Consider the following 144,179-nt stretch of genomic DNA (forward strand, 5'->3'; position numbering starts at 1 on the left):
TACAGATGCTTCCTTCCTGGATCTGCTTTGGCCAGATATTTTACCCCTAGCAGTGAGAAAAAAATAACTAATTCGTTCCTCAGTGCAGCGAGGGTGAGATGTGAAATCATGAGCGCGGACCTCACCATGGGATAAACACTGGTGGACCGGCAGCTTAAAGGGATGGTAGGGGGGGTGTTTTAACAAAGACTGTCTGTTGGTCTTTGCCTCCTGCCACCATATGGTGAAAACCTTTACCATGGGCTTTCTACTGCGAGTGCCTCACTGTGCCCACAAACAGTGAAGTCACGAGGCACTGACTGAGAGCCAAATCAAACTCCTCTCCTTTACGTTGATTTTTTTCCTCAGGGATTTTGCTACCAGGACACAAGCAGCAACCCCCTTTCATTCTGCATTTCTCTTTCTTGCTATATTCTATTTTTAAAAAGTTTATTATTTTATTTTATGTGTATGGGTGTTTTGCTTGCATGTATGCTTGTGCACAAAGTATCTTGGATCCCCCAGAACTGGGGTTATGGGAGTTGCAAGCCCCTGTATGGGTTCTCTGGGAGAGCAGCCAGTGCTCTTAACCCCTGACCCATCTCTGTAGCCTTCCTGCTTTATTTTTATTTTCATAACACATCACCACCTGGGACACCTGCACCCACTTCTTGTGTCAAAAGACCAGAGAAAACCTAAAAGAAGGAAATGGTTTACTTGGATTCCAGTGATTTATGGGTGATGGATTATCTCTGCCAAAGAAATAAGCCAATCCAAGGCAGATTTAAGTATAAAAAGGCAGGTTTACTTGGTAACTCAAGCTCCTGGGTGAGCTCAGCAGTCTCAGGGGATGAGCCCAGATGAGGTCGCACCCCGGCTATGGTGGGCAGGGGTTTTTAAGGATTGCAGGTGAAGGAAGATGGAGTGGAGCGATGAACAGCCAAGACCAAAAAAGCCCGCCTCCTGTTTTGGGTTCATGTGTGTGTGTGTGTGTGTGTGTGTGTGTGTGTGTGTGTGTGTGTGTGTCCCCCTCTTAGAATCTGTACTAGGCTGTTTATCAGTTGGCAAAGCCCATCCCCCAGCAAGAGGTGGTTCCTCTTCCAGTGGACAAACATCACCTGTACTCTCACAAGTCTGTTTTCAGTGGGAAAATACCACACACCCTCACACAAGTCTGATTTACATCCCATACTTGGGATCAAAACAAAAACATGTTTATATCCACTACATGGGTTCTAATATGTCCGATGAAGAGGTAACTGAAAAAAATTATCAATAGATTCAAATGTGCTTCTTTTTACAAGAGAAAGATCTAAACATTTTAAAAGGCAAGATAGAGCAGAGAGGCAAATATTAGGGTGCATATATACATGGGTCAGTGTGTAAAAGAAAGTTAGACATCTACTTCCCCATCCGATTTGTTTCATTTCTGTAATACTAGGGTCCTGTAGAGGAATTTTAATTCAGACCATGGCTGCCCTGGCAAGTGATCTCATCAAAATAACTTCCAGGTCTGCATGATCCTGTTTGAATTCAGACACTATAGGCGGAGGTAGCACACACCTTTAATCCCAGAAGACAGAGGCAAGCCGATCTCTGAGTTTAAGGCCAGCCTGGTATAGAACAAGTTTCAGGTAAAGAAAAGCTTAGGTCAAGGCATAGTGGTACACACCTTTAATCCCAAACAATGAAGGCAAAGTTAGTTTGTAGAAGGAAGCACTTTTTTTTTTTTTTTTTGAAAGCGATGTCTAATTGAGAGGCAGACAAAGTGAGAACCAGAGAAAGATTTGACAGAGTAGGCTATGTCCAACTCTCTGAGAAGAGAGGGGAAAGGTAAGTTACTTAAGGGAGCAGCACAGGTATTAAGAAGAAGAGGCAGTTTTACAGAGGTTGGAGAACAAGCTAGACACTGGTTAAGACAGAACAAACCAGAGAATGAGGAGCCAGAAGATTAGAACATATTGCCAAAATTAGTATGAGGCCAAGCAGAGAAATTCAGTCAGAACCTGAGAAAAATCTGTTTGAATCAGTCAGCTTGGAGAGGAGTTTGAGCCAGAACAGCTGAGTCGAACCAGCCAGCCATAGCTCAGAAAGAACAAGAAAGGGTGAGTTTATTCAGCAGTAAATTTCAGAGGCTGAAAACATCCTAAGCCTAGATTAGATTGTATGGAGGCAGTAAGCCTCCAAGATGACAATTACATCAAGCAAATAAAAGTTACTTTTACAGGGTCCCTTGATTTTAATAGCCAATCAGAATGAACTACAGCCATTGTTTGATTGGCAGGGGCCGTTAGCCTGAGTTCTGCTAAGGAAATCCAATGGAAGTACTGCCCTCTGGAAAGTGCTCCCGGAAAGACCACTTCTCTGCCTCTTGGCACTTCTCATTTCTTCCCCTTTGCCTCTGGCTAGTCTACAGAATCAATGGCTAGGGCTGAAACAACAGTGAGAAGTAAGGTGACCACACTCAATGAGTCAAAACAAAGAAGGAAGCTGGATTTTGGTGGAGAGGAGCCACCTCAGTACCCAGGATCTCCAACTTCTACACAAAAAAGGGCAGTAGACCTGCACTGTGTTTTAGATACCCCTTTTTTGGATGACTATTCGGCATAGACAACCTTACTGGCAATCCCACGGAGCTAGTGGGTTTGGTGGTGGGGGCTTAAAGGACTCTATGCTGGTTTGTGAAGTAAAATAGGACTCAAAGGACAAGAGAGAAAGACAAGGGAGGGATGACAGACGTGGATAGAGGCTTGAAAGAGCTGTGCATGTAAGTGAAGCAGTATGTCTGGTTTGTCTCGCAAGCCTGGACAGTCTCTGGTCTCCAGATCAAATCTCCACCCTCCTCCACCCAGCTACAAGATCCTCTTCTCCCCCCAGGTCCCCCTGGTTTGGTAAACCTGAGGCACCAGCAGGAGAGTGACAGTGGGCAGACAGGCTCCATACCCCACTTGGCACTGACTGCACTGCCCTTCTGAATCCTGTAACCCCAGCCACGGCTGGGTTCTGGCATGCCTCCGAGGTTCCCACGGGCAAAGGGATGGAATCTTGTTGGCTTTTCGTAACCAGCACCACACCTTCCTAAGTCTTGTCTTTGTCAGGTCTCCTTAGTCCCTCCGAAGTGAGTCATCTGTTTCCTGTTGAGCCCTGTTGGGATGTATGCTTTGCTGTATTAGGACTTTTGTGGAGCTAAGTATATTGGCATTTTAATTATGATTAATGTAACTGTGCTTTGATAGCACTAATTCCTTTTTGAGCTTTTTCCATACAACCCACGCTGTAAGAGAGCCAAGGGTTGTCTGAGAGTCACCCCAAGAAACACGAACCAGTACACTAATAGGAGAGTTGATGTCAGGAACTTTTCCATCCAAGACTATGAGTACCAGGGCCCTCACACTGCCATTTAAGACACAGCTCCCATTTCAACAACTTCTTCCGCAGAGACATTTTGGCTCATTTCTAGTGCTCTGAACTTAAGTACCTTTCTTTATTTTTGTAGTATTGGGAATTGAACCTAGGGCCTACATATGGTTGGCTTGGCAATCATTCTAGCTTTGCGTTGTATCCTAAACACTCCTTTGCTTTATACATGGGGAATGATGTGTGGATTATTTTTGTTGTTGTTGTTTGCTTGTTTATTTTGGAAGAGCTTGCTACACAGCCGAGGCTGGTTTGAATTCCTGATTTTCTTGCCTCAGCCTCGTAGGATTATATATATGATACAATCAGATTATTTTACTTATTTTTAAATTTATCTGCTTTGCTATTTTTGCTTATTCTGCTTTTGTGTCTATTGTAGTAAGCTGATTAATAGAGGAAACTGTCTTTGTCATTTGAGTAGAGACTCTTAACAAGTTAAAATTGCCAACAACTACCAAGGCACTGAACCAGTTTGTTTGGTCTGGCACCGTAGCTCCTAGCTGGTACAAGCCCTGAGATTGCTGACCACAGTCGAAGGTCAGGTCACCAAGCTTCATGCTATGACTCTCACACTGTATTGTGCCAGGCAGGAAGTGAAGAAGAATTAGAAGTCAGCCAGCAGTATACACCACGGAGAGTCAAGTCAGTGACCAAATTGTCAGTAAGTACTGAAATAATGATGGAAGCAGTGATGGAAGAAGAAAGGATGAGACAGATGTCTGGAGATGGTGGAGGGATGTTACTTTCCTGGAGACTCTACGGTCAAAGGTTGTGGGAAGATCCTGCAAGCTGATGCTGAGGACATGTCAGAGAGTGAGACAGTTAAATCAATGAGCCCATAACAGGTCGGGCAGTATCTGAGGCCATGTAGGGCTTCTAAATCTCCCTAGAGTAGTTACAATGAATAGAAGACTTTGCCTGGGTAAACCAGAAAAGCATCTCCCTGCCTCCCGCCCCCTCATGGAGTACTTAATACTTGAATTGAGGAGGCATTCTCCAAGGCTGTCCCATCCTTTGGGAATTGGTGGAGGAGGGAGGCCTTGGCACGGACTTTGAAGAAGGGCACCTTTAAGCCTGAGAGAGCTGGAGATAGTTCAGGCAGAGAAGCTGAGTCTGGCGATGGGACCAGGCACGCCCAGGGAGTATCTAGAGTGAACTGGCTTAACTAGAGCCCTTGGAGCAGAAGAAACAAAACAAACAAACAAAACAGTACGGGCAGGTAAAGCAAGGACACCCACTACCATCTCTAGAATCAGTGGATAATTTGCTGGATGCATTCACAATACTCAGGCAATGCTTGTGGCTATGTGCAAAAGGAGGCAGAAGAAAAACAGCAAAGGAAGAAGATGCATGGAGGGACATCTGGAGGAAACGAGGCAAGCTTCTGGGCTTCTTGGCAGCTACAGGATGCATTTAAATCCTCCTGAAGCAAAAGATAACAGAACAATAAGATTTCATTTAGCAGAGCAGAGTCAACCCCCAAGGCTTTTACAGAAGGAATTTTACCATAGACATCTTTTCCCCAACAGTGTATAAATCCTACATGCCAGGAAGGAAAGATATTCAGTAAAAACAAAGCAAAACAACCAGTTTGCACAGTTTAAGCACACTGAGAAACTCTTGCCCATTCAGATCCTCCCCACACAAGCCATGTTGTCAGAGCTAGCCAAGGGTCAATCTTGGTAGCATGCCCCTCTCAGCTTGCCTCTCTAATGTGCTGTGTTCTGCACAAGGAATTACTAAGGCTTTATCCTAGGAAGATGTTAGACACAAAGGCTAGGCACTAGAAAGACCCATGGAGACAGGAACAGGCTCATCTGGAAGTGGTATGTAGGGAGTTGAATTAAGAGGTATTTGGAATTGCTGGAGGAAGGATCTGGGGCCATTGCTTAGGGGAGGAGCATCTATCCAACATACTCAGGGGTCTGAGTTCCAACCCCACTGTGAAAGCAAACAAAAGCAGGAGTGATTGGAGGGAGGGCAGTTCCAGAGAGATGAGTAAATGGAGCCTGAAAGGTTAAAGTAGGGACAGTTGTTCGTACTTAGCAGGTCTCAGATCATAGAAGACTTAGGAGGTGCCTAGCTTGAGAGTACAGCCAGGGACTCCACTTGCCAGACTGGGAATCGAGGATCATATGAAGAAATGGATAGAATTTCAGAACAGCTCCTTTGTACTCATGATACCAAGAATTCATACTTGCACAGCACACTGTAGCCTGAGAAGCATTTTCTATAGACTATATTCTTGGAATGATAAGGCAGCTCCACAAGCACCCGGAGCTTAGAATGCTGGGGCCAGATTTGAACTCTGGGTGGTAATAGAAACAAAGGGGACTTTAAAAGATACTCACATCTAAAACACAGTCTTTATCTGAAAGTGCTAACTGTGGCACTTGTTCAAGACACGCTCTTGAATGTGGGTACACTGAATATCCACCCTTTATGCCACTTAAGCTTTGTGATTAATTGTCCTGAGCATTGCATCTGTTCCCTCTGCAGGCTTGGTCATTTTAGCTGGCCCTTAGGTCTCTCCTGTGTTGACACAAAAACCTCGGCTTTCATTTTAAAAGATATAAGAGACAGTCTATTCTAGAGCCATTTGAATGACAGTGGTCTGTGAATATAGATTTAGGTTACCCTAAATTCTATGCTTTAACATGGAAGCAGCTTCATAAAGTTTTATAGAAGAAAGAACGTCAGAAATCAAGGCGACTTTAACTACATTGGTGGGTACATCACCGAGGTAGGTAGAACAGGTGAAGAAGTTTTTCTATAAGGCCTATGCTGTTATGTGATGACATTCTTAGCTTTATGGTTAGTGGAAGCTGGCTGTCTCCTAAGTTAATAGATTCTAAGAGGTTTTTTAATTCTTAGTCATAGATGCCAGTTTCAGCACAGTCATAGGAAAGGACTGGCTGTTACAGAGGCCTAGAACTAGCCCAAGATGACCATCAAAGGACACATGAGTGTTTTTTCCTTGGTGTTTTTGCAGTGTTATACCGCTGGACCAACTCTGTTCTATGGATGCTAATGGGCATCAGGTAGGCAAAGGACAATTCTGTGTTTCTCGAAAGACAGCACTGTTACTGCTTGTACTCAGATTTTCTTTTTAAATCCATGACGTATCAGAGCTCCTGTATGAAACATATGATGTGAATTTTGAAGGTGCAGAGTAGAATTGTACCAGTCAGGAGTGTGTGTGTGTGTGTGTGTGTGTGTGTGTGTGTGTGTGTGTGTGTGTGTGTTGGACAGTGTACTGTGCTGTGGGAATTCAGAGTAAGTGGTGGTCTAGACAATGAACTCCCTGTGTGTCTTGTCACTGCTGGGTCCCCTGTGAGCATCATAGGGAAAGGCATTGAGCAGCTGTCCATAAAAGTTGGTTAAATTAAGGAACATAGGGATCTCACACGTCACCCTGTGCCTCGGGCTGGTGGGCTGAAGTAGCAGATGCCAGCTCTCAGCTCCAGTTTCCATGACATTGGCCAAGGGCATGGCTTCTTTTCTCACACAGAGTACCAGGGGTCACTGGTGTTTTCAAGTCTTCATTTGTGAATAGTCTTTTATTTTTCTCTTCCAAATGTGTTTTTCTTTTTTTCCTTCATGTTGGTTTGTTTCTTTTTTTCCCGTTTAACCTTCTCTAAGTATTTTGCTGATTCTTAGAAGTTGGTTTATATGTCACAGTGGTGTTCTTGTGCTGGAAGAGAGAAGGTATATGGAACCTGCAAGGCCGTTTTATTGGGGGAAAATTTGGGGGCTATGTCTTAGGACTACTATTATGATGAAACACCACAGCCTAAAGCAGAAAGGAAGGGGTTTATTTGGCTTATGCTTCTACATCATAGTCTACCATTGAGGGAGCTGACACAGAGGCCATGGAGAGGTGCTGCTTACTGGCTTGCTTCCCATGGCTTGCTCAGCCTGTTTTCTTATAGGAATCACCTGCCCATGATGTCACCACTCACAATGGCCTGGGCTTTCTCACACCAATTGCTAGTCAAGAAAATAACTACAGATGCCCCCAGAGGTATTACACGTGTGGCTGCTGTGTGACCTGTGCGTCAGTAAGCGGCAGAGAGGAGAGAGGCTCTGTGTCGATGTTCAGTGTTCTAACCTGTGAACATCTGAAAGGTTAGTAACTTAACTCTCCCTGAAAAGGGTGAGCCTGGGATGACCACCAGCTCTACACAGGCCCTGCCCAGCTCCCTGGGCTTGGAGTAAGCCAGACTTCAGAAAAACCCTGCTTGGGACTGTGGGCAGAAAGGAGCCCAAGATGACCACTAGACCAGAGCCGTAGGGCCCAGACAGAGGGCTAGCCTGAGATGATCACTAATCTGGTGCCTTGCAGACCTTGGTGGGGAAGGGGGGGCAGACCATGCCCAAGATTACCCCTGCCTGGGGGCATAATACAGAGTGGGGCATAGTGCCAAGGGCCAGGACTGGGTCTGTGGCCATGCAGCAACACGGGTCTGCTACCATCTGAGGCCAGGTGGATATTTCTGGTCTGGCCTGCCACCTGGGGATATGTTGATGTCTGCGAGCTGTGCAGAACTGGCCTTATCCCTCATATAAGCATCATGGGATAGCAGGCCCTGGGTGCATGAGAGCAGGAGAGCTGACCACACCCCTAGCCAGCGTCAGTACTCTGGGAAATCAGGTCCTGCACCTCAGCTGGGCAGCACAGTAGAGCTGGCCCAGGACATGGGCTTGCAGGTGATCTGGCCCTGAGGGTGTAAGCACAGAAAGGCTAGCCCTGCCTCTTCTCTGCTGAGCAGTGGCTTGGATGAGGGGTAGATGCCCTCCTCCCTTCCCTTGTCCCTTGTCACCTATGGCAGACAGGAAAGCTGGCCCTGGGGTCATGAGAGTGGGAGAACTGGCCATGTCCCTCACCAGCTGCAATACTCAGGAGAGTACGCCATTGCTTGGACAGCAGAGTAGAGCTGACTCTAGCTGCAGGGGTTGTCAGTGAGCCAGCCTGAGGGCATGAGAAGGGGAGAGGCTGCAGGCTTTGAGTTGGCCTACTCCATCGTCTACCCCATAGAGTGCACAAAGGACCCAGGCTTACAGATCCCAAACATCAGGATCTCCATGACACAGGGCAACAACAAGATGTCCTAGAGGAGTCCTCCCAGTGAGGATCCAGTATTGATGGCATAGCAGGAGCCAGAGGCCTCGTACCAGCCCTACGGGTCATTGCAATGAGGAATTTACAGGCAAATAAGTGTGAACAAAAGAGTATAGTGTGGGACACACTGTGACACACTACAGCTTCCACAACGAGAGTTTTTATTTTCTTTGTTGGGGGGAGGTTGTAAGGGTGGAGGACGGGTACAAGAGAAGTGGGAGATCAGTGGGATTGGGGTACATGATGTAAAATTTACAAAGAACCAATAAGAGGTTTTAAAAGAAAAAAATTAAAAAAAAAAAAGAAAGAAAGAAAGAAAAAGAAAAAGAAAGAAAGAAAATGCCTTACAGGCTTACCTATAGCCCGTCTTCTGCAGACAGTTTTTCAGTGAGGCTCCCTCCTCATTACTGTGTCAGGTTAGCATAAAGCCAGCCTGTGTTCTTGGGGGGTGTTCTCGCCCAGCTGGGGACCAGACTGGAGATCCCACCAGCCACGAAGAAGACTGCCTTTTGTAAATACAGACATCCCCTCCACCATCCCTAGCGATCCCCAGTCCCGACACCTCTCTAAACCTCACCAAGAATAAATCTCAGTTTATGGCAAAGTGTGGATATGTGGACAACTGATCAACACAGACCTGAGTGAGGAATCTGGTGTCTCCCGTCCTCTGAAAAACACTTTCCATCTTGTTCTGGACAAGCTTTCTCCCACTTATTAACTAAGCTTCTTCTCGTTCTTTGCACCCATCCTTCTGTTCCCCGTTTCCTGTATCTGACTAACATAGACTTCATCCTGTTCTCCTAAGTAAGTGCTTTTCCACACCCTCTACCATTGCTTCAGTGCATCTACAGGATGGACCCTTACTCCATTGCATTTTTGCTTGCTCTCCCCAGTCCCATCTGGACAAGAGGCAATACCTGAAGTCACCCTCTTTGTAAACTCACCACAGTGCAGTGCTTTCTCCACAGCGCAATTAACGTGCTCCACAGAGGAAGTGCTCAAAGCAAATTTCCGACCCCCCCTTTCTTTGCAAATGTACAAGCTGGCAATGGCAACCTCAGTCGTAGTGTCCTGAAGGGATTCACTTCCTGTCTACTCACGTGTTGTCCCCGCGCTCCCTGCCATCGCCTTAGATCTTCCAGTGCCTTGAATCTTGAATGTCTTAGGCAGTCTTTGAAGCTCTGCTCTAGTGACGTTTCTCTGGGAAAGATGCCTAAGAATCCCCAGAAAGAGCCAGGCCAGGGGCAGCTTGAGAGCATGGCAAAGAAAAGGGCCAGTGAGGAAAACCTTCAGTGGACATCCCCGGAAGCAGAAGGATGCTGCTGTTCGGCATCCAGTTGAATATTCCAGCGTCCCAGAAGGCCTTCAAGATAATAGAGTTGCTGGTCTCAGCTCAAGGTGGTTTTGCACTAAAAAGGAGCCTGATCAGAGCTAATGGAGACAGTGACAAATGGAACAGAGTCGCATCCCCCCGCATGTATGTTAGGGGTTCATTTCATTCTGTTTGTTTATTTTGGAGCGGTAAAGATGGAATCTAGGGCTTTGTACATACTAGGCCAGGTGCTCTAGTGCAGAGCTAAACCCCTCACCCCGTGGAGATAGTTTTCAATTAGGGGAAACTACTATAATTGATATTAAACTATTTTATTTGGATATAAAGGGAAAAGCAGAACTAGAAAATAGAAGATGTTTTGAGAATCCCGTCTATTAATATAAACAACACTTTTTGTGAGAGGATATAGAGGAAAAAATAAACCCATTCATAGTCCCATCTCTGTAGTATCCTTTTTGTTTGTTTGTTTGTTTTCTTTTTATGTTCTGTGAGTTTTAGAAATCTGTGCCCACTGGAACTATAGGTGTTTCCACCTGGTTTTACTCATAGGGTGTCAGTAACTTTGTGTCTTGTTTTTACAAAGTTGTGTATAACTTTTTGTATTTGTGTGTATTAATTCCCATCTTCTTGTAAGGAAGAGCCTGATTATTGTCTTAACTGTCAGTTATGTGCTCTTTATCAGGAAGGCAGGTCAATGGGGTAGAGTGTCAATGTACTTTACCCGCCGCCCACCACCATAATCCAACAGTTAGACCATGATTTTATAAATACATTTGAGAAATGGAGTTGCTGGGAGGGATGGCATCAGAAGGGCACCCTTTGGAAGAGGACGTACGATTGTGTCCGAGGCCAGGTCCATGGCCTTGAACACACTAATCTCCCTTCAGCTAAGTTGTCCGTGCTGAAAAGGAAGACAAAATCTAAAACCACAAACTGTATCAAGCTTTGGAGTCTGAAGAACTGGTGTCAAAAATGCTTAAAATATAGTCACAAACGAGACAATGTTGATGCAGAGATAGGGATGGGTACAATTAAAATTCATTAAGACACAGCAAGATGCTGTAGTCTGGGCTTGTTGCAGGTGGGAGGGACTGTGCCAACAAACTCTTCAAGGCCAGAGGACCTGAATGAAAGAATCCTTTCTTGGCCAGGCAACTGTTCAGGCATAGCTCACATTTTCTCCCCAGGTAATAGGGTGACAAAGAGTCCTGAAGAATCACGTTCTTTTGTTGCCTGAGTGTTTTGTGAGCGTTCCAAGGCAAGCTCTCCTGTTATAGTCTGAAGCCTCACTAGTAGGTTGGGGAAAAGAACATTAAGAATGTAACCTTCCATCTACAAGTTACTAATCAACAGGTTCCTGAGAAGTTTGAGGGACCCATGGGAATTCCTCTTAGATGATCTTAAGCAAAATTGCTAAGCCACATCAATTAAACACTTTTAAATGTCTTGTATGGTGTAAATGTATTGCCCCTCCATTTACATAGAGAAAAACAAGGCCTTTTCCTTAAGACACCAGCAGTGTAGCGGTTTAAATCTAAATCTTAGTATTTCCCTATGATTTTTTTTTAAGTTCTCAGCTTCATCTCTCTCTCTCTCTCTCTCTCTCTCTCTCTCTCTCTCTCTCTCTCTCTGTGTGTGTGTGTGTGTGTGTGTGTGTGTGTGTGTGTTAGTAAGGACACCGGTCTTCAGTTTCTTGTCTCCTTACAACCATTTGCCAGCAAGGAGGCCTATTTCTAGTATAGCTGTAACAAAGAACACTACATATCCTAAGCCTGGCCTTTCTACTTGCCCAGGCCATATGCAGTCTTTGCCTTGACTCTATATCAGCTTTTTATGGAAGAGTCCCTAGATGTTTGTCATGAAGGGATTTTTTTCTTTCCTTCCTTTGTTCCTTTTTCTTTTTATTGAAAGTGTATTTTTTCTCACATAATACATATGTTTACTGTTTCCTTTCCCCCTCTATTTCTCCAAGTTTCTCCCCACTTCTCCTCCCATCCGGATCCTCCCTATTTCTGTCACTCATTAGAAAACAAACAAACAAACAAACAGGTTTCTTTGGGATAATATTAAAATATAAGATAAATAAAAAACTAACACATCAGAAGTGGGCAAAACAAACAGAAAGAATAGAGCCCAAGAAAAACTTCAAGAAATAGATGTAGGCGTATTTTTAAAACCTATTTTTATTTTGGTCTCTTATGTCTCTTTCTCCCTTCTCCACCCCAGTCCCGTCCAACACCCCAACACCAAGTAGGAGAGAAAGAAGGGAGAAGGGGCAGAATTCTCGTTGCCTACTTCCTGCTGTTTAGGTTCATCGGGTTCTTTGGGACAATACAGATCTCCATCACCAGGATACTCGGGCAGCAACAGCAGATGCAGCAGCAGCCTTCTCCTCCTCCTCCGACTGCCTCCTCCAAGGGTTCTTCTTGCAGTCCCCCTTCCTCTCCGTCTCTCTGGACTTTTGTATTTATCCCAACTGGCAAAGACCACACCCCCACACGAGACAGTTCCCAGCTGACAAACGTCATACATCCTCAGGACAAACTGGAGCAGCCCCCATATCCCACATCTGGGATTAAAACAAACACACGTTTACATATCATAAACCAAAACTTCCACAACAGAGACTCACTTGTTCACACACTCAGGAATCCCGTAAAAACACTAAACTGAAAGTCATAACATATATGCAAAGGACCTATAGGGTAAAAAGAGAGGAATACATACATACATATATATATATATAATTTTATTTGTGTAATTAAAATAAAGAATAAAAAAGTAAGATAAAAATTTTTAGAAACAAAAGCGCTGATACTACATTATGAGGCAAGGAACCTCCAAAGTTCCATTGAGTTAGATTTTTGTTTGTTCATCTGCTGCAGGCCATGCAGCCTACCCTTAAGAGTGAGACTCCCTCTGAGGAAACTTAAATTTCATTTGCAAGTGGCTATCTATTAGAGGAAATCTCCTTTCTTATGATGTAATTTTCCTTCCATTTCTCATCACTATTTGGAGTTTTCTTGACACAGTAGTGTGTTATTACAGACAGCTTAGGGAGAATCTGTCATTTTTCACAAATGAGCTTTGACTTCCCCTTGAATTAACTTGAAAGCAACCCATAGGGTCCCCCTGCCTGGTTCTCTGACATCAACTATTTGAGGTGCACAACTCTTCTTTGGAAATTGCTCCTGGCGGTTTGTTCTGTCTTATTTATTTGAGACAGTCTCATGTATCACAACCTGGCCTTGAATTTACTATACACTCAGGAACAGCCCTAAACTTCTGATATTCTTGCTCCACCTCCTGAGTTCTTGGAGTTGTAAACACATACCACACCTGGTTTATGAGGCACTGCATATCAAACCAAGGATCTCTCTAGGTGGGCACTCTGCCCTGAATTTCATTGCCAGCCTGAATTGTGTTTTGAAAGACTTACCCAGTTACTCATTCATTTAACTGGTATTTATTGAACACACCAAGTATGTGGAAGGCAGTGATGGGGGCCCTGGGAATATAAGGATGACCGAGACGGAGGCACTCTGCACTATACAGCAAAATCAGACCCACTCAGAGATCTTTTTATTATTTCTTGTGGTTTCTCAGGAAAAAAAAATCACCTAATTTGGTCATATGCAAATCAGATTTCTTGGCATGATGCTTTGTCTTCTGAAGAAGTTTAATGAAGGTAAAGAGTAGATGTTTCCCCAGGTAATGGGGTAACAAACAGTCCTGAAGAAGTTCATTCCTTCCTTACCTGAGTACTTTGTGAGTGTTACAAGGTCTTTGGCAAGAGTCCTTCTCTTATCTGAAGCCTGTGACTAGTAATTTAGGGGAGAGAATGCTAGGAATGGAACCTTCCACCTACAAGTTACTAGTTTGTATTGTCACAATGAGCACAAGTCTCAAAGAACCACCAAATAAAACCCAGTGACGTGAGGTTATTAGAAGGAAACTGAGCAGAGCCTATGGAGAAGATCCGTCGTGAGTCACGTACATTTTGTCAGTTTCCTGGGTCTTGTGAGCCTCCCTTCCGGCTGCTGGGAGGGAGCGTTTCAGTCTGGAGGGAACAGCTACACAAAACTGAAAGAGACAAACATCTCATGTCCTCTCATGTATGGATCTTAGAATATGTATACACGCTTGTACATACACCTATTTACATTTCTGTGGTAAGAGTTTAAAGAGAGGTCAGAGCAGTCTGAGTGTAGTGGTGCACACCTTTAGTCCTAGCAGTCTGGAGACAGAGACAGGCATCTGAGTCTGAGGTCATCCTGGTCTGGACAGACAGGGTCTATAGTGAGACCTTGTCTCAGAGAAAGAGAGAGAGAGACTTTAGTTCTTACGTCTTTATCAGAGTGTATAAACCAGAGGACATAAGCTGGTCATTGGCCTTGTGACAGTAGGAAAGAACAGGCAACATGGTGGACCCATGGGGTGATTTATTCAGGTTATGGGAGAGCATATTCTTATTTTGTTAATCTACATTACAGTAGTATTGTAGCTGATTTTCTTTCTTTGCATCTAATAAAATAAAGATGCATCTTACAAAGGATTAAGTCTTCCGTGGCATTAAATACGATAACTGTCCCTGTATTATCGTCCGTTCAGATTTCAACTTGTGCCAATCATTTCTGTCTGTACTGAAACGGCAGAAGATGACAGTGTTCTGCGGTCATAGCCAGGATAGAGGGTCCTTCTAAATTACCCTCGGCAGTGAGCTCGCAGGCCTCTCAAGGGAGCTCCCTTCTGAAAGTTATGCCATTATTTCCTCACTGGGCTCCTGCTCCTTTCTCATGGGGGCCTGATTTAAAGTTAGCACCAAGCAGAGGAGACAGTCTACCCAGCGCTCAAGGACATTTGATAGCCAACATTCCAATTTCAACACAGGTCACCCTGACTATACGCTCTGCCTTGTGGTTCATTGCCACTTTTATTTCAACCAGTGGAGATGGCAACGCACTACAACACAGTTTAAAACATCATCTAGTCATTTTAGTTTTGCCTTTAAAGGATTTAGTGGCATAAAATTGTACTGGCTGGGACTTCATTGTTTCGTTTCCCAACCCTTTATTTCAGATCTTTGGTTAGGGATGAAGTATTACATAAAACAAGTTTACATAACAGCGCCCGGACCACATAATCATATATTATGGATGATGATAAAGAAAAAATAAGCACTTCACATAGCATGACTCTCTCAAAAGAATTTAAATTACAAACCTAAGCTGAAACCTCTTGGCTTTTTACTAGAGTTACAGAACTGAAGATGTCCAACTGGGAGATATAAATTACCATGTTCAGAGCCACCACTTGACTCTTAATCAAACCCTCCTGCTACTTAATCTGAGGCTCAATCACTCTTGATAATTGGCAGGTGACATTTTCATAGGAAGCGGCAGTTTATTCATACACAGATGTGTTTAAGTTGTGTCCTTCCTCCTGCTGACTGAGAAAGTGAAGAATCATTCTAGCTTTGGAGATGTGAAACTTTTAGAAAGCTGAACATTTTGGATGCTGAAGTTGCCTTCCTCAGGGGTGTTTTGGTGAGATGGAAGACACTGTTTTAATAGCCTGGCTGGGGCTATTTTGCAATGTGCTACATGGGCTGTGAGCTCAACCCACTTTGTAGATTAAGTCTAGCTGTTGGTTGAGAAAGGTTTGTTATCTGTCCATCCTTTGCTATAGAGGAAGGAGGAAGAAGAAGGAAGAGGAGGAAGAAGAGGAGGAGTAGGGAGAGGAGGAGGAGAAAGAAGAAGAAAAAGAAGAAAAGAAAAAAGAAGAAGAAGAAGAAGAAGAAAAAGAAGAAAAGAAAGAAGAAGAAGAAGAAGAAGCAGCTTAGGAATGTTACATAGATGAGCCCAATATTCAGAAGTGAGCTCAGAGCCTGTATTTTTTATATTATCCTTGAGTGCACGAACTTTCTCCACTAAGAACCACCAATGAATTCCACAACTGATGGGGGAGGGGGAGGACTGGCTTCAATGTGACAAACACTCTGACAGTGCCAGGCCTCCTTTGTGTGGGTGAGATTGTGATCTGGCATGAATAGTTGCATGAGCAGCTCGTACTCAGAGATACAACACAGGTGTCTGACAAGAAAAGAAATGTCAGGATGTTAATTTCAGACTCAGGCTCCTCTGTTTCCGTGGTGTCCTGGATGCTGAAAACGGAATCTCCTTGATCGCAAAGTTTCAATAAAGATGTTTTGTTTGGTTTATGTTTCTGCGGGAGGGCATCACTATGCAGCCTGACCAATAAATGCCACACAGCTCTGACCAATGACTCATGGGCTCAACTGTGAGAACTTGCGTCAGTTTCAAAATATCATTTATAATTACATGAGCCAAGTAGCCAAGGGCTTATCACAACTCGCTATACTATGCTAGCTCTGTTCTAATTTAATCCTTTTTTTAAAAAAAAAATGTATGTGTATGGTTAAGAAAAACATTTTTTTAATGATAAGATCTTTAGCCAGGCTGACCTTGAACTCCCTATGTAGGAAGAATAGCCTTGAACTTCTGATCCTCTGGCCTCTAGAGGGCATGCACCACTACACTCCGTTTATGTTTTGCTGGGGTTTGAACTCAAGAACTTGTGTGTGCTAAGCACACACCCTACCTCTAAGCCCTAAGGTAGCGTGAGGATAAAAAAATAAAATAAAAATCTCAGTAGAGTAAAAGTAACCCTGTCTACCAAGATAAACAAACTTTTAAAGATTACTTTGTTGTTGCTACAATTTCTGTTGGGCATTTTATGTCCTTCCTCCCCTTTCCCTTCCTTTCTTCCTTCCTTCCTTTTTTCTTTTTTTTTTAAGATAGGGATTAAGATGTAGTCTAATAGGACCTTGAACTCTTGTTTCTCCTTGCCTGCTGCCTGTATTCAGAATGTTGGGCTCATGAGCCTGGGCCTTCACACACACTACTCGTTGCTGTCTGTAAAGAGATGGCTCAGCTGTTAAAAGTACTGGTTGCTCTTGCAGAGAGTCAGAGGTTTGGTTCCCAGTAGCCACAAGTCAAATCATGACCATCTGAAACTCCAGCTGCAGGGGACCCATTGCCCTCTTCTGGTCTCCCAGGGCACTGTAAGCATATATATATGTGTGTGTGTGTGTGTGTGTGTGTGTGTGTGTGTGTGTGTGTGTGTGTGTGTTTATTTATAATTTAAATTTAAGGCAGTGGTAACGCTCCAATGAATGTCTTTCTCTGTTATGCACTTCTAACATCCATCTAGTTAGGAGAGAGGAATACATAAATATATATATATATATATAAAATCTTCCTGTAGACAATACAGTGAAATGAAGAACATTTAGTTCTAAAACTAAGTGGTGATAGCCTGAGCCTAGGTGTCCCTTGCCAGTTGTCAATGAGTGGCACACAGTTGAGAATAAAGTAGCTTCTCTTAATAATGGTAGTGAATTGAATTCCACACTACATGGTATTGTGTAAAATGCTATGCCTTATATTCTGACCTTTCTATTAAATAAGGATGTAGGCCTGCTTAATCTCTGCAAGGAAAATCTTTACTCAGCAACACTCCTACACTCCTACGTGTGTGTGTGTGTGTGTGTGTGTGTGTGTGTGTGTGTGTGTGTGTGTGTTCCAGTGACAGGTGCCAGTATTTTATCAGGCCATCTGTTCTCTTATGGTATTGCTGACAGTCCAGGTCTCTTTATGTCTGAGCATAGCCATTAGATGGGGTCACTAGGTTTCATCTCCCCAGAGGGTGACACTTGGTAGGAGGCCAAGCAAAAGAGAGAGCCAAGCAAGCTGCAGAGCTGACAGGCACGTGGGAGGGGCGTTGACGTAGGAAGTCTCCTAAATGCAGAGTCCAACCAGGAAGGAGGCTGAGCTCAGAGCCTTGCGGGTGGAGGAAGCAGAGAGGGTCTGGAGGCGTTGTGGGCTGCAGCGGAGTTATTTACGGGTGCAACTTTGCTTGGAGACTTTTTAAGAGCAGGTTAGCTTGTGGGCGTCCGGGGAAGAAGGCGCTTCGTCGAGAGGCTTGTGTCTGGTGGGGCAGCTGGTGGGGCAGGACAGAGGGGCACCTCCTCAGCTCGCCAAGCACCTCACCGACTCCACCTCGACCGCTCTCCGCTCCGCCCCCTACCCCCACCCCGCTTCTCAGGTTTCTCTGGGAGTCTCCATGGCAACGGACACCTGCTTTGGGACTCAAGACTCTCAGAGCTCTGAGCGAGCAGTTCGGTGGTGGCCTCAGGCACAGAGCCTAGAGGGTATGGCAGAAGCTGAGACTGAGGAATGGGTGAAGACCCAAGGATGTCGGAAGATTCTCGAGACTCTCGAGGGGGCTATTGAGCAATTCCAAGACAATCCCAGGTGACTTGCCCGCTGTGCCCACGCGCCCTAGAACTGGCCTCCCCAACCTGGTCTCCACAGTCTCACAGGCTTTGATTTCTTAAGTAAACCATAGTCTAAAAAGCTGAGACTCAGGTCTGAGTTCCAATTTCGCCTAGCTTCTCACCAGGGCCTGACTTAGGCGGTTTACTTTTCTCTACCTCTATTATCTCAGCTGGGAAAACAAGACAATGACCAACTGTGCCTACGCCATAGATCACAGGGCGTGTTAAATGTGGTTATCCAGGCACGGTCTAGAAGAGAGCCATACAGAAATGGTCTGAGGCTGCTTTATGAAAATACCATAGACTCCAGGTTTTGTTTGCTTGGTATTTGTTTTTGTTTTTGTTGTTGTTGTTTGGTTGGTTGGTTTTGGTTTTTCGAGACAGGCTCTCTGTGTACCCTTGGCTGTCCTGGACTGGCTTTGTAGACCAGGCTGGCCTCGAACTTACAGAGATCCTTTTGCCTCTGCCTCCCAAGTGCTGAGATTAAAGGCTTGCGCCACCAACGCCAGGTTTTAAACACAGATTTGTTCCACGAGTCCAGAGGCTGGAAGTCCAAGAACTGGACACTAACTTGAAGTCTGGGGGTCTTTTCCCACAAACAGCACATTCTTACTGTACCCTCTGTTAGAGGGAACAGCAGGGGAGCCGTTTCCCAATTTCTCCGAGCTCTCCCCTCCACCCTGGCTTTTTATAAGGGTACAGACCCACTTGCAAGGCCTTACCTCATGACCTACTCATCTCTCTTACCCCCATCTCATGACCTATTCACCTCTCTTGGCCCCCACCTCCGGGGGCACTCGTTTTAGAAAGCTTAACGTTGACTTGGCTTTTCCTAGAACTGGCACCACCTCCTCACACATAGAGACAAAAAGCCACGTGTCTTCGCCAATAGAGTCATTGTTTCAGGGCACTTAAGTTTCATTCCTCCCTCTCAGGATCCTTCGACCTCAGCTCTACTACTGTTGTTATATTTCTGGGGGAAACTATATATATATATATATTTTTTTTTTCTTAAAACACTTTTTCAAAGTAGTATGCACAGAGCCCTAGGTAAATTGCTGCAAGATACAATTCCTTAGGTAGAGGCATCAGGAAGCCAGGCTATTGGTTCCAGGCAAGCCCCACACTGAGGCAGCTTCAGGTGGAGCTGGGGGGAGCCAGAGAGACACAGAGAGAGGGAGAAACAGAGACTACATACAAGTTCTACTAGCCCAATAGTGAGCCTGACCCAGTGACACAGTCCTGCTGAGCTCAGCCTCAACTGTATTAAATAATAGATATGTTGGTTAAACTGAGTCAGGGTACACACAGACCCTGATAAAACTGTCACGTGTCGAACACACACATCACAGGCAGTTCTTGGCAGACACCCATGGAATGCTCTGTCTAATCTGTTCCTAGGAGTCCCTTCCTCTCTGGATTCCTTGACATTCCACAGTGGAATAAGTTCTTAACAAAACATTCCAGCCAGACTCGGGGCAGACTGACCTCTGCCAAGTGCTGCACTAACATGTGTTGGTTGAACCGAGGCACCACTAATACCCATAACAATTTTTCTTCATTCAAAGGCTTGGGGAACCCTGTTGGAGTTCAGCTAGATGCTAGCTGACACCCAGGGATCTGAATGTAGCTGGGTTAGACCCCAGGAAGACAGTAGTTCACATAAAGACAGGTCATCCTTGGTGAAGTTAGACGTTCTAGGTTAGACGTTCTAGGTTAGATGTTCTAGGTTAGAGTTGGGAACCAATGTCACACTTGTTAAGTCAGTAACCACACAAGGAGGCAGACAGCATGCACATGTGAGAGAAAAAACAGAAGCAAAGGGTAGCAGAGGAAAGTGTGTGTGTGTGTGTGTGTATGTGTGTGTGTGTGTGTGTGTGTCTGTGTGTGTGTGTGTGTAACCTTCACAAACGGAAAAGGAGAATAGTAATTATAGATATGGCTCTTAGGAAAGGCTTCTCTGAGATGACATTAAGATGAAACTGCAGGAGGGGCCAGGCAGATGTATCTGAACCCAAAATGTTCCCAACAGAGAGAACAAGAAGCAGCAAGGAGGGAGTCTGAGTTTAGGAATAGCAAGGAGACCAGTATGGTCACAACAGAGACAACGGGATGAGTCATGGGTGTAAGGTAACAAGAGATGGATAGCCAGCTGTCAGGATCCTGGATCACCACAAACACTTCAAAGAGATGGGAAGCCAAGAGGAGACTACACTGCATCCTGATGTTCTCTGACTTGCCTTCCTATGGGACTGTTCTGCTGTTTTGATAAGGACACAAGTGGGGAAACCACTTATGGGACTTGTATGACATCTATCAAGGAAGATGGCTATCGGGACTGGGTAAAGCACTTGCAGTGAGGGCCTGAGTTTGTATCCTCAGCCACATACAAAGCAGGGCTGTAACATCCATAACACCAGCATGGGTGCAGGGCAGGGGAACAGGTGAGTCCCAGGTACTCAATGCCAGCCCGTTTAGCCTTAGTTCGGCCAGTGGCACACAATAGAGGGTGGTGCTCATCGTCAGCTTCTGGCTTCTGCATGCACAGACTCGCAGGCAGGTGCACCGGTGCACCCATTTCTGTGCTCACACACAGGCAGATAACACTCAAAAGGAGGAATGGGAGCAGAAAGAGGAAGATAGGCATGGCTGATAGACACCTAGTTAAGCAGTTCAGCAGTAAGATCTGAAGGTCGGAAGAGAAGTCCAGCTTGATATATCAACTCCGAAAAAAAATTGTACAAAGATGCCATGCTAAATAAATTATGAGAGCCGGGCATAGGGGTGCATGCCTGTAAGCCCAGCACTGGGAGGCAGAGGCAGGCAGGTCTCTGTGAGTTCGAGGCCAGTCTGGTCTACAAAGTGAGTCCAGGACAGACAAGGCTACACAGAGAAACCCTGTCTCACAACAACAGCAAAAAGTAAATTATGAGGTTTGATGAGAACAACCAGGAAGTTTTATAGATATACTTGGGACCACTGGCCCAAGTAACCAAGAAGCTAACCTCCTCCATCTCAGATCAAACATACGAAAACCAAAGTTCAGCAGACAAACGATCAAGAGGTAGAGGGAAAGACATGGAGGTCAACACAGATTCTTCTCTTCAAGACACTTCACAGAAATGCTGAATAAAGCAAAAGATTAAAAATCAGATGTCTTGTTCTCCTTAAAGAAACTTCCTACTGTCAATTGGCTAGATCTGAGATATGGAAGTATACAGATGAAAAGCTTTAAGAAGGAATTCTGTGTTCTTGAGCACATCCAAGCTTAGCTATGGAAGACAGACAGGAGTTCCAAGTGAACACAATGTGATTAAGACTAAGACAATACTGGGTTAATGCTCTATATACATACATACATACATACATACATACATACATACATACATACACACACTTATTTTGAAACAGAAAAAGAATAAAAGAATGTTTTCCTTAAATAACACTGAGCCATTCACCACAGTGAAAATTTAGCTCCTCGACTATCATCTTCACTGACTAGTTCACTAACGAGCATTTGTTAGGATGGACTATTCTAGGGCTCAGTGGGATGTGTTGCTGCAGTCTATTAATAAATATTCATGGGTCTGTTTTGTATACATTAGCATATTAATTTTGTGTCTAATTTATTAAACATAATTGTTATCTCCCAAGACCACGCTTTATGTCCTAAGACAAGCAACCTATTATTTGGGAGAATTGCACAGACTATAAATAAGGACTGTGTAGGAACCACTTAGCTAAGTTCTTGTGATGTGGGCTTCCGTTCTAGGCAGTGGAGTTAGCATCTAAAATTAGAGCTATTTCACATTTGACAAGAAGCTGAAGAGGGAGCGTTCATATTTTATTTAGAGCCATATCCTCCTAAATCAATCATATGAAAAGTTAAGAATGGGGTTGTGGGGGACGGGGGAGGGGGTTACAATCCCAGAGCTGTTTAAACCAAAGATTCAGAGGCGGGAATCTGTCCTCACCCCTGGCTTACAATTTTAGATGAGTTATTTAATTTGTTGAACCTCAGCTTCCACATCTTTGAGACAAGATGAAGGAGAATTACTAGAAGAAAAACTGTAGGACCAAAGCCTCTGGGACAAGTTACTCTATAAACAGATATATATTGCTTTTAAACACTCCAGAGGGCTTATCTGTAAAATTAAATATTTTATTATTGTCCTACTACGGTGACAGAAGGGATAACGAAACATGTACTATATTTCTAAATCATAGTCTGAAAAATATATTGAAAATAAAAATTATCCATGCCACACAAAATCAGTGTATTTGGTTAAACTGGGAAGGACTGAGAGATCATAAATGCTCAAGCCTAAGGGAAACAGAAGTTGAAGAGTGAAAAGAAGCCACTTAGCAGTGGGAGAGGGTGAAAGTTCACGGCTCCAGAATGTGAGAATTAGCCACTGAGGTCTGTTAAATACACATTGTGCAGACTGCAGAGAGAGGGTGCGGTGAGAGGGTAGGTTCTATCTGTTTCATTGATGCAGCACCCAGGTTTAGACAGCAGGCATGCACTTTATCAGTAATTTGAAGAGGCACTGTTTCCCGTTCCTTATTAAATATTAAGACAGATTGTTAACAAGTCTTTTTTTTTTTTAAAGACACTAATTAGACAGTAAAACAGTAGTACATGCCGAAAGCAACTGTAGTCTTCAGGTCTGAGTAAGAGGAAACAAGGAAAAAAAATCCAAGGATTTAGAATGTCTTTAAACCCTGAAAGCAAAGATTAAGACCTCTTTGGAGAAGACCTGGCAGCCACTAAACTTGCAGGCTACCAGTGGCAAAGAAAGAGTGTGACACAGGTTGCAAGCAGCACTGGTCTACAGGTCTAGCTTACCCAGTGGCCAAGGAACATTAAAAGTTACAGTTAGGCCAAAGCTTCTTACCTAGCCAGGAGATTTTTGGTGGTTTGGCTACTGGGTCTTTCAGTTTGTCTTTACTATGGGGTGTGGAAACGCCAAGAGGCACGTCACAGAACCCGTGGGCTGTACAGCCAGTGTCGTCCTTGATTCCACTGGACAGCAACCACCCAGTCATGCCTTGATAATCAGATGCCACTCAGATCATGCACTAGGGTGAACCCTTCTTTATGCTTTTGGTTTAGTGGTCTAAGGATTCCCCAAAATAGCCAGGTTTCGTGGCTCTCGATGAAGTCATTTCTTACAGGATCATTTGTCATCTGTCCCTGTTCTTAAAAGTTCATCCATACAACTCTTCCCCGGATGTTCTTGCCACCAAGTTCACTGCTTTCAGCTTCCTGGCTGTTCAGCTAGCCTCTTAGTGACTGCTCATAAATTAGAGACGGACTCCAGGCTCCTCACCCGGGAAGAAGCAGACAAACAACTGTGTCAGGTGCTAACAACGGGAGAACCTTCCTCTTAGCTGTCCTTCATGATCACTTCTGGGTGGGGTTGTGAGACTGTATGTGCCTCCCATGAGGCGACAGGTCCATCTGTTAATTGGATTTGAGTCCTTCAGTCAAGCCAGTCATAATGTCACGTGAGTGCATATGGTGCATTTGGTCTCGAAGTTCTCAGCCTTTCCCAGTTTTTTTAAAAATGTATGCGACATTTTTCATGAAGTGTGTATTTCACATTCCGTATGGAAACCAGCTGTAACTCGGGCTCGTGTGTTGTTACACAGTCAGACTCGGGTCATGTATTTATATCAGAACTGCCACAGAGAGGAACTGTACTCAGGGATTCAGAGCTGATGAAGCTGCCCAATTAGCGCCCCCTCCCATGAATAACGCACTTAAAAATATGTTACATTTTTATTCATCTCCACAGTGCAGTAAAACATTATATTTAATTTTACACAGTCATTATAACTTATTGGTGTTTTTCATGAATTATTTTCAGAGCTGGCTATAGATTTCGTGGGGCGGGGGGGACAGAGCTTAAATATTGGCAATTCTTTCCCTTGATCACTACAAATTGGTCTTAATGAGAATATTCGATGCTGGCTGATCTCAAGTTTGCAATCCTATTTCGGCTTCCCCGGTGCTGCCATTACAGTGTGTGCCACCACACCCATTGATTGGTCTTTCTGGGTCAAGTGCTTGTCAGGGACTGTTTGAGAGACCTCACCCTGTTCAGTCACTGACAGGTTTTCCCGGCACTGCTCGCTCGGGATGTTTGGCGAACAGCATCAGATGCCAGGGGGCAGAAACAAGGGACTCCATTTGAAGGCAGCATCCAGAGCCTCATTTTCACTTGTAGGGAGCGCCCCATCTCATTCCCGGCTCCCACAGAGGAACATGAGCATCCATCGCAGATATGTACATATGCAGCGACTTACACTCAGGGGGTCCTAGGGGTTGAAGCTGCTATTTCTTAAGATTAATTTGTTAAAGTTTTTAATGTGTAGGAGTGTTTTGCCTACATGTATGTAAGTGTAGTGTGTGTGTGTGTGTGTGTGTGAGTGTGTGTGTGTGTGTGTGTGTGTGTGTGTGTCTGGTGCCTGAAGAGGTCAGTTGATGGAGCCAACTCCCCTGGAACTGAAGTGACTTGGGGTTGTTAGTAGCCATGTGGGTGTTAGGAACCAAGCGAGAACTTACTTATTAACCATTTAAGGTGTTTGTCAATATAGAACCATGGAAAGACGTAGAGAGGCTGGCTCCTGGCCTCTGCAGATGCTTCAGGAGTACAATTTGACAGTCAGTTACAGAATTGTGATTATCTGAAGTAGGCCTCAAACCTTCTGGCTTCAGAGCCTGTTAGAATTTCTTCAAAGTGTTGACAACCTCAGAGAACTTTGATTGACATTCACCGTATCTGTGCATTGCTGCCATGGTCAAATTAGAAAGTAGAAATTAAATGAATGCGTATAATAACTCATTTAGCATCGTGATAAAAATCATGTGTTCATATAAATAATAAGCGTTAAGGAAAATGTAACCATAATTTTCGTAACTCAAACTTTAAGGTGAAAAGTGTCACTGTTTTCGATTTGGCAAATCTTCTTTATGTTTGACTTAAAGGCAAGCAGCTGATTCATTCTAGCTGCTCTGTATTCTTGCAGTCACACAGCCTGGAGCCACTGGCACACTCCAGAGAAATTCTGTGAGAGAATTATAGGGAAATTACAAATGCATAATAGTATTCTGAAAAATAATTTTCTTCTTGTGGATTCTTCTACAGCGTGTTCTGGAACCCCGTTCTCAGATCACACCAAGAGAATCTCCACCTTAAGACACTTCTGCTAGCTATGCCCATGAGGAAAGTACAGTCATCTCTAGCAATAACTCAGCCTAAGGCATTGAGATCATAGACTTAAGAACACTGTGTCAGGAAAGTGGAGAAAACACACAGTATTGGTGTCACAACGCAGTCTGAAAACCAGGCTGAGTCCAACTCATGAATGACCAGACAGTCCAGAAGTATTTTTTTTATTCATAGTCTCTTAGAATAGTATAAATATAATCAAATTTACCTCCAAATATGTGTGCTGACCTTAATTTCTCTTTTCAGACCTGCTATTTCAGATAATTTAAAGGTTGGCTTTTTCACTTCAGACCATGCTACACAGACAGATAGTGAGATTTTGCCATTGAAAACTTTGATTCAATCAACAGAAAAGTTAATGCAGGTAAATCTGGGTGTGACTTCTAAGATAACATTGTGTATTACTTGCCTTTGTGAGGGTAAATTTTGGGTGGAGGGGTTGGTGTCCTAGAGATCAAGGTCAGTGCTGTCAGGTTATTGTGAAGCATTTGTCGTTGAAACACACCATAAAGGCGTGTTCTTATACACCCCTTACTGACAAAAACTGAAATTTGACAGAGACCATTTCAAAATATAAGGTCTTTGGGAAACTGAGCAGGATGACAGTTGTGCCTCTTTTACACTTTCAAGATTTAATTTTGTGTATATGCGTGTTTTGCCTGCATGTATGTCAGTGCACAACTTGTGTGCCTGGTGCTCTCTGAGGTCTGAAGAAGGGATCAGATCCCCTGGAACTGGAGTTAGAGATGGTTGTGAGCCACTGTATGGCTGCCAGGAACTGAACCCAGTCTCTCACGAAAACAATAATTGCTCTTAACCAGTGAGCCATTCCTCCAGCCCTTAGTCGTACTTTTTAATTGACATAAGTCATGATCTACGCTTGTCATGTTTGTGTCTTACTTACATATGTGCATCTGTTCAGTGAAATTTCTATTCTTTTGATAGCTGTAAATATTTTCTGCTTAGAATACATTGAGGAAAGTAGAAAGTATTTTACATATAGATACATATAGACAATGAGACACTGAATAACTTTCTACTGGTATATGTTTGCCAAATCATATAATTTGTCTAGGATCTTTTGAGATTGAAAAAGAGTAGAGTATTTCATAGTATAAAGCACCAGCCAAGGACAATACAGGGGGTAAACTTTAAACCCCTTCCCAGATCTAGCCAATGGTCAGAATATTCTCCACAGTTGAGTGGAGAGTGTGATACGACTTTCTCACATACTCTGGTGCCTCACATTTGACCATGTCCCCTGGTGGGGGAGACCTGGTGGCACTCAGAGGAAGGACAGCAAGTAGCCAAGAAGAGACTAGATACCCTATGAGAATATATAGGGGGAGGTAATCCCCCTCAGGAACAGTCATAGGGGAGGGGAATAATGGGAAAATGGGGGGGGGGGAGGAATGGGAGGATACAAGGGATGGGATAAACATTGAGATGTAACAAGAATAAATTAATAAAAAAAAAGATATTGAATTATTAAAGCTATCACATGAATTGGCGCACACAACAAATAGTCTCAGATGCCTTATTTTGAGTTTTTTATTTATTTGGATATCATTCCATATCTATATACAAAGATCTTCCACATACTTGAATAATATAAGTAGCACATGCCTGGAATCCTGGCTAATCAGGAAACTGAGACAGGAGAGTCATTTGCTTCAGGCCAGCCTGGGCAACTTTGTGAAACACTATGTCAAAAATTAAAATTAAAAGAAAACCAAAAACAGCTGGGAAGGAACTTACTGCGGCAGAGTGCTTGTCCAATATGTACACAGGTTCTGCGCCCAATACCCAGTGCCTTGTTTATTTAACAACCATGTCACAAGGTGCACATCTCATATTTTGCTAGCTCTATTTGATAGACATTTTGCTAGTTTCTAATCTTTCACTGAGATGAGTAATCCTACGTGTACTCAAGAGCCAGTAAATCTGTGCTGTAAATTCTTAAAAGGGAATCTGTGAGTCAGAGGGTACATACCTTAGTCACTCTGAAGGGCATGGCCAAATTGCTGGGCTGAGAGACTGTACCAATTTACACCGCTGAGAGCTTTGATGTCTCCTCACCACACAAGGACATGAAAACAATTCATGGTCTTCTTTTAGAAAGACACATTTCCTAGCAGTGTCTTTATAATTTCCTTTCTTGGTAGCTAGGTGCACCCAAACTAAGTTTTAGTCAGGAGAATTTAGATGGCAGTAGTGGTGTGTGGAAGCTTTGGGAACCTTCTTTGAGGCAGGGTTTGTAAGCACTGGCCTTCCTGATCTTGCTTCTTCTTCCGGTTCCTCATCCCCACTTCCCTCTTCTCTGGGATTTTATCTAATCCCAGTAACACCCGCAAATCCCCACCTGTAAATGCCCTACTCACTCACACTGGGTTTTCACTCAGTGAACGTCTCACAACAAAGATTCAACTTCAACCTAAGTTCCGGAAAGAATCGGCCACACTCAAACCGTCCCATCCCGTTGGCATATCTTAGTTTGCAAGTTAGACATGGTTTTGCAAAACCTGCACACAATGCAAGAGAATTGCTGGACTTCTGCAATATACCATATCGAAGACAACAATCTTCAAAGAAAAGCCAGGCACCAGGTCAAATCTCCGGATTAAGGAATGTGCTGGAATACCAGCACCCAGGGCCTCACCCTCTACACTAATAAACAATTTTTCTTTTGTAGATGATTACATCACTTCAGGTGGACTTTGGGTTCCTCAAAGATTTGGTTCAACTGAAGTTTGAGGACCAACTTAAAGAGGAGTCTTGGAAAATCATCACTATGCTCCATGACAGGATTTTAGAAATGAAAAGATGCTATCAGGAGGTAGGCGCGCTCCCGTTTTCTCTGTTTGCCGCGTGCATCAGTTCTCTGCTTGGTGTGTCCAGGTGTAGCTGTAGCAGCTGACCAGGGCAACTGCAGTTATGTAGGCTGTGTATCGAGGGGCTGATACAGTCAGGAGCCTTGGTGGCCATCTCTTGGATGAGCTCAGTAGTCCCCACACTTACCTTTCACAGTTGGTGTAATTGTTAGAAACAGAAAACAGTTAATTTACTCACAATTACCACCAGGCAGGCAGCAGAACTTTCCATTCTGTGGCAGATGCCTGCTTTTAAGCAGTTTTTTAAAAAAATAAAGTACTTTTGCTTATTCTTCAATAATGCCATGCATATATACAGTGTATTTTAACCATATCCGTGTCAACTCTTCTCCCCAACTCCCCTAGATTTTCCCCAACACTTGCCCATCATACGTTTACGTCTTTTTTAAAAAATAACCCAATCACGCCAATTAGTGCAGCCTGCATGAACGTGTGCAGTATGTCTGTGGCCATACAGCCAAAGAAAAATGGCTTCCTTCCCCCAGCACCCACAGTTTCTGATAGTTCCTCAGCTTGGGGTGAAATCACATGAAACCCTCCCCCATCTGTATTGGAATATTGACCAGCTTGCTAGTACGCAGGTCTTGTTTAGGGAACCATAGCTACGGCAAATCCATGACTATGATGGTCTGTCACATCCAGAGGACACCATCTCCACAGCACCCCTCACGTTCTCTGGTGCGTACACTCCTCCAGCCCCCTCTTCTGTATTTTCCCTGAGTTTTGGGGGGCACTACAGACAGTTATTTAGGGGTGACCGTTCACCTAGTCTCAGCACCGTGACTCCTTGTGTGTCTCTGCATTGACTGCTGCCGCTGTGAAAAGAAGTCTCTGACCAAGGTTGAGAGCATCACTACCTTATGGGTATAAAAATAAATATTTAGAAGGTCTTATTCATTAGGCTATTGGGGCTTTTTAGAAGGCAGCTTGATAATATGTCTGTTGAACAAAGCATAGTAGTAGGTTACCCATTCCTAGGGCCTATGCCCTCCTGTGCCATAATAAAATATTTTATCATTTTGTGCATGTGGGTGTTTTCCCACTTGTATGTCTGCTTCCTGCATGTGATACCTGGTGCCTATAGAGGACAGAGTGTTGGGTCCACTGGAGCTAGAGTTATAGAGATTTTGTGGGTTTTAAGAATCAAACCTCAGTCCTTTGGAAAAGCAGCCAGTGCCCGTAGCCACTGGGCCATCTTTCATGGCCACCGCCATTGGTTTTTGGTCAGGTTTACAGTGATTTCTCCCATAGCAGTCAGGCTGTGACTATGCCTGTGGTCACATCTTGCCTGGCCCATCAGTGTTACACCTACAGATTCTGCTACTGGCTAAGTCCACTCATAACTGTGCCCCAGTGGCTTACATAGCGTCCCTTGCCATTATGAAAGCCAGCCAGCGGGGAAGAAGTTCCCAAGTCTGTTCCAGCTTGATTTCTCTATGAACTAAACCACAGTGTTCTGTTTTCAGGAGTGAGGTCTTACCATCTAGTTAAAGTGGGCAAGTCAGAGCAATGGCATTAGCCTGTGTTGTTCAGGAGGCCTCTGGAGTCTCACTGATGGATAGAGCAGAGGATGGTGTCCCACATCTGGCGTTGAGATCTTCACCTAATAAGTGTCCAGTGATAGAGGGTACCTTCATTCAAACTCCTTCTTTAAGGAGAGAGAGAGAGAGAGAGAGAGAGAGAGAGAGAGAGAGAGAGAGAGAGAGAGAGAGAGAGTGCTCACTCTCCAACATCCCTGACCCCGCCATGACCTTCCTTAAGCCTTTAACCCCCAGCATTCCTTACCCTACATTTTGGAGGTTTATTTTTGTTTGGTTTCATTTGAGATTATAATATAATCACATTTCTCCTTTTCCTTTCCACTTTTCAAACCCTCTACTTTAAATCCATGGCCTCTTCATGAATCATTATTGAATGCACATATGTATACGTATATACATATGCATTACTAAGTACAACCTGCTGAGTCCATACAATGATAGTGGTCCCGTGCTTCCAGGGCTAATCATTTGACACTGGGTAGCCAATTGGTGTGCTTTTCCCTGGGGAGGACCACCTCTGACACTCCAGATTTCCTGGCTTGTCTATGTTGTGTAGGATTGCAGCCTCCTAGGTCACCCCACCCCACACCCCTCCCCATGCAGCTTGGCATGTCTATTCTTACCAACCTTGTCCACCTCACAGTTGGGCAGTCATGTTGGTGAGCATGTCACATGCGTTCTGCCTTCTATCCTCCAACTGGTGTCCTCCTCCCTGCCACGGGTGCTGTCCAGCATCCTGACCACTACAGACACTGCAAGTTAAAGACGCAAAACTCCTCAAAGCCAAGCTAATATCCACATATAAGAACATGCTTTTTATCTAATGGGGCCTGGGTGACTTCGCTTAATATATTTTCCAGTTCCATCCACTTCCCTGTAAATTTCGTAATTTTATTTTTCTTTACTGTTGAATCAAATTCCATTGTGTATATGTGTGCAGCATATTTTCATTATCATTCATCAGCTGATAGACATTTAGGTTGATTCCATTTCCCAACTATTATTATTATTAGAGAAATGATGAACACAGATGAGCAAGAAATCACTGTGGGGAGGATATGGAGATCTTTGGATGTGTGCCCAGGAGTGGTTACCTCCGTCACATGGTAGTTCTATTTTTAGCTTTGTGAGTGAGAAACCTCCACACTACCTTACAAAGTAGCTGTACCAACTTACACTCCCATCATCATTAGGTAAATGTTCTTCTCGCCCCACACCCTCAACATCATTTGTTGTCTTTTGTTTATTTGATAATTGCCATTCTGACTAGAGTGAGATGGGGCCTCAGAGCAGTTTTAATTTGCATTGCCCTTACTGGCTAATAATGTTAGACTTTTAAAAATGTTTATCAGCCATTTGTGGTTTTTGTTATTTTGAGAACTTTCTGACCAGTTCCACGGACCATTTTCGTTAAAAATTGGGTTGCTACACTCTGGTTTCTCTTCAGATTTTACAATTGGGTTGCTACTTTGAGGTTTAGTTTCTTGAGGGATTTTCCATTTTGGGTGTTGTTATTTGGTTTTGCAAATTCTAGAGTCTACTCCTCTGTTGGATGTACAGGCAGCGAAGGTTTTCTTCCACTCTGTAGGTTACATTGCCCTACAGAAGCTTTTGACTGTATGAGATTTTATTTGTCAATTATTGGTTGTATTTCTTCAGGGAATGAAGTTCTTTCTGTGCTGGTGTCTCGATGTGCCCTCTACTCCTTCCTCTAGCAGGTTGAGCATGTCAGCTCTTATGTTAAGGTCCTTGGTTTATTTGGAGTTGATTTTTGTTCAGGGTAAGAGACCCAGTGTTCCCAGAATCATTTGTTGAAGGTGCTATCCTTTTGTCCACTGTGTATTTTAGTGTCTTCATCAAAACATCAGGCAGCTGGAATTGCAGAAAGTCACATTTCAGTTTTCTATCCTGTTCTATTGACACATCCACCCGTATTTTTTTGTCCAATATCTTATTGTTTGTATTGCCATGAATGAATTAACATCAGGCGTGGTGATACCTTGGTTGTGTTCTCTTTGCTTGGGCTTGCTTTGGCTACTCAGGGAGTTTTGTGTTTCCATATGAATTTTAAGATAGTTTGTTTCTGTGACTGTGAAGAACGGTGCTGAACTTTGGTATTGCAGCAGCTGGCTTTGTTTTTGTTTTTGTTTGGGCAGCCATTTTAACAGTATTGGTGGTTCTGACCCATGAGAATGGGAGGATTTCCATCTTCCACTTTATCCCTTGATTTTTCTCTTCAGTGCTTTCAAGTTCTCATTGTAGAAGTCTTTCAGTTCCTAAATTATGTTTACGTTTCTTCAGGTTTAAAAATTATTATTTTTGTTTGTTTTCAGGCTTTTTTTTTTTTTTTTTTTTTTTTGGAGATAGGGTTTCTCTGTGTAGCTCTCCTTGTCCTAGACTCACTCTGTAGTCCAGGATGGCCTCAAACTCATAGAGATCTGCCTGCCTCTACTTTCCTGAGTGCTAGGATTAAAGACGTGCGCTACCTCACTTGGCTCCTCAGTGTTTTTGTTATTGGTTTAAAGGAAGGCTACTCATTTCTGTATGATAATTCAAGGAATTTCCTGGTGAAATCTTTAGTGTCTCTTAGGTATAGAACTAATTTGCTTTCAAATAAGGATATTTTAACTTCTTTTTATTTTCTATTTGTACCCTCTTAAAATATATATTTATTATATTATATGTGTGTATATGTTGTATGAATGTATGTGCACGTGGGAATATGGGTATCTACAAAAGAGAATGCCACATTCCTTAGAGCTAGGGTCACAGGGGTTTGTGAACCGCCTAATACGGGTGTTGGGATCTGAATTCTTGTCCCCATAATTGAGCTACAAGTGCTCTTAACCACTAGGTTGTATCTCTAGCTCTTATATCCTTTTGTTTGCTTCTCTTATCTAACTGCTACAGCTAGATTTCCAGTACTAATTAAATATTAGTGGAGAAAGTAAGTGCTCTGGTCTCACTCCTGGCTTTACTGAAAATGTTTTAAGATTTTTGACCATTTAAAATATTTTGATTATATTAAATAGATCTGTTTAAATTATTTATCTAATCTCGGTTTAATTTTTGGTCGCATTTACCTAGAAATTTATCCATTACTGTCATATTTCATTTTGTTGAATTATAACTTTTCAAAGGTAATATCTAATGGTTTCTGGATTTCATTGTTATCTGTTGCAGTGGCTTCATTTTAACCTCTAATTTTACTAAGTTGGGGATCTTTTCTCTCTCTTTTGGCTAGTTTGTGGGTATGTAGAGGGATGGATGTGCAACCTCCATGGTACCCATATGAGGTTGGAGATCCTCTTCTCCCACTGGGTGGGGTCCTCAGACTCAGGGCATTGGGTTTGGTAGAGTCCCTTTACCCAGTGAGCCATCTTGCCTTCTCTCTTTGATTAGTTTGGCTAAGAGTTTGTCAACCCCAGTTTTCTTTTCAAAGAAAAAACTACTTGTTTCATTGATTCTTTGCATTGGTTTTGTTGTTCATTCATTTGTTACTATGCCATTAATGCCGTCCTTGATTTTAATGATTTCTTTACACCTACTGAATTTTTCTAGGGCCGCTGGGAGTTTCAGGTCAGTCTGATCTACACAGTGAGACATATACATACATACATACATACATACATACATACATACATACATACATACGTACGTACATAATGATTGGTACTATTATATACATATACACATATATATGATTAGTAATATTTCTGTGCTATAAGAGTCATATTTTAGTGACCACATTATAGGAAATGTTTTGCTAAGCATTTTGAGCATATTTATGATTTATGTAATTTTCAAGTTTATCCAAATCCCCAAATGGAAATCCTGTTATCCCTGAGATACAAATTTTAAAAACTAAGCATGCCAAAGCTAACCTCTTATATAAGCTCGAACTGTGGGGACACAGTATTTAAATTCAGTGCTTTCTGTCTTTAATGCCTATATGTTGTTTATACACCATGCTACACTCAGAATGGATATGAGACTCAGGAGTATTTTTTAAAAGCAGTGTTTCATTTTGACCCTAAGCAGGTATAATCAAATGTACTTGAGTAATAACATTATTATAGCTTATAGATTAACAAAGCTATACCATCCAAAAGTACAAGGGCTAGGGGGCTGGAGGTTTGATTCTGTGGTTAAGAGCACTCAGTGCTCTTTCATGGGGTTGGGGTTTGAGACCCAGCACCCACACAGCAGATCACAGTCATCTGTAACTCCAGTTAAACGAGCTCTGATGTCCTCTTCTAGTCTCTCTGGCCACCAGGCTCACAAGTGATACCCAGATATATATGCAGGGAAGATACCCATACGTATTTTTAAAGTTAAAATTAAAAACAAAATAAAAGGACTATAAGAACATGTGAGTATAAACGATGTTATTCTTTTCTGGGCAGCCTTAGGAGCATTTCTATAAGGCTTTAGCTGAGGTGTACAACGAAACATGGTCAAGCTATCTGTATCTTATCCGTAGCGTCTTTGTATTGCTCTTGGTTAAGTACAAATAAAAACTGAATTGCCACAACAGCTACAGTACAGCAGAAATGTGATGATAAACTGAGATTCTCAAGAGGTGAATCACTGCTATGCCTTCTTTCCCAGGAGGTGCGGGCTGAACTCAGAAGTGTGGTGGTACTCAGAGTATTTATTTTTGGCTTGCAGACTGAAGACACCATAAGAAAAAGCTTTCAACAGCAGCTAAGTGATGCCATAGCTGTTATCAAAGGAATGTACAAGGTGGGTTTGAGTGCTGCCAAGGGGCAAGGCGGGCTTTGGTTCCTGTGTGTGCAGGGTGGGTTTGAGTGCTGCCAAGGGGCAAGGCGGGCTTTGTTCCTGTGTGTGGCAGGGTGGGTTTTGAGTGCTGCCAAGGGGCAAGGCGGGGGCTTGGTTCCTGTGTGTGCAGGGTGGGTTTGAGGTGCTGCCAGGGGCAAGGCGGGGCTTTGGTTCCTGTGTGTGCAGGGTGGGTTTTGAGTGCTGCCAAGGGGCAAGGCGGGCTTTGGTTCCTGTGTGTGCAGGGTGGGTTTTGAGTGCTGCCAAGGGGCAAGGCGGGCTTTGGTTCCTGTGTGTGCAGGGTGGGTTTTGAGTGCTGCCAAGGGGCAAGGCGGGCTTTGGTTCCTGTGTGTGCAGGGTGGGTTTGAGTGCTGCCAAGGGGCAAGGCAGGCTTTGGTTCCTGTGTGTGCAGGGTGGGTTTTGAGTGCTGCCAAGGGGCAAGGCGGGCTTTGGTTCCTATGTGTGCAGGGTGGGTTTTGAGTGCTGCCAAGGGGCAAGGCGGGCTTTGGTTCCTGTGTGTGCAGGGAATGGAGCTCGCTGTGAGTTCCCGGCCTGTACAAACAGCTTTGAAGGTAAGTTTCCACAGATTTCAGGTCATCTCAGAGAATCCGGGCTTAGACCGTTCACACTCACTGAGTGTGCCACAGTAACACTGCGTGACGACACACAAAACTTTCTAGAAACTGGAAAACTGCAATCTCATTTCCCAAGCCCCTGAGCGACTCATTCCTAGTTCCGAGGTGAAGACGGAACTGGGTAGAAGAAAGTCAGACAGTCATAGAACAACAGTTCGAAAGACATGTCATAAATGCCAGCGGCTGGCTTCTGGTCGTTGATGGAGTCACCTTCCTAATGACAGGATACTGTTGAGTGCTCAGTGATGCTTCACTCCACCACATGGTGCAAAAATACATACTTTCCACGATGACTTCTAGGCTAGCAAGCATCTTACGCCTGTCTTTGTATTCACAGCTACATCTTTTGTTTCAGTATACTTCGATAAATAATTTACACTTATGGTTCAATGACCACTTATCTCTTTGCATGGCATTGAGCATGTCTGTATTTAACTATGTAACTGCATGTCTATGCGAGAAGATGAGGATAATGTGTTTCTCATTGGGATGGCCTTTCTATTAGCTCTATGATGACTCATCACTGACTATCAGTTAGTAATTATGAGTGGATGCGTTCCAGAGCTTGTTGTGGACATTGGTGTTGCTGGCTTTTTCACCTGTTCTCATCAACTGCACAACCTCCCCTCTTTTTTTTAAACTCACATAAAACTCTCACAATTTTAGAGAGTCTGAAAACATCATTTCCACTCTAGCTTTCTTTTTAGCCATGACAAGGCCCTGGGAGGTCAGGTCTGACCAATGGGACCTGCAGAAGAGTTGCTGTAAAGCTTAGGGGAAAGGGTTCATGCGATGAAAAACACTTGCCTGAGCTTGCTTTCTCTTGCTGTGCCAAACACCATAAACAAAAACAAGCTGGGAGGAAAGAGTTTACTTAATCACAGCCTACAGTCCATCATGGAGGAAGTCAGGACAGGAGCACTAGGATTCTGGAGGCAGAACTGAAGTGGAGGACATGGGAGAGTGCTGCTTACTGCTTCCCTCTCAGTGGCTTGCTCATCTCTCTTATACAATTCAGTAACACTCAGTAACTCAGTAGTCTTGGCTCTCACACATCAATCTTCAAGCAGGAAAATGCCCATAGACTTGCCTATTGTAGATCAATCTGATGGAAGCATTTATTTTTCATGAACTCTTTTTCCTAGATGATTCTATCTTGTGTCAAGTTGACAAAACAAAAAAACAAACAAAAAAACCAGAACCCATAAGAGAAAACATCATCCCTTTTCTTTAATTAGTTAATTAATATGTGGAGGTCATAGGACAACTTTGTGGAGTTGATTCTGTCCTTCCACCTTTATGGGGGTTCTAAGAATCAAATTCTCCCCTGGCAATGGGCAAAGAGACACCTTGTTGTTGGTAGTGTTCTTTTATCAGTCAGGGGCAGAGTAGATGGGAGTTTTTTCTTCATCCTAGCTTATTGCCTGGCTTAGTGGACAAAGCTGTCTTATGTCTAGGACCCATAAAAATCAAATCAAATCAAGTGCAGGCAGCTCAGGAGGAAGAAGACAGATAAAAGCCTACAGACTTCCATGCCACCTACAGACCTGCCTCTAACACATGGCACATGTGTGCCATAGACACCTGCTTGCTGCCACACATGTAGCACAAGTGGAGGATGCCACGTAGGAGCCTGCCAGCCATGGGGCCAACTTGCAGTGAGAGCGACCACGGTGTAAGAGTGTGACGAGAGAGAAAGAAAAGTGGAGCAGCTCGAGCATTACGAAGACAGATGGAACTGGAGACTCAAGGGTGGAGAGGAGTAGCCTGGTATGAGTGGCCAGACCTGCCACCTGGGACCATGGTTATGTCTCAGCCCGAGCTGCCGCTGAGGCCATGTTCCTGGCTGGGGCAGCTGCCAGGGACCACATTGATATCCATGGGCTATGTATATGGTCCTGGCCCCTCATTGGATATACCACTCTGGAGAGTTTACTCCATCTCCCACAAACCCAACCCAGCACATCAACTCCCATCAGGACTGAGCTCCTCCTCACCCACTGAGGCCAGGCAAGGCAGCCCAGTTAGTGTGAAGTGACAGAAAGCAAGCAACAAAGTGCATGTCATAGACAGCACCCACTCAACTTACTAGGGGACCCAGATAAGATCAAACTGCCCATCAATTACATAAATGCAGGGGGCCTAGGTCCAATCCATGCGTGCTCTTTGGTTGGTGCTTCCATCTCTGTAAGTTCCCATGGGTCTAGGTTAGTTGACGTTGTTGGTTTTCTTACAGCATTCTTGTCACCTCTGGGTGACAAGGGTCTTCCTTGTCCTTCCCCAGCACTCTTCTACAGGACTCTCTGAGCTCTGCGTAATGCTTGGTTGGGAGTCTCAGTACCTGATTTGATCAGCTGCTGGGTGGGACCTCTGAGAGAATGGTTATGCTAGGCTCCTGTCTGTAAACACAGCAGAGTATTGTTAATGGTGTCAGAGTTGACTCTCTCACGGGGAGGGTCTCTGGTTGAGACCCCAGGCATTGGTTGGTCATTCCCTTCATCTCTCTTCTGTCTTTATCTCTTGTAGGCAGGATAAATTTTGGTTGGAAGATTTTATAGGAGGATTGGTGCTTCCCTCCCACCACTACAGGGTCTCCTGGCCTAGAAATTTGCCTCCTCAGTCTCCATGTCCCCTGGTACTAGAAGACTAAGCTAGAGACATCCCTATATCCTCCTTGTAGCCTACCCTGTCATAGGTCTCCAGCTAGTCTCAGCGATGCTCACCCCCCACACACACACCCCTTTGGTTTCCCTTTTCTCTACAGGCCTTCAAACCTCCCCTCCCCCACTCTCTCTCCCCACCTTCTAAATTAGTGTTCTTGCTGGCTAGATGCTAAGGTCAGTATTATCTATGCCTCTAGAGCTGTACCTGTCCTGGTCAGCTTGTCTTACATGTGGTACCCAGAGATGAAGTGTCCTCTACCTATTTTCACATTGTGGGGTGGAAGTGTTTGAAAGGTATCATCAGCATCTCCATCTAGTAGCTGAAGAACACAAGACACAAAATGTGTTGAACAAAACACTCAAGGTCACAGGACTGGACAGTGATGGAGCTGGGAGCCCATTCTTGTTATGTCCCTAAAGTTATTCTATAGAGCAGCGGGTCTCCTAAGCAGGAAGAAGAGAAGTGCTGTATCTTTAAAGATGGTTACTTCTGTAACTATTTCAAACAAGACATTGGACCAAAGGAAACAGGTGCAGCCTTCAAAGGGAGACACCATGAAAGCTTTTGTTCACCAAAATCCCTTTGGGCCTAGTATAGTGTTCAGTACACACACACACACACACACACACACACACACAATTAGTGACTATTTGATGGAGGAAACCAGAAAGATGAAAGGAAAAGAATGAAGGGAAGATATGCATGATGTATAGAGGCCTACGTGGTGATTGGAGTGGCAAATAAGGAGAAAAGACATGGTACTTTAAGTGAAAAGAAGTAAAGTTTCTCTGATACAATATATAGATATATAGGCCTAGTTATGTTCCCAATTAAACAGTTGGAGATGGGGTTTGGGATGGGGTATGGGATGAGGATAAAGGTGAGGGTAATGAGGATACAGGTAGGGATGGGGAATAGGGATACGAATGACAGGGTTAGGGAGAGGGGCATGGGGGAATGATGGATTGGGTATTAGCTATTAATGAGCTACTCATTGATTGGAAGGTATGAAAGTGGTATTGGGACTGTGTAAGGAAACATCTCTAACCCTCACATAGGCAATCTGAAGACTTTCAAGCTCAGTGACATTGTGTAGGATTTCTTCAGGAATATTCAAAGCACACAAGTAGCTGAGTAGAAAACAAACTACTATTTTCACTATTTTGATTGATGTATAAAAATTTCCTTCAGAAAAAAATAGACATGCTCTAAAGTCAAATTAACTCTAATTTTGTTGTTGTTGTTGTTGTTGTTGTTGTTGTTTCCTCGAAACAGAGTTTCTCTATGTGTAGCTTAGGCTATCCTGGAACTCACTTTGTAGACCAGGCTGGCCTCAAACTCACAGAGATCCACCTGCCTCTGCCTCCTGAGGGCTGGGATTAAAGGTGTGCGCCACCACACCAGGATCTCTTTCTAACTATTATCTACCTGTTGGGGGATGGTCTGATGTATTTTGATGCTAATTACTGCTTGCTTAATAAAAAGCCATCCCACCTGGGTAAGGCAAAGGAGATAGGCGGGGCTAGGAGAGAGAGAAATTCTGGGAAGAAGAAAGACTGCCACAAGGAGAAAGGAGAGAGACCTGAAGGGAAGAGAGGAAGGCCGCCATGGGTTAGATGGAGGAGAAGCACATGGCCGGCGGCGTGGATGGAGAATCCGGCCTAGATGAAGAACATGAGCAAGTATTTGGGATTATGGATGGGAGGTAGCTTGATAGAAGTTATTAGAAGCAGATGGCATTGGATTGAGGCAGGGATCCCATGCCTGCCCCACTATGGGAGGTAGTTTAGAGGATTGATATTTGCCCTGCCCCAGGTTAACTAAGGCTATTTTAAAATATAACAAGTGTCTGTGTCTTGATTGATTGCTAGCCAGGCCTATAGGTAATACATGTAATTTAAAAACAATATGTATTTTTTATGTGTGTGTGTGTATGTGTGTACATGAGTGTGTATGCCCATGCAGAGGCCAGAGAAGGATGCGAAAGGTTCTACTTTTATCATCTTCTGCTTAAGCCCTTGAGACAGGATCTCTCAGTGGACGTGGAGTTTGCCTTTTTTCAGCTCTGTTGACTGGGCAGCGCATCTCTGCTTGTGTGTGCCCTCGGGCTGGGGTTATAGATGCAAGCCTGATTTTTACACGGGGGCTGAAGTCAGGTCCCCAGGCTTGTGCTGCTCTTACAGAGTTGTCTTGCCTGCTCTCCCGTTACCTTTCTAATATGCATTAGTACATTTACACACACTTAGAGTTTGTGCTTCATAATTTCCACCTCCTCCATGTTTGAGGCTCCGACAACTGTTGGCTCTCGCGAGCGCTAGCCTGCACGCATGAGATGACATTTGCTCTTGAACTTTACAATTTTTAACTATGAACTCTGTACTCATGTTCTGCAAGCCCTGGGATTGAGAGAGGTTTCTTCAAAGATCATTTGCATTTGCTTCTGTGAGACTCTGTGGGTCTCTGGTGGCTGTGATGCAAGGCTCAGATGAAAAACCGTTTTCGGCTACCCAGATGTGTGAACATGCGGAGAGGATTTGTCAGAAGGCGTTTGTTTGTTTGTTTGTTTGTTTGTTTGTTTGTCTTATTGACCTCCTTATTCCTACAGCCAGTTTCCAAGCAGGCACTAACTCTAGCACAGTGTGGTTTGAGTGCATGAAGAGTTGAAGGTGACTATTTGCTACAGTGAAAAGCTGGCCCTGCCCCGGGGCTGTCCCACCTTCAATAGGACACCCTGACAAAGGCCCAGTTGTCTTTTCTCTGTGGCCTGCAGTCTGTGAACCTGAGTGGGGATCCCAGCACACCTGTACAAAGTTCAGAGTGGCAATGTGCCCCTGTAACCTCAGCAGTCGGGCGTGGAGACAGGAGGATTACTGAGGCTTGTGGGCCACCAGGTCCAAGTGAAGCCGAGTGGTAAAGTGGAACATGGGACATCCTTCTTTGGCTTCTGCATAGGACCTGTGTGCACCCCCTACACACACACACACACACACACACACACACACACACACACGCGCGCACACAAACGAATTATCCAGAATTGTTGACAGTAAAGGAGTAATTCTGAAATTTATGGGTTATTAGAGCAGATTTTTAATCATCATTCACATCCTCAATAATTCCTGTAATTCTGGTTTTAACATACAGCAAATGCTCAAAAATGTGGCAGAGCACTCTTCATATGTGCAATTCCTATTTCTGGAAGTGGAAAACGGAAATGACTAAATTCTGCCCATGAGTTTTCATAAACACATGCTATATTGACATGTTTAACCAGCCCACATAAGTTGTGGTTAGTTGTTTTATCAGATTAAAAAATGTGTTTATCTTAGGTTAAATTAAAGTCATTATTGGAATCTTCACTTGAGCTTCTTAGCTTTGATTTGACTCATGACCTCAGGAGCCTTACTAATCCTGCCCACCCACTTTGCCCAGGCTTAGTCATAAGAGAACAGTTGAGTCTTGAAAATACAACCGCCTGTGGTTTTTGGTAGAGGACAAGAGTAATTGGCTCTTTGCTGCCCCCTAGAGACCAGTTACAGATATAGTCACTTCTCCCAGCTCTGACACATGGTTCTACACTTAGTTAATTTTTTAAGTAATTTAAGTGAGACATTATATTGATTTATTTTCAGGAAGAAAACTTTAAAAATTGATAGTATCCTTTCTTTTTCTTTACTAAAGGTATTATTTCTTTATAGTTCTTATTAAAAGAACAAAACCACACTCAGAACTTCAAATGGGAACTTAATACAAGAACTTGGGTATTTATAAATCCTGCAGAACAGAGGAATAACAGAATGCCACGATCAGCATCCAAACCAAAATAGAATTTCTTTAGACTACAATTTGCTGGATAGCTTCCTTTTCCCTTGATTTGTGATTTTATTTTTAGTTGTGAGCCTAGCCTTTAATGGCTGCGCCATCTCTTCAGCCCCTTGTGATCTTTTCTTTATTGATAGCCTTATATTCACTTCAAGTCTGCTTAGATATTTTATGTCCCTATATGAAATCTATCTTTGAAATTAAAAAAAAAAAGGCACTAGTCTGGTATGCTGGCACGAATTTTTGACCTCAGACTTGGGAGGCAGAGTTTAGCAATCTCTGTGACTTTGAAGCCAGCCAGGTCTACACAGCTAGTTCCAGGCCAGAATGAAACACTATCCCAAAGGAACAAATGAAATAATCTATTTACCTTGTGGAATTAAACCAATTTTTGAATTACTACTGTGTGTGTGCACGCCTGCACGGGTCTGACTGAGAACCTCTGCACATGTGTTATGGTTGTGTACCTTGGTGCTCTCGTGGGACTCCTAAGAGTGGGAGCAAGGGCTGTCTCTCACTCTTTTGTCTGCTTTTGGGACCCTTTTCCTACTACTGAGTTGCCCTGTCCAGCCTTAATATGAGGGGTAGCGCCTAGTCTTATTGTGACTTGACATGCCATGTTTGATTGATATCCATAGGAGGCCTGCCCTTTTCTGAAGAGAAATGATGGAGTGGGGAAGAGTTATTCTGGAAGGGGAGAAGGAAGGGGAAAATGCGTTTGGGATGTAATATATGAGAGAATACATTATTTTTTAAATTTTTAATTGAAGATTGTTTCTAAGCATGAACACTAAAATGGGAGGGAAGAAATAATTTAAAGATGGAATCAATGCTCAGGCAAAAGAAAACACATGGAAAATGCTGAATGAAGCTCTATATAAAAATTAAAGCTGCATCTGCGGCAAACTGTGCTGACACATGCCCATGCCCGTACTCCCAGCATGTGGAGGCTGCAACAGGACTGCTATGGCTTTGTGTCAATGTGGTCTTTCTTGTGAGCTCCAGTCAGTCTGGACTACAGATTAAAAGCCTGGCTCAACAACAACAGCAGCTGAGGGAGGGAGGGAGGGAGGGAGGGACGGAGGGAGGGAGGGAAGGAGGGAGGGAAGGAGGGAGGGGCATAACTTAATTTCAGTGACACACAAGTCTGCACACTTTAATATTTTCCTTCATCCACTATACTACTCTACTGATGCCATGCTTTACAGCTTTTAAAATTATTCATTAACTAATTTTTGTTGCTATCGTTACCCCTAATATTTTTGTGTGAATGCTGCGGACGTGTAGCAGGGACACAGATGAACCTGTATTCTGATAGACTCCTGGAGATCTGGAGCTACTCCTGGATCAGGGCTTTTGCGGGGCTTGCTTTAGGAGGTCTGTGTGAGCATGTCTCCTGATGGGTCTCTGCATGGGCGGGGCTGCTTCTGTACCGGGCTGGGGTGAGATAGAAATGGGGTGAGATAGAAATGGGGTGAGGTAGAGATGAGGTCCACTCATGATGATCTGCAATAAGGCCTGAATCAGTAGACCCTCCTCTGAAGGCTTGGAGACCAATATCTCCCCTTGCAGGTCCCTCGGTGGGCTGTCACTGTTAAATGACAGCTGGGCTTGTTCAGGGGATTTCAGGGTTTTCTATGTGGCTGAAAAAAAAAAAAAAAACCAACTTGACTCAGAGCATGAACTAGTATGAGTTTTGCTTAGCTCCCAGGAAGGTGAGATTGCTCTCCAATCACGACTGAGACAGGACTGGATGAGTTTCAAGGCCAGTTCAGGGTCTGCGACCATAACAAGCTGGAGGACCTGCTAACCGGAAACATAGACAGACATGCCTCTTCTTGGATTTCTTAGCACCTGGTGCAGTGGTGGGACCAAGACCAAAAGTTTATGTAACTAAGGCCCCAGTGCAATGAGTCTATTTATGACTCTGTTGTCAGAACAGTTATGGTTGAGGCTGCCACTTGGGACAGACCTACCCTCCCCCAAACAGCTCTCTTTGGAGCCAACCAGACTCGTACACCCTCCAGCTGGGTGGGAAGGATGCCTGCAGGAAACCTGTATTCTGTGGGAAACCTCATATCTCACTATCTTCTTCCTCTTCACCATCACCTGTATCACTTGTAGGGCAGATAAAATGTGAACAGGCCATGCACTGTGTTTTCTCAGATAATGTGGGAGTGCAATGCTTTATCGCGCATTTCTAACTTAGAACTATCTGCCAAGAAATGCGGGCAAGTTACAAAAATAAAACAGGCTGACAAGACAAGAAATCAAAATAGTTTCTGTATACAGGTGTCATACAGGGAAGCGGCCCATGCAAAGAAATGAGAAGGAAAAATCTGGTGCAAATTGACTTTGTCAAGCTAGATCAGACTTCAGAAAGTCTAAAAGCAGGCAGTTTATTTCCAAAGTATTTACGCCCAGTAAATGCTGGAAAAAAGTTTCCTGGTGTAATATAATCCCAGAAGCACAAAGAAGCACAATTACATTGAAACTCAACTCAGGGTAGTGTCTTTTTTTTTTTTTTCCCCAAGAAGATAAGTTCTGGAGATAGGCTACCCGTACTAGCTTAAGGGCCTAAGGGTCTAGCCTGGTCTTGGTCATACAGATAACATAAAGGTTAGAGGTCATTTGGGCTATTAGCCACCTCTGGTCCTGGTTGGGAGTGCTTAGGGAAGTCTCTGGTTATAAGGGTCATTTAAAATTACTAGCCACTTCCCATCCTGGTTGTAGGAGCTTGATATGGCTTGGCCCAACAGACTACACAGATCACCAAGCAGTTAATCATTTCCAGTTCTCAGCTTTGTGTATGGAAGACCAGGTTTTTTGTTTTTTTGTTTTTTTGTTTTTTTCATCTTTCCTATTGGGTTCTGTGTGTTTAATACTCCTGGCTTCTCTGGCTATCTGTGGGTTCAAGGACCTGTGTGCTGTGTGCCAACAAGTTTCTAGTCAGATTTGTGATGCTTCTTTCTTCCCTCCAGGAATTCTTCGAAGTAGAAGAAGAAAAAGCTGCTCTGCAAGATGCAGCAAACATGAAAATCAAGGTTTTGATGAAAAAACTCAAAGAGAAAGACGAAATTATTAAGAACTTACGGGATGAGCTAGAGCAATATGAAGATGCTAGATTTAGCAAAATTGTAAGATTCATATACCTTTATAATAAGTTAATTATAACTAACATTTAATCCATGCAAATAGGATCACAGATAACAATAACCCTGAGTTAAAACTTGGTAAGAAAGGGGCTAAGCAGATGATCCAAAATGAAAGTATGAGGGCCTGAGTTGGGTGTATAAAAGCCTGTGTGGTAGTGTGTCCCTACAGCCACAGTGATGGGTAATGTTTGGTGGTGTGTCCCTATGGCCACAGTGATGGGTAATGTGTGGTGATGTGTCCCTACAGCCATAGTGATGGGTAATGTGTGGTGATGTGTCCCTATGGCCACAGTGATGGGTAATGTGTGGTGGTGTGTCCCTATGGCCACAGTGATGGGTAATGTGTGGTGATGTGTCCCTATGGCCACAGTGATGGGTAATGTGTGGTGATGTGTCCCTACGGCCACAGTGATGGGTAATGTGTGGTGATGTGTCCCTATGGCCACAGTGATGGGTAATGTGTGGTGATGTGTCCCTACGGCCACAGTGATGGGTAATGTGTGGTGATGTGTCCCTATGGCCACAGTGATGGGTAATGTGTGGTGGTGTGTCCCTACGGCCACAGTGATGGGTAATGTGTGGTGATGTGTCCCTACAGCCACAGTGATGGGTAATGTGTGGTGGTGTGTCCCTATGGCCACAGTGATGGGTAATGTGTGGTGATGTGTCCCTACGGCCACAGTGATGGGTAATGTGTGGTGATGTGTCCCTATAGCCACAGTGATGGGTAATGTGTGGTGGTGTGTCCCTATGGCCACAGTGATGGGTAATGTGTGGTGATGTGTCCCTACGGCCACAGTGATGGGTAATGTGTGGTGATGTGTCCCTATAGCCACAGTGATGGGTAATGTGTGGTGATGTGTCCCTACAGGCACAGTGATGAGTAATGTGTGGTGGTGTGTCCCTATAGCCACAGTGATGGGTAATGTGTGGTGATGTGTCCCTACAGGCACAGTGATGAGTAATGTGTGGTGGTGTGTCCCTACAGCCACAGTGATGGGTAATGTGTGATGGTGTGTCCCTATGGCCACAGTGATGGGTAATGTGTGGTGGTGTGTCCCTACAGCCACAGCGTATGAGTAAGAGCTGGGAGTAGAGAATCCCTGGGGCTCACCGTCCATCCTATCAGGACAAATCAATGCCCTCCATGGTCAGTGAGAGATTCCGTCTCAAAAACTAAGGTGGATATGAGCATATACAGGGGGAAGAGGTCCCCCTCACTCACAGTCATAGGGGAGGGGAGTAAGGGGAAAATGGGAGGGAGGGGAAAATGGGAGGATACAAGGGATGGGATAACAATTGAGATGTAATATGAATAACGTAATAAAATATATTTTAAAAATAAGGTGGAGAGTCCATGAGGTAGACACCTGGTAGCACCTTCTGGCTTCAGCTTCTACAACACCTGTGCACAGGCACGGGAACCCACATGCACCCATAAACATGTGAACATGTGCACACACACATACCCACTCAAAAAGAAAGAACGAAAGAAGCTGATTCAGTGTACTTTGGCAATCCCTCCACAGTACAAGCCAGCTCAGCACTTTGCTACTCCATGGCATGCTCTAGAAAAATCCATGGTAATTAGAAAGAGGAGCACCAAAATTGCCCTCAAATTTTAGTTTATAATGGAAATGAAATAAGCCACCCACCAGTGCCAAAAAATTTTGCCCCAGAGAATAGCAATATGAGTTTTTATTGCAGTCTCTAAGACTTCCATCCTTTTTGCAGTCAAGATAGCTAAAAGGGAACAAAGCAAATCTTCCCAATCCAGAGACTTCCAACAAGCCAACTGGGCTGGAACAGAACTGAAGTGGAATAGAAAGACAGAAAACTGTGGGGAGATGAGAAGAGCAGAGGGCCTTTTGCTCTGGAATCAGGCAGAAGCCTCCTGCTGGCTGAGAATCAAGAATTCTTACACAACTTAGTGTACTATTCATTATAAAGATTGCCATTCATATTTCCTTTATAGAGAGAGACTTTCAGGAGTGTGCAGGGGGTTAAGAGTGATGATTGCTCTTCCAGAGGTCCTCTGTTCTGTGCTTAGCATGCTTGTTGGTCCACTCACAATCAGCTATAACTCCCACACCAGTGGATCCAGTGCCCTCTAGAGAGAGAGAGAGAGAGAGGGAATTTTTTAAAAGAAAAGATTGTATTTTCAAGTAAGAAGGTTAACATATCAATAAGCCAGACCTCAGGCCTGTGAGGATCTAAACTTAGGTGTGATTTTACTCTTCTTTGGGAGTCTCACAAACGAGAGTAGTTTGCAGTAAAGAAAGCCTATTTTCTGGAGTTTTAACTTATTAACTCTAATCCTGTTCAGTACATCCCAAGAACTACTCTGTGATTCATACATGTTCCTTAGCAACCATTTGAAGATAACCCACACCATCACAAGTATGCGACTGAACCGTGCATGACTTTCACTTGAGCCCGTGTCAACAGCTGGATGTGTCTTCATTCTTCCTCAAATGCCTCCTTCTGTTAAAGCCCCATGCTTCAGTGCATGTTAAAATTTGTCTCTGAGTCAATTTCATCTCTGCTGCAAATGAGCCCATTCTGAAAAGCTTTCCTGTGGCCTAGTCAAGGCTCTGGCTTTACATAGTGGAGGTCCCTAAAAGACACAGGTAGCTCCCAGGATATTGGCCACAGTGGTGCAGAGCTGTCTTCGCCCCCATCTGGGGTGACAGAATGACTTTTAAATTGAGATGCCAAGAGGGGAGATCTAAGATTCCCGTACTTGCTACTGCTTAGCAAGAAGACCCTGTCACAACCTTCCTGCTGAGGCCAGGGCCATTGGGAACACCACTGAGAAGCAAGGACAACAGGAGGCAGGAGAGCCGGAAGTGCTATCTAGGAAGAATGTACAAGAAAGGTCCACTCTCCTCTCCTGTGGGCTCAGCACTACTAGCTGTCAGGGGCCCAGCAGCAGGCCTGAGCCAGACAGGATTTTATCTGTATGAGTCTGTAAGAGCAAAGAAGATGACTGAATGGGAGCTGCAGGCTTAAAGATGAATAGGTGAAGCTAAAACACACACACACACTTGAACAGCAACCCAAATTGAATCTCCCTTGTCCAAAAATCTCTACAGCCAGAAGAGTTTCAGGTTTTAGAGTTTTACTGTGAATTTCTGAGCAGTTGCATATCAGTCAGCCTGTGGAAAAAAATGTTTTATTAAATTCTCTAGGAGCAAGCAACCCTAAAACTCCTGCCCTGTAAATTGTCAGCTATAGCAAGCCATGTGAAATTTCATCATAGACAGCTGCCCCCTCTAGTGGCCCATAAATCCCACTGAGACAGCATTCAATGCTAGCCTGCAACTTAGGAAGGAAGAATGTAGAGAAACAGCTAAGGACCAGCAAGTAATCCAGCAGGTAAAGATGCTTGAATGCAAGTCTGACAACCCGAGGCCCATCCCTAGAACTTAAAGGCGAGAGAACCAACTCCACAGAGGTGGTGTCTGCCCACCACACACATACCATGGCACACATGCCTTGCCCTTACCAGATACACATATACACAGACATACGTTACTAAAGGATAAATAGGGGAAACATTCAAGAGGAACACTTTGAAAACATGTGAAAATAAACTGGCTTTGCTTAGTCAACATAAGACTGAATTACTCTTCTGATAATCAAGTCACATTGGTAGCTCATCTGTGTTAATACGTAATCAGACTTTCTTGGTTTGGTTCTGAGGGAAATCTGATGAGACTGTTTAGAAAGGGACAAGTTCCATCAGTGATTAGTCTACATCACTCCTGTAGCCATGGGACAGCCGAAAGGGAGTTTCTTCAAATTGCAGAAGCCTGGGTGGGCTCCAGATGCCATTTTTAAAAATTATTTATTATTATGTATACAGTGTATATGCTAGAAGTTAGCATCAGATCTCATTATAGATGATTGTGAACCACCATGTGGTTGCTGGGGATTGAACTCAAGACCTTTGGAAGAGCAGAAGAGCAGCCAGTGATCTTAACCTTTGAGCCACCTCTCCAGCCCCTCCACATTCCATTCTCAATGTCAGTTTTCCTGAGAACAACTTCATTCCAATTTTTATTCTGTGGGAAATCAATTTTTTTTTTGCATACTTCTGTGGGTTTTGGTTTGTTTGGTTGGTTTTTTGTTTGTTTAGTGTGTGTGTGTGCGTGTGTGTGTGTGTGTGTGTGTGTGTGTGTGTGTGTTTTGAGGCAGGGGTTCCTCTGTGTAGCTCTGGCTATCCTGGACTCTCTTTGTAGACCAGGCTGGCCTTGAACTCACAGTGACCCACCTGCCTCTGCCTCCTGAGTGCTGGGATTATAGGCATGGGCCACTGTATCCTGCTCAGGGTTTTGGTTTGTAAAGAAAACTACCTTATTAGAATACGTTTGTGTGCCCAAGTGTACCATTCAGCTGGGCTCCTTTGTTGGATGGGCTTTTCAGTTTTCCTTCTAACCCCAATATGGCCAAGCCATGCAACCACCATCTCCCCACCCTCCACAGATGAACACATATGCTTGTTGCTAACAGCACTGAGACAGAGCTGTCATTCAAAAATGGCTACTCTGCAGGGCTGCTGTGCTGTCCTAGGGTGCCACTTTCCTGCTTGTCACTCACTGGGGAAGCACCTGCTCTTCTATGTGGCTGTCAGAGCAAGGGCTCACATCAGAATCCCGCCTGCCCACCCTTTGCCCCACCCCCCCACCACCCCTCACTCACTGTCCACAAATTGAGATGTCCAAGTGCCATTCGTGGAACCTGCAGAATTGAGATGCTAATATCACACAAGAGAACTGCTGAGAAGGCACGCCGCCACCGAGAGCCCTGAGCAAGGAGCTTCTCAGACCGTGGTTCATAGGTGTCACCTGCAGAGAGTGTGCATATGTAGACTGACATAGGAGATCTGAGCTGGCGCCTAAGATACCACAGCTCCAACAAGCTCCCAAGTGATGCCTAGGCACTCTGTCCAGAGTGCAGTGAGAGCAGGAAGGTTCTGCATTGTCTCGCTTTGGAACCCACTTCTTTCCAGATTCAGCTTGATGTTGTGAGACCTAAAAACAGACATATTGTAAGCCTTTTGCATATTTGCAAGAGAAATTGTGGTTAAAGGCCTCATTTTCATAAAATGATCGGAAAATGAAAAGGAGAAAATACCTTTATGAATTTAAGTTCCAAAATCATGGCAAATGATACTTTCTTGGTTTATATTACTGTGCCTTTAAGCACCCAGCTAACTCTTAACCTTGTTTTATGAATGCAGCTTATTTGTAAGGAGATCTGTGGTTTAAGCAAGGCAAAGCCAGCAATGTGGGCAGATGGCAGGAGGTGCACCACCACAAAACTTGCCACTTGACTGTGAGAGAGGACAGCACCAGCCAGGACTAAGGCTTTGTCCCCTTTGCTAATGAGTGTCCTCAGGGCCCTGGGTGTCTGAATAGTTAATTACTTGTAGTTCCCCCAGCCGAACAGATGGTGGGGACAGAGCTAAAGGCTGGCCTCCGGAGAGTCAAGGCTGGAGACGGATGCTGAAGCGCCTCGCTTTAATGTCCTTTCCCACACAGAGGCTTTGAAAGCCTTACTATCTGGGAGCTGCTACCACTTTAATTGTCATCTGATTTGTTCGCATAGTTCTTAGGTTATGAATGACAGCAGGCACCCACATAATCCTCTGCGGATGACCATGATCTGCCGGGTTAGAAATACAGGCTTAAACCGATTCAAGTCAGTGTTGCTTGTTTATATTTTTAAAAATCCTGTTAGACCATAAACACATTCTGTAATGGTCTCGATTTTAGCCGTGTGGGGCACAGCGGCACTAAGGGCCGCCCTTTATTGTATTGAGAAAACCATGCTGTTTCTTAACTGCTCCTTAGACCGGCTGGTGCACATTTAGTTATGCATGTTAGAATCCAAGCACCATGGTTGCCTAGTTAGGAGGGTGAAGAGTTCAAGACCACGGACTTGAGGGCCGCCTCAGTGGTTAAGAGCACTGGCTACTTTTATAGAGGAACTGGGTTCAATTCCCAGCAACCGCATGGCAGCTCACAATTGTCTGTAGGTCCAGTTCCAGGGGGATCCTATGTCCTCTGATGTCCAGGAGCAACCAGGCATGTATGCAGCACATACACAGATGTGCACGCAGGCAAAATGCTCATACACATAAACAAATAAGTAAATTAAAAAGTAAAGTTCACTGGGATAGCCAGGCTGAGCAATAAAATGATACTCTGTCTCAGTAACAGTAAACAAATAAAATTAGAAATGAATAGTGCTGGGATAGTTTAAATAGGATGAAAGGCCAAAAGCTCGAAGATTTGTACCCAAACGGTACAAAACTCAACAGCATATGTCAGACGTTATTAAATCCAATTGCAAACGATGATAATTCCATTAATCAGTCAGTCGTTTTAGAGGGTGTTATTAAAGTATTACAAAACATTTCACTTGCTTTTCTTTTAAGCGTCGTGATCACAGGCAGAAAGATTTTAGCAGTTTACATCCTGGTTTCTCTAAAGCGAAGTCGGAATATAATTCCAGAAGGAAATCAGTATATTGGGAAGATGGCTTTGTTTTTAAGTGTCTGTTTATTCTTATTTATTTGCAATTATGGACGTACTATAAAAGGAACAACTCACAGCTCAGCTAAAGTCACTTTGAAGTTCAAAAGTCCATGGTAATTTCGAAGCAAGACATGCAGAATTGTTTTCCTATTTTAGCATAATAATGTGACTCTTATTTTGAAATTGCACGATATGCGATGGAGTATAAAATTCTGTGCCAGCCTCCCTGATCCATGACATCTTAATTTTTTTAAAGTGTGTCTATAAAATGTAGACAACCAAAGGGGAGCATATTCAGAGGTTTTTCAATAGCTGTGAAACAGACAAGAGGAAGAAGAAAAAGAGAGAAGCCTCCCTAAATAAACGTCTACTGCATAGGCGAGAGCCTCCATCATAATGGACATGGCAAGGTTTAAACAAAAGACACACATAATAAAAATGTAAATGAGTTTGCTTTACTAAAACTATAACTTTAAAGTCTTTTGTTGTAAGTTATCCTGAAACCTTCTTACAAGGTAATCACTTTGCATAGAGATTTAAACCAAAGTCTTCAATAGCGTTAACTGCCTGCACAGCCCCTGTGACAGGCATGCAAAGACACGTTAATGTTCAGAATATGAATTGCCTCTGGGTGGCTCCTCCGCCCAGCAGAAAACCAACTGTGTGGATATCCGTGCTCCTGATGGACTCCATGCGGCTCCCAGCCTGCACACGCCACCCTTTGACATGTGACAGGCTCCTCACCACATTGGCAGCACTGACACTGAGAAATGCCACAAAGGCAACAAGCCCCCCCCCCTCCTTAGTCTTGCACTTTGCCACCCCCTGGCGCTGCCCATCCACAGTTTCCCCAGCCTGCCTAGTTACAGGGGACAGCGCTTCAGACACTCAGAGAGAAGTGTGGGTGGAGGGGCCCCAGCTGCCTCCCTGGACACAGCCTCCATAATGAACTGACCTGAATGATGAGGGCACACAAACAGTATGATATGCATTATTCCTGTCAATAAAATGTCCCCATGTGCTGGGGTCTTTGTACAGAATGTACTGCGGCCTTTCTTCCAGCCCGTTCTATTTAGTCCCCTTCCCTTTTTTTGCTATTCATATTATAAGTGTGTAATAGAATTCAGAAAATTATATGATGGCTCCTTGGTATCTGCATTGTCCTCGAGGGGCATATTTAAATCTGTGGTTCCCTGCTTAGAAATATGGAATTCCCTGTCTTTGCAGGACTCCTTGGCCAGGGAGCCCAGCTCTCCAAGACCAACGTCAGAAAAAGAACTCCTAGAGTGTAAGATGGAGAATGAGAGGTTGCTGAAACTCATCTCAGTGCTTGAAGAAGAAGCACAGATAAGCATGAATGAAAATGCAACATTAGGTAACGCTGTTGACCGCTTTTCTGGTGAAAAGTGGGACACCGTAAAACTCATCGTGATGTGTGAATTTCTTCCCTCTTATATGTATTTACTTATTTACAAACCTAAAAGAAACCAGTCTGATAGCAGTCTGTTTTTCTTTAAAGGTAGCGTTCCTTGCTTGGAACGTGGGATTTATCTGTATTTGTGCTACCAAGTGCTGCCTTGGGAACTAGGGGTATTTGTTTAAAAAACAAAAACAAACAAACAAACAAACCCACACACATTAGCCTTATCAGAAAAAGAAAAGAGTGCCAATCAGTTTGCTCTACTTCACGTAGAAGAGATGTGAATAGACACGTGTGCTAATTTTCTTTCACATGCTGACGGTCTAAACCATCACCTACATAAGGGAACATGCTGGGATGCGCTGTGGAGGATCAGCCTCAGCCCTTCAGAGCAAAACGCTGGGACTCAATGCTTAGACTCAAGTTTTGACACAAGTTTTACATCCAAGTTTTCCTTCCGACAATGTAGATTTCATTTTGTTCAGACTGTAAACATCTATTTTAAAATTGCTTTTTTTTTTTTAATCATCAGAAGTACACTGCTCTAAAGTGCTTTTTAAATTTAACAGTTGCCATGGTATTTGTGAATTTTTTCTCTCTTTCTTTTTAATGATGGTATGGTAATCTACAGTATGAAAGTACAGCGAAGATTAAAAACATGGGTGTGAACATTGGTGAAGCGAGATATATTCGTGTCCCCTTAGTAACAGGATGATGCTACACCACTGTGATTCCTTTTTTCTGATGTGGTCCAACCATGCTTTCTCAGGTTGTGGTCATTCTTAGCAAGTCATAAAGTGGCACCTGCTAAAGCACTTTCTTTGTATTGCCTGTAACTAACAGCAAAAAATGTCCACTGCTAGTATTGATAAAAAGCATTTCACCCTAAGCCACACTTGGATCTTGAACTTACTTCTTACTCTATATCTGACCGACCATCCTAACAGCAGGAAGCAGGCTGTGAGTGTCAAGGGCATTTGTGAAGGTCACAATCCTGCTAGGACTTGCGAACACCATGCCTGCCAGTTCCTCTGAAGCCTGCCCCAAAGCAGGCAGTTTGAATACAGGGGCCTGAGCGTGTAATTTCATGGTCAGCCTCTCTCTCCTTTTGTTTACAGAGGATGAAATAGTGTGTCTCAAAGAGATTTCAGAGCGGGATCAGCGAACTATTCGGAAGGTACGAACATCTTTACATTGATAAATGACGCTTTTTAAATTGAAATATCAGCACCATCAGTGGATGGCACCATGTCCAGGGTCTCTTCAGATGCAGAGAAAGCTGGCTTGTATGCTTCCCCATTATGTAATTTTAACAACATATTTCCTCGTTATCTGGAACGAAGTGGCTAGGAATAAGTAAGAATTCTGCCTGCAGGACCCATTGGTACATTGGTAATCACTTATTTGGGGATATATTAGCATCTATCTTGTTTGTTGTAAGGAATTGACACGTCACGTGACTTTGAGAATTTCCATCCTTTGCTTGTAAGCACCACTAAGAATATATCTTGTTTTCAGGCCACATGTTGGTCAATGTGCTTCCCCCCCCCCCCGAATTGGTTTATTCTGCTAGATCAATCTTTAAGCAAGAGAAGTTTCGGTGTGGTAAAAATCAAGATGCTGTGGTGAGTCTGACGCACAGGACCATGGCAGAAGATCTCCCCCTAGCCCCCCCCCCCCCGCTGGTGAGCAGCCCTGCTTCAACCAAGCCTTCTCCCCTGTGCAGCCTCCCCTGTACTATGAACCCCAGTGTAGGCAGCACCCTATCTCACCTGTGCTGAGGACTGTGCCCGGCACCCTGAAATACACTCCTGTAGTGATGCGTAGTACGAAAATGCATTTAGAGGTCATAAAACTTACAGATGAGAAGGCAGATCCACACTCCAAGTTATTCCAGCAAATGTATGTATTTTCCAGTAACCGAACAAACTATCAGGTTTTAGGTTAAATTAGACTAAATTCAAAGCATGGTTTGGGGGACTGGAGAGATGGGTGAGTGCAAGAGGACTGGCTGCTCTTCTAGATGTCTGGGTTTTCTTCCCAGTACCCACTCAACCAGCTGTACCTCCAGTTGCAGAGGGTATGAGAGCCCCTATGTATACTGCACACACTTGCTGCACAGACATATACGCAGGCAACGCAACCATACATAATAAAAAAATAAACATATCTTAAGTAATAATAAAAAAAGAAGATACATAACCTTTGGACTTCAATTACATAAGCCACATTTCAAAAGCACAGTGGCCACATGGACCCAGATTCCAAGCAAGCCTGACTTTGCAGCACACGATATTCTTCGAGTTTACATAAAATCAGTTTCAAGAGCTGTAGTTAACACAGCTGGGCATGTTTTCCTTTGTTAGGCAGGTTTCCATGAAATGACTACATTTTCTTGGACTTCACCCCTAAAGCACCTATAAACCACCGTTTTTACAGAGTAGCAACAGTCTCTGCAGATGGACAGGCGGGAGCATCTCAGGACAGGTTTCCTTAGCACACAAATGAAATCTCCAGATTCTGTCCAGTCTCGCTGTACCTGGAGGGACATACGTGGTTCATTTAGAAAGTTCCTCAGGGGCTGAAGAGCTGGCTCAGTGGTTAAGAGGACCTGCACCCTCAATTCCCAGCACCCACATGGCAGCTCACAACTGTTTGTAACTCCAACTGACACGTTCACACAGACACACATGCAGACAAAACTCCAATGTACAGAAAATAAAATAATAAATTGTTTTTAAAGAAGAAGAAGAAGAAGAAGAAGAAGAAGAAGAAGAAGAAGAAGAAGAAGAAGAAGAAGAAGAAGAAGAAAGGTCCTCAGGCCACTCATCTTCACTGTATCTTGTGACAATGAGTTACAGTCTAGTCTGCATGGAATACAACACGAAGTCAAAGTTGGAAATGTCCCTGTTAAGTCCTCAAGGGTGCAGTCTATTCCTTGTGTAAGCTGAAACCCGTGAGGCACAGACTGCCTCACGCTCTAGGTTGGCACTGTCCAGGGCCACCTCCTGGCCACATGTGGCCCCTGGACACTTGCAACATTTGAGGGCATTCATTTTGAACCATTTTAAACTTAAATAGAAAAAAAAAAAAAAAACCTATGCTTGTTTCAATGAATGAAAAAAAAAACTTCATATTTTCCATAATTTACATAACAAATCTGCCTTCTCCTTTGTAAGTTTTCTGAAATATACATGGATAAGAATTGAACTCTCAAACTTGTTTCTGCCATCCTTTAATACAGGTGGTGCTGACGCCCAACCTTAAAGTTATTTTTGTTGATACTTCGTAACTATAATTTTTGCTACTGTTCAGAATCATAATATAAATATCTGATATGCAAGATATCTGAATTGAGCCGGGCATGGTGGCGCAGGCCTTTAATCCCAGCACTTGAGAGGCAAAAGTAGGCAGATTGCTGTGAGTTTGAGGTCAGCCTGGTCTACAAAGCGAGTTCAGGACAGCCAAGGCTAACACGGAGAAGCCCTGTCTCAAAACAAACAAACAAACAAACAAACAAACAATAAGAGATCTGAGTTAAAAAAGATATACACTGTTTTTTTAAAAAACATATAAGATATGAATTTCTTTCCTAATTTTAATATTCACTGGGTGTTGATATTAAATTGGGGGTATATATGGGGATAGATGAAATATACTTTTAAACTATGTTTTAATTTTTAGTAGGGCTGCTATAAAATTGAATTTATGTATATGACTCACAATGTATTTCTGTTTGCCATCTCTATTCACAGTGGTTCTCAACCTTCCTAATGCCACTACCCTTTAATTTAGCTCTTTATGTTGTGGTGAGCCCCAACCATAAAGTTCTTTTGTTGCCACTTCATAACTATAATTTTGCTAGTTATGAATCATAATGTAAATAGATTTGATATGCAGGATATCTGATATGCGACCCCTGTGAAAGGGTTATTGAACCTTTCACTACAGTCTGCTATAGTGCAGCAGATCTCTTTAGCTCAGTCGCCTTCTGGAAGGCCTGTGTTTTCCTTTGCTTTTCCTTACAACCCCTGGAATTCCATAGAGACGGATGGTAGACTCACTTATTAAGCAGAGAAAGGAATCTAGACACCTGGGTTCCTGATTTATTTCTGATTTTGTGTCCCTGTGGACAAGTTCTTGCCCCCTTCTTCCTCTTTTGTTCGGCCTTACTATGTATGTAGAGATAATAATGTTTGTGAAAGGTGTTTGCCAACCAGAGGGCAGATCAGACCTTGTCGGACAAGAGAAAACAGATTTTTGCTGGTTTGTTCCCAACACCCTTCAGTAAATAAATTCAGTAATGTTTATTGCTTTTGTTTTATTTTTTGTTGTTGTTGCTTTTACTGTCACACTCTACACTGCTGCTAGAAAAAAATTAAGATGTGTGGATACACACACACACACACACGCACACACACACACACACACACACACACACATCTCACCTTCTATGAAGGTACAGACCAAGACCACAGACAAGAGTGATACAGAGAGAAGAGAGGCCTGGTTTCAACTAGAAGGTTCTAGAAAACCTTTGCAAATGGTCCCATACTCTTTCATATGTGGTCCTCTTGAGAAGGATGTCCAAGCTGTTATTCTCCAGAGGCCAAGGGGGCACAAGAGCTGGAGGCCAGGTGTGAGTGTGTGGTGTGAGCACTTTTGGAAATGAAGCGTGGCTGGCTCCTGCCATAGAGACCTGTTGAGATGACAATGCGAGGATCTGTGGTGGAGCAGGAAGAGGAAGACTAGTGCCTGGGGACAAGGCAGGCACCCAAAAGCTTCAACTAAGATATGAGTTCCCTTCTTTTTATCAGTAGATGTACTAAAAATCCAAGTTGAAAAATGAGACCGCGTCTGGCATAAGCGTCCTAGAGTATAGAATTCAGTCGCTTTCAAGTTTTAGTTCAGGTGACTTAACAAGCGAGTCTGTAAGTCTATGTTCCATCTGCTGCCGCCTCACAGTCCCCTTCTTAAGGCTTCATTCTAGTAGGTGGCAGACCAGGAGGCAGAGAGCACAGTACAAATGTGATGCCCAGCCAGCCAGCTGAGGGAGCTTCAGGAGGTAGGAGGAGATCAAAGCAAGCTGAGCTAGATAGGAGAGAGAGAGAGAGGAGAGAGAGAGAGAGAGAGAGAGAGAGAGAGAGAGAGAGAGAGAGAGAGAGAGAGAGAGAGAGGAAGAAGAGGAGTGGAGAGGAGAGGAGGGAGGGGGAGAGGGGAGAGAGACAGGAGAGAAGTGAGAGAGGGGAGAGAGGAAAGAGGAGAGAGAGGAGAAGGAGGGAGGGAAGGAGGGGGAGGGAGGGGGGAGAACAGAAGGACAGTGAGAAGGCACTTCTAAAAGGGCAAGGTGTATGGATTCACTAGCGGGGGGGGGGGGGGCAGGGATACAAAAGAGGAAGAGATAAGAATGCTCAGGCACACTGGAAAGGGTCACTCATGCCAAAGGGTCGGGTGCCTCCTCAGTCGCTGGAGAAACCTGAACTAGGCTGAGGCTTTTGTTTCATCAGGAGGCATAGGCAGAGGGGAGAGGGGCTCTGAGCCAGGGTGACTTGGATAAACAGAAGCTAATATGAGTTTTGAACAGTGACTCTAGAGATGTTAATCAGCTTAGTAAATACAGTTAATTGATTAAGTTGAACAAAGATCTAAATTAAGGTTTGAATTTTACCAACACAAACAGCAATTGTTTCAACTACAAAGAAAAAAAAAAAGCTGCTTAAGGACAGGTAAATGTGTAGGTTTAAGGAGAATTTTCAGTCAAAACAAGTGGTTTGATATGCAAATAAACATAGCATCAAAACTTGAAGCAAGAGAATGTGCCACTCAGAAAGTTAAGAGGAGTAGACGTCACTACTACATCATGAGGTGACAAGAGCAGTTCTGGGCATATTGGCATTGTTTTGTGCATTTGCTTGCTTATATAATATTGTTAGAACACAATAATCTGTTGGAAATTAATTTTTCCTTTGATCACATTCGGATCTATTTTCCTCCCGTATTAAAATGTGGTTTTGCTACATTCTGCTGAGGAAAACGCTTTGGGTGTTGTGTTCCTTGTCTTTAATCCAAATGTCATAATTTTCTCTATTACAGTTAATGGACAGTAGAGACAGATTAAGATACGAGCTGGATTATGAAAGGGTGGCCCTTCAAGATATGGTAAGATTATTTATATTTTCCCCCCTAAGGAATCTGAATTCAGTTGAACCCAACTTTAATTTAACCTGAATGGTTTAGGTGAATGCTCACGTTTAACAACTGCTGCAACATTTTCTCCCTCCTTCAACAAAATCCTGAGTGTACGGGGTAACTACGGAGAGTTTTAATTAGGCGTTTGCAGGAAAGTCGAAATGTCATTGTGATGAAGAGGAAGTAAGACCCTGGGGGTAAGAAGCAGGCTCACCACTTAGTGTATAAAATTATTTTCAATTTATTCTGGAAATCTAAAAATCAAAGTGGAATTTGAGATCCCAGGTTTCTGAAGGATTTTTCTATTTTTAGTTACAAATTGCAGTAAGTGACAACAAGAAAAGAGCCCAGCTAGATATTTTGGCATTCTGTGTTAGTCTCATAAGAAAACACTGCCTTTTTTATGCTCTTTTAAGAGAACTTTCCAGACGGCTGGTCTTTTATCAGTTGACTCCCCACCCCCAGGCCCTCACCACCAGCTCCTGGTGCCGTGCTGCCTGTCAGCTGACTGCCACTAGTATGTCTTTGTTACAGTAAACTGTGTTTATTATAATAAAAAATAAAACACAGCTTGACTTGGGTCTGAAATGTGCTTGGAAAGAATATGACACTGTCTGCAAGAGAATAGGTTGCTCCCAGGAAATCCACGCCATTTCACATATTGAAATGTTGCTTTTCCACAGCCTGCCACGCTTGTGCCAAGTTGTGACTGTCTCCCTAACTCTGTTTTGTTACTCGGGGGCACCCTGTGTTTTGGGTTCCTTGTCATAGACATTAATGCAAGACAATAGTCCTAGATTACAATGAAGCCTTCTATGAAACCAACTTGGGAATTCAGGCTAGGGGAAAGAACTAAGACCCACTATTCACTATTCACGTGTTAGCAAATGTGTTAGTTGGGGCCCTTGACTTCTAAATACCTGCATATAAAAGACAACTCTCTTTTGAGTATACTTGGTTGATTTCTGGTATTCTCACAGTTTATCTTCCTCTGCCTTCTTGCAAAGACGAGGCTCTATTTCCAAAAAGAGCTAAATACACATGTAGTGATTAAACGAAAGTGTGTGCTTTTTTTGGGGGGGGGGGATTAGTTTCTCAGCAGCAACCCAGAAGCACCGCATCCCTCCAGCCGTGAATCTGTGCCTGCACTGGAGGTAGCCCCCATGCCCTTTCCTTCTTTTTTTTTTTTTAAACTGTAAGTGTTCAACGGGTGCTATTGTATTGCCCACAGGGGAACCAATTCTACTTTATTTTGTTGTTTAGAAGTTTGTTGAGCACCAAGCTTGTTGCCAAGCAGCAAGAGCCTGCCTACAAAAAGGGAGGGGGGGGGGCAGCACTAGATATTTAGGATGCTGAGAACTACTTTGGGGGTTGGAGTTTTCATTAGGGGCATGAGCTTAAGTCCATCACTGGGACCAAGGTTGCCATGGTGGACCTGCTTCCCTCAGGCATTGACGCTGCTTTAGAGGGAGGCAACTTTTGAGACCTTTGGCACTGTTGTTTCACGCTATGCTGTGTTTTTCCATAAACCAGAGTGTGACTGCAGTACCGTGTAAAGGAGTGGAAGAAAGTAGAACTGGCCATCATGTTAGATACATCTATGTTCTCACTGAAAGGCTTCTGTTCCGTGGTTTTCTGTTACCTTTTCCAAAACATTTTCTGGTCTATTAAGAGCTGGTTCACTCAGGAATTTAAGTTTTATTCCTTCTCAAGTCTCTGAGGGGCACTGAAAACAAGATAGTATAGTTTTACAACCAAGTTTAGTTAGTTAGGGGACAAGATCATCTTAGATTAAGTTAAAGAAGTTAAGCTATTAGAGTTGAGATAGGACAGATATTGAATTTCATTCAGAAATTTAGACCCAACAAGACAGGAAAGACAGTTACTTCAAAAGGGACGAATGCAGATGGCCAGTTCACTATGACTGTAACATACATTGAACTCAATCTCATGATTGTCACATGGTTCTCCCTGCTGTATGTAGTTTGTTTTATACATGTGTACTAAAATAAAAGTATTAAAAAAAAAAAGAGTCTCATGCAGCCGGGCATGGTGGCACATGCCTTTAATCCCAGCACTTGGGAGGCAGAGACAGGCAGATTGCTGTGAGTTTGAGGCTAGCATGGTCTACAAAGCAAGTCTAGGTAGCCAAGGCTACACAGAGAAACCCTGTCTTGAAAAACAAAAACAAACAAAAAAGTTTCATGTAAAAAGTAAATGCATCTTTAAAATCAACAACAAACAGAAGCACTTGAAATGCTCAACGCCCTTAGTCATCAGGGAAATGCAAATCAAAACGATTCTGAGATTCCGTCTTATACCTATCAGAACAACTAAGATCAAAAACTCAAGGGGCAGCACAGGCTGGTGAAAATGTGGAGAAAGGGGAACACTCCTCCATTGATGGTAGGAGTACACAACTACTGTGGAAATCAAATTGGTGCTTTCTCAGAAAATTGGGAACACCTCTACCTCAAGACCCAGCTATACCAATCCTGAGCATATACCCAAAAGATGTTTCACCATACAACAAAGACACTTGCTCAGCTATGTGCTCAACTATGTTCATTGCTGCTTTATGCATAATAGCCAGAAACTGGAAACAATCCAGATGTCTCTCAAACAAAAAACGAATAAAGAAAATGTGGTCCGTTTATACAGTGGAATGTGACTCAATGGTGAAAAACAAAGACATTATGCAATTTGCAGGCAAATGGATAGAACTAGAAAAAAAAATCCCGAGTGAGGTAACCTAGACCTAAAAAGACACCCATGGTATGTACTCATAAGTAGATATTAGCCATAAATTACAGGATAACCAGGCTATAATCCACAGACCCAAAGGAGCTAAGTAATAAGGAGGCCCAAAAGAGGATGCCGGAATCTCACTCAGAAGGGGAAATAAAACAGACATCTGAAGTAGGTGGAGGGAGGGAGTTGTATAGGAGAAGATGTGGGGAGGGCATCAGAAGCAGGGATCAAGTGTGAGGAGAGTGGGGAGGAGGGGAGGACCAGGACAGGGAATGGACATCTCTAGCTGGAGCATCCCTGGGACAAGGGAGTCTATGGGGGTGCCCTAGCTGGTATTCCTAACAACAGGGGGGTAGGGAGCCTGAAGTTGCCACCTCTTGTAGCCAGGTGGTGCTTCCAGTGGAGGGATGGGGACACCAACCCACCCATAAAATCTTCTACCCAAAATTTGCCTACAAGAAGTATAGGGATAAAGATGGAGTAGAGATTGAGGGAATGGCAAACCAATGACTGCCCCAACTTGAGACCTACTTAGTTCATGGGAGAGAGCCAATCCCTTTCACTATTAATAATACTCTGGTATGCTGGCAGACAGGAGCCTAGCATAATTGTCTTCTGAGAGGCTTCATTCAGCAGCTGGTGGAAACAGATGCAGAGACCCACAGCCAAACAATAGGCTGAGCTAGGAGAGCTTTGTGGAAGAGTAGGAGGAAGGATTGAGGGAGCTAGAGGGGTCAAGGACACAAGAAGACCTACAGAGTAAACTAACCCGGGCCCATGGGGGCTCACAGAATCTGAACCACCAACGAAAATGCTTGCATGAGCTGGACCTAGCCCCCCCCCAATACATATGTAGCAGATGTACAGCAGTGCAGCATGGTCATCATGGGGGTCCCCTAAGAACAGGAGTAGGAGTTGTCTGTAACTCTGTTGTCTGCCTTTGGATCCCTTTCCCCTAGTTGGACTGCCTTGACTGGCCTTAGTGGGAGAGGATGAATTTAGTCCTGCTGTGACTTGAGGTGCCAGGGTATGTTGGTTCCCCTTGGGGGTCTCCTCTTCTCTGAGAAGAAGGAGGAATGGGAGTAGGGGGGTCGTGAAGGCAGGATTTGGAGGAGAGGAATGTGGGGGCTGGGATCAGGCTGTAAAGTTAATAAGTAAATAAAACTCTACCACCACACCTGGCTACATCAATATATCTTAATGGACTATGCCATTAATGTTAGGCTCAGGCAGAAAGTTCCAGATACTGAGGCTAGAGAGATGGCACAGTTGGTAAAGCACTTACTAGGTAAGTCTGGGGACCTGAGTTCCAGGTGTTTTCATGCATGACAGTAACTCCAGTGCTGGGGTGGGAGATAAAGCCATGAGTATTGTAGGGGCATGCTGGCTGCCAATCCAGCTAAAAAAAACCATTATGTTCTAGGTTCAGTGAGAGACCTTGTCTCAAGGGAATTGAGGAGAGTGATAGAAGGAACACCCAGTACCATCCTCTTGTCTCCTCCACTTCCTTCAGCTCTACCCGACTCTCAAAGGATTTGTTCTCAACCTGTGAGTCTCAGCCCCGTGGGAGGGACATGGATAATATATATCAGATATTTACATTGTGATCCACAGCAGTAGCAAAATTACTGTTGTGATACAGCAACGAGATAATTTTATGGGGGGGGCGGTGTCACCACAGCGTGATGAAGTATAGTAAAGGGTTGTAGCATTGGGAAAGTTGAGAGCCAACAGCTGGGGACTAAGCGTTCGAACGCAGAAGTCCATGAAGGACACCTTGCATTCCAGCCATAAGGACTACTAAGTATAAGTGTTATTACCCACCTCTCTAAGGAGACGCAGGACTGTTAAGCAGCACTATGTGAGATGATGCACTGTGCCCTAGTACCTGCTCTTACCTTCTCAATCAGATACTATTGGTAAGATGTTCAGCAGGCCCGACATGAGAGCATTAGTTCTGTCTCTCCTTAGTTCAATCCCCCACTGCTCTCCTTAGAGACATCCCTGGTCAGGCAGCACCCGTGGGACATCTTTAAAATTGTCTCAGTAACCACAGAGAATAAAAGAAATGGGGATGAACTGAGACATGTGAAATACAAGCCATCAGGGATCCAAATTGTTCTATAGAAGACACCTCCTAACTCCAGTAGAACATGAATTTTCTCAGGAGTCTATGGCACTAAGAGTCATCACTATAGGCCATATCCATAACATAAACCTGAATGTGATCATAACAACATTTCAAACAACATGTTCTCCAGTAATAATGAGTCTAGCTTAGTAACCAAATAAAAAGAGGACAATCTCCAGATATTTGGCTATTAAACGACACACTTCCAAACAAGTCATGAATTGATGTAAATTTTAAAAACAAAATAAAAAGTAAGATATGCTAGATATGTAATTTACAGACAAAGTGGTGCTGCAAGGAACATAGCACTAGGGACCCACATACTAGAACAAAGGAAACAGTGATTTCCTGCCTGCCTCAAGAATTTAGAAAAAGAGCAAGATAGACTCCAATCACATCAAAGAAGCAAATAATAATGATCATAGCAGAGATCATTAAAACTGAAAGCAAAAACAAAACAAAACAAAACAAAAACAAAAAAACAGAAGTCATTGAACAAAGAGATGAGTCCCTGAAAGAAATCAACATAATCGATAAATCTTTCCCAAGACTAAACTGTATAAAGAGATGAGTGAAACTCCAAAATGGGTGAAATGATAAGAAATACTGCCTTCAAGAAAACAGGACATCTGTATCACATCCTTTCCTCCCAAGGCTCAGGAGTTATTGCAAAAGAGGGGGCAGAAAGAGTGTAAGAGACAGCTAAAACAGTGATGCACTCCTCTAACCCCAGCACTCAGGTAGGAAGAAGTAGGAAGATCTCTGTGAGTTTGAGACCAGCCTGGTATACAAAGCAAGTTCAGGACAGATGGGCTACACAGAGAAACCTTGCCTTAAACAAACAAACAAACAAACAAAAAGAGTAAGAGAGAGAAGCAGTGGATGAACTTGTACAACCACATTGGAAATTAATCTGTCACTTTCTCAGAAAATTAGGAATTGTTCTACCTCAAGACCCAGCTAAACCATCCCTGGGCATATGCCCAAAAGATGCTCCATCCTACCACAAGGACATTTGCTCAATTATGTTCATGACAGCTCTATTCATAAGAGCCAGAAACTGGAAACAACCTAGATGTCTCTCAACCAAAGAATGGATAAAGAAAATGTGATACATTTACACAACTGAATATTATTCAGCTATTAAAAACAAGGACATCGTGAAATTTGCAGGCAAATAGATGGAACTAGAAAATATTGCCCTAAGCAAGGTAACCAAGACTCAGAAAGACAAACATGGTATACACTAACTTATAAGCAGATATTAGCCATAAATTACAGGATAACCGTGCTACAATCTACAGACTCAAAGAAGTTAAGTAACAAGGATAGCCCAAAAGAGGAAGCTGAAATCTCACTAAGAATGTGAAATAGAATAGACATCAGGGTGGAGGAAGGGGGGAGCAGGGTGTGAAGGGGGTGGGGAGGGGAACAACAGGTGTGATCAAGTGTGAGGAGGATGGAGGGAGAAAGAACTGGAATTGGTAAGGGTGCATCTCTGGGACAAGCTAGAAAACTAGGTCAAGAGAAACTCCCAGGAATCTATCAGGGTGACCCTAGCTAAAACTCCTAGTAATAGGGCACATGGAACCTGAAATGGTCACCTCCTGTAACCAGGCAAGACTTCCAATGGAGGGTGTGAACACCAACCCAACCACAAAACCTTCAACTCACAATTTGTCCTGCATATGAGATATGCAAGGATAAAGATGGAGCAGAAATTGAGGGAATGAATGGCCAACCAATGACTGGCCCAACTTGAGACCCATGCCAGGAGAGAGAGCCCACCACCAACACTATTAATGATATTCTGCTATACTTGCAGACAGGAGCCTAGCACAACTGAGAGGCTTCACTGAGCAACTGATGGAAACAAATCAGAGACCAACAGCCAAGCATTAGATGGAGCTTAGGAATTTTGTGGAAGTGAGGGAGGAAGGAGTGATGGAGCCAGAGAGGTCAAGCACACTGCAAAAAATCTACAGACTCAACTAACCTGGATCCATAGGGTCTCATAGAGACTGAACACAAACCACAGAGCATGTATGGGACGAACCTTGGCCCTCCACATATATGTAACAGATGTGCAGCTTGGTCTTCATGTGGGACTCCTAACAGCAGGAGCAGGGCTATCTCTGACTCTGTTGCCTGCCTTTGGATTCCTTGCCCCTAACTGGGCTGCCTTGTCAAGTCTCAGTGGGAGAAGATGCATCTGGTCCTATGGCAACTTGATGTGCCAAGGTGAGCTGATAACCTGAAGGCAGTCCGAATCTCAGCAGGGAAAGAGTGTGTATACATGGAGTTCTATCTGTAGGTGAGGAGCTGAGCTACTAGGGTGGCGGAGAAGAATCGGCTATCTTTAATATTGTGTCCCCATGGGAAGGCCACACAGCTAAGAAAATATGGGCAGCACAAACTGGACTTGATGGGTGAAGGAAAAAAGACACAGAATTGGCCTGGTTGAGTAGAGAAAGGGAGGAGAGTGAATGTGATCAAAATATACTATAGAAAATTCTTAAAGGACTAAAAAATTTGAAGAACAGTCATAAAAAACAACAAACAATATTATGTTCTTAGATGTTTCAATGTTAAGAACTGAGGCAGTTGGGAGGCCAGGGCAAGCAGTTTTTTTTGTGTGAATTAGAGTCTATTCTGGTCTACATAGAAAATCCGAGGCCAACTAGCCTAGCCAGGGTTATGCAGTGAAACACTTTTTAAAAAAAAGTAAAACAAAAAAGAAAAGAAAGAAAAGAAAACCAACATTAACCATGGAACAAGCCACCATAACATACCTGAAGCCGATCCTCTGGGAAGAAACCTCCAGGCTTAGATGTTCTCATTAGAAAATTTCTAGTGAACATTTGTAGCTTCTCACATTGGATTTTGGGAAAGAAAATATTACTTCCTAGTGGGCTTATGAGATGAGTCTCTCCATGATGACAAATCTAAACAGAGATGGTGACAAAATACTAGAAAATGGAAATTTGCTGCATATAAAAAGAATTACGAGTTGTGGCTCAGTAATGTTTATTAGTGTGTAAGTAGCTCAGCTTTTACAAAGCAATTGTGATGGCTGTTTATGGTTGTCAATTTAACTACATCTGGAATCAAACTAAAACCCAAGTGCCTGCATGCACCTGAGAGAAATTTTTTCCTTAATTAAAATCATTGGAAGCAGCCCATTCCTTCACTGGCCTACTTCTTCAGGATTCTGGCATATACTGAAGACAGGCTGAGACATCTAACCTCATGGACTGAACAGCTACTGGGTTCTTGGACCTTCCATTGGTAGATAGCAATTGCTAATAATACATATACATATACATATACATAGCCATTCTAATAAATTGAATATATGTATATGTATTATATTTATTAGGTTATACATATAATATATAATACTACATATGTGTGTGTTTGTGTAACCATCCCAAAGTCTCCATCCCTAATCCCACATTGATACTGGTATTGCAGCAAAACACAACATTCCAAGAACACAAATTCACAAGTCCAAGTCAGTGTAATCAGAAGCCTTTGCTCTATGAAGGAACACACAAAGCAGATGAAAACACAAACTGCACACTTGAAAGAGGACATCCTCAAACCATACACCCACCTAAGGTGTAGTATCGAGAATACAGAAAGACTTCTCAAAACTCAGTAGCAAAGCAATCCAATTGGAAGATAGTCAAAAGACATAAACAGATAGTCCCTTGAAGGCAACATGGGAAAATGCCCAATCTCATTAGCCAGGAGGAAAAGGAAGACCAAAGCCACAGGAAGATACCACTGTGAGCCTATCAAACTGTGCTGTTACAAAGAAAGGAAAATAACAATGACTATAAACAAGTTGGCAAGAAAAAAGAAAACTCCACAGCATGAGGGAAAGTTTGGCCATCTCTTAAACACTAAACACGCCACCCAGCATCACACTCATGGATTTTCCACAGAGAAAAAAATGAACACTTTTATTCATGCACAAAAGTAGTCATCAGCTTTGCTCATCATAGTTAAGGGTGGGAAGCAACTCGTACAGCCTTCAATAGTTGAATAATTGAACTGTGAGCCCTCTATAACACATAGTAGAATTTCACGATGAACAGAAGTAAATGTGTGATACAGACAACAACCTGGACTAACCTCAAGAGGATGCTTTGAGATGAAAAGGCTTGGCCGCCAGGGTAACACACTCATCCTTCTCACTATCCCATTTTTATAACATTTTGAAAAAGAAATGTAGCTTAGAAATTGGTTACAAGCCACAATAGCACTTGCCAAGGTTACAGATAAGAGTGAGAGGTCAATTACATAGGTTGGTGTGGCTATTAAAAAGGGAACTCAAGGTCATTGGGTGGTCATGGAATTGTTTTGTCCTGTGGCTGTAATGCAAGATTTGCAAACATGCATGGAATCAAATTTCATAGAACTACACACACACACACACACACACACACACACACACACACACACACACACACACAAAGTCTGAATGAGGAGGTCAGGGAATTGCGGGTCACTTGGCTAGTGTGAATTCATGCCTCCTTGGCATCCACTTGGAAGAGAATTAGGAAGCAGAGGGTCTGAGGAGGAGGCGTTCCCAGCATTTTGCTTTGCTCAATCTGCAGTCAGACAAGCAATAGTGTTGCCCTTCTCTACTGTGTTCATGTCAAATTTCTGGTAGGAATATTATAGTATCTATATTTTGCAAGGTGTTCCCATTGGGCAAATTGGGTAAAGCAGAAGGTCTCGCACTTATTTCTTAGTCGCCTATGACTCTCCAATTATTTCAAAATAACGGTCCATTTTAAAGCTTTGAGTTGACCATTGGTAAGGAAAAGCTGGCGAACTGAGTAACCAGACAACATTTGGTGGTAGTTAAAAGCCAAGCATGTGCCTACAACACAACTCATAAACTGGTTCCTGAACTGCAACCATTTCTAATACATATTTCTAGATAGTTTCTACTCAGTTGTACTTTTTCTGTTCATTTTTTTAAAAAAAATTTATTTTTAGTTATTTGTATGTGTGTATGTGGGTGCACATGAATGCAGGTCCCCAAGGAGGCCAGAAAATGGCACTGATATTTGCAGGAGGCCATTGAGAGCCACCAATGTGGGTACTGAGAGCCAATAATGTGTTTGATGACTATACTTTTTAAAGCTTCATTTATGGATGTCTGTTCTGTTTTGACATATCTCCCTAGAGTCAGGGAGATAGTTCTTATGTTTTCTAAGCTCTGATAATTTTTAGCTTGTGTTGAATATTATTTGCATTAAATAACTTGTATATTTTGTGAGATAGGGGTGAAATTTCACCTTTTTTCCCCAAGTAGTTACCCATTTATTTCAATACCACTTGTAGCGGGAAAAAAAAAAAACTTTCTTTCATCTTATTTATCATGGCGGAGCCTTTAAACGAATTCAGTGATGGTTTCCGGTTTCCTTATTCTGTTATAAATGGTACATCAACTCCTACACCTGGGCTTGGCAGTTCTTCAGATAGGCTACAGTAGCTTCCCAAACTTTATTCTCCCCCAAAATCACCTGGAAAGCTGTAGATGCTCAATGTTCATATAAATTTCTAGAGATAGTTTTATGTTCAAAAGATTGGTTTTTATTATATCCGCAAGTGTGAGTCTATAGTATTCATTTGCATCTTATTCTCACCAACAATATGCCATTTTCAGTACTGAAATCTTATATATTGTGTTAAATTTATTTCTAATTATTTTGTATTTTTGAAACTTGTATATGGGATAGTTAAGGTTATTTTTAGTTCTTAGTATTAATATAAAAAAAGCACAACTGACTTTTTGAAAAGATTTGTTTATTGTTATGTATACAATATTCTGCCTGCATGTACACCTGCACGACAGAAGACACCAGATCTCATTATAGATGGTTGTGAGCCACCATGTGGTTGCTGGGAAATGAACTCAGGACCTCTGGAAGAGGAAGCAGTCAGTACTATTAACCCCTGAGCCATCTCTCTGGGCCCTGTACAACTGACTTCTATATCAATGTTGTGTCTTGAAACCTTGATGAATTCATCTATTAGTTACAATCATAGTTTTGATGATTCATTTGGATTTCATATATTAGCAAAGTTTAAAAATACTTCATGCCTTTTATATCTTTGTAGTGTCTTATGGCAGTGGCTAAGACTGTCGGCATGGTATTCAACAGCAGTGATGCCTTGTTCCAAGGCCTGTGGAAGAATAGTGCATTAGTTCATCAATAATTGTATCTTGTCTATGTTTCCTATGGCAAGCATTTGATACATTTAGGGGCTTTCTTTTGTTACTAGTTTCCTGAGAACTATTTTCTTTATCATGAATGGCTGTTGAATTTTTTTCAAGTGCAGTCAGCTGTGAAGGTAGTGATCACATGGTACATAGCAGGGTGGGGCACTTGGGTATTTGAATTCTAAGGAGTGTTTGAATTCCTGTGGAAACTGGATTGAATTTGACAATCGCTATATTAAAGATTATGGAGAAAATAATTTTTAAGCTATTGCACTAAGGTTTAAGTATAATATTAGGTTTAACTGCAAACTCACTTAAACTACTTAATATGGGCCTTCATGGACTTCAGTAACTGTCCTGTCAGACAGCAAGATGTTATAAGACATATTTCTATTGGGTTCTGACTAATGCTTAAAGTGAGCAGTCTTAGATACTAATAAGATGAATGGCTATACCTATCACCTCTTAATTTCAAATACATTTAGTCATGTTTAGAATCATTGGTATTACTTATAAATTCATATCAAACAATATGAGTATTATTGAAGCATGCATTAGTAAATATATATTGATAGACTTATTTTATGTCTGGAAATCAGTATTAACTTTCAAAGAAAAATTTCACTCTTTATACTGCTGAGAATTGGCTGTTAAATTACCTTGTATTTTTAAAAACTATAATGAGGATTATAATAATATCAAAACATCAGTTAACAAGCAAACGCATGCATCTATATAATCTATTATGTGTAAAAGCAGTAAATAGATGCTAATAATTGAAATAATCCCACTTATATGTATATCTGTTCACCTCTTTTAAGGGCCTTTTTTTTTTTCTCGGTATAATTTTTGTTTCTAATTACATTTAGCATATAATACCTTTCTCCTTTTTAATCTTTGCAAATGATAACAGGCCGCATGGCCCTTGGTTTTTACAGATCAATAAACAGAAAGAAGAAATAGAATTCAGAAGAAAGTATGCCAGTATGATGACCAAGGTTGTGTGACATTATCTACCTATCATCTATCTCTATTGCTATGATTATCTCTCTGGGTGCAAGAATCTATACATGTCACTGCTTGATCTCAAGAGTAAACACTGCTCTTGCACTCCCTCCTGAAGAGCCTGCTTCCTAGCACACAGTCACCTTGGACTCCAGCTTCTCGGGAGCCCACATCTTCTTCTGAACTCTGAGGACACCAGCAACCACGTGCATACACGCACACATGCACGCACGCACAAACGCGCCCACACAAACAAACACACAAAGGTAAGTGGGAGGTAGAGCCTGAGGAAGGTAGGGAGGGGAAGGAAGAAAATAACAGTAGAACCAGCAAGCCACTCCTCAGACATGTAGCTGCAAGCCCTAGAGCGCCCCCTTCCGCTTCCCCCCCTTTCCTCGCATTTACACGAACCTCACTCTGCCACCTCACCAGCTTTACAAGGACCTTCTTTACAGGTGCTGCCAAGGAATGTCTACCTGTCTCTATGTTTTTCCTGGAACAATGGGAGGGAGAGAGGGACATTCAGTGCCATTTACTAATCAAGGTGGGCGAGGGTGGGCTGTGGAACTAGCAACAAGAACCAATCAGCATCCACTGAGAATGTAACTGCCCATCTGGGATTCCTGCCGCGGGGGTGGGCTGGGGGCGGTGGGCGGAGAGAGGGCAAGGGATGGGGTACCAACCTACGAGATGCAATGGGAATAACTGTTGGCTCTTTTTGAACAGAAAATAAAGCAGGGAAGAGATTCTTCCATATTCGTACGATCTGCAGCACGTCAAGCCAAGGGTGTATCTGAGAGTTCACACTATCTAAGGCCAGGCTCTGCTTCCTTCATTATATCATCTAAGACGAAAAAGAAGACGGGAAAGAAATACACCAGTGGTGCTCTTATGCCTCCTGTTCCTGATGACACTGAGAGGACATCTACCGATGCAGTTACTGCTCCTGCAGCTGCTCCTCCCGTTCCTGCCATTGTTAGCACGACTCCCATTTCTATGATTATCGCTGACATCCTTTCAAAGTCGGACAAGGAAAAGCATGTAAGAACCATCAATGAGCAGCGCCACCCTCTGCTGCACCTCACAGCCTTCTTGTGTTCAGCCTCTCTCAGCTGCAGCCTCACGCCTGCAACTTCTTGCCCAGTATCATCCAGGGTCACCGTCTAAAACATCCAGCTCTCACTTAGGAGTAGGAGCTCCTGGGAACTAACAAGAGTGCCCTTGGTAGGACCCTTAGCTTCCTTAAAATGAGTCTTCTGTTCCCACAGCTGGCTGCATTGTGCAGGTTCGTTAGCAAGCCTTAGTAAATCTCTGTTGAATTAGCGAAATCTGAGAAGCTACAGTATATGTGCTTGCTGGGACAAATTGCACTAACTCCTTACTGCCTGATGTCTCCCTGGCGTACATAGAAGAATCTTGTCCTTTTACTCACATGGGAGGCTACACGTCCCATGGGAGGAAGCAGACTACTGAGAACATATATGCATAAATTCTAAGCTGTGACTCTCCTTAACCATGTTAAGAAAAAGGTTCTCTCAAGTTCCGCTGATGGTAGCTTGTGAGAGTTGGGGTGGCACCAGTCCCTGGGCTTGGGTTCTAAGCTGCATACAAAGGAGAGAGCTAGCTGAGTGTAAGCATTCATCTCCCTCTGTGTCCTGACTGTGGGTACAGGATGTGACCAGATGGTACAGCCTCTTGCTGCTCTAACTTCACCATGATAGGCTGTCCCCTGGAACAAAGAGCCAAAATAAACCCTTCTCCCTTTAGTTTCTTTTGTAAGGGTATTTAACAAGAGCAACAAATAGCAAAGGTGTGGCTTGTGTTTGGGCAGTGTATTCCCCAACATTACCCTTTCTAAGGATCCTGAGGAGAACTTTCTTTGCACTTAGCTGTGGGGATTGTGATGCTTCTTGTTGCCCACGGTCTGTGGGCACCAGGAACTGTGTAACTAGACAAGAGCTTAGATCCAACTGGTGACTCACTGGGCCAGCATAGAGCCCTTCACATAGACTCTGTCAACTTGGATGTTTCCATCTCCTGTGTTTCCTGAGTCTTGTTCTGCGAGGCCCCATCTTCTTCCTCCTCTACAGGTGGTGAAATCTGCCTATCTGAGAGACATGGGAAGACAGAGCAAAATTACATATACAGTTGTGTGCACCTTGCTTCAAAAAGGGGACAGGAAGGGATATAGGTCTCTGAAGCCACTTAATCAGGCAGGTAGATCACAAGCAGGGAAGGAGTGAGAAGGGGCGTTCCGGTGATACTCTAGCAGGGAAACTCAGTCGACTTGGGAGGAAGCATCAAGAAGGGAAAAAAAATCATTCTCATGTGGTGTAGTGATGCTTGCCCGTGTGATCCCAGCCCTCAGGAGGCAGAGGCAGGAGGATGGATCACTACGAGGCTGAGACCAGCCTAGGCTCTAATAGTGAGTCTGAGGCCAGCAAGGGCTATACTGTGAGCCCATCTGAAAGAACAAAAAGAAAATCAAGTGACAAAAAAAAAGAAGGAAGAAAATAAAAAAGGAAGGAAAGGTACATATTTTTGCTACAAAAACTAGGAAGTAGAGTCAAGTTCAAGGAAGAGACATTGCTCATGACTGGTTTGGTTCTGGAAGTGACCAGATATTGAGAAGTGGTTTTTTTGTTTGTTTCTTTGTTTGTTTGTTTGTTTAGTTCTCATGAAACAAAAACTGGGCTGGGAAGATGGCTCACTGGCCCATAGTGCAGTACCAGCTGTGTAAGCGTGAGAACCTAAGTTGGAGTCTCCAGAACTCATGGAAAAGCCAAATGAGGCTTAGACCCTTACCTCTCACCAGTCCCAGGTGAGACAGGCCAGCCAGCCAGCCTAGTCAAAAAAAAAAAAAAAAAAAAAAAAAAAAGACTAGTATCTTCCTTAATAAGAGACCCTGTTTCAAGGGAGTAAGAAGGAAGAGATAAGACACCCGAGGCCCTTCTGTGGCCTCTGACTGCTTGGGCCCATGCTCACACATCTGTCTGTCTCTCCCCTCTCCTCCCCTCCCTCCTCCACCCCCACACGCATCACAGACAGGAGTAGGGAGACCAACCAGGCACCCTGATCAACACCACAGAAGAATGAAGGCTCCTTGCCAGAGGACCATAGGGTCAATACCTAGTTTTTCAAAAACAGAAAGATTGTTATAAATGTCTGGAGATGTACCTTGATGGTAGAGAACTTGCCTACCATGGCTGGATCCATAGGTTCTAGTTCCAGCACTCACAAAAGATAAGTTTTTCACTGAAGGATGGCATCATGGAGACAGATTTTTAAGAGTGCAGAGCTGTGTCCTCAGTGTTATGGGGAGAGAGGAGACACTGTTCTATCGGACACTGAAGAGATGAGAGGTGTTAGGGTTGGAGGGGTAGGCTCAGACTGCCATGATGCCTCCCTGCTTGTATCTGATGGCGTTTTTTTTTTTTTTTTTTTTTTCATGGCATGGAGAAATTAACTAGTGGTCTTCCAAGGTCACTGACTTGTAAGGTTCACTTTGTGAATGTCCATCCTTGAAAAGTAGGTCTCAAACCATCTTTAGGTGGATTTGGACAGTCTTTTCATAGAGTGAACTGGAGCACTTTGTTATTTTAAGGATTTATGGCGAGGTCTATCCAGGCCTTAGCTGAATTCAAGGGGCCCTAGTTCAAGCCTTAGGCTTAGTGAGCTGGTGCTGGTCATCTTGTTTCAGAAGGTGTCAGTGGCCAGGGAAGTGGGTACCTGTTGGGGATAGATGGGATCTGAGGTGCTAGGTGCTGGCTATACAGGACAGAAGAGCAGCAGCAGCAGCCAAGCCCAGCAAGCAGCTGAGCTCCCATTCTGAGATCTCAGCAGCAGGGGGCAGATGCAGGACCAGCCTCACTGTCCTCTTCATGACCCCAAGGCGGGAACAGGATCCTAGAAATCTTGCTCGAAAGCTCCTGTGCCCTCAATATGGATACATGCTGAGCTCCTCCCACACACACATGCACACACATGCACAAACACATACACATACATACACATACACACACATACACACACATGCAAACACACACACACACACACACACACACACACACACACACACACACACACACACACACTGCTTTCCCGCCACTGAGAAGACAAAAAGAGAGAGGAAAGCCAACTCAGAGCCTCTGAGAATCACAATTTCAGCCAGCCTTTCTCCTGGCGTTCCACTCTCTTCTGAGGAAAGTGATTGTTATCTAGAGGTTTGCACAGCTTCGGGGAACGTTCTGTCAGCTGGTGAGCCTGTCAAGTTAATGTTTAACAGTAAGTACAAACTGAACAAGAGGAGGGCATGGGGCCCTAAGCCGGACTTAACTTTACATCTTCACAGTAATTGATTCCATTTTTTAAATACATTTTCTGGGCCAGGGTTGTTGCTGCCACCCACATTAGTACTCATACAATCCCGTGGCCACCTTCCAGTGTGATGATTCATCTTTTCAGGGCATACTAAGCTCATCAGTGCCACACTGCTTAAGATAGCCTTTAGCCGTTTAACTCAGAGGGCCTGCAGAGCTCTTTAGGTGACCTTTAAGGGCTTCATAATATCCACTACGTGCAAATGACCACATGAAAAGCTCGCTGCTGGAACTTTGACGTCAGTCTTTCACTTCCTAATTAATCACGCTTATTTTTGAAATCTGTGTCATTTGGTGGGAACAGTGCACATGCTGCCTGGGGGAGGCACCCAGCGATAAAGGCAGTGTTTAGCCAGTCTGAAAAACATGACACACACGCTGCCTTCGGATTTCAGTTTATAAACGATTTCACAACATAAAATTTGTACAGGGCACTTATGTAAAGTTTATTTTTTGATAGCTGTAAAATGGTTCGAATACTCGGGTTTCGTGTATCAAGGTTTTGTTGGATTCCCAGGTTTCCTGCCTCCCCCCCCCCAACCCCAAGTAATTAGTTAATTAAGGTCACACCCAGTAAATGCTTGTCCGGAAACTTCTGAGCCTCCTTTGGGGTAACCTGGTCTATATTGACAGACCATATGGTGTGTGTTTAGATCTGCTCAGGATTCTGTGTGGGAAATAGGACAGGGGACAAGGCCAATCTTGTTCCCTTCCTTTTTTTTTATTCATTTAAGTAATTTATTCAGATTACATCTCAATTGTTATCCCCTCAATTGTATCTTCCTGTTCCCCCCTCCTTCCCTCTTTCATCCTATTTCCCTCCCCAAGGCCTGTGACAGAAGGGGACCTCATACCCCACCATATGATCACAGCCTATTAGGTCTCATCCTGGTAATCTGCTTACTGTTCCTCTGAGTGTCACCAGGCCTCCCCTCCAAGAGGAAGTGGTCAAATAGGGGGCACCAGAGTTCATGTCAGAGTCAGTGCCTGCTCTCCACACAACTGTGGGGAATGTGCTGTCCATTGGCTAGAACTGGACAGGGGTTCTAGGTTTACTACATGCATTGACCTCGGTTGGTACAGTAGTTTGTGCAGGTCCCCCTAGGTCCAGATCCACCAGCCTTAATGGTCTTCTTGTCAGTTTCTAGGACTCTCTGGGTCCTTCTATTTCCCCGTTCTCCATTACCTCTCTCAGTGACTCCCAGTATCTATATCAATCTCCTGCTAAGTAAAGATATCCCTGTTGGGCTAGCGTCCAATTATAAGTGAGTATATACCATGTGTATCTTTCTGGGTCTGGGTCAACTCACTCAGGATGAGTACTTCTAGTTCCATCCATTTGCCTGAAGCTTTCAATATTTCCTTGTTTTTAATAGCTGAGTAGTATTCCATAGTATAAATGTACCACAGTTTCTTCATCCATTCTTCAACTGAGGGAGATCTAGGTTGTTTCCAGGTTCTGGCTATTATGAATAAGGATGCTATGAACATGGTTGAACATATGTCCTTGTTGTGTGGTGGAGCATCTTTTGGGTATATTCCAAGGAGTGGAATAGCTGGGTCTTGAGGTAGCCCTATTCTCAGTTTTCAAAGAAAGCGCCAGATTGATTTCCAAAGTGGTTGTACCAGTTTGCACTCCCACCAGCAATGAAGGAGTGTTTCCCTTCTCCACATCCTCACCAGCATGTGTTGTCACTTGAATTTTTGATCTTAGCCATTCTGATGGGTGTAAGATGGAATCTCAGAGTTGTTTTGATTTGCATTTCTCTGATTACTAAGGACGTTGAGCATTTCTGTAAGTGTTTCTCAGCACTCGATATTCCTCTGTTGAGTCTTGTTTCCTTTCTTCTCAAAATACAAAACAATTCATGAAAGCAGAAACTCCCCCCACCAAAAACAAACAAACAAACAAACAAACAAACAACAGCAACAAAACAACAAAAGGAACAAAAGTCTATACCATATTCAACATTCAATAATGACTAGTAAAATACTTGTGCAGTAGTTTGTGAGTATGACTATAGCTATTCTGCAAGCTAGTAATTTGTATAATGATTATATGAGACCAAACTATTATTGTCTCCACCACTTAACTCTTTTGTTTGGCTAAATTACACACAAAGTTTAAAGTAAGCTGTACACGGTAGGAAAGCACTCTACCTGCTCACTGTTTCGGTGTTTTGGTGGTTTCCCTCCTGGCTGAGCCCGGTACAGCAGGCTTTAGTTCCACAGAGTTCAGAGGGAAGCCCCCACTTGGCTGGTTGGTGAGTCCTGTAGAAAGGAAGATTCTGGATGTGCGGTATGTAGTCTTTGGAGGCTGTGGAGAGATATTTACTGTATTTTGATAATTATGTTGATGCAAAAGAATTCCACTTACATTGGTTTTATTATGGTGTGAATGCATGCATGTGTGTGCTGTGTTTACATTGTGTGTGTGTGTGTGTGTGTGTGTGTGTGTGTGTGTGTGTGCATATCCAAGGCTAGCTGGCTCGTGAGCTTCCAGGAGGCTCCTCTATCTCAACCTCCCTTTTGTTGTTTTTACCACAAGTGCTGAGGTTACAGATGTGTGCCTACACATCTGGTTCTTGGGATTGAACTCAGGCTGTCAGGCTTGGGCAGGAGGCACTTTTACCACATGAGCCGTCTCAATGGCCTTCATAGTGCATCTTCGCTTCTTTAAGGTTAATGACTGCCGTGTAGAAATGACCACAGATGGCACACCATGGTGACTTTCTTTGCTTTAAAATCAAATTTTTCATATGCCGCTAAAACAAATTCATCTTTAGTTTCTGCTCTCAGGAACTCAAACTGAAAGTCTGAGCAATATCTTATAAAATGGAACAGAGCTCCGTGTGGTAGTGTACGGTCACACTGCTAGCATTCTGGAGACTGAAACAGGAGACCTGTGCATTTGAAGCCAGCCTGACCTACATAGTGACAGTGCCTCATAAACTAATTCAGTAATCAATTAATTAAATAAAATTCTACCTAAAGGCAGCTTTTGTCTTTCATCTTTTTGTCTTTTGTCTTTCATCTTGGGTAGTTTGATGGTGAATCAAACTCATAGTTTCCGTATACTTGGAAATTGTTAGTGAAGCTAGCATTTAGTATTTCCTGAACAAACAAAAGATGTTTATAAGTCATGAGAAGGACTTTATTCTGTTAAAGATTTTACATGTGTTTATCTGGGACAGGGGCATATATATGCTAAGGTACACACACATGAGAGCTAGTTCTTTCCTTCTACCCTGTGGGTCCCAGGGACTTGAGTTGTTGGCCAGGCTTGGTGGTGACTGCTCTTGTCTGCTGAGTCATCTCACCTGCCAGGATTTTATATGTCTATCTTACTTGTTTTGTCAGAGGGCGGGGGGGTGGTAAAATTTTGTGACATTCATAACATTTTAGTCTAATTAAGCTTAAAAACTGGAGACTTGCCATTTTGCCAAAGGTGAGAAATAGATACATTGGGGGAGCTAAGGGATTTCCTAACCCTCCCCAAGCACTCTGAGCATGAGGGCAGGGGCTAGGTCCTATCCGAAGTGTCATCCTTAGTGCCTTGAGTCTGCAGAGCAGACATCTTACCCTCGCTATGCAGGGTGGCTCTGTTCCCATGCTTGGGCTATTCCCCAGCTTTCTCACCAATGAGCTGACACCAGAGCCTCTGACAGGAGCCCTGGCACTGGCTTGGGCCTTTCCCACAGAAACCAAATTATTTACCACACGGCTGTGCATCCACCCTGGCATTATTGCTGTGACCACTGCTGCTGCTCGGCAGTAGCCACTGTCCCAGAGTGGCATCAGTATCCATGCTCCCGAGACCCATCCGAGAAGTGGCCACTGGCTGTGGGCTGTGTTGGCTCCCTGCTTGGGTCCAGAAAAAACCAGCTAAGCATTTCTTCAGCTGTGACCTCTTTTGCTCTAGAGCTTCAAGCTTTCTCCTCAAATCTCAAGAATTGATCTAGAGAACTAAGATATATCTTCTCTCTCTCTCTCTCTCTCTCTCTCTCTCTCTCTCTCTCTCTCTCTCTCTCAAGCTCTTCTCCATTTCATATGACTTTTGTTTCCTTCTTCTTAGTGTAATCTGTTTATTGATCAATGAAACTGACTTTGTCAGGGGAATGCACACTCTAATCCCATCATTCAAGAGGAGAAGGCAAAGTGGGTCCCAAGCTTTGAGGCCAGTTTATACTAGAAAGCAAGAGCATCTCTAGGCAAAACAGTTTTTAAGGAAGATAGAATTATGAAAGGAACACCGTTTGCTCCTCCCACGTTACATTTTCCTTCTAACGTTCATTCCTAAGCAACTCCAGGCAGCCAGTAAGTAGTATTTCACTAAATTGACCCAATGCTCATATAGAAATCAGTTAGTCACTTAATGAGTGTTTGGATAGAAAAAAAAAATTTAGTTAGTACCTTAACTTCTTAATTTAGTGCCTTAATTTTTCCTGTGGCTGTGATAAAATGCCCTGACACAACCTGGAGTAAGAAGGGTTTACACTGGCTCGCGGGTCCAAGCTTCCGAGTGGAAGCCGAATGTCTTAGGTGGCACTCGTTTTAGGACAGGCCTTCCTGTTTTAATTGACCTAACCAGGACGACCCTTCACTGACTTGCCCGAAGGCTATGTCATCCCTCAAAGGCAAGCATGGAAGGCCATTTTCTTCATGGTTCTCTTCTCACCACATTGACAACTGAGATTAAGCGTCATGGTGAGTCAGAAGATGAGTTTGACAGGGACACGTTTAAGTGGTTAAAGGAAAAACGACAAGGGAGAAATGCGTTCACTAAGTCCAGAAGGAGTAGCCAAAGTTTTATACCAATAGGAACTAGGAGAGAAAGAACTTTTGACAAAAAAAAAAAAAAAAAAGAAAAGAAAAGAGGGATATGTGGATATTATAAGGAGTATGGTAAATTTTACGGCAGTTAATATGCATAATAAGGTTTCTTTTCTTTACAAAGGCTTGAACATTGACGCCACACTTAAGAAGTTATTTCATCTAAGTGTTAGGAAAATGTAAAAGCCTGAGTTCTATCATAAAATGGAAATTATTTGTGCCTGGTACCCCCTGAGGCCAGAACAGGGCATAAGATGCCCCAGAACTGGAGTTACACAGACGGTTGTGAGCCGATATGTAGGTGCCGCAAGTGGAACTTGGGTTCACTGCAAGAGCTTTTAACTGCTGAGCCATCTGTCCTGCCCCCAAAATGAATATTCTTAGTTATGAAATGTTAGCTATAAATTCAAGAAAGAAACATACTTGTAGAAATGATTCATAATTACAGTTTGATAGTAGAAGTATAGTCATTTAATTTATATTTTCCCTTTCAGGAAGCTAAGTACTGTCCCATTAATATGACCACTCGTTTTCATTCCTATTGCTGTTTGGCAGTCCAGTGTTTGCACCTGTCAGTGCAGTGACCACATAAAAGCCAGGCTATGTATTCCAGAGAAAGTGGAATGTCAGCAGCTGGCAAAACAAAATGACAGTTTCATGTGGACAGAGCCAGGATTCATTATAATGTGCTGTAGCAAGGTGGAAGAGTTGACTTGGAACAAGGAACAAATATTGTAGTCAGTATGAGGTGCTTTGCTTCTTTTTGTTTTGTTTTTAATAAAAAGAAGTGGTATCTCTGTTGTCACAATTGCACTATCTTTTGAGTGGTTGTTTGAATTACAGAAGATATGCTGTAGCTCAGTCTTATCTCTAGTTCCAGGCTTGACCATTCTTTGAGAAAAATAAATAAAACCTTAAAAATGATACTGGATTGCACTACAAATTCAAACACAGAATATTAAAATAAATCCTTAATTGCTGACACGAAGTGGGTTACTGTAAAGCAAGACATCAATGTCTTTCGATATGGCATTTTATTTTTATTTTGTTTTCTTAATTATCTGAGATTTTTTTTTACAACTTGGATTGCTTTTCTTTAGCATAGTGGTGAATGCCTTAGAGTGCATGAAGGTTTTGTGCAGTGGCCTCCATGATCTACAGCTGACCAAAGGGCTCTGACTTCACCCTGTACCCCACACCTTTGCAGAGAGACCATTCATGTGGGCTTTCCCTGTTGAGGACAATAGATGGAGCATCCTTAAATGTGTCTACCTCCTGTCACTTTGATGACTTTCATTGTTTTTCATTTTCTTAATTCTTCCCTTAGCTTTTCCAATGGTTACAAAAGATCTGCATGTGTTAAAAGTCAGGGATCAAAGGCTGCCTTTAGGCATGGTAAACCTGTAATTTGGATTAATTGTTGTTTTATTTGTTTCGTGAGGGGAAGTGTCTATGTACCTCAGGCTGGCCTCAAACTCACTCCCAAAAAGGACCTCATTATTCACTGCCATATGCTGAGTGCTGGACACCGTTGTTCCTGCAGGTCAGGGTTTGGACCAGGTGTTTACATATTCTTGGCTTCTTACCCAAAGAATTGAGATAACAGCCTATATAGATCTTAAAGTAGCAAAAAAAAAATTTTTTTTTTTATTTAAATCAAAGCAGTAACAGAGATTAGAAAGGAATATATTGTCAAAATTGACAACAGGCCACCTGAATGAAGGTTTCCACAGCCTCAGTCATTGTTTGGGACTTCCTTCTATGGGGTTTAAAAGAAGAGCTTTGCTTGTCAAAGAGTACAGTTCACACGGTTCTCTATTTTGACTGACAGATTCAGTCAACGAATGTTTTCCCTCTATGTGTATGCCTCCTATTATAATTCATCTCATTTTAATCATATGAATCTTAATTAATTATGCATAGGCATAAGAACGTAAACAGAAGGCTCTTCCTAAAAGGCCACTTTGGTGATATAGTTTGCCTTATTGTGCGTACACTCAACACTCATTCAAGACGGAGAGGCTTCCAACTCTCTGTAACTGGACACAACAGGAGTGCTGATGAGCAGAACCTGTGTGAGTTCGATGCTTGTTAAGGAAAGGAGAAGCGTATTGCATTGTCCAGAGGGATTTGGCATCTACCTCCATACAGACAGGGGTCCTCAGTTTTTAATAGGTTCTTAGGTGCATTATTCTGCAGAAGAGACACACCCCTAGCACATGCTGATGAGAGTCTTAGACTATCAAGTGCATTGTTAGAAGAGGGGTACATGCACAGCCCAACCAAGTGAAGTCTCAGGTTAGTAAACTGTGCCCTGGGCTTGCCTGTCTCACCACCACGACAGGCTTATGTGTACTGGAGATTGAATTCGAAGCTTTGTGCATACTAGATCAGCACTCTACCACTAAACTTGGGCTACATCCTCAGCCCTCCTGAATTAAGTCAGCTTATGAGTCCTGTCACATCCTGTTTGCTATGCCAATTGGCATTTTGGTTAATCAATTTAGTTGTCACATTCTTCATCAGTGTTACCAAGAAAATAACTTAAGGGAAGAAAAAATTACTTTGCCCATGGCTTCAAATATTTTTGTCTGTCATGTCATGGAGGGTAGAATGCAGCCAGGCCACACACATTGTGGCTGACTACAAGCAGGGCGAGAATGCCTAGACTAATTGGTTTCCCCATTTTCACCCTTTATGCCACGGCTTACTCTGCCCCCAGTCTATAGAATAGTGCCACACACATTCAAGCTGGGTCTTAGAGCTGGACATGCCCTCTCAGATATACCTAGAACTGTGTTCGAATAATCTCATAGTCAGAACTGGGGACACCACTCACTGGGTAGTGCTTTGCTGCGCACACACACGAACCTGAGTTTGTATCCTCAGCACCCATATAAAAAGCTGGTCATGGCAGTGTGCACCTGTTAGTTACAGTCCTTGGAGGAGACAGAAACAGGAGCATCCTTGGGTTGGCTGGCCAGGCAATCTAGCCAATTAGTGAGTTCCAGATTCAATGAGAGACCCTGCCTCAAAATTATAAGGAGGAAAACACCCATCTCTCTCTCTCTCTCTCTCTCTCTCTCTCTCTCTCTCTCTCTCTCTCTCTCTCCTCTCTTTCTCATCTTATAGGCACTTTAAATCAAGTCAAGATGATCATCAAGAGTTACCCAAAAACTGGGTAAAGGGACTTTCTCTGTCAAGCCTGATCTCCTGGCTTTGATCTCTGGGACTCACATGGCAGAAAGAAAGAACCAACCACAAAATTGTTCTCTGATTCGCCCCCCCCCCCATGTGCCCTGTAGTCCATGTTTGGCTACACACACACATACACACACACACACATATGCTAAATAAATGTAGTAAAAATAATTTAAAATAGATTAATCATTGATTCAGATGAGTGTGCATACATTCATTGATTCATTGAGCTGTCATTCCTCTGGAACCATGTGACTGACACACGCACGCACACACACACACACACACACACTTTCTCTTTCCTTTCTCATCATTCCCCTCCCCTCCCCTCCCTCCCTCCTCCCCCTCCTCCCTTTTTTTTCTTTCTTCCTCTTCCTGCTCCTCATTTTCCAGACAGGGTCTCTCACTAGCCTCAACAGTAAGCCCCAAGAACCACCAGTCTCCTCCTTTCCATATCTGGGGTTGCAAGAGGCAGCCACCAAGCCCTGCATTTTTAACACGGATTCTGGGAGTGGAACTCAGGTTGTGGTGCTTGCAAGGCAAGCACTTTACCACCTATCTCCCAAGACCCTAGCCCCGGTACGTTTTCTCACTTCCAAATAACCCGCTGTCCCTTCTACAGAAAAGTACAGCAATGGAACTTACTTTAATTTTCAAGTACTTTAAAAAAAAAAAGCTTGTGGCTTTATTAAAAATTAATTTCCTGCTTCACTTTTTTTTTTAAGTGTAATGGTGAGTGGGGCGGGAAAGATGGCTCAAGTGGTTGAGAGCCACATTGCTCCTTCAGAGAACCTGGGTTCAATTCTGAGCATATATATATGCAAAAATCTCATGTGCATAAGTCTTTTAAAAGTTTTTAAAAGTATAAATTTTGACCCATCACTATAGCTGTCACTTCACATATGCTGTGTGCACACTGAATTTTATGAGTTAAATGAGGCAGTGAAGACCTCTGGGCTACGGTTGGCAAATTTCGAGTCTCTATTTTCTTTTTTAAAATTATACACACACACACACACACACACACACACACACACACACACAAAGAAAGAAAGAAAGAAAAACTATGTTGATGCATTAGTCTGACATTTTGTCTTTACTATGGCTGATTCTCTTCACAGGTTAAATTTCAACTACCTCAAATGAGGCCTGAAGAGTTAGTGCTGAAGTTTCAGATGATGAAGGTATGAAAGTGGCCTCTGGGAACTGCATTACTTACCCCATTATTGCTCATGGATTCCGGCTAGTCCTAGGAAGGGACAGAGCTGGTCATTTCCAGAACATAGAAGTGTATGGTTGCAAAGTCTTCTGACTTCTGCGAATGTTCATATCTCTCTGTTCCTTCCTGGGACTCTCAACATTCCTCTCACTGTTGGTGGTAATCACGGTTTGCTTACTATTTGGCAGAAATAGCCTTTTTCTCACCTGGGAGGGAAGCTGCGGTGCCATTCATATCTTCAACCTTATACTGTGGCTTTTTTTATTAAAAGGATGAGGAGAAGAGAGCTTTGGAGAGTCAAGTACAGGAACTAAAAATTTTACTGGAGTATGAGAAGAAGAAGACAGAGAGGTACCAGGTTAAATGATTCACAGTTGTCCATCTGCAGGCAAGACACTATTTAACCACCTGTACATGTGTTCCAGGCTTAAAAAGGAAACTGATAACACCAACAAGAACTGGGAGAGGAAATTCCTCATTCTCAGGAACAGGTAGAGTGTGACGATCTGTACAAGTTTGCTTTGCAGAAAATCATCCACTCGTCCTTTCCTTTCATATAATAACTAATGCTAAATGACCTCATGTACTTCAAAGATGAAACACAACATAGTTTGTCTAGAAAAGTATTCAAAGTTACATAAAAGAAAGAGGAATTCACGACTCTCATTCTCTAGTTTGTTGTTTCCACCCTGAATATAATCCGGCATAGGCAGGCATCTTTCTCAGCGTGCAGACTACACACAGGTGTGCACACTACACATGATAAACACACTACACATGAGAGTGCACACTACACGTGAGCGTGCACAGTACATACGAGTATGGAGTGTACAGACTGCACACGAGTGTGCACACTGCACACATTACAAAGAAGGAATGGGGAAGGAATTGACACTTTGGTAGTGAGGAATATTCAGTCTACCATGGCCATCTTTTGGCCCCAAATATTTATGCCTCTCCTACACATAAAATGCTCTCCCAGGGCACTTCAAGTCTTTCTCCCTTCACCACCCCCAATTCAGTGTCAGCCCCAGTCTAAACCCTTTCTAAGACCTCAAAAGTCTTGATTTTCATGATCTAAATTCCTAATCATTGATGACTTCCTTGATTTCTAGTAGAATAGCATAGCCCAGACTCTCCTTGCATATTTTTTGCCTCGGATCTAGAAACAGACATTTCTTTTTTTTTTTTTTTTTTTTTTTTTTTTCTAAATTTTTTTCTTTTTAAAATATATTTTATTAATTTTATTCATATTATATCTCAATTGTTATCCCATTCCTTTATCCTCCCATTCCTCCCTCCCTTCCATTTTCCCCTTACTCCCCTCTCCTATGACTGTGACTGAGGGGGACCTCCTCCCCCTGTATATGCTCATAGGGTATCAAGTCTCTTCTTGGTAGCATGCTATCCTTCCTTTTAGTGCCACCAGACCTCCCCATCCAGGGGACATGGTCAATATGGGGCACCAGAGTTCGTGACTTTCACAAGAAACAGACATTTCTTAAAAATACCCTCACTCAGCGGAGTGTGGTGGCACACACTTTTAATCCTAGCAAGCTGGAGGCAGAGACAGGTGGATCCCTGTGAGTTTCAGGACAGCCTGAACTACAAAGCTAGTCTAGGACAGCCAAGGGTGCACAGAGAAACCCTGTCTCAAAACAAAACAAAACAAAACCTTCATTCATTTCAGTGAGAACCTACAGTCTGGGCTGGAAGGGGAGGTCATTGCTATTAGTTCTATATTTTTTTCAGAGCTAGGATATATAGTTTTTAAGGAAAAAGAAACAGATTTAAATTAATATTTTTATGTTTTATTAGCAATATTAAAAATTTTTAATGTGCTATTCCATCCTATACTATCTTATTATATCACTTCTTCTGCTGCAGCTTTCACATCCTAAAGGACGAGATGTTCACCAGACACACCCTTTTCCGGCAATTCGCAATGATTGCTGACACCTCCTTCAATTATGTTGTAAGTACATAGAATTCTTAGATGGTCTTTGAATGTGTCTGTTTGTGTCTATAAAAGACACATATCTTTTATTGAACTCCTATCACATTATATAGGCTCTGGAGGTAGCACATGACAGTCACTCTACCAGCTACTGGGGAGATAGGACAAAGTTCAGGGCCCGCAAAGAGCTCAGTTACTGTGAGACACAGATGTGTCAACAGAACTGTTATAATGACTCACTATGTAGAGCAGGGTGGCCTTGAACTCACAAATATCTGCCTGCTTCAACTTTCCAAGTGCTGGGATTACAGGCATGCACCACCACACCTGGCATGTAGGCATCAACTCTCGAAGGCTCCATTGTATGTTAGTGCTACTTTGGAGATCATCTGACCTGTAGTTGAGACTTACCAGCTCTATTTCTATACCAAATTAAAAATAAATTTTTAAAAAACCACCTTTCACTTTTGTAAGTGGTACTCTTTCATTCTGACAGCGTAAGTAATATTTCAGAGTTGGACTTGATCTACAGGTCTCCTATGCTGTGGTCTGAGCTGGGTATATTGTGCCATCAAGATGATCTCCAACGTGGCATTAATTTATAATGATTTGAGTTGGAGCATCTCTATAGTGCCCAAGCTAGTATCAAACCTCTAGATTTAAACATCCCTCTTGCCTTATCCACTTGGGTAGCCCGAACTCTGGGTGTACAGCACCATTGGTTCAAAGGAAAGCGTTTTTTTCAACTATATTTGAACAAATAAATTAGAAGCCAAGTTCTCATGTCATAGTTGAGGAGTTGAAGAGTGTGATGGGTGTTCTTGGTTGTCAACTTGACTACATCTAGATGAAGCTAAAACCCAGGCAGCTGAGTACAACTGTGAGAGATTCCTGATTGAAACACTGAAGTGGGAAGAGCCACCTTAAACCTGGACCCTTTGAGGTGGGAAGAGCCACCTTAAATCTGGACCCTTTGAGGTGGGAAGAGCCACCTTAAATCTGGACCCTTTGAGGTGGGAAGAGCCACCTTAAATCTGGGCGTGACTTCTGGTGGCATCCAACATAAAGAACCTGGAAGAAGGTACCTCTTGCTCCTTGCCTGCCTGTCCTGTTCTCACTGGCAGGCTCATCCCTTCACTGGCATTAGAGCTTACTTCTTTGGGATTCCAGTGTGTACCAAAACCCAGCTGAGACACACACACACACACACACACACACACACACACACACACACACCAACAGCAACTCTAAATTGTTTCTGTAATGGACATGTATAGACATATTTTCCTTGTTATTCTCTAAGCAATGCAATATAGCAGTCAGACTACAATCTGGAAGCCACTCTAATAAATCCCGTTTTTATATACGTAGGATCACTACATTGGTCTGCTTCCCTAGAGAAGCCTGACTAATACAAGTCTGTCCATATACCTTTGCTTTGACTGTGATTTGCCCTGGACCCACAGTACTTGCCACTTGTGTCTTTCAGAAAGTTAAGCCCTTGTACGTGCATGCCACCATGAACATGTCGGAGCCATCCTCTCCTACAAATGCTTTTCAGTCCCCCATGGTAGGTCAACTGTTTTTCCCTATTAAACATTTAACCCGTTAATATCACTGAAGCTCAGAAATGAAACTTTTCTGGTTAAGGTGCAGATGGATCCCAAGTTTGCGGAGATACCCAGTGACCAGGTGACCTTTACACACCTGCCAAACGGTAAGAACTCAGGGAGTGGGAGTAGAGGTGTTTCCCATAGGGCTAGCCTAGCACATGTAAGGCCCTGTCATCCCTCACAGCACCAAAGAGAAATAAGGTACAACCTGTTATGGCTAGGAAAAGAGGTCCGCACACAGGATGAGTACACGAGACATATTAAACCTCAGTTTTTTCCTCCTCTTCCCTCCCCTTCCTCTGAGCCTCAGTCTGTAGCACAGGCTGGCCTCAACCCTCACAGAAATCCTCCCTTTATTTCACTTTTCTTGTTTAGTTGAAGGCAGCTGGTACTATAGTTGCAATCAGGACTTCTCAGCCAATTTACGAACTTCATCCTTTTTTTTTTTAATTCTGACTACTGCTAGTTGAAAGTGAATTTTCTCCCTCTTCAAACTCAGAAGCTGTCTCAGTTAAAATTTCATGTCTTTTTACTAGATTGCAAAAAAGAATGAAAACACACACACACACACACACACACACACACACACACACACACACACACACACACACACAAAACCAAAGCCCAAATTCCGAAGCTCTGGTTTATCCAATTTAATAATTAGCAGAAAAAGAAAGCTGTTTCTTGCAAATTTTTCTTTGATCAATCCTTAACGAACTTCAAATTGGATGTAGTTTTATGATACAATTTCTTTTGTTTATATGCATCTGTGAAACTTTTCCCTGAACTTGGAAACCAAAATAAATCTAAGGAAGAGTACTTGTGCTCAGGGCGAGAGGAGACACAGGTTCCCAGAGAAGCTAGCGGGTCGGGGGTGCGCCTCAGTGGTAGAGTGTTTGCTTAGTGTCCATGAGACCCACTGGGGAAGGGAAGCTATTCCTTAAAGCATATAACTTTGTAGAGCATAGTAAACGAGTAGCATTAACAAAATATAATTATGAGCATTGACCTTGACTGATCACTGAGTGAGTGATTTGTTTGGCCTGTCTATAAATGGTTAAAAGTAGACTAGTTAATGAAGCTCTGAGCAAGGGGGACCGGTGTGACAAGAGCTTAAATCCCAGTCTCTGCAGAAAGCGTGAAGAATCTCTTTTCCTGGGTGTCTGTGCAGTGGGGAACCGTTTCCTGTGGTTTTCTGCACTGTTGATATGGGGCCAGTGGTTGTCTTCTGAGGGACAAAGGAACCTTTGAGCAGTCACAGTGATGGGTGCCTCCCCCACTGACAATAGATTACAGCCGCGATCAGACTGGACTCCATAGCTGAGGAAACAGCACTGTTTAAAGATGTCAGTATTTGAATAATGAATTAGATGCGTTGAACTGTTACTAGTATGTAAGTTATTTTTAAAATATCTAAATGTACTTGTGGCTCATCACCAAAAAAGTGTAGATTAGTAAATTCAGAGCTTGTTGTTGACCTAAATTTTGAATTAGGAAACTAAAACCACAGCAGTACATCCAGTTGAGGGCATTGTATCCACAGTTGACTTTCCAGGGCTGGTGATATAGCTAACTAGAGAGATTCTGCCTTGCATTCTCAAAGTGCTGGGTCACACACACACACACACACACACACACAAGTAGTTTTTAATTGACTTTCCAGAGGCAAGGAAGTTATTTTTCAAAGGTCCACTTAAAGTATTAGCAGCACAGATAACTGGTGGCATGTGTGTGGTAAAGCGGCTCTCGCTGCAACGGTCACTACCCATCCTTCCTCATCCTTGGGAACACAAAATGCAGAGTTAGCTCCGCCTGGTCTCCTGAAAGTCCTCCAAAAAGGAAATAACTGTGGCTCCTAGGAAATAATATGTTACTAGTATTTTCAAGCACTGATTCACAAATACGTACTAATGAGGCATTAGCTACACATTAATATGCATCTGAGCTATAAGCAAACTTTTATCACTTTCTATACCATGAAGATATGCACAAAAATGTATCTGGCAATGGACCATAAATGGAACCATGTGTGTGTGTGTGTGTGTGTGTGTGTGTGTGTGTGTGCTGCGTATACATGAGTGTGTGATGTGTACACCTATGTATGTACACTCAGAGGCCAGAGTGGGACATTGGGCATCTTCCTCTGTCACTCCTTGCTTTGTTGCAGGGACACAGATGTCTCACTGAACTGGGCGCTGTGTCTTTGGCTATGCTGGCTGGTCAGCCTTTCTCAGGGTCCTAATGCTGGGCTTACAGAGACATGCAGCCATGCCTAAGTGTTACATGGTGCTTGGGATTTAAGCTCAGATCCTCGTGCTTGCTGAGCTGCTGCTCTTAGCCACTGCAGCCTTCAGCCCCTTCTAGACTGGACTCCTTGTTTTGTCATTCAAAATACTCAAATCAATATTAACCTTTAAAATGCCCCCGTGGAACATGAAAGTAACAACCCCCTCTGTTACAGAGCAAGGCTGCACCAAAGATTTAAATTCCTAGGCTGTACTTTCACACCACAGAATACTCTATGAAAGCACGTACAGCTGACATGTAGTAAGAAGAGGTGATTGGTTAGTGCTTTTCAAACTAGCACCGCATGAGGCAGGTTCCCCCCGCCGCCCCCTCCTGCCCCCGTTGATTTCTTCCTCCACTTAGCAGGTAGCTCACATGAGAACAGCAAGGGTTGGCAAACTGCTATGGTTACACCAACAGTAGCACTGGGGGATTCCATCAATGACCCATAAGTCTATACCTGGCACCCCTGGACTGGGTTGTCTGACCCCAAATGCATGTAGGACCAAGTGCGGTCTGGTTTCGACAGGACATGGGGTCACTCTAGGATGCACCAGGAAGAGCGAGTGCTTTGGAGGATGACACTTTGGCCGCAGGCTCAGTTCATGCCTTAATCCACCACTGGCAGCTACCTCTGGTTTTCCGCTGCCTTATAATCGCTAAGACGATTAAATAAAATAATCTACTGAAAGACATTTGGAGCTAATTCTCCCATTTGCTTCTCTTCACGAGCTGTTTCTAATGTAAACCCAAACAGAAGTCTGGCAGGTCTGTATTTTAATTTCCCTCGTGAGAGCAATGAGGCTCTGAGCAGTACATGCATAAATCAAAACAACTTCATCTTTGTTTCTTTAATAACTAGTTTTCCGTCAGGCACTAATAAAATCTGAATCAGGAACTAGTATATACAGTGCCTTGAGAAAAGCAAATTAAAGTCATAACATATAATCAAAACAATGTTATATCATGGATGACCTGTCCAAGCAGGTTGTAAGGAACTTCTCTGTGAGGGAGTCCTGAGAGTTCTAAAGAGAGCCATGGGGCTTTCATTTATGCAACAGCCACTTTTAAGAGATTTTTAAAAATTTGGCGACTAGAAGGGAATCAAAACGAAGCACAACACTATCTGAAAGATCTCAGAGCAGTTTTTTTTTTTTACATGGCGGTAATTTTCCCAAGAGAGCACACGTAAGATTATTAATTTGTTTGCTGTTGGCCTGTGATGAAGTGTGGGATGTGAGCCTCCCATTGTGTGGCCCGTGCACCACCTCCGATCTTATGTACTCAAGCAGACCTTTCTCACAGACCAGTAATTAGGTGTTATTGACATTGTAATCTCTGGAAATGGTCTTAATGAGCCCCAAAGACACGAACCCCATAGATAAAACCTCAAAGTAACAGTGGCTGTTTAAGCACTTTTGTCAGGAAGCAAAGGCTCAAACATCAGTATCTGTGCTCCAGGGGAAACCCAAACTGAGGCCCAGATTACATTGTGTGGTTGACTCCTGCGATTTCTAGGGAAAAAATACCAAACCAGTTACCTAAAAGCTTTTGGGGAATAGTAGAAGGACCATAATACATTTTACAAAATGTTTTAGAATCTTTTTCACCCTTTAAATTTTTTGGCCTGAAAGTGTTTTCTTCAAAGTCTTTTTTTTTTTTCTTCTTACCACTTGGCAAGACTAAATGCTGATCAAGAGTTTAATTTAGTTGTACCTGATGCTGTTTGAAAATTTAAAATTGTTTGTTTGTTTGTTTTTAAATCACACAAGGAGCTGGAGAGATGGCTTAGTAGTTCAGAGCACTGGCTGCTTTTCCAGAGGACCTGGGTTCAATTCCTAGCACCCACATGGCAGCTCACAGCTGTCTGTAACTCCAGCTCCAGGATGCCTTTCACCCTCACACAGATGCACATGAAGGCAAAACACCAATGCACATAAAATAAAAATAAATGACTTTTTAAAAGGGCATGTGCCAAGAAAAAAAAATCACACACGTAATTAGGTAAAACTTCACTCAAAAAGTTCGAAACTAATTAAAACTACGCGTTACCAATTCGATTTTTATTAATTCATTCTACTCATATTTGTAGAAATATGTGCATTTTGTTTGATAAATGCCACACAGCGCATTTTAAACGTATGTAAAATTAAAATCTAACAAGTTAACCTTGGTCTAGAACAGACTATCAACTGTAATTAATAGAATTTTTAAAGAGTAGCCAAATTCACACTTAACGTGTACTTTAAAATATAATTTATATAAAACTGATACAGAGCATTTTAGTTTCTAATTATTGGCTATAAACACTAACGTGTGTATGGGGCTGGGCATGAGCATGCAACGTAGGCTCCTAGCACTGAGAGGTGAGACAGGAGACTCACTGTGAGTTTGAGGTCCAGTCTTGACTACAACGTTGAATTACAAGGCTGGAAGGACTCTGGGGTGAGACCCTGTCTCAAACAACTTTTACATGGAATAAACCTGTGAGCTACTTTTAAACATAAGGCTAACCTGATTTTCTAGGTATAGAGTATAAAGAGACAGTAAATGTTAACAGCATCGTTGGCACCAACTCTTGTACTCTTTCCTTTGCTGTTACCAACTCTCTATTTTTGAAATGCTTGTATTATTAAATTACCTGTAGTCTTTGTCTTGGATATTTGAGCTGAGTCTCTTTCCTTGAGATTTTTCCTTGTTCTCCCATACACTTATTCCTGTATTCCATACATTTGCTGCTTGAGACAAACACGTCAGAGCAGAAGAGAACAAATTAGACACGAACTGACCTTGTAAAGCCTGTAAATTCTGCATTGGTATGGGAAAGGGTACAGAAGCCACTTGTATTAAAGAAGGCAAGGTGGAATTGAAAGGCTTTCTGAAGAGTTGTCCACAAACTAAAGAAGGCACTGAAAGTGTGACAACTGGGGGTGGAGAAGTGCTTGCCTACCAGTAACTTTGTTTTGAAAATACAGTGCTTGGGAAAGATGGCTGGGGGTGGAGGGTCAAGAGCACTTCCTGCCCTTCCAGGGGACCTGCGTCAAGTCCCCAGCACCCACATCAGGTGCCTCTCAACTGCTGCTGTCTCCAGTTCTAGGAGATCCAGTGTCCTCTGGCTTCTGCAGTACACATGTGGTGTACAGAGACGAATTCAGGCACGCACACATGAGTAAAAATAAATAAGTCTTTCTTTAAAACATAAAGAAAATGCGGTGCTGATATCTTAAAACTTCACTCAAAAAGTTCGAAACTAATTAAAACTACGCGTTACCAATTCGATTTTTATTAATTCATTCTACTCATATTTGTAGAAATATGTGCATTTTGTTTGATAAATGCCACACAGCGCGGTTCTTATCATGTGTGTGCCCGGCACCAAGAGGACTTTTCTAGTGTGTATTAGTTGAGTTTGTTTTGTGTGTTTTCCTTTAGGAAAGAGGATTTGTCGATTGTAATCGTTAATTGTTCCCAAATAAAAACAACAAAATGTAAAAAGTTAAATCCTCACCGCCATTTGAGGCAGCTATGAAGTATGGAGCCTGCTCGTGCCTCTTGTGTCAGCAGCAAAGGGTGCCCAGCTGGGGTGGAGATAGGTCTACCCTGGGCCGTGCAATCTGGGCCTGGTGTCTCTGAATCCACCAGCATGGCTGCTCTTAGTTCTGCCTGTGGTAAATATGTCGGGTTATTCATAATGCCTCTAACTGTTGGAAAAACTGCAGCATACTGCAAATCTAGAGGTTTCTTTGAGTAGCAAATAAATGCTTTCTCTTTTCCTGGCTCTCAGAGTCCGAGGGACAGACTTCCTCTTCGCTTTAGTTCCCATCACAGTTTGTTGCTGCGCTTTGTAGGGATTGTTCAGCTCACACGAGCTTTACTAGAGACTCCATGGAAACACTTTGAGTAAAGCCAGGCCTGTAATCCTAGCTGTTCTGGCCGCTGAGACAGGAAGATTGCAAGTCCAAGCCTTGCCTGCATCACAGAATGAGCCTGAGGGAAGCTCTCAAAAGTGAAGGCTGAAGCATAACTCACCAGGAGGTGGCCTGTCTGGCATGTACGCAGGTCAACTGGCAACACTACAAAAAGTAATTCAAGAGAAAAAAGTGGATTGGACATGGGGCTCAGTGACACCGTGCCTACTTAGCATGATCTAAGGCCCAAGCAACAAACCCCTGTGCTTTCAATAAATAATAACAACTTGGGTTTGATAATTTCTTAGTTTCTTGGTATCCCAGGTGCCAAATCTGTCTTGGGTTGCAGGAAGTTTGTGTTGTCTTCCTCCTGGTTGGCATAGCACAAAGCCAGGGTATGCCTTACCCAACTAATCCTTATGACCTTGGGGTCCTCAACATACTCTCTGAGCAGAGGTGTGGTGTTCTTTTTTTTTTTTTTTGGTTTTTCAAGTTTTCAAGACAGGGTTTCTCTGTGTAGCCTTGGCTGTTCTGGACTCACTTTGTAAACCAGGCTGGCCTTGAACTCACAGCGATCCACCTGACCCTAACCCTAACCCTAACCCTGAGTGCTGGGATTAAAGGTGTGCCCCACCTGGCTGGCCAGGGAGCTCAGAGTACTGCCTGCTCCTAAAACTCCAGCACCAGCATTACAGGGATATGCCGCCATGCCTGTGTTTTCCATGACTTGTTTGCCTCTAACGTGGTCTTCAAGCTCATAAGCCAAGCACTTTATTAAATGAGCTATCTTCCCAGCTCTCATAGATGCTTTCTAATAGCTGGATATTACATTCCGATTACGGGGTTTGATAACATGTACTTATATCTGTCATCTTACTTTTATATTTTCTGCCTTTTTATTACCTCCTAGTGTGCTTTTCATTGTTTCATTTAAATGGACAACATTTTCTCTATTCTTTTTTTTCTTCTTCTGTTCCTGAAAGCTTGATGTGTTACTTGTTTTATTTAAATATATTTTCATATGTGCATTTCGTAATATATGTGCATGTTTAAAGCGCCATTGTTTCAATACTTGGTTGAATGGGAGTCTAGTGATGGCAGATTGCATCTTCATTTTTTAACTCCTTGATAGGAGTTTAACATGTGAAAACCTAGGTTGGCAATGCATTAGCTTCTTGCCTTGTTGCTGTGACAAAAATACCTGAAAAACACACAAAACTTAAGGAACAAAGTTTATTAGGGTCACAGTCTGAAAGTACAGTTCATCAAAGCAGGGCAATCATGGGAGCAGGGGCTTGAGGGAGCTGAAGGAGAGGAATGCAGGCAGTGTTCAGCTCCCTCCCACTCCCTTCAGCCCGGGACCCCACTCACGCAGAGGTGTCACCCTGCGTAGAGCGGGTCTTTACCCTCAACCCACTCTCCACAGTCTGTCTCAGGTGTGCTTGGAGGCTTGGCTTCCCAAGTGAACCTCGATCTTGCCACGTTGCCAGTCACTATTAACCACAGGTGTTTTTCCTCCACACTTCACCATTTTATCAACACCGTTAAGCCACTGCACAGGGTTCTGGGAAGGAAGGTGGCAATTGATCAGAAGCTTGTGGATTTTCTCCACTTTTATATGGTTTACTCTTTCATTCCTGGTATTTATCACCACTACCATCTACGCAGTTCTCTGTTGGTTGCCGTCAATACGGAGAAAATGGTTGAGATGAGATGATTTATTTATATGTCCATTTACTTCTAGAAAGTTCTCAGCAATTAGATTTTCAAATGCTACTTTTTCATCGTGCAGCATTCCCTAAATTATTTTATACTGAAACATCTCTCAGCCCATTCTGCATTCTCTGAATCCACATGATTTTTGTATCCCTATTGTGGTTGCAGGTGTACACTCCAATATCGTCTTCCAGTTTTCTAACTCTCTCTTTAGTTGTGCTGATTTAAATCATGTTTCAGTCCCTCAATTTACTAACTTCCATATTTCCAAGATTTTTTGTTTGTTTTTCTTTTTCTTTTTTTTTCTTTCTTTCTTCTTCTTCTTCTTTTTTTTTTTTTTTTTTTTTTTTGTTTTTTTTTTTTTGTTTTGTTTTGTTTTTTGTTGTTGTTTTTGGGTTTTTTGTTTTGTTTTGTTTTGTTTTTGTTTTTCGAGACAGAATTTCTCTGTGTAGCCCTGGCTGTCCTGGACTCACTTTGTAGACCAGGCTGGCCTCAAACTCACGGTGATCCCCCTGCCTCTGCCTCCCAAGTGCTGGGATTAAAGGCGTGCACCACCACGTCCCGCGTTTATTTGTTTTTCAAGACAGGGTTTCTCTGTGTAGCCTTGGCTGTCTTGAAGCTCACTCTGTAGACCAGGCTGGTCTCAAACTCACAGAGGACGGTCTGCCTCTGCCTCCCAAGTGCTGAAATTAAAGGTGTATGCCACTACTGCCTGGCATATATTTGATTTTCTAATTGGTTTTTTTTTTCTTTTTTTGTAGCTATTCTTTCTTATGTTGTTTTGACATAGCTTATAGCGGACATTATCAATTATAACATTGAATGTTAATACACATTTTAAATCATTCCCGGACTATTTCATCAGCTTGAATTCATCTACAGTGAACTTATGTTCTGACAACTTACCTTATTATTGTCTGTTTTTTGTTTTGTTTTGTTTTGGGTTTTTTTGGTATTTTAAGCCAATGTTTATTTTGGAATTTCAGTTTGTAGATAAAGACGTCTCTTTACCTATCTCCCTCTACCCTCTCTTTCACTTTCTCTATTCTCTCCCTCCCCATAATAACTTTATTTTAATTTGATTACCTGTAATAATCTTATCTTAAATAAGGGCACATAGAGGCACTGGTGTGCTATAATTTAGATTTGGAATGTCCCCCCAAAACCATGTGTTCAAAGCTTTTACTTTGGCCTATTGTGCTATTGAGAAGTGGCCAAATCTTTAAGAGATGAGACTAGACTTATCAGGAGGTTTCAATTTACTGGGTACTTGTCCTTAGAAGGTATGACATTGGTCTGGAGAGATGGCTCAGAGGTTAAGAGCACTGACTGCTCTTCCAAAGTTCCTGAGTTCAATTCCCGGCAACCACATGGTGGCTCACAGCCATCTATAATGAGATCTAATGCCCTCTTCTGGTGTGCAGGCATACATGCAGGCAGAAGACTATATAAATAATAAATAAATAAATCTTGTTTTTAAAAAGGTGTGGCATAATGCTGGCAGCTTTAATCCACTTCTGACTAGAAGGCAAACAGCTTTGCCCCACTAGACAGTCCCAATCATGACACTGCCCTCAGCTCAAAAGAGTGTGGCCAAGTGATGGTGGTATGGAACTCAGAAACCACATTCAGAAAAAGCGTGTTTCACAGGCTGATCCCCTCGGGCACTATGCTATAGTAAGAGAAAGCTGACTTCAACATCATGTGAGAAGACAGGATTCTGTCCACAGCAGACTAGTTATTTTACTTTTTTGTAATACAAAAAATAATTACCTTTTTAAATACAGTATGTCATTTTACTTTATTTTTAAATTTTACTATCATGTCCATATGAAATATTAAAGAATAAATTACTACATTATGCTCCTTCCTTCACCCCCAAAATAAACTTTATATACTCAAATCAGTTTTCTTCGCATTCTGGACAAAGGAAACTTCATTTGATTTAATCTTTATTTATACAGTCTGTCCTAAGGACATCAATAGTCATAGTCATTATTGTTTTCTGCTTCAAAATTATATCTTGAATATTGTTTTAGAAAGAACTTTTTAAAAGAACACTTCAAGACTAGGAACACAGCTTAGTATCTGATCATTCCCTTTGTGTGTATTCAGTGCTCAGAAACACACACACACACATAGGCAGATACAGACAGTATACACAGACACACACAGTACACACAGACACATATACATATAATACACAGAGAGACACACACATGTACACACACACAGACATAGATAAACACATAGTACACACAGAGAGACACACATACACACAGACAGACACACAGTACACACAGAGAGACACACGTACACACAGACACACACACAGGCACACACAAGACAGACACACAGACATATACACAGACAGGCAGGCACAGGCAGACTGACAGACAGACAGACACACACACACACACACACACATGCACGCACATGCTCACGTTAAGTCTGTTACATCTTTGAAGACTGCCTGTTCTGACCGAAACATTGTTCCTCTTTCAGGAAAAGCACATGTATGGATTAAATATATCCAGTCCTACCCCTCCATTAATACAAAATATAACAAAATAAAAACAAAGAAACTCTAAATGTGTTTCTTGTGAATTGTATTTTTTTAGCTATGACAAGATCTTTGCAGGTATAATCAAGTTGAGATGAAGTTATTAGGGGGTTAGCAATGAAATAGGCACTTTTCTGCTTTTTTCCAAAAGTTGCTGAGTCCTCCTTTGGGCCCATAGGTACCCAAAAGCAGATTGAAAGCATGCCACGTTTTCCTTATGTTGTGTCAGTCTCTCTTACTTTAGCCGAAGGCACAGAGTTAAATCACTGTCCTTAACTTTTCCTCTTGAGTCACCTTTGCGTCTAGGTACAACAACCTTTCACTGGAAGGAAAAGGCCTTAACACCAATGAGAACAATCCTCAGTGAGAAGGAGGCTGCATCTTGGAGCAGAAGTAAGCATCTAAGGACCACCACCTTATTCCTTCAAGGGATAATGATTTCTTTGGACCACGCTGAAGTACCAGAACTGAGGCAACACCTTTATTAAGGCCACTTTATCATGTATACTTCTGTCCCCATTTAAACATAAAGCCCATGTCTTTATCCTGACTATAAACTTGGTGTCAATGAACCTCTTTGCCTGTTCTTCCCAGTGTGGTCACATTAAATAAACCCCTTTCCCATGATTTTCCCAATTACTTGTCTCTTTAATTTCTATATTGGAGACAGCTGATAGAACCTAGCTTGATGGGGCTTTCAGAATCAGTCTTTTACCCTAAGAGTTCTGGTTATACCAACTCAATGTATCCCATGTCCATATTAGAGAAAACACTATATAAACACTCAACACTCTCAGGGAAAGCACTGAGTGGTGGCAAATTGGACTGGGGGAGAGGAGAGAAAGAAGAGAACTAGGGAAAGAGATAGCAGAGAGGGGGAGAAAGGAAGGGGCCAAGAGAAAGACGAGAGGAGCAAATCAGGGGAGGGAGATAGGAATGATTCAACTACAAACAAATAAATGCCAGGAATGGCAGCCATCACCAGGAGCTCTGGAGAGGCAAAGGTGGCATGCACCCACCCTCAAAGGAAGAATGGCTTTCTGACTTTGGGTACTTGAGTTTTAGATTTACAGCCTATGGAGCTAACTAAGACGACACGTATGTTAAACCAACCAGCTTGAGAAATGCGGTGATCTGAATGAGACGTAGCCTTCATGTATTTGAGCACTTGGTACCATGTTTGGTGGCAGTTTCGGGAGGCCAAAGAACATTTGGAAGGTGAAGCCCTAGGGGTGGGCATTGAGGCTTTGAAACCTCAGCACTTCCTGTTTGTGCCCCACCTTCCTGTGCATGGATGAAGATGTGATCAGCCAGCTTCTTGCTCCTGCTGTCATGTTTCCCCCACCATAATAGACTCCATTCCTCTGGAATCCTGGGACAAAGCAAACTCTTCCTTAAGTGACTCTTGTCAGTCTATTTTATCACAACAGAAATTAGAAGCAGGAAAGTAAAGGTGTTACTGTGAAGAATTTGACCATGTTGGGTTTTAAGAGGAATGAGGAAGACTTGGACTAGAAAAACATTGAATGTTCTATGCAGAGCTAACCTGGCCATGCTAGTAGGAGCCTGGAACTCTATAGTGCTGAGAGCTTTGTGAACAGAGAAATCCCAGATCATGAGGTTTCAGAAGGGAACACGAACTCTATTAGCAACTGTGTTAGAAGCCATTCGTGTGATATTTTGGCAAAGAATCTGGTTATTTTCTGTGCATGTGCTGAGAATTTACATGAAGCTAAATGTAAAAATAATGGACTAATTTATTTTGTGGAAGAAAACTCAACAGCAGTTGAGTCAGTGGATGGTTATTACTGATTACCTTTATTCAGCCCTACAATGAAAAAGAGCAAAAAGTGGGGTAAAAAAGAAATGAAAACTATGCAGTTTGGAGGAGGAGAGAGCATTAGAAGCACTGCGGCCACAGTTGTGTTAAAAGAGGAGAGAGACTGTTGTTGTTAAGGAGAAGCCTCCTGCTCTACATCTTTGGAAAGATAGAAAAGTGGCCTCAAGGCAAGATCACGCCCAGAAAAGCTTGCATCTGAAAGAAAGCTAAAGAGTATGCTTATCCATAGAAAGCAATTGCTTGAGTGTACAGACATTGCAGACACTGTGGTTCAAGAGGCCAGGGCACACCCCATGCTGGCAGCCAAATTTAGGAGTGTCACCCATGAGGTACTCAGTTTTGGTTTTTGGGGGGTTGTTTGTTCGTTTGTTTGTTTGTTTTTGAGGCAAGAAAAATGCAAGGTTGAAGGAGTCCTAGATTCTTTCTCTGCTGTTTCAGAACGTTACTGATATCAGGAAACACGTCACAGGGTCACGGTTCCTTCAAAGATGTCCTGAGAGGCCACTGAATGAGGATGTTAAGGTTGTGGTAGAGACCTCCAAGATACTGGAGATGCCAGAATCATGAGACATCATCTACCAAGGAGAGTGGCATACAGGGAGTGGAACCAGCCCATGGCCGAGATTGGCTTGCAAGCAGCAAGGCTGGACAGGCAGAACCACCTAAGCTCTTTAAACCAAAGCCCCAGGTATTGGACATGAAATGACCGGATCCAGTGTTTGCCTGCAGAACTTCAGCCGGCCTGTGGTCCCATCTTTTCTCCCTGTGCTCCCATTTCTCCATTGGAATGGTTATGTACATAATGTGCCACTGTGTGTTGGGAGTATGTAAATTGTCCTTTTATTTATGTGGGGCAGGGGTCGTAGGTTTAAAATTGCTTTCATTTTTTTAAGAGAGCTTTGAACTTTTCTTCAACAGTATTGAGACTTTTATAAAAGCATCAGAACTTTTAAACTGGGACTGGATGTATTTTGGATTCTATGACCCTGAGCCTATGGAGTAGAATGTGGTTCCCCACAGGCTTGGATTGAGGAGGTTGCAGAGACTTTAAGTACAGCCTTGCTGGAGAAATTCTATAACTCGGGGGAGGGGTCTGAGGGTTTGTAGCCCCTCTCTCTCCTCTCTCTCCTCTTCTCTGTCCTCTCTCCTCTCTCCTTCCTGTGTGTAAACGAAGATGTGATCAGCCGGTTTCCTACTTTTGCTGCCATGACATGCCTTCCCCACCAAGATGGATTCTCTTCCTCTGGAACCCTAAGCAAAAATAAACTTTCTTAAGTTGCTTCTGTCAGAATGTTTTATTAAAACAGGAAAAAAAAGTAGCAGGCTTTAAGCAAACCCAGGATGACACTGTAACAATGCAAGACATCCATGCTAGATAGCTCGGCTACGTTCCACAGGGCGAGTTGACGGATCTAACCTTCCCATTTTGCTTCACAAGAGATGGTGAAGAGTGTGAGCAGAAGGTTACTGTGTAACTCAAATGCTGGGGTCTGTACCCCTATATCTGGCTGCAATCCATGTTTTGTGAGTCTCTTGTCTCAGTGTTGTATCAACCCTGCCCCTCCCCAATTGTCCCCCAGATGTGCCATTAAAGTAGTTTGCACCCAGTCGCTGAGCAGGGAAGAGAATAGGGCTGGGCTTCCTGCCCTCCAGGGGACCATGATTTAGAGAAGGAAGTGAGGGTTTGAGCCCCAGGCAGAGGTCCAGGAGAGGTGAAGAGAGAGCAGCTGGGATGAGGAAAGCCATAAAGTGTAAGTATCTCAGGGATTTATGCTGGAAGGAAGCCAGAGTAGCTTAGAGGGTAAGACCAGAGTAGTTACTGCTCAGGATTGTGCTGTAAAGCTTGAAAGAACAAAGAATATACTAGAGTCAATTATTTGGGGGGATAGCCTGGTTAAGAGAGAAACTGAGAAACACAATTTTATAAAAATAACTTTAACAAAGGGGTCCCGCCATTTGCTAGGTACCACAATGAAGCCATTGCTTCTTGCTTAGTTGGAACACTGCTGTTCCCCAGCCTAAAGACTTTCTTTGACAATAAAAATTCAAACGGGATAAGGCTCCTATGTGAATGTGCTTGCTGCATCCCGGGCAGTCAGTGAACTCACATATTTGACAAAAGTGATCTTCGGTGGTTGAGGAGGTGACTCGGTTAGTAGTGCTTGCCTAACAAGCACGAGCACCTGAATTTAATCGCAGAGCCTTGAAAAGCTGTTCGGCATTGTCATTCCAGAGCTGGGGAAACAGAGACAGGAGGCTCTCTGGGGCTCACTGGCCAAACAGCCTAGCCTAGTCAGTGAGCTCCCTGATAGTAACAGACCCATCTCAAAGGAGGTCGCTGGCATCACTAAGAATGACATGAGCATATACCTGTGTGTCTGTGTACCCACAAGGACACACACACACACACGAAAACTGAGTCTCAACCTCATTCCCTTGAGAACTGATTTGATACAGAGAAGTCACAATCTCCCCATATCCCTAACCATTCTTTCATCCGCAGAGCATCCACAGAGGGTGCAGACACACTTTCCTCCTTCCCTCCCACCAAGGCGCCTGCTCCTGTTCCCTCTTCCTTTCTCTGGAAACTAACCTGGGAGAAACTGGAAGCTGCTGTTTCTCTTGTCTCCAGCCTCCATGTCCCAGACTTGTCTGGGCTCTGTCTGCTGCCTACCCACTTCTCCCTTCTCCTTGCCACTGCTAAGGCAGAGAGTTTCTAGGTCTCACCCCAACATTTCATCATTACTGGAGGAAAAAAAGAAGAGGAAGAAGAAGGATCTGGGGTGGTAAATATGCTAATTAGCTTGATTACCTCCCCACCTTCTACCTCCTCCTCAATATACTTCTTTTCTCCTTTCTCCTCATTTCTTCTGTATCCTCCCATCCTCCTGTTCTTTATTTACCCCCTTCCTGTCTTTTGTGAAGAGCTTACCTCCTTGTGTAGTTCAAGTTCTGTGCAGCGCTTATTAGCCACAGCGCTTGCTGGCCCTTAGATCTCCAGGACTTAGTCATCACACCACGGAAACTCGGTGCCTTCAGCTTTAATTCTTAAAGTTCTCCCATCTTCATTAGGGCAGGTCTGCTCCTCCTGCGTGCCCGCTCAGGGCATGCTACCTGTCCTGTCACTCAAGAGAGTTTTCCCTGGGGATTCTTCCTGAAAACTGGCCCAAGAACCCTTTTCTCGTTCCCTCCCACCAAGCCACTGCTCTTGCTCTCCTTCCCTTTCTGTGGAAACCCGGGAGAGTTTCCTGGGAGAAATCCGAACCTGCGCTATCCCTTCTCTCCAGCATACAAATACACTCAGATTGCCTATTATTCTCGTAACTGCCGAACTGCCGTTGCTTCGGGACATCAGATGTCAGGGTCACTAAGAATTTCACTCTTCGGCTTCTTTCCTTTTCATACTTTGTCATTTCTTGTTTGGTCCTTTAATAGATCTCCCTGCCTTTCAGGCTGAAATCAGATTCCCGTTGAGGAGGGAGGGGCTATTCACAGGCCCCGCCTCTCCCCTATGTGAGCACTCCAGTTAGCCCTAGCAAATGACTTGCAGTTTTCTAATGTTTTGGGCAATGCTGGCCTTCTGGCCTTCTGTAGATGCCTTTACCTAAGTGGCTTGTCTTCTGTGTGGTTGCTAGGCTCCTGTTATTGAGCTGGCCATGAGCAGGATCACACCAGCAGTCTGTAGAGCTGATGGGCAATCAGACTCATCAAGCAGGTTAAACCAGGTTTCTTTAAGATGGACTTTGAGGTTCTCAAGAGCAAACTCCAGATTTGCTCAAATTTCTATTGGCTTCAGTCTTTACTCTCTTGTCTTATCAGTCAAATAAGATTTTGTGGACAAGACCAGGGTCAATGTAGGAGGAAACCACAAATGCGGATTCTAAAGGGTCACATTATCTTTCAGCTTTCACCTTTCCCTTGTCTGTCATTCATTCATTCATTCATTCATTCATTCATTTGTTCATTCATTCATTCATTCATCGGACATATTATAAACACCTGCTGTTATCAAAGCCTGGGACTAGGTATTAAGGATACAGAGAATGTTCCAGGGCCTGGAATTTAAATTCTGAGACAGTCACAGAGACCAGAACATTTGGTAGAAGTCAGATTTACAAAGGTCCCAAGAGATAAGATGGTGTTCCCTACATCCAGCATTATTTCCATAGAAGTTGCTTTCTAGCTACTCAAGATTGCCTAGCCACAGCTCTAGTTACCCAGGGTTGCCTATCAGTTGCTTCTTTGCTGTAAGAGCAACACAGAACTGAAATATGGGGGGAAAGTCAAAGTTTTTAAAATATATTTTTAACATACTGATTAGAAAAAAACCATCACATTTTTTTTACATATATAGTCAAGCATATAATTATGTAATGATAGCATTTCCACTAAATACCCAAAAGTCAAAGGAAGGCACCAGGTGAGAACTAACAATGTAATCCTGAGGCCTCCAAACTGCTCATTTGTCTATAGAAATAGCTGCTTGCGACTTTGAACTTACACTTGAAAAAAAAAAATGATGCAGACCAAACGTCCAAGTGAAAAAGCTTTTCAAAAGAACTCATGAAAGTTTCTATATTAAGTGAATTTCTTGTTCTCTGTGATGAGGACAGCTCACATTAGAAGCCCAGCTTCTCTTAAGGAGTGGGTAGGCAACAGAGTGGGCCTTCATCTTCTCACAAAAGGCGCAATGTGAAGCGCATCTGTGAACACTGCATAATTTGTTATGTTCTACAAAGGGGTGGGTTTCTGTTATGTACACACCAGAGCTGTTCAGCGCTACTTCACCCAAGGTCTCTATTCAGGTCCCTATTCACGCTCTCCAAAAACTGAAAGAAAAGTAAAATTTTCTTTAAAAATTAGATACAGATTATCACTTCAAAATGCCGGAGGGGGGTGATTTTACAAGCGACGGTGTGCTGATCAGCTTTGCAGAGGCCATCCAGCGCTTTATAAAACGTGCACTAGCGGTGGTCAGCTGTGACAAATGTGGTTTATTACTCTCCGAACTGAACTGTGACTACCCATCTAATGTAAATGAGGAATGTGGGGTGAACTTGGAACTGCTTCTTGGGCATGAATGACCAGAGAATTTATTTAATGAGACATAAAGGCTAAATATGGTAACTGTCTCTTTGATAGTTTGGCATAATCACTTCTTTAGTTCATTAATGTGACTTTCATAATCCTGGCTGCTACTCCTTTCTACTTATCTCATAGTAACCTAAATGAAAAGACAAAAAAAAAAAAGTTTATCTACAATAGTTAAAAAATAATAGCAACCTTACCACTAGTGGTAAATATTCATGTTTTTATAGAATTAACTCCTTAAAAAGAGACATTGTTTCTGAGTACAAGAAGGAATTAGCTTATAAAAATATGGATACATTCACTGTTCAATGTGCCACTCCCTGGATGATTTTTTAAAATGTCTTCTAGTTTTTCAATAAGAAAAACAGGCTTCCTGAAATGGGCTTATTATTCACCAAACCATTTTCCTTCCTACTGGTAACTGGGAAGAAAGAACTTTCACTGAGGGCGTACCCTTGGTAACTTTAACAACCCTGTGTAGGCTAAGTATTATGATATGGCAACACTTTCTCTCCTTGTATGTTTTCTTACATTTGAGATAAGTGATACTTTATCCCCAGGGACTAATGCTGAGGTATGGGGTGTGTGTGTTGTGTGTGTGTGTGTGTGTGTGTGTGTGTGTGTGTGTGTGTCTGCGCGCGTGCATGCGCACAAGCACACACATGCACGCTATATTTTAATATTATATCTTTAAATCACCCACAGAAACTCTAAGAATAAATTACAAGATCACATTTCATGTTACTAGTGATTCTTTAAATGGAATTTCTCATTGAAACTTTGTCATTAAAACAGAAAGACCTTTTGGTCATGCCCACACAAGCATAATAAATTGTATATGTTTGTGATACTGAATGACTCTTGCCCATATGCTGCATTGCAAAGCTACATGAATGAGGCATTTACCCAATCTGGCCCACCACATTAAACAGAAAAACAATCTTTATCCATGGTAACTTATCAGTTTCAATTAATCAACCTTAACAATGGAAATTCTGATGTGTTCAAGCAACTTGAAAGCAATAGGTCATCTCCAGGGCAGCCATGTTGTGTCTTTGTGCCTATGCTTTCAAACAAAGAAACATCTCCAATAAATAGACATACATATACATATACATACGTGTGCTTATATATTCATACAAATGGACAGTTATAGCTATGTAGTGCCACGCCAACAAAAATGCATGTGGACCGTGTATGATTTTTTTTTATCATGGCAAATGTAATTGTCTTCAAGTATTACTTTTTGAGCTCTGCGAGTTTAAACAAAAGGGAAGAAATCTCCATTGGATGACCATCCTTTCAGTCCCTGTGCTGCTATGTGAATAGCATTGTGCAAACCATTCCAGTGGTTTTGAAAAGGGGTAACCATTGGTTTGATTTGGTTACACGGTTTAGTAAAAAGCTCCCTCCCACTGCCTTAGGGTCTGTGAAAGGTCTGTGACCTGTTTAGAACTGCCAAGTGAAATGTCATGTCGCCCCTCCCAAATGGGAGTATCTGCATTCATTTGATCAGTATAAAAAATGATTGGGGATGGTGAGATCACTGCTTTTGAATTGCAATTTATAGCAGTTTACAAAAATGCACATTGTTGGAAAAGAAAACATGGAAGTGTTTCTTTCTAAATTGCATTACCTGTGAAATGTCATTGGTCTTTTAAGGATATTTACATCCTTTTTTTATTATTATTATTTGAGAGACCTGCGTTGACTAAATAAAAGCAGAATTTCAGAATATTATGGGTTTTTTTTTTAACTTATATTTTGTCTTACTAGTAGAATTTACAGGGAGAACGTGTCTTCTTGGAGTCCTCTGGGTAAACAGGACTTCTTACTCTGTCCATTTACTAATCCTCAGGAGATAATCTTGATAATGAGGCGCAGTAGAAAATCCCCAATTATCTTTCATAGAAAGTAGGAGAGATTCATTTGTCAGTAAATGCCTTGACTGCGTTTTACTCTTACTTAGCTCTACCTAGTTCCCATTATTCTGTTCGTGTGCCAGGTCTTTCCTATCGGGTGGATACTTCCAGAACTGTGGTACCCATCCTTTTCTTCTATACATAGTTTGACAAAAGGAGATGTGTGTGAAGGAATATGCTAACAAAAAGTCAGGTAGGCTGTCCACGTTCGTGAACATTAGCGCAGCTACCTGAGGCTTCTGGGTGCAGAACCTGGTGCTTTTTATATTGCCCTCTGGCACATCTACGGGGTTCTGTCCTTGTATCTTAGAGTGTGCAATCACTTTGAAGAACTCTTTGAGGCAGAAGTTACCTCGGGAAAGGCCCTTCCAGCTCCTCATCATGATAGTTGTCTAGAAAAAGGAAAGGCCCTTTTCCCAAAAGACTGGACCCACTCAGACACTGAAGCACTCCACTTTGAACCTCGCCACTATTGAAAGTGGAGGTTGTCACTTTTTTTTTTTTTTAAATCTTTGTTCACGTTAAGCCTTGGAGTGACAGCCTGGCTCTGTGTTCCCCTCTCCTCCTGCCCAGCCTGTAAGTGTCCACATTGACACCTACCGGGCCACCACAGGCTGAAAGGTCTTTGTTGCCTTCCCAACGCTCCTGGCTTTCACTGAGCTTAGTTCCAGGCCTTTGTTCCCCCTTCAAAGCTGGAACACCAAGTCTTGCACTGTGGCTTTCCTGTCTCAGACCCCCAGCGCCTGGTTTACAATTTACACACCAGGTAAACATCCCTCCCTACAGGGCAGAGTCCAGTCTGGGGAAGGGAGTGGCATCTTCCAGTTCCCTTGCCTCAGTGGCCCTTCTTCTTTAGTGGGGCCCCCTCTGGTCCCTCCCTATCCTCTACCCTGTTCCTAACTTTCCATCTCACATGGGTGGGAATTGGAACAGGAGTGTTATTGCTTTAGGTAAATTTCAGGGCTGAATCTCCAGATACAGAGAGCAGAACGCGTGTCTCCCCTCGCTCACCTGGCTTTTCCATTCTCTTATAAATGGCTCATAATTCTCAGCAACAGGACCTGCCTTGGTCACAGACACCCAGGATCATCTCTACAGCCTGGGGCTGCAAGAAAGTTGTCACAAAGGAAAATCTGGCTGGCACAGCCTATTTTGAAACGCAGGGATGATTTGGCTCCCTGACCTAGCTTCCTCCACCAATCATGTATTTTCCTGGTGATTTAAAAAGCCCACAGCTGGGCAAGGGCCATTTTAAAACGTTGTGGAGTGCAGAGAAAGTGGGAAGTGGCTGATGTAAAATATGTAAAAGAAAGTATGTCAAAGTATGTAAAGTATGCAAAAGTCTGTCTGTTCATCTTCCCCCATTTCTAGTGAGGTCGTCTGCGCCTCAGAAAGCGAGTTTGGAGAAGGCAGAGCAGCCCGAGTTCCACAAAGCAGAACTCAGATGATGAAGCTTCTCCGGCTGGCTGGTCCACCCCTGACCAGGGACACTGTCTCCAGGAGGTTTCTAAACTGGCCATTCAGCTTCTCCTCATCATCGAGGCTGGCGTGAGCTTTAGAGGACCTGTGCGCGTGTGCGCCTTTGTGCGTTTTCTCCAACCCTGAAGAACGCCCCCCGCCCCCACCCCTAGGTGTTGCCAAACCCTTTCCTGGGTCTCAGAGGCCTGCCCCAGTGCCTAAGGGTGAGAGAGAATGGATTTCAACAACAACAATAATAATAATAAAATAAAAATGGAGACCCTAAACTTGCTTAACTCATCCCCACCCCCACCCCTAAGCATCTGGTTTCTTATTGCAGAGCCAACATGCCTGTGAGTAGGAACAAGACAAAAAAGACTGCAAGGGGGCTTTGCATTTCCTGTGGGAAGGTTTACTCTGCCACCATTCCTGCACAGAGCTCTTTAGAAGCATCCTAATCCATTCCTTAGTAAGTCAGGAAACTCTTTGGAGTTTTGAAGGTTCCTGCAAAATCGCTCTGTCTGCAAGCCAGGTGCCACTTACTGCAGAATCAGGGCACTTCTCTCCCGTACTTATGTTCAACCTCATCCTTTCTATCCCCTGAACATTAAGGTTGTCTGCCTCTGGTACCTGATCCTAGGCTCTGGGTAACAAAATTGTAAGGCTACTTATTAAGTCACAAGCTATATATTTGGAGTAGCTGTCACATAAAGCTGGCATAGACTGGCCCAAAAGAGAGCTGGAGGGGCGATTTATTTGTGCGTAAAAGGGAACAAGATTTAATTGGAGAGAGAACGCTAGTACACGGGATGGCATGGCGCCCCGGAGCATTATTTGAGCTTCATCTACTATGCACTATATGCCACCGCCGCCTCCAAAGGAGTGTTGCCCTAGAAACTTGTTTTAAATCTGCCGCTATATATCAACACCTTGTTTTAGCAGTCCTTGGCTGAATTACAGTTACACAGTTTGGCGCTTCTTTCAAATTTCCTCCCATCAGTTTGGCTAAAGAAAGGAATTTTTCTCCTTTAGAAATGAATTGGCTTAATTAGTAAGTAGATTAATGGCAATTGCTGGTGAGTTGGTTTCCAGCAGAGTTTCACCAGAGAGGGTTAATCGGAGTCAGGCCTGGAATCTTTCCCAGAACTGGCTGCGAGCCATTTCCAACAACCAATCAACCCTACAAGAAATGAAGGAAATCCGCATAAAACTTATATTCTCTGTGTCATTATCCTGGACCAAGATTCTGTGGAAGTGCCCCCCTGGTTTGGTGTAGTATGACTTTTCACTTCAGAATTTTACTGAGACTTTTTAACCTTTAAGATTTTTCCAGGTACCAAAGTTGAGATTTCAAATGGCACCAGAGACGCTGAGCGCACTGGAAACTTCAGAGACTCGCGGTCAACTTTGGATTTAGAGACCCTGCCTACCTTCCCCCAAGGCCTGCCCTAAATCTGTTACCCACCAGAATGCTTTCAAACGTTTCTGCTGTATGCTTTGCAGTCTTTTCACTCATTTTTTCCCATAGTGATAAAAAAATGCATTCATAGTTTAACTCGCAGCTGCATTAGTCTTGCAAAAAAAAAAAAAATCCCTGCTGAGAAATGCATATAATAGGAAAAACAGATCGGCTGGGCAGCAGTGTAATTAATGCCAGAAAGGGCTGAGGCGGGATTCATAGTTTGTCTTTTGAGGATATCAAGACCAGACCTGGTGAAAAATGACGCATGCTTTAGCATTTCAGAAAGCTGGCAACTGGCAGGGCTTTTCCCTTTTTCTTTGACTTTCTGCTGGGGAACAAAGAGGTCGGCAGAACTAGCTATGTTGTACTGAGTTCTATGTCCCGAGCACATTAAGTGCATCATGGAAACATATTGTATCGAAATAGTTTGGAGGAGAATACTGGCGATGAAAGAGAATGGGTGCTTTGATCAGCTCCCTGGGGTCCTGAGCGAGCACAGACTGACTTGCAAGGAGGCATTCAGCTCCAGCTAGACACACTTACAACACCATTCAAAGACATTTGCATATCTGTAATTTATCACATTGCTCCAGAACATTATTGCAAGGTAAATAAAAGTTAGCTGAATAAAAACAAAAAATCAATCACTGCAGATACAGAGAAAATTGTGAAGCCAATCGTGAGATTAAAAACAGAAATAAATATGTTGATGGGCATGATAATTTTGAATTGACTTTATTTTTTTACAGCAGCTTTAAAGCAACAGGTCAAACAAACAAACAAACAACAACAAAACTACACAAGAGTGGCCACAGTTTCTGTACCTTTCTGCTTCAGAAGAGGGTATTTATCGCTTCCCAACTGGAATAAAATTAGAAACATGATACGTGTGTCTGTAACCAGCCCCTGACACACATAAACATTAGCGCACAGTGTGAAGAGATATGAAAGACAGCTTTAATCTGTGTCTGCAAGAGGTAAGGTTAAATCTTATTTTCCCTACTGTTGGTCTGATTGTCAAAATCCTGTTTGCTGAATTTAACCCAAAAAGATGAGGTGTCTAGAACCCCAGTCAATAGGAAAGCTTGCTTCCCAACGTCCCATGAGAACAAGTGAAAATCTAGCAGGCAGCCATTGTTCTGAGTTTTTAAACAACTCATTTAAACAGCAAATAAGAATCTTCAACTTGACCTTGGAAAAGGCAGTGCGCCTACACATAATCTATCAAACAACTTGGGACGACAATGATATATTTCAAAGTATTGTCAGATGAAAAGATTGATAAATTTGCTGCTCGGCGGAGAGAACTTGGAAACAGCAACAGGCAATTTAACTTACCATCTCCACCTCCTCCTGCCCAGTCCCCATTGCCCCATCCCCACCCCTCCGCCCCCAGCCAGCTCTAGTAAATCAGCGCTGTAATACTTCTTAAGGGGCACGGGAAAGCTGTGAACAGTACACTTCATATTAAGCGCAATATTTCTTTGCTTTCGTGGTGAACAAAAGTCATAGCAAGACGTCTTTGTGGCTAATTCGGTCAAAGGCACATCTCTGGTTCCCCCCGCAGAAAGGTCAGTGTCGTTGTGTTTGGTCCACCGAGGGGGTGTTTTCACACTGAAAAACTAGCCAGCTGTCCTTGTCATATCCTCACCATTGGGGAGCACACACTAGCCATGGCTGTTAGGCACAGTCTACACCTGCAAAATGTACTGATTTCCAAGACTTTTCAAGACACCCTCCCCATTCTCATGCCCCTCCTCTGACTACTAAACTTTGACAACACAATTCAAGCCGGGGTGAAAGCCCTGCAAACTAGATCAGTGAGCACTGGGGCAGGAGCAGCTCCGCTCCTGTGTCAGGGTGTCTATTGAGCAGGCATCAAAGAAATGAGGCATCAAGTATGTTTTTCAAAAGTATGGAAAAACTTCCAAATAATTGCTGCAAGGAGTCACGCGTTTGCTGTTGCCACAAATGCTAATTGCTGAGCACTAATATTTAATTGTATGCACTTGGGCTCTGTGTAAGTGGAAGGGGCTTGTTTTAAATTTTTCTATTCTTCGTGCAGATCAGTTAGTGGGACACGAATTTCTTCTGAACCCATCCAGAGCGAGTGCATGCCCAGGTTTTGTTTTGATGTCAAAGCTTGTTCAACTGGATTTCATAATTTTTTTACAAAGGCTTTCTTACACTCCAGTTGTAGGTGACTAACTATTGTCGAGACAACTTGTGTCTCAATCATGAAAGAAGCTAAGGGGAGCCTACGACAGAGTGGCTGGAGAGAAACTTCAAAATAGAGACAACTCAAAAAAAAAAAAAATCTTTAGGAGAGAGAATTCCCTCAAGTGTTGGTCCCTCCAAGACAGACGCGCGAATAATAAAGCGCTAACATTCTTTTCTTCAGTGCTTACACACCAACGATTTCTATCTGGCTGTGGAGGGCTAAGGGAAGTGAGCCTGGGAAGTGAAAGGGGGTGGGGAGGGGGAGATTAGCTGTGGTGTCTCTCTAATCCGGATCTTTGTCTAATCTTACTACCCAAAGCACAAAAAATTACATAAGGAACCCCTAGAGGAAGCAAGGTACAAGGGTGCCCAGGACGCCTTGGGTTGCTAGGACACAGGCAGGCGAGAAGCACGCCAGGTACCACTGGAGGAGGAGAGGGGTGCCTCTCATTAAGAGAGAACCTTAAAACCTGCCCGGGAAGCATGAGGCTGCCACACAGCCTGCCTGCCTTAAGAGGTGTGCCTACACCTCTCGAAGGCAATGTCAGCGCAACAGGTTGTTTGGAACAGATTTGGACACGCCAGGAAAGCTGCTGGCATTATTCTTCGAGGATCATCCAGGGGCCAAGGCTCTGCAAGAAACAACAGGAGACTACCTCTCACCCCCAGCAAGAGCCCAGAAAGTGGGTCCAACTAGAGAAGCTTGTGTCCTAACCACTGTCGCCGCTAGTGCAGGCGCCGGAGGCCACCAGCAAAACCAGACCGCTGACAACCTGCGCCCCTGGCCACCGTCTCCTGGCAGCAGGACTCCCTGAGGCTGCCTGCTGGGCCAGTGGGGCTCAGTAGCCCGAGGCCTCCTTAAAGGAAGCCTGGGGTCCCATTCCCGGCCTCTTCTGGGCCAAAAGTCCCCATCCCAACTCGCCGCTTCCCGGATCCCCTTTTGGAGACTTCCATGCGCAAAGATAGAACGGCGGAGAGCTGGCGCCGGGCAGCTGCTTCCAACTTCCTGGGCAGAGAGACCGCACCCGAACCCCGACTTCTAGGATAGCAGGGGCTAGGCTGCCTTCCGGGGCTACACCTCCGACTCCACCCGGGCTCTCCGGAACCTTGGGAACTGGCAGTAGCGGACTGGGCGCATGCGCGCTTCAGGCCAGGGACCCTCCCCAGCCGGCCGAATTTGGAAAAAGTTTGGCGAGGCTTGCCTTAGCTGCGACGAATGTCCTAAAGGCTGGGTTACCCTGGTTAGGAGAACAGAAGTCCCCCGGAGCCCCAGGAGCCGGTTTGGCATGGGCCCGAGGGCTGAAAAGCAGCAGAAGGTGAGGAGAAGAAGGCCTTTTGTGTGTGGCACAGGAGTGTCACTTGCGCACAAACGCAGCAGCGCGCTCCGCTGCCGCCGCCTCAGCCACTTCGGCTGCACCTCCGCCTCCTAAGCGCTTCATTACAGCCGAGCTGTTCCCCCGCCTCCCCCTCGGCCCCCGGCCTTTGTTCGGTTTGAAAGTAATGCTGTGAATTAAAAGAAATGACAATATTTTCTATCTGCTTGAAAGTCCAAGAGAAGAGCCCTTGAGCTTGGCAAAAATCAGGCAAATCATTCATCATGCCACCCCGCACCTGTGGTCTTGGCATTGAAAACACCCCAGACCTATTCCTATTAAACTTAATTATTCCCCCAAAGCACACAATGGTTGAAATGGAGCAGGTTGGAGTCTGTTTATTGGTGGTAAATGTTTTTCTGAAGATCTTCTGAATCTCATTGTTAGCTCGTTGTTTGAGGCTGCCCTCTTTCTTTCAGACTGGAGTAGCCTTGGACTTTTCAATTTTCAATCGTAACATCTGCTTAATCGTACGGATCAAAATATGGAGACACAAAACATATGTAATGGTTGATTTGTTAAATCCTGGTAATGAGTTATTAACAAGGGAAAACAATAGGCCAGGATGGTGAGAGCCTTATGGTAACAGAGTCACTTTATGTAGCGCCTGACGTTCCGTTCTTGATAAATGGAACTAAGGTCTGAGCGCCAGGTGATAGCAAGAAAATCAATGTCTTTAGGGGCCAGCACTGAGACTTTTTTTTTCTATGTGAAAAATTAGGAGACATAAAACTTAATTGGCTGGTGAGGAGTGGGGGAAACAGTGGTCTTAAGTTTAATTGCCAGTGGGCTTAGCAAGGGAGACAAAACAAGATTTGGGCCTGTTTGTTTGCTACACCCCAGCCTCAAGTCCAAGTGTATCATTGAAAATGTGTTTTATTATAACACATGTCATGCTTTACAGTTCCCATATTGTGTAAAGACAATGGTTAATGGTACATTAAAGACAGGCAGGCCATGCCAACACGTCTTGGAGACATTGTAAGGGCCTCTCTCTTTGCTTGTTTTAGGCAGCTGCAGTCCAGGACCCAGAAGCACAAAAAGAACAAGTTTGAAATACCAGGTGCATCCCAGAGAACCACGACAGGGATTGATATGTTATAGCCCAGGACATGAACCTAGCAATAAAGATATCATTTCGATTGTGTGCGGCTTCCACGGCCTGTAAAGCCGGGAGGCCCTGAGCAGTCTGCTTTCCGGCAGGCCTGTCTCTCTCCCTGGGTTTCTCCATCTCCCTGGGCCAAATCTGAACACCTGTTGGCCAGACCCCACATCCTGTCGTGGGAATCCTTTCCCATCAGTGGTTACAGATCTCAAAAAACGCAATTGGTTGTGGAATTATTTAGGACCATTCCCACAGGCTGCAGAAGGCTCTGGAAAGAAGGCGGTGGGAGGGGAGGGTGAGAGGGAGGGAGGGAGGGGAAAGGCCTCTTCCCAGAGAGATTCGCCAGGGAGTACTCAACTGGTGTTTGTTCAACCTCGCAGCTGGTACTCGGTGCCACCGCAAAGGCCCATTAATGAAAATAGGATGAGTTTGTGGATTTAAAAGGCTTCACACCCTCTCCATGGAGGGGCGTTAATCCTGGTGCTGGCAGATGAGCAGTCCTGGGAATGGCTGGCAGCCGGTTTCACAGGAGCTCCAAGAAGGCCTTTTATGCCCCACCCCCCTGCTCCCAGCTTGGAGTGGAAGAAGACTCACTCTCTTTTCCACCTGGTTTTTATTGCCTTGTGGGACCTACAGAATTCAGCTCCTTCCAGGAGTTCTCAGTGAAGCCATAGTGCATCCTCCACCAATAGAAAGAGGCTCCACCAGGGGGCTCTATCCCAGAGGCTGCTTAACCCAGGTTGCAGAAGTGGCTCCCTGTCCTCTTTTGACCTCTCTGGACCTTCCCCACTTCAAGGGTCACCACATCCCCCAAGTTCATCTCAAAACTGGAGGTTCCATCAAGAGAATAAAAGGGGAGGGGCATGATGGCTGTGTTTGCTAGACTCTCACAATAAGAAGTCACTTTAAAAAAAAAAAGTGAGGTGGCATCTATCTTTTAGCACCATGACAAGAAGACCCTGATTGATGTCCACCTGAAGTGTGAGGGGAGGAGCTCTTATTGGAGATTGTCTTTGGTGTGCAAACTGAAAAGACAGATCAGTTCAATAATCTGGAACGGAGAGGGCAGGGTAGATCGGAGTTGTGTTGGTTTTGGCAGGAAACGGTGGGGATGTCTGGAGAGAAGGGCATGCCACTGCTCACCCCACTGTCAATAAAGCTTGGCATCTTCTGCAATACACGCCCCCCACCCACCCACTCCCACGACCAGCAGTGGAATCGAATCAGGACCACTGAGTAATGATTTAGCCAGCTCTGCAGTAAAGATCATAAAATACCCTCCCAGGCTGGGCTCACAGCTTCTTTATTATGCTAAGTGATGAAGGGCACCAGGGTGAACTTTAAAGCCTTTCCCTTAGTGGTGGCAGGCCAGGGTTCAGCTCAAGGGCTGATGGGTGAGAAAACCAAGGCTTGGCAAAGCCTCTCCATAGGCCCACAGCAATTTGGCTACCTTGATTATTTTCATACGCATTTTTCTAATTTGGAGTGGAGTGGGGCTGGGGGTGGGAGAGTATTGACTTAGGACTGTTGAATACCCACCTATCACTCAAGTTGTCCCCACAAGGGCTTCCCAGTGCCAGGCTGTATTTATGGGCCAGAGATGCCGCAGGCCAGAGACTGCCCAGCCTGGCTCCCCTGAGCCCAGCACAACTCAGGCCTCACTGATGCCAACCGAGGCTCTGAAATGATACGTTTGTTCTGCTTCTACTGCTGTATTTTTTTTTAAGCAAAAAGAATTGCTAAATAGATTATGAGTAAATAAAAAGAAACTGACAGTCTCTTTGAAGAGTGTGCTTAAAGGGACTTGCCAAGTCAGGACACAAGAGTGACAAGATAGGGACCTTGTTGCTTTGAACGCTTAGCTGGGCTCTTCCGCTTCATCTGCACAGCACTAAAGGATGTGTTGATGCATTGAATCACAAAAAAAAAAAAAAAAAAAAAAAAAAAAAAAAGTGGCATTCGAAATAAAAGGTGCCACACCACAATGATTGTAGTGTTTGAACTGTGAAGTGCCACGCTGCCCTATCCAATCACAAGGCAGGTCCACGCAGGAGGGGGAAAAAAAACGATACACTTCCATAACTTATAAGGAAGTTGAAGTCTAACATTTGACTTTCTAATGAGTGTAATGAGATTACATGCCTGATGGGAGCAGTTGTACAAAAGCAACTTTCGTGTTTAACGAGGCCATAATACAGGGCAAAATCGAATTTTTTTTTGTTTTCTTCTCTCCTTCTCAAACATTTCTAATGTAAAACGAACTTGTAGGGGGGGAAAGAAGGCGAGAGCAGAAAGCTGGAGGAGGTGAGAGCATCCAGGGCTCAAGGCCTCCTAGGAGCGTCGCGACCCAGAATCTCAGCGTGTCTGGCCAGACTGCACTGCGGGTCGGTCCGGCTTCTAGCCTCGCTTTAATTACTCTTGGATAAAGTCCATGGCACCCGCGGCGCGCGCGCGGGGGAACCCCTCGGTGGGTCTGAAACTAGGTTAAAGCGATTATCATGCTGTCTGTACGTTGTCCTCAGGGCGGGGTGGGGGTGGGGGACAATGGGAAGATGGGCAATCGCACCTAGACTCCTCAGGCTTGGACAGCTTAGGGAAGCCATTCACCTTGACCTGGGTCTGAGTCCTAGGTTTCAGACCTAAATGAGGGGCTCCTGCCCTACCCCGACGCACTGGCCACTCCTTTCATCATGGTGAGCCCAGACACCACTGGAGGGCAGGCGAAGGCATCTGGTGGGCTTGGGAGTCCACCGTAACCCTCAAGCCCAGGCTTCACAGGCGTTCTGGCTGAGAGTCCAGACTTCTCCCCCGCTTCTCTTTCTGTTCGCTAGAGGGCGACGCTGCTCCCTTCTCCTCAGGCCTGACCTTCTGTTGTGGGCAGAGAGCTGCTTACTAAAGCCAATTTTAGAAATAACCAACTGTATGGTGGTGGAGGGAGCGGAGTGTGGGAAAGATTAAGCTTTGTCACAGGTGGAAGCAATCTTGGCGGGCTTTACCCTTGGGCCACCCCATGAATACCTTGTGACAGGCTGAGGGGAGCCATCCTGGGGCCTGGAATTTAGGAAGCAGACCTGGGAACCCCAACTGGGCTATTGTTTTTTTTTTAATTGACCCTCAACCGGAGAAGGAGACCGCCCTTCCCACGTGACTCAGGCAGGTAGGGGGGAGAGAACAGATTCAGCCTGGGCTTGAGCGTGTGTGGAGCTGCGAACAGGCCGGGCCAGCACACGGGCCAGAGAGACACCTAAGGACCCATCCTGTGGAACAGATACCGGAAGGTTCACTCTTTTGTCCCTTTAATCTTTTTTCCTTCTTGTGTAAGCTAGTTGGGTTGTATAATAAAGTTTAATTGTTAAAAAACAGAGCCAACAGCGGAGAGCTCCTTGTCCTAACCTAAAACCATTGAAGGATGTGCATAGTCTCCTGACTTCAGCAAAGTCAACTACCCCAGCCCCTGTCAAGGGAGAATCTAATTTCTGGAACCTGATGATTCCCTGCAGAAGAGATGTGCCCAGAGCACTCCTTTCTTCCTAGCCAGTGTACACAGAAAAGCCCTCTCCCTCGTCTGGCCAGGAATCTAACCACTACCCGCTTTAGCATAAAGCCTTCACTTTCACAAAGGAGGATTAAGCACTAGACAGCCACTTGGGGTATGCCAAACATTGTCCCTAACCCTCAGCTCTCCCCTTCCGGAAAGTGGGAATGACCGAGGTGCCCCTTGGAGTGTTTGGTAGTTAGGGTACATATGCAGGCAGGTTGCTAATGTTGAGACAGATTAAGGGTTTTTAGAGAGCTGTGATGTACCCTCCACACTCACTCTGCTTCAGCCCAAATCTACATGATAGTTAGATCGTTAGAATTTGAATCTCTGCTTTTGTCAGCTTTAAGCAAGTTAATTCCTTTAAAAGATAAGTTACTCCTATGTTCTACTAAACAAACAGCTTATAGAAAACACGCGTGAACAACGTTTATTAACAACGCTTAGAAATAAACCAAATCTGGCATTAAATAAGCATGACATTTCCTGGCCAGAGTTCTTCCAACAATTCAGGGTTCTGCCAAAGGTGCTGGGGGGAAATCATTCTCTGTTGCATATTATAGAATATCATGATAAATTATATAAATTATATATTTAAAAAGAGACACTCTGTTTCATTAACTCAACAGAATAATAAATAGATAAATAACAAACAGTTGATTGCCATTAGACAAATGTGATCTTTAAATTACATTTACATTATAGGCATGCACAGGTACAATATGCACAAAGACACCGTCGCCCGGTGTGAACTTTCTCAGGACACAAACTCAAAGGGTGGTTCGTTCTCTATGTTGTCGAAAGATTTGCTGTTGAGCTTCCTGGGGTCCTCTGGGGTCCACACTTTAGCTGTGCGGATAATATTTTGTTCTTTGAGCTGTTTTTCATCAGTCCATGAGAGAGAGTGCCCTGCAAGAGGAGGGAGGCCATAATCCGGGTCACTGGGGGAGGGTGAGCCTGGGAAGGAGAAAGAAGAAAACAGATTGTGAACACCCGACAGTGTTCCCAGAAGTCACCCATGGTCCTTTAGGGTCCCCTTGGAGACAATTGAAACACCCCCACTACTCTCAATGAGACAGTCCTCAAACTCTCAATGTCCTCTCCTTGAAACCCAAGGAGGTGCACGTCTGGGGAGGAGGATGCATGCCCTCCAAGCCTGGGTCAAGCATCAGAAAACAGAAAGGCCACACTCCAGGTTCCTGGCGCCCACCTCTGGTCCACCCTCAACAACCAGTCTTTGCTCCATACTGCCCAAGATTCTAGCTCTGTCCCCATACCCCTGAGCTGAGATACTGAGATACAGACGCACTTACGGGTGCCTCGGTGGCAGATGATGACCTTCTGAGTCGGGTTACCGGGGCTGTCCCCGCCCAGGTGCCTGCTGCCACCTGGGCCCCCGCAACCACTTGTGCCACCACTGCGCAATGGCAGGTCAGCCTGCACCAGTTCGCTGAGGAAGTTGATGTAGCCAATGGCCAAGCGCAGGGTATCCACCTTGGAGAGGCGCTTTTCGTAGGGCAGCGTGGGGATGTGAGAACGCAGCCCCTCGAAGGCATCGTTGATGGACTGCATGCGGCGCCGCTCGCGCACGTTGGCCGCTTGCCTCAGCTGCTGCAGCTCGGCCTCGGAGCGCACGCGTCGCCGCCGCCGTGCCGCCGCCGCTGCTGCCGCCCCGTTCAGACCACGGAGCCTCGCCCCAGGGGACAGAACCGCCGCGCAAGGGTAAGCAAGGCATGAAGGCGGCGAGCCTGGCGAGTAGGGGAAACCTCCAAGAGGCTCCCCTGCCTCGCAGCAGAAGCCGCCGCCGTCCTCAGGCTCTCCAGGGTCCCCCAAAGAAGGAGGCGCGAGAGCGTGCGGAGCGGCCGAGGGCGCGGGCTGCAATAGTAGGCACGCCCCGTCGCGGTAGCAGTATTCGTGCAGCTGGTGGCTGAGGAACTCCACCTCTGCCTGTTCGTCCCCCAGTAACTCTTCGCCATCCTCCAGCGGGTCCCGAGAGGACTGATCGGTGAAGAAATCTTCCTCCTCGAAGTAAGCAGACGGGAAGGTGTCCAGACTCCCGGGGAAGTGCTCCAGCAGCACGGCGTCCATGCTGTCCGCCGCCGAGGTCAGAAGGGACTGTTTGGCTCCTCGCGGTCAAGCTCTGTGAGAAATCCGTGGCAGTTTGGGTAGGTCCCGCAGGCCCTCTTTCGTGGGGATGGCTTTGGGGAAGGCAAGTAAGCAGCAGGTCCCCGCCCCAGGGCCTCCCTGGAGTGCTTGCGGCTGCTGGCTCTGACTGGCTCTAGGGATGCACTGGGGAGGGCTGGGACCCGCTTGCTGGAGCTGAGGGCCGGCACGCGAGGATTCTTATAACTACATCCACAGGCGCGTGCCAGGGACCCTGTTCGCCAGCCAATCAGAGCGCGGGGCGCGGGCGGGGACCGGCGGCCGCTGGGGCGCTGTCCTCAGTTACCAGTTCCTGAGGCACTGGAAGGTGCTCCTACTTTCTTTGGTACCACCCCAGCGTTCAGCTCCCAAGGCAATCTACAACCCGCGACACCCGCCTCTGCTCCGCAGTGCTGCGCAAAGCAGAGCCGGCTTTCCTCCCCTGGCTGGCACTGAAGGTCCTAGGAATGATGGGCTGGAGCCCCTGCCAGCCAGCCTCTAGCAGACAGCCTGAACAATCCAAAAGTGTCTTCTCTTCATACCCGGGGCGCACTACGAATGCTCTAACCTGGATTGGGTGTGCGGTTTCCATGCCATCAATAGACCCTTCAAGGACTCTTGCAAGTTGGCGAAGAATGTGTCTAGGGTTGGTAGTGACCTAGTCCCATTCCCTAAGCGTTCCAGACACAGCGCAGGGAGTAGGGAGTAGATCCACGTCCAAGGGCGCCACGCGGAGTTGGTCTGCTTTCCGCTGCCCTCTCCAGCCCCAAGAAAGTGAGAGCAGACAGGAGGGGCAGGCTCCAGAGCAGCACCATGGGGGTGTGTTTCTTCTACAAGCAAACCCAAACCCTAGGGGTTCTGAGCAATAAACGCGCTACAAAAGGAGACAATTGAATTGTCCACTACGCAGCAGTCAGGAGTGGGGGTTGGGAGGTGCCATTGTGCTTAAAGGCCAGTGTAAACGATTTTCAAAGCCCGGGTTTCACCTTTCTGACGGGCCACCCGACCATTTTTGAGTGATTTCTGCCCCCCCCCCCTGCCCTTTCGACCTTACTTCCTATTTTCAAACACCATAAAGCGAAAGCAACCAGCCCAGAGACACACTTTCTCACAGACTGGAGTGCAACAAAGAAGCACTTGTTCAAGGTCGGGGCAGTTCCACTCTGCCCGGAGTAAACTCTACCAGGACCAGTCCAGCAGTTCGTCAACAGAGGACTGGAGTTGTCGGGGGTCCCCCCCCCCAAGCCTGCCACTTCTCCTTTTTGTTAGTTTTCCTACCGAAGAGTCCTTTCATGCCCACGAATCTTAGGAAAGTGCCTTAAATACGCTCTGGGCATTTCACTGTATTTAAACAGAATTCCAAGGTCTAGGCATTGGGGCCAAACAATATATAATATTAGATCAGAAACTGAGCGGCCTTAACTTGTAGAAACCTCCAGACATTCTAACCCAAAGACGACCGTTTCTTGGTAGGTTCTGCCTGTGCTTGGCCCTCAACCTTCTTAGTACAGAGGTGATTATCCACAAAGGGGTGCAGCGGTGATCAGGTTCCCTATGACCAAGGGAGGATGCCTTGAGATATTTTAAACTTAGATGCCTTTGTGATCTCACAGAGAAGGAAGCTGTGGCTTACACCCAATGCCTGGGCATGGTGGCACATGTCTATTTACCCCAGCACCTCAGAGGCTGAGTGAGGAGGGTTATGAGTTCAAAGCTGATCCTGTCTGAAACAAGGATGAGAAAGGCAATAAATGTTTTCCCGTATCCTTACTTAATTAGAATAAAACTAAGTGGATCTACCTGAGGACTACCAAGAAAAAAAATATATAACCAGATTTCAAAACCTTATGCAAGATAATGATGACCCCAGCACAGAGAACACTGGTTTTGAACCTGCAAATGCCTTCTGGGAGAAGTCAGAGGTCCCCACCTCATGCTTGAGACACAGTTTGGACAGTGAGTGCACCTGAGCTCCTTTTTATTCAAAGAAGTTGTAATAAATCTGCCTCCTTATGGAAAACCATACTAATTAGTGTTTGGTGAGTTTGTGGAAAGTTGTAGAAATGCACCGTTGGTAGCCAAGTAAGCTGCCAGGAACTCTAAGCTGGTGGAAACCTTACTGACTTAGAGACCAGTGGAACAAGTATGGACAGTAGACTCAGAAAAGGAAGCACTCACCTGCTTTGTACATAACCCCCCTCCTGTTCTTCCTGTTCTCTCTTTATTTTTCCTCCTTTTAAAATTAAGCTTATTTATTTATTTATTTATTCATTTTACATTTGAAGTCTCCTTCCCTCCCCCTTCTCCTGGCTCCCCTCCCCCCTCTTTCCCTCTCACCTCTCCTTCTCAGAAAAGGGGAGCCCCACCCATATCAACCCACCCTTGCCCCACCCATATCAACCCACCCCTGCCCCACCCACATCAGCCCACCCCTGCACATCAGGTCTTCTCAGGACTGAGCACATTCTCTCGCCCCACCCCTTTTTCCTCTTAAGGAATTGCTGGCTGGCTGCAGAGTGGTCTTGTCAGGAACCTGAGGCAAGGACACACACACACACACACACACCATAAGTAAGATGTGATCGTTTTTTCCTCTCAAAAAATGAAGAAAGATGTTTCTGGGAATAAAGAGAATTTTCTCTGGGTCATTAGAGGTCACAACAGTGTAGATGGGTTGCCTCAGACCATTCAAGCACCTCAGACGGTGCTTGAGAAGGCTAAAACTGAACCTTGTCCAGGCAAGTGAGACAACCCTATTCCTAGTTCAATCCTTTCTCCATCATCCAGACTCCTCTGGGCAGTGGGGGAAGAGGGGCACACCTACTGTCAGAATACATAGAGAGTTCATAGAGAGAGAAAGCTGCCCACACTGGACTGAAACTTGCCTTTCACTTCTCTATCTTAATGGGAAATATTCCCCAGCCCTACAAGGGACTCCCATCTCACTAGAAAATGGCATTGTGTTCCCCCCTCCATGGAGGGGGGCGGACAGCAGGCACTGCCTAGTCCTGCTAATGCCAACAGGGACTGCTCACAGGCCTCAGCTCATCTCCTGGCTGTTCAGTTCCGGAAACATTGACAAAGGCCACTGAACTCGAGCCTGGGTCTCCTCCTCAGCTCTTCAGTTGCCTTTCCTTCCCAGAGTCTTGGGTCTGAATGCTTCACTTGTTTCCTGACATGTTCAGTCATTTCTCAGTGTCTCAGAGCAGTGACAGGAGAAGTAAGAGTCAGGTCTCCCACTCTCCCCGGAATGAGCTTGCTAGGAGATGTTGCTGAGGGATGGGACCCCTGGGCTCCCTATGTCTCCACTGAACATTCTTGAGGGAAAACAGGGTGCCAGGAGGTGCCCTTCCGGAACCTAAATTATCTGGAAACCCAGATCTAGCCTTCTTGCCCACAGCATCCCACATACCTCCCTAGTGCCTGCCAGCAAGTGTCTGTAGGTGGGACTCAGTGTACCTCCAGGTTCCAAACTGTGTCCCTATTAATTCCTTGTGGTTATGGTTTAAACTGCCCCTCATCCTGCTCACATTAGGATAAAAGCATGTGAGTGGTTGTCTTGGCCGAAGTCCCTCCCCCTCTCCTTGTCACACATCGATTCCTCACCTGGGGTAACTTTTCTTCTCTTTGCTGGAGTACAGTATATCCATCAGTCCTCTTTTTTTAAAAAAAAAATTCTTGCACCCCTAATCTGGGATTTGAAAATAGAACCAGACTTGATGCTGAAAAGACCCCTAAGATCCAGTGAGGTTTGGTAACTTCCCTAAGGTAACACAGCTGATATCAGGGCGAGTCCTCTAGCTGGTGAGAACAAATACCTACCAATTTCCTTTGCTTCACTCCTTCAGTAGCGTTGGTCCTGATGTGCAGTGCTGTCAGTTCAGGCTTCTTCTAAAGCGGCTCAAGTGGTCAGTACCCATCTTCTGGCATCCTACCCTGTATTCACTGTGTGGACCTCAGCTTAGCCTACAATGACATCTAAAGAAGGGAACACTCAATAAACAGCACCACTGCTAAAAACCAATCTGAGAATCAGCAAAGTTCTATGACCACTGGTGTCATACGTCATAGATCAGGTGAATTTCCATCCAGAAGACACACCCCCGATGCCATAGCTGCTTACGCTGGAGTTAGAGGTGGAAGCCAGGGCCTCGTGCTAGGTGCATATGCAGCCTCCCAGTTTTCTCCTTAACTTCTCACAACACAAGCCCTTCCTCCTGCCTCACACTGCTCTCCACCCAGGATCAGTATTTTCTGAGTGACTTATGCCTTCCCATGCCTTGAAGATGTGCCTTGGCCTCTGAGAATCCTGTGCCTCTTCTTTCCAATAGCTGTGAGCTTGTTTGACTTAAAGGCCTCATTTTAGAGGATTTTTTCCCAAATATATTTCAAATTATTTTTGATAATTCTTCAAGCTAAAAGGAGCATCCTCTTATTCTACACATGGCCACATGAGAGTGGGTCTTCTATTGAAGGCTGTGAGCACAGTGAGAGGAATCAGAATCCAGCCACAATTTTGGCTCAGTCCTTATCAGATGGATGATTCATATATTATTCTGCCCTTTCTTTGTTTCTGTCCTATTGCAGTTAATTTTCACATAGATCAGTGCCTCTACTTCTAACATAGCTCTTTACTTTTCTCTTTTTGTGTGTATATATGTATAATACACATGGGTGCATTGCATGTCTTTTCATGTGGTGTCACGTCCGTGTGCAATGTACATGCACACACATGTGCATATACCCATGGAGACCAGAGATCAATATTGGGTGACTTCTTTAATCACTCTCTATCTTATATATTGAGGTGGTTTCTCTCACTTGAACTCAGAGCTCACCAGTTGGGCCAGTCTAGCGGGGGGGCGGGGGCTTGCTCTAAGGATTTCCTCATCTCTACTTCCTGTGGAATTACAAGTAGACCTGCCATTCCCACCTGGCTTTACATGGGTATGCTGGAGCTCTGAACTCTGGCCCCCATGTTCCCACACAATGCTTCACCCACTGATCTGTCTCCATATACTTCCCCCTTTAAATTTTAGAATATCATTTCTAAATAGATTCCCAGTGGCTAATTAATTGGATCCAAGTGGCACCGCTGACATTTTGGGTCCAGAAGTAGAAATGATATCCAACCCAGTGGGGAAGTCTTAGCACTTGGGGGAGGGGCTCCCTTTAGATGCTTCCTACTTAAAGGACGCTCATCTGGGAGAGGAAGAGTCAGTTTTCCTTCGGAATGTGGCTTTTGGTAGGTTGCCTGTGCTCCAGTGGATAACCCACACCCATGGCTATATGGGCAGCACTAATCAGGCTTACACATGCACACACACACACACAGAGTTGGTAGAATTGGGAGCAGATGTAATTAAAATACATTGTATAACAAATATATAAATCCAAAGAATACATACAAATATTATTTCAAAAAGCATAAGTGAATTTAGATATTGCCAAATTGGGACTGGGGCAGGATAGCAAGGCTGCCACAAAACAACCTCCCTTCACGCATTGCTTTTCTCATTGTTAAACATTAATCTTTAAAAGAGGAAACACCTAAAAGCTGATATAATTATCCAAATACACATTTTCTGTCATGCCAAGGTCTGTTTGACAAACTGCAAAGCTTGTGAGCTCCGTCCTTCAGACTCGTTATTCTGGAAGGTGTTTGAACTTCAGCAATGCAAACATAGATAGCCATCAATACCAGACGTTTCTGTCTCAGCGTCTCCACTGAGCCACAGGAAAAGGAGGGGGAATTACATAGAAACTAGAGCATGTTTTCTTTTTTCTGCTTCCTCTTAAAGCCCTTTGTGTTTGTTCATCTTGTGGTCATTGATGGGGCTTCATCCCTGTAATGGGATGTTCAGTGGGAATGAGACACAGGGTACAGGGATGATTTCTAAGATACACTGTTAAGTGAAAGAAGCAAGAGTGATCAACACATCTGCACTTGTATTTAAAGAAGATAACAGGGTTGGTATGGGCCTTATTGGTGCAGTTCTTGCATGTTGTTCACAGGGTTCTGGGTTAAACCCTCAACACTTCAAGACAAAGAGAGAGAGAGAGAGAGAGAGAGAGAGAGAGAGAGAGAGAGAGAGAGAGAGAGAGAGAGAAATACAGAGTATCTCATGAATATGAATACATTTGTGCAGGTGTCAAATAGCTCTGGGTGGATCTGCAAGATACAAATGGCATTAATTGCACCAAGGAAGTAATTAGAAAATAAGTGCATAGACTTTCTTACTGTAAACTCTGCCTTTTGAGAGAGAGAGAGAGATTTTTAAACGAATTTTAAAGGAAAAAATAGAATTTATGATCTCATTGTCTAAAGCTTAGAGGATCTGGATATTAGCTTGGGTCATGGGTCACCTTCAAAAACAAGCAAGCAGCCTTTGATAGAGCCACTAAAGAGCCTCAGGGAAAGCCTTGAGTCCTTCAATGACTGGGTCTTTTCCTGTTGTACAACTGAACTGGGATGGCACTGGAATAAATAATATTTTCTCTATAAAATTAACATTGAAAAAACTTTGAAGGGATTTAATAGTTTAAAAGACTGTTCAGATTGTGCCTATGAGCTAGCTCAGTGGGTAAAGACACTCCCCAGTAACCCTAACAACCCAGCCTCCACTCCTGGAGGCCACTGGTAGAAGGAGAGACGTGTATCCTACAAGTTGTCCTCTGACCTCCACACGTGCTCCATAATGATGTGTACATGCATGCACACACACACATAAATACATATTTTTACATTTGAAATAATGTTCAAATTACTAATGCTCGTGAAAATAACCCATTTTCTACAGCCTCACAGCCAGCAACTGACACCATTGAGCTTTTGGTGGGTTTTCTTCTTGTACTTCTTTTCCTGTATCTTATGATTGTCGTGTGATAGCATGTCACCTCTCTTTTCCCCAAATGTGTATTGACAGGCTTCAGTCATGATTGGAGAGCTCATCACAGTCACATCACACTTTTTACCTTTGTATTCTGCCCATGGTCTGAGCTTACTCCTAGCCTGGTAGGTCATGATTCATGTTCCTCAGACTTTTCCCTGCTTTATACCCATAATATTTTTCACTCCAATCAGAGATCCGACAGATATTTGGGCTTTGTGGTGGCGTTATTACTGAGGGTCCCTTAAACTCTGCCTTGAACCAAAAGCTTGATTCTCAGCTGGCCTAAGAAGTATATGACAGGACTGAGAGGTTGTATCTTAGGTATTAAAGCTCTTTCTTAGCATGCATGAAGCCCATGGTTCATTCGCAGCGTTTATTGGATGTGGTGGTACCAGTACTCAGCTTGTGGAGGCTGGATAACCCGAAGTTCAAGGTCATGATCAAAGAGGCCATCCTGGGATACCTAAGATCCTGTGACCTTCTCCCCCCGCCCCCCTCAGCATCTACCATACCACGCATGTCTGGCTCAAGCCTGGATGTTCCCAGGGGGAATTGTAGGCATAAGGTTACAGCCAATCAATGAGTAGAGAAGAGAATGGGGCGGGACTTCCTGCCAGCCAGGGAAGGAGGAGTCAGAGGGAGAAGGCAGAAGAGTGGGCCCACCTGGAGAGGTCCAAGGAAGAGGAAGGAGCTGGAGCCCAGGAAAGCTACAAAGTGCAGGTACTGCTGGGATGTTTGCTGGGAGTAACGCAAAATAGCATAAAGGGTTAAGAACAGACTTAAAACTGCTCAGATTGTGTTGTGAAACCTTGAGTTATAAAAGAGTCTCAATTATTTGTGTGATAGCCGGGTTAAGAAATAAGCTAAAAGAAACAGACACTGTTTTATGAAAATAATTTCAACAGGGAATATTTCCTAAAAAGTGTACAAGTTTTTATGATTGAACTTTCTTTTAAAATTGTAAGTGGCAGGAGAGATGATGGCTCAGCAGTTCAGAGCACTTCCTGCTCTTGTAGAGGACCTGGGCTTGATTCCCAGAACCCACATGGTGGCTCACAGTCATCTGTAACTCCAGTTCCAGGATCTGGTGTCACTTCTGGATTTTGCAGGTACTAGGCACACATGTGATACATAGACATAACTTCAGGCAAAACACACATATACACAACACAAAAACATTAGTTAATCATTTAACTGTTTATTTACTTGCACGTGTGTGTGTGCGCACATGCACATGCACATGCACACATATGTCCTGTGTCATGGGTGAGTGGAGATCAGGGGATAACTTTCAAAAATAGGTCTTCATATCTGCTATGTGGATGCTGGGAATTGAACTCAGGACATCAGGCTTGGCAGCAAGTGACCTTACCATCTCTCTAACCCCACACTTGAGCTTTCTAACAAATAAGCCCTTTGCATGTCCCTAGTTGTCATAACTGAGGATTTTTCACTTCTGTCACTTTACTCCTGTGGATATGAGGTCTGTAATATTTTTTGGTTACTCTACAGGCTAAGCTAATGGGGGGGAGACAAAGAGACCATGGCAGCCTAACTGAACTGACTGTAAAACTTGGTCATCACATGACACACTGTGCATGTGTGCCAGAGATCACTAACACCATGCCAGCTTTGAAGGCAACAGGACAGTGTAAAGAAATTATGTAGTCTATCATATTAGACAGATTAATTTGGATTTTATGGATTTTTTTTTCAGGTTTTCTTATTTAAAGGTATTTTATTGTTCAGTTACCAAAGAACGATATATCTAAAGAGTGTCTTCTGGGGTGAGTGGAATAGCTCAGTGGGCGAAAGAGACTTTTGTCAGGACTGTTGTCCTGACTTTGATCCTTGGGACCCACATGGTGGAAAGAGAAAGCTGACTCTCAAAAGTTGTCTTCTGACTTCTACGTGGGCCCGCAAACATGTGTACATGTGTGCGTGCATGTGTGTGTGCATACACTGATGAAACAAACACACAAATAAATAAGGGATTCTAAGTTTGTATTTGCAATTACTTAAGTAATCCACCAAAACCTAAAGTAAATAAGGAAAGGAGAGCCAAAAGAAAAGGTTAGAAACTAAGAAACTTAAACACACACCCCCAAAAAATGCAGAAGAGGGTAAACCAAAAACACTTGACTCTCACACACAAAAATTTTGTGTTTAACAGCTGCTTTAACATTTGTAGTTTATTCTGGAAAGAGGAATCTTGCTGACTTTACAGTTTACTGACTCTCATACTAGAAGGAAAAATTGACACGTGCCTTGAGGAGTACTGAGCAGAGTTGCACACGTGGCATGTCTGGACACAGCAGTACTCACTCAATGCAATCCCCACCTTGTTTCTCTTACTGGGTGGAAAGTCTGTGTTACTAAATATCTGTCTAGCACAGAAGATAAAGAGGGGTAAGTCAGAAGTGGATCTACAAGGATTCAAGGAACTAGAATGTTCTTTCTTATGGACATATTTTACCTTGAGCAATATCTACACAAGAAAACCACCCCCTTAAGAGTCCATTGTTTCTACTGTGCATGGATGTGCATGCCTGTAATCTCAGCACTTGAGACTCCAAGGCAGGAGGACTGAAGGATTGAAACTAGCCTATGCTACACAGCAAAGTTCTGCCTAAAAAAATAGAGTGGTTGCCTCTCCGTTTCCGTGCCATTAGCATCTTTGCTATTTTTTGGATAAAAGAGTAAATTTCTGAAGTTAAGACTTGATTGAAACTTAGGTTCTATTTTGATCTGGTGATGGTTGCACTGCGGTTTTATTGCTTTAGAGTGATGTGAAGGTAATTGCAGATGGGGCGGAATGCAGTTGAAGAGCTCTGGCAGCAATGTGTCTGAGCTAGCACATGGCCACATCTAGCTGCAAGAGAAGCAGATAGACTTAATTATCAGTTTGGTTGTTCCTGGTTAAAATATGGGATACTATTTTAAAAAGGTGGTCAAAAAAGGAATGGAAATTAGCTGAGCCTGACACAGTTTGTCATTGCCATTTGTACATATGTATAAATCTATGTGTTTAAATAATCCACACATAAATCCTAACTCATTGGGTATGTTTTCTTTTATTTGTTTATTTTTTAGACTTTATTTTATGCGTATGGGTGTTTTATCCATATATATATATGGATCCATATATATATATTGCCTGTGCCTGGTGCCCACAAAGACTGTAAGAGGGCATTGAAGCTTGTAGGTCTAGAGTTGCGGGTGGTTTCTGGGAGTTGAATGTGGGTCCTCTGGAAGAGCATCTAGTGCTCTTCACTGCTCAGTCATCTCTTTAGCTCCTCGTTGGGTATATTTTAAACGTACACAAAAGGAAAAATTTAAGAAAACAAGTAGCAAAACGACAGAAACTCGTTTTTCTGTACCTCAACAGACCACTTCTGTTCACTTTGGAAAGCCAATCACTAGACTTTTTAAAGGCAAAATGATTTTGTTTCATCATTATGTATAAAACTATAAACAGTGCAGATATACTGGACATATGTACTTTCCCCCTGAACATATGTTTTTAAAAATGCCATGCTTGAGGCTTGGGGAATGTCTCAGGAGGTAAAGAGCTTGCCACACACATACGAGGACCCAAATTTGACCCCCAGAACATACGGAAAAACACAGCATAATGGTACATGTTTGTAATCCCAGTGCTGGGGATGCAGAACCAGGCAGATCCCTGGGCCCTCCTGGCCAGCCAGCTGGGCCTAATCAGTAAGCCCCACTGAAAAGTAGTTTCAAACACTAAGAGGGGTATCTCCTAGGACACTAAGGTTGTTATGGCTTCCACACGCATATATGCTTACGCATGTGCAGGCATGTGCACACACACATACACACTGTTTTAAGAATTAATTACTAAACTATTTTTTAAGAAGCACATGTTTTGGACATCAACTCTGTTCAAGACATAGTGTTAAATGAGAGGAAAACGGGAGAAGAAGCAGTTCTTTTCTGTAAGATGTGCATCAAGTAGGGACTAAGGGAAAGGGTGAATTAAATAGGGTGCAGTGAGGGATACTGGTGAGAAATAGGGGTTCTACCTGTACAACAACGTGTTGACCTACGTGTGTGGTCCAATAGCATGCTTGGGCCCTGAGTTCACTCCCCAGCTCACACACAAGCAAGGTCGCGAGGAGAGGGGTAGAAACGTGTTACTAGGAAACTGAAAGCACATGTTGAACCACTGGTTCGATCCTCCCTCCACCCAGTGTAGGGAAAAGGGCCACAAAATCCACAGGACAGCAAAGCCTCTACTCCAAGCAAAGCTCAATGCTCCATAATAAGACTTTTTACCCTCCATGCCCCTCCCAAGAGCACAGTGGCCTGGTGATGACCACATGGATAACCCAGCAAGACCCGTGTCCTCAAAGAAGGCCCGGTGCTCAAAATTGTCCTTTTTGCCCTCCTCAAAGGCCAATTACTTCGGGGCCATTGGTCCCAGCAAGAGGCAGCAAAGGAAACAGCTGCACCATAAGGTAGCAGCAGCTCACAGCAGCCCAGCGGCCTGGCCCTGTGTCAGCACACAAGGTAATGCTCTAAGTTAGGGAGTGGAATTTTAAAGAAAAGCATGGATACATTTGGGAATTTGTTTGAATGTTTGGGGCGGGTTGTCAGGTAGGTGATCCCTTGTGTACCCCGAATCTCAAGGCTTATTTATCCTTCAGCTTTAGAACTCTATTTCCTTAGAATTACCTCATAGAAAAAGATACTTCTGTGGCACATGCTAGTAATCCCAGCTCTTGGGAGACTGAGACAGGAGGATCATGAGTTTGAAGCTAGACTGAGATAAATTGCCATACCTTGTCTCAAAAGGAAAAAACAAACAAACAAACAACAACAGAGAGGTCATTCTGTATTTTCACATGCTCTTAATCTTTGGAGTTTTTTTCTCAGAATTTTGACACCCACCCATATCTGAATGCAAACACACTATTAACAGCCCCCCAACAGGAACAAGAAGGATCTGCAAAGACTCCTGAGTGGGGCGCCAGATGCTCTAACTGGAGCCCAATCTAACAAATGCATCACTTGCTGCAGATGTCCCTCCCCACTCTAAGATGTGAGAGACTGAGAGTGTCATTGGCTTTGGGTTACCTCCAGTTTCTAGGTACCACTTTCCCTCTGGAGCTGCACAGGTTTGCAGTACTTTGTAGGTGCTTTACAAAGTTACTAGGAGTTAACACCAAACACCTCTGCTCTCACACGATTGTGGAAGACACTGCAGCAGAGATACTTCTTCCACTGGAGAATATGTTCTCCCCTGGACTCTTCAAGATGAGATGCAGTCATGTGACTCACTCAGACTATTTTTCTATTTAATGAATGGAAATGGCATGTTACTTTGTGAGGAAGGGTGCCTCAAGAACCAGTTCATAGCTGGTCTCCTTTCAGTCCCTCTTCTGTAATAGTTGTGGAAACAGAGCTGTCAGTTCGGGGGCCTCGGGCGAATATGATGAAACTTCATGGAACAGGCAACCTGGATTGTATGAAAACTGTGGTTGTGCTGAGTCACTGAGATCTGGGGACAGCCACTACAGAAACACCTGCCTTGGCATACCTGTGTGTTGCAAATGATATTCTGTACTATGTGTCATTGTATAGTGCATTGTACATATGTGGTAGATTGAAGTCTTTTGGTGGATACCAGCATTAAGTCCTTAAATATTCAGAGGGGACTATGACAGGAGACACACAGATCTATTAGGATCACAGTAGTTTATTGAAGCCTTTCATAAGGAAATGTGGCATGTGTGGCAGAAATTGAACACTCTCTCTTGGTGTCCACCCCCACCTTCCTTTAGTAATAGAGACCCAGAGTTTTAGTTGAGCATACAGCCACCCAGAATGAAAACCACATTTTTCTAAACCATGCTTACAGTTCAGATCCGAGCTGAGAATCGCAGGGGCTGTGAGCAGATATGCTCAGCTTTTGAAGAAGAAAGACTGACCCTATGTTGTCCGTTTCTGTGATGAGCATTCATAACAGAACAATAAACTAAGCAGCTTTTTGCCATAGTTTAGAGACTGCAGGGAACAGAGAGCAGAGGTAGAGGTAAATGTGGAACAGATGAGCAATGATTGCTATGACAACCGAAAGTAAACAGAACTTTACTAAGGATGAAGAGAAAGAAGGGGGACTGTCTTCAGTCTAGGGCAGGGAAAGCCCTCAGAACTGTGTGATAAAGATCAGCATCATATTGGCCAGCCATTTCTACAGCAGATAAGCACCAGGTAGAATACAGGAAGAAAATAGGAGATCTACCATCTGTATTTTTTAATCTCATTCTTTTAAACTTTGCACATCTCATGGATTCTTCATGGTGTATGTAGTTCACTAGCATAGTTGCACTAGAGAGCATTTCTTTACCGTTTAAAAGTCACCAGGGAATCGGTTTGGGGGTGTAACTCAGTGGTAGAATGCTTACTTACTATGGGTGGTGGCCTGGGTCCCATCCTCAGTGTTGTGACAGAACAAAAGAAAATAGCCATGGGGGGCACCTAAGTAGGACAACAGCACAGCCAAACTTGCCATTAAGCAGCCACATGGAGAATTACTGGACGCAAAATGATACCACCATGAAGGCCGACCAGGGGACTGAAAAAGATGAGCAGGAAAGCTATGAATATGTTTCTGAGGCCAGCTATGTGCCCAGGCAGGTTGAAACCATTTTCTTGAGGGGAGAGTTGAGTTTGGGACTTATTGGATGTGGTACTTGGAGATGCGAGGGAAGAGAGAGATGGGAGTGAGGACTCTGCCCTTGGTGTGAAGATGAATAGCAGGCCTGCTTCTGTAATTTTAGGAAGAATATAGTTTGTGAATTGTGTTTGAGTCTGGGGGACACGGAAGTGAGTGGTGAAATGCATTAACCAAAGTTTCCGTGTAAGAGCGTTGGCAACAATGTAGTGCTAAGGACACAAGACAAAAGGAAGAGCAGCTGCTTCTGGGCAGATGAGACAGGGTACTCGCCCCTTTCCTTTTAAAGACCTCCTTTCATCCTGGAGAGAGTTTACTCTCTCCCCTTTATTCTCTCAAACAACCCTTACACACACACACACACACACACACACACACACATCTTCTCTAGAAAGGGGTCCACTTGCAGAGTGTTAGGAAGATTACTCAGTTCTACTCAGTCAAAATATAATCCTGAAACACATAAAAAGAATATCAGTGGTGAGTTCAGTAAAAACTAAACACAATATGGAACCTTCTAGATCCTTTGGAAGTTTTCTTCAGACATCCAGAATTTATCTGCCTTTTCCTTTTCCCCCCTCACTAATCGTGGTTAAACACTTCATTCTTTCATTAAAATATCTAATTGACATAGCAGTATTTTTGTGAATGATATTTTTCTTAAGTATGGAATCGTGTAGAAGCTTTGGAAGAGGGGGTGGGGGCTTAGCTACAAAGTAATCACTATCTATAATCCCCTTGCTAAAAGAAGAAAGCATTTTAAGGTTTGCTTTAAATAAGTCAAACCTAAGGGATGAGTTCTTGGCTTTGGAGGTCACTGAGAGCACCAGGGACACAGGGGCCACCCACCCATGGGTCACTACAACCTTTGCTGTGGTTCCCCCACTTCCTTTATTTTCTTCTGGACAGAGAATGACTTAATATCGTAGCCTGGGCTCCTCCAGTCACTCAAAAACATCTGTCAAACCGGGGCCAGGGAGAGAGAAAGGATGCCCATCTTCTCAGAAGGAGAAAGATAAGCAAGAGTTCAATATTAGTCCAGGTAGGCTTCTGGGGGTCTAAGTGAGGTCAAAGGTGTCTCCTCCCAAACACAGCACTAATTTCCTGCCTGAGATTCTAGCCTGTGGTCTCCTTCCACTCTTATCCCAGCTAGGCAGAAGCTCAAAACCTCCCCCACTGCCTTCTCCAAGCCGCTGCCAGGGCTCCAAGCTTTCTCTCCTAGGGCCTTAGACCCTCTGCCTGCAGCCCGGGCGGCAGAACTGCTGGAGCCAGATCGCAAGTGGCGGGCGAGGCGGGCGGCCCTCCCTCCCCCTTCGGCGGGCGGGAGTACTGTACAGCAGACACCTGCAGCTCAGGCGGCCGCCGGGGCTCCCTGACACAAGGCGCTGGTACCTGAGCCCTTGACTGGTAATGCACCATAAACGGCTCCTTTCAGGCCTTTTCAGAGTCAAAGCGCGGAGGTCACCGTGTGTACAAACCCCTCTGTGTCCTCCACGTCTCCGGGGCCCCGGGCACCCGGGCCTCCAGCCGCAGAGCACGCCAGTCCGTGGGAATCGCAACACATGTGCTTGGGCGAGGCCGGCGGGGCGGGAGCGGGGAGTGGAGACCACCCGGCCATCCCCCAGCCAGACCTCCAGGCCGCCCGCCGTCGGTTCAGAGTGGAACGAATGGGTGTTCAGATGCTCGCGGAAATCAGTCAGTCGGGAGGGGCGGGGACCCTCAGCCCGGCCTGGTGGCCAACGCCCACTCCTTCCCAAAGGTACAACGGGGCATCTGGCCCAGTGGCGCAGCTTCTCCACTGTCCCCCTCGCTCCTGGGAGGTCGGGCGGCTGGGTGGGGCTCTGTTCTGAGTTCTGGGCAGCCGGGATCCTGCACACCAATAATACCCAAGGTACCTGCGGCACAGGTCGCCTAGTTTTTTCTATTAATTGGTGCCTGTATTTCGAACTGCACTGGCGATCGACCCACTGTTGCCAAGTGGGCGTGACAGGCGGCTGCTGAGAGTTGGCCTTTGGACTTAATGCACGAAACGCTGGCATATACATAGTGGCTATAGAAGAAAAAGTCTCTTAGAAATGTGGCACGGAGGAGTCACACGTGTAGGAGAGGGCATTAAGCGTCCATCTCTCCCCTACCTGGCTTTAAAGGCATGTAGGAGGAAGCACAGCGTCCGGCATCTGGCCACTAAAACCTCCAAGGGCTGGGGCGAGTTGTACAGAGAACAGAGGCACTGTGGCGACCAGAACAGAGTGAGCAGCCAGTGGTCTAGCGCTTTGTGCCCCCTCCTGGGACCACGGGGACCCCGGGTTACCTGGGGAGCCGGGCTTTGTCACCCAAACGGGCTTTCCGCTGCCCCAGAACTAATTAAATGACTTTTTGGCTCAGGAAAGGCCGAAGTCGGCCGGGGGTGGGGACGTTCGGGGGCTGCATGCGGGCACGGGAATAATCAGTCCCATTCTTGCGCTGCCACAAAACCCGCGGCGCAGCCAGAAGTGAACAGCGGCCTCCTGAAAGGCAGTTTCAAAAGGCGACACCTGCAAAGCCCGGCGGGTTGTGAATTGAATGCGACGCCCGCACGTACCTGAGCCGCGAGCTATTAGTGTCAGGCTCCCGGTCGCCGGGGCCAGCAGCACACGTCCGGGCAGCCCGTGCTGAATACGGCAAGCTGCAGCGCGGCCTCTCCATGGGAATGTCGCCACTTGTGCCGCTCGTGGTCGGGAGGGGGTGCGCTGCCCTTTCAGAGACAGACACAATTAGGCAAAATGCTCAATGAACATTATAAATGATGTGCGATCGCTCTGCAGATTGCCTGGCAAATCAAATTATATGGTCGCTCGCGGGCGATTCCCATGTTCTTTAAAAACGTAAAACAGGTATTCGCCCATTAAATTAAAAAAAAAAAAAAAAAAAGCCAAGTCAAGAATTCCGGAAAAAATACAACTGAAAGACTCAGTGTTGAATATTCACACGTTCCCTTTGTTAGCGATTGGATTCACAATGGCCTTGGAGAAGGGGTGCGCTTGGACCAGACACATTTTTTACTGTCTTACACGCTGCAGAGGAAGGCACCAGAAGCCGACATTTGTTACAACTCCCAATTACAGTGCGATTCTCTCCTTTTTTTCCTTTTTTAGTCTTCAACTAAAAATTTTTTTCTCATAGTGAATGACTTGAAAGCTACTGTTATTCTAACCAGAAACATTCTCATCAGATGGACGCGCGCCCGACGCTGTCCCGGAAGGCTAGCGAGCCTCGCTCTTCTCCCTGGTACTACTGTCCAGGCACTGGATCTGGGGCGGGCACCAAAGCTTACTGGCTGCCCTCGCTTGCCGGCCAGAGTGAAGCTGGCAGCGCGCTCAGGATGTCTCTGACACAGGTGCCGCGACTGCGACCACCCCTGTTCTTCTAAGTTTGGTCCTGACTTCAGCGGCTGGCGAACGGGCATGCACTGAGGTTGCGCAGATCCCCACTGAGGCCAGGAGCTGCGCTGAGGGCTAGGGGGTATCATCCAGCCACAGCGGCATCGGTTTTGGCTTCTAAAATTGGAAGACAAAAAGCCGCATCAACCCGCAATCTCACCTCCCCGCCGAGATCCATCTCATTTCCGGGTTTCTAACTCTATTTTCAGAATATTGGACTGGAACAAGGGGTGAAGAACTGTGACCCCGGAGACAGTGGTATATCTATATACTTTGCTGAAAGGGGGCCAGTTTGCGGGGGGGGGGGGTAAGGGGGCAGTCTCTGGAAATCTAGTTCTTCGGTTTACCACGGTCAGTGATTCGCTGAGTTATAGGGGCAAGTAGTTATCTCTTGAGCCCAGTTTCTTAATCTACGAAGGGAAAACTACTGTTCAATCTGTCCCCTCGCGGGACTTTAGTTCATCTTCTCTGGGAATGTCAGTCTCTGTGGCAGAGCTATCGTTTCTTAGAATCAGGAGTTATACATAAACTTTAAAAATAAGCTCAGAAAATCTAAGTCCAGAACATTTGGGCTTCTACTTTTCTCGGCCTTATACAAAATCACCAAACAGGACAAGAAAGAAGAGATGCTCTTAGCTCCTTCATGATGCAAAGAGGAACTCAGAGGACTGACCCCAGCAAAACTCAGCCAACACAGCCTGTTGGTGTGTTTGTGTGCACACATGCAAGAGGGCTCTCCAACAAATTGATCATTTTCGTCTTTTGTAGAAGAAATATCCTGTTGGTACCAACGACCACTTTGGGAAGATTAATTAATGAGGCCCGATTCGTAAATTAGGAAAAGTGCGTTTCTTTGGCAAAAAGCCATAGCTTTATTGAAGGCCCTGGCCCTGCGTGCTGGGAAAGGGGGAAGGGTCTTGTGAACCAGGTGCGCTGGCCTTGGTGCTGAAGGTAAAGTCGGCTGGAGCCAGCATAGTCCTGGGAACCCACTGCCCACTGGCTAAAGCAAAGTAATCTTGCCTTCTCATTCTTGCTGGCCAGGGTTCTTGCTGGTCAGAGTTTATGTTTTATTCTACTCCCCGCTCTCTCGTCCCCCCTGCCCCTCCCCCCCGCGTGTGTGTTCAGTGTTGGGAAAAACTTCTAAAGGACAGGCTTACAATATCTTAATTGTACTTTAATTCTTTCTACATTTCTTTGATTATCCAATTAATGCAACACTGGGAGGAGTTTGGATGAAGAACAAAATCCATCAATGAACTGTTCACCCAGGTCTACTCCCTAGGTTGCTAATCGGGGGGATTCACTGCCTTTGTCCCGAGTGAGATGACTGTATCCCAGGAAAGGAGGAAGACGGGGCGGGGTGATCTTTAAAAGCTGTTTGTTTGTTTTGCATGGCAAGGACTCCCAGAAGTCACTTTGGAGCTTGGGCTGGCCTCAAGTTCATGGAGATTCTTCCCCAGCCTCCAGTGTGTTGGGATTTCAAGTGTGAGTCAACATATCCAATGCATGTGCCTTTTGTCTTTTAGGTTTTTGTTGTTTTTGTTTTTGGTTTTTTGTTTTGTTTTGTTTTGTTTTTTCTTTTTCTTTTGGTTGGCAAGGTCTGGTGAAGACAAGATTTGGGGTGAATGTATCTCTGGTTGTATCACATAAATGTTTCTTCCCCCACATGATGTGCTGGGAAAACATTATTTCTACACTATTGCTTAATTCCTCGGGGATTTTCCCACCTCTATTCCCCCCCCCTTCACCCTATCTTCTGTGGGGAAGAAAGAGGGAAGAGAAAGAAAGTGCAGGATTTCTTTTTTCTTTTCTTTTCTCTCTCTCTCTCTCTCTCTCTCTCTCTCTCTCTCTCTCTCTCTCTGTAAATAAGTGTGTGGGTTTGTGTGTGAGAGAGAGATAGAGAGGTAGAAATAGATAGATGGCGGGGGGGGGGAATTTATGTAAGGTCAGAATTGGTTCTCTTTCCCACCATGTATATCCCTGGTACTGAACTCAGCAAGCAATTTCACTCACTAAGCAGTCCCCTCATGTGTTAAGAGAGTCATGGAAGAGGCCTATAGTGAATACTTGTCACACACCTTGAGTGTATGCACTAGACCTCTTCTAAATGGGCATTGACACTCCTGTGTCACAACGGTGACTCTTAAAGCTTGGTATAGCTGTTATTTAAGGAGTGTAGAGACCCATTGATTAACCTGATGTCATGTTGCTTCCAGAGATTTTTGTGGGATAGCCTGTGTCTACTTGTATACAAAATTGTTTTGTTCCTGGACAAAGGGCATCAAAGGCATGCCTGCTTTAAAGAGCCTCAAAGAGTTGTTGTATTTTCCAAAGAAAGACTGACCTGTAGAAGGGCTGTGCAAAGAAGGCTCTGTCATGATGTAGTTAGTATGAGAGAAAGATTCTAGCCTGAACTGGCACGCCCTTCAATGACACATCACAGAAGCATAAAGGACATATATAGTAATTTAAATAGTTGTGCAGAAGGTTTGCAATAACTTTGAAAGTGCCTAAAGGTGAAAAAGTATTTTAAATAAATATTCCTATCTAAAGTGAAACTAAAGATATCAAGAACTAGTCAAGTAGAAAGATTGGCAAAGCATTTACCAAAATCTACTTGTCTCTTGTTGAAAGACTTGGAGATAATTCCACTCCATTTCTCTCCTTATTTCAAATGTTCAGTCATGAGTATATTTTATAATGAAAGCTCATAAAATGAATGTAAAATACAAGGAATTTGCCTTAAGGGACATAGGTTGGACTACAAGTTTCAGACTTTCTCTTTAGCATTTCCAAATGCAACAAAAGACAAAAAACTATAAAAAAAATCACTTAACTCAAAATTCTCAGAAGAAGTGCCATTAAGTCCAAGAAACAGAATATTGTCTGTACCTAGGATCCTTTCATAGAGTTTGTCACTCTAAGAGTAATGACCACCAAATGTCCAGGATAACCATCTCCTGCCCCTTCCTCAGAACACTAAGTCTAATTCCTTAAACTCTAAGGTTTCATCTTCCTTTTAGACTTCTTGTAAGTGGAAGCATAGCGAATTCCTCTGCATTCTGCTTTCTTTTATTCACACTGTGTGAGGCACACCCATGTTGTTGCACAGGGTGCCTTTAACTCACTACTGTATAGCACTGTGTGAATAGGCCACTGTTCGTTTAGCGCCATCCTGTAGAGGTCTCTGCTTTAGACTGTTATAGATGTGGCAGGCATGAGTATTCTTGGCCATGTCAATGGGTGCACATGTGCAGAGATCTTTTTCAATGTTTACATAGGCATGTGAATTACAACATGTACAAAATCTTTATTTTTTTCAACACAGGGTTTCTCTGTGCAGCTGTGGCTGCCCTGCACTTGCTTTGTAGACCAGGCTGGCCTCGAACTCAGAGATTACCTGCCTTTATCTCCGCAAGTTCGAGGATTACAGATGTGAGTCACCATACCTGGCTACATGTACATAATCTTAGCAGCACTAATTGTGATGCCAAAGTGTTTCCCACAGCAGTTCCCATGGTTTACTCTTCCCTGAGTAGGAAGCATGGGCTCTATTTAGAATGGAAACACAGGGCCCCTAAGAGAGCCCTGGCTAGCCACTTCCTTCCACAAACAGGGAAGGGAAACCTCTGTGTTGAAGTATAGGGTTCCTAAGGCTTGCAGTGAATGCGGCCATCACTTCCTAGGTCAGAAGCTAAGATGACCTGAAAGTGACTCTAACGGGATGAAAATACCCAACATTCATAGAGCTGGCAGACATTGAGAAGTCTAGATGTGATGTAAGTGGGTTCTAATCCTGGGCCTTTAGGTAGAAGTTACACGGTGGTAAAGGAGCTATGTGGAGAATAGTTTGAACATGTCTGATGTGAAAATCTGAACTCCCCATTCTGCCAAATACACACATTTTAACACTGGCACAATGTCACACCCAGTTCCATGTGATATACAGTCAATTGCATACTTTGTGCACACAGCATGTGTAAAACAGTGATTCATTTAAATATAGAGTCTCTGTGTGTAGTTCAGGAAGAACTTATGATCCTCCTGATTCAATATCCCATATGCTGGGATTAAATGCATAAATTTTATGTTTAGAAATGGGTCTTACCCACAAGATAGCTCATTGCATATCCAGAATTTTTTAAAAGGTAAATTGTGAGATGCTTTGAGTTCCAAACATTTCAGATCAGGAACACTCAACTTGTAATGTAATCACTAAAATCTTAGAGAAATAAAATATCTACTGGCGATAGAACTAGGTTGTTTCTAAAGCTCCATGAGTTGATTAATATTATACTTGTCTTGAGTTCTATGAACTTATGATGAGAGTCCTAGCTACTACTCTGTGATAATTGATTCTAAGTCCCATGTAGCTCCAATAAAATTCCAACAACTAGTTAAAAATTAGCACATGTGTAATCTTCTTGACCTTGGTCTCTGGTCATGGAAATTCTAGTCAAGTAGGCTGTGAGTGCTCATAGCAACCAGTGATGAAGCCTACAGAAACTGGCTCCCATATCTCCTTCCAAGCCATTCTCTGGCTCCTAGGGCAGGCTGCTGGTGACGGTTCCTTTGTGAGATTTCACCTCTGTGGATGGTACAGGGACCCACTACACCTGGAATAGTGAGATCCAGAAAAGGGAAAAGGGTGTTCCTGGTAGATCTGTGCAGGATTCTTAGAACAGAACAGACAGGCAGAAGGAGATGTGATTGGGAAAGTGAGGTCAGAGGAATGTGCTATTGCTAGCTTTGATGACAAGAGAAGAGGATCTATGGTAATCTCTTCCTGCTGCTATGGAAACATACCTCAAACGGAGTAAATTATAAGTAAAGAAAATGTTTCCCACAAATTCTGGAGGTGGAAAACCCAAGATCAAGGATACAGTACACACCACCTCTCTGGAGACAGAAATGGATGTCGCCCAATGACCAAAGGAAAGACATTATGTTCATTCTCTGTGGCTGCCATACCCAATCAGCACAAGTCAGTGACTTAAGATCACAGAAGCGGACAGTCTTTCAGTCCTTCAGACTAAATGGCTGTCGGTGTATCACAGGTTGGCAGAGATGTTCCTCCCATGGAAACTGGGAGAGAGATGGTCTTCCTGCTCTTTCCAGTGATTGGAGGAAGATACATTCTTTTGCTTGCTGCTCACATATGATCTGATCTGGATGTTAGTGTTGCCACAGATTTTCCCTAATAAGATGGTGTAGGAAGAGGGTGAAGTTAAGTCCTTTCTGAAAACGAGATGGATGGAAACATGATGGCCATTAGCACCATGAAGATGACAGCATTTGAAACTGCTCTCCTTCTGCTTTGTGAAGATGCAAAAGGAAGACATCATCTTAGGAAGACATCTTCTTGGGAAGACATCATCTCTGGAAGACATCATATCAGGAAGACATCATCTTGGGAAGACATCGTCTTGGGAAGACATCATCTTGGGAAGATGTCATCATGATCCATAAAAAGTCTGCAGGTTCCTTGATCTTGGATTTCTCACCTCCAGAATTTCTAGAAACAAATGGTTTTGTTGTTTACTTATAAATTACTCACTTTCAGACATATTATTTCAGCAGCAGGAAGAAATTAAGACAGACCTTGTTTTTCTGTTGTCAAAGCTAGTGACATCCCATCCCTCTGAGCACCTCTTTCCAATCACATTTCCTTCTGTCTCTCTACTCTGTGCAAAGAATGCTGCACAGTCCTACCAGGAACACCCAGGGAATGTCCCCATATTAAGTTGAGCTGATTAGCAACCTGTATTCTATCTGCACCTCTAATTCCCCCTGCAACCCATTCCTGATTCAGCAGATTGAAGATGCCTGTTCCCAGGGGTTGATGGCATCGCTGTGCTCCTTGCCACCTGGCCCCTTTGAGGCCCCAGCCATGCCAGGGGAAAGGTAGGGGGCTGAGAGTGGCTAAGGGATTTAGCTCCCTTTTGTCCCCAACTTTTGTCTGGGTGGGGGCCGCACCTGTTGTGGTGGATTGCTGTCCCGTAATGAGGCCAGTGTCCTGGGCCGCTTCTGCCTCTGGCCTCGTTGGCACCACACCAGCCTTGCTTGGTGGCATGTGCTCTGTGCCCTTTTGTGGAGCAGGGTGGGCAGAATCTTGAGA

The 144,179-nt window shown here is 44.0% G+C and overlaps 2 protein-coding genes and 2 non-coding genes across 4 annotated transcripts; 3 read left to right on the forward strand and 1 right to left on the reverse strand.

Annotated features, from left to right (window-relative positions):
* The first annotated feature begins 7,407 nt into the window (after window positions 1-7,407).
* LOC127194105 (small nucleolar RNA SNORA17) lies at window positions 7,408-7,541 on the forward strand. The gene has a single exon (XR_007831236.1). It is a non-coding gene; the product is annotated as a small nucleolar RNA SNORA17 (small nucleolar RNA).
* A 10,531-nt stretch (window positions 7,542-18,072) lies between these two features.
* Window positions 18,073-99,548, forward strand: C9H10orf67 (chromosome 9 C10orf67 homolog). The gene is made up of 16 exons (XM_051150868.1): window positions 18,073-18,187; window positions 25,695-25,812; window positions 28,141-28,284; window positions 34,552-34,626; window positions 44,762-44,917; window positions 52,708-52,855; window positions 54,019-54,077; window positions 58,994-59,059; window positions 71,947-72,261; window positions 84,755-84,817; window positions 85,124-85,203; window positions 85,278-85,343; window positions 86,740-86,827; window positions 88,299-88,379; window positions 88,460-88,526; window positions 99,186-99,548. The coding sequence occupies exons 1-16, from the start codon at window positions 18,087-18,089 to the stop codon at window positions 99,260-99,262; spliced, it is 1,704 nt and encodes a 567-aa protein (XP_051006825.1). The 5' UTR covers window positions 18,073-18,086; the 3' UTR covers window positions 99,263-99,548.
* Window positions 36,617-36,760, forward strand: LOC127194094 (small nucleolar RNA SNORA48). Its single transcript, XR_007831228.1, has one exon. It is a non-coding gene; the product is annotated as a small nucleolar RNA SNORA48 (small nucleolar RNA).
* Window positions 99,549-119,661: 20,113 nt separating the features above from the next.
* Window positions 119,662-120,992, reverse strand: Ptf1a (pancreas associated transcription factor 1a). Its single transcript, XM_051150896.1, has 2 exons — window positions 120,218-120,992; window positions 119,662-119,861 (listed from the first exon to the last, which is right to left on the reverse strand). The coding sequence occupies exons 1-2, from the start codon at window positions 120,990-120,992 to the stop codon at window positions 119,662-119,664; spliced, it is 975 nt and encodes a 324-aa protein (XP_051006853.1).
* Window positions 120,993-144,179: the final 23,187 nt, after the last annotated feature.

This window comes from Acomys russatus, chromosome 9 (assembly GCF_903995435.1).
Source record: "Acomys russatus chromosome 9, mAcoRus1.1, whole genome shotgun sequence".
In the NCBI taxonomy this organism is placed as follows: Eukaryota; Metazoa; Chordata; class Mammalia; order Rodentia; family Muridae; genus Acomys; species Acomys russatus.

Excerpts from the sequence above, each read along its gene's own strand:
- C9H10orf67 (XM_051150868.1), top strand. The coding sequence starts at position 18,087 with ATGGCAGAAGCTGAGACTGAGGAATGGGTGAAGACCCAAGGATGTCGG. Across the intron at positions 44,918-52,707 it reads ATGCTAGATTTAGCAAAATT|GACTCCTTGGCCAGGGAGCC; the intron begins GTAAGATTCATA and ends CTGTCTTTGCAG. Across the intron at positions 85,344-86,739 it reads TTCCTCATTCTCAGGAACAG|CTTTCACATCCTAAAGGACG; the intron begins GTAGAGTGTGAC and ends CTTCTGCTGCAG.
- Ptf1a (XM_051150896.1), bottom strand. The coding sequence starts at position 120,992 with ATGGACGCCGTGCTGCTGGAGCACTTCCCCGGGAGTCTGGACACCTTC. Across the intron at positions 119,862-120,217 it reads CATCTGCCACCGAGGCACCC|GCTCACCCTCCCCCAGTGAC; the intron begins GTAAGTGCGTCT and ends TCTCCTTCCCAG.